The sequence below is a fragment of the Leptidea sinapis genome, chromosome 1, assembly GCF_905404315.1.
Source record: "Leptidea sinapis chromosome 1, ilLepSina1.1, whole genome shotgun sequence".
NCBI classification, from domain to species: domain Eukaryota; kingdom Metazoa; phylum Arthropoda; class Insecta; order Lepidoptera; family Pieridae; genus Leptidea; species Leptidea sinapis.
The window spans coordinates 7,270,620-7,414,798 of NC_066265.1; the positions used below are offsets into that span (position 1 = coordinate 7,270,620).

At 35.0% G+C, this 144,179-nt stretch overlaps 1 protein-coding gene and 1 non-coding gene across 2 annotated transcripts; one reads left to right on the forward strand and one right to left on the reverse strand.

The window, feature by feature from the left end:
• Positions 1-28,548: 28,548 nt before the first annotated feature.
• On the reverse strand, positions 28,549-86,466 carry LOC126970184 (retinal homeobox protein Rx1-like). Its single transcript, XM_050815989.1, has 4 exons — positions 86,076-86,466; positions 65,003-65,238; positions 29,811-29,973; positions 28,549-28,718 (listed from the first exon to the last, which is right to left on the reverse strand). The coding sequence occupies exons 1-4, from the start codon at positions 86,464-86,466 to the stop codon at positions 28,549-28,551; spliced, it is 960 nt and encodes a 319-aa protein (XP_050671946.1).
• On the forward strand, positions 77,911-78,027 carry Trnal-caa (transfer RNA leucine (anticodon CAA)). The gene is made up of 2 exons: positions 77,911-77,948; positions 77,983-78,027. It is a non-coding gene; the product is annotated as a tRNA-Leu (tRNA).
• Positions 86,467-144,179: the final 57,713 nt, after the last annotated feature.

Genomic DNA, 144,179 nt, shown 5'->3' on the forward strand with positions numbered 1-144,179 from the left:
ATTTAGTCCGCTGTGGGCAGTCCATTGAATGTGTGCACCAGACTATCGGCCAGCAGAGAAAATTGACTCTTGAGGCGAATCAATATTTTTATTTCCAATATTTGTTTTGTATGGACATAATATTTTCTATGAGAAAATTTATGCACGGTTTGACAGTTCTGGTGTGAAACAATTTCATTATATCAAAAGGGCGTATGTTCTACGAAATAATTCTAAATTAATAAACTAATGTTATGAAATATTATTTATAAATTCATAAAAAACAATATTTTATTATTATGTACAGAACAACGTCGGGTCAGCCAGTGGATTATATTTGTGAGGGTTAATTAGAATCTTAAACAGATAAACATAAATGAAGATAAAATCATGAGGACTGATTGAAATGTCAGAAGCAATATCAGTGGGAACAAACAAATATCAGCGGTTGTAATTTGATTGAAACGAGAACGAGATGTCGGAAACAATTGAAATAATCCCGCGCTTCGAGCTAATATCGTAACCCCGCTGTGACACTATGGACTGCGGCGCGCTACTGCTGTACTCCGAGAGCCCGCTGCCAACACGCGCGATACAATCGTTTTTAGTAACCCTTATTGGTATCGTCAAAGCGAACATAATATATAATTCATACAAAGGTAGGTTCTTTCGTTCTCATGTCACTTTTTTTTTGGAATAGGAGGACAAACGAGCTTACGGGTCACCTGGTGTTAAGTGATCACCGCCGCCCACATTCTCTTGCAACACAAGAGGAATCACTTGGTAACCAATCAACCAAAAACAATCCCTATGGTACGAGTAGACTATTCGACAACCAATCACAAAAAACGTCAGATCTTGGATATTTGTACGTCATATATTTCATAATAAAATATTATTACAAGAGGCACACATTCAGTATGTCGGAACACTGAACTTATGTGGCTAGTCATTCCCTTCACTAAAATATGATAAGGGCAGGGATGGCTGGTCAATGCGTTATGAACGAGAACCAGCTCTACTATAAGTGGCTGGGTGATCCTGTCACTCGGTTTCATTTTGTAAAGTTTAAGTGATTATATTATATCGTATCTATGTAATCTTTTATATAAAGCTCTCATAATATCTTTATTTATTTACGGTGTGTGTGGACTGCTGCATCTTCTGAACCCAATTAGTATCATAAGTCATTGAGTATCAATTGACTTTTGAATGTTTTTGTAATATAAATAACTTGTATAACGATAAAGTTGAAAATATTTTGACTTGAAGGAGTGGCATTCAGTTTCATGTCATTTCTTTTCATTCAATCCCACCCTTTTTGGAAGCAAGTTTTAGTTATTAATTGGGGAAATGTTTAACTTTTGCCATCTATAGTGTAAGTAATTTGAGCTTATTGAATTGAGTCAGATTGCTCCCCTTCTGTCTACACACAATATATATTCCACCTTAATTATTGAGATATATATATCACATACAGAATGAGAAACTCTTGAACATATATTCAACTCGTAAAGTTAAATTACATAAATGCTCTTTATGGTGTCCATGACATAAACACGAGTTTTCATAGATAAAACAATTAAGCATGAAGATAAAATGTTATAAAATATGAAATACGTTACTAAAATTACGCCAACCTGAAAATTGCTAGCTTGGTCTTTTATTACGTTTAATAACTTTTGTTTATTATAAATGGGTAAACAGGATATTGTCACCCCAACTGAAAAATTACTAGTATTTCCCAACCATAGAGAATTGTTTTGATAACATATTATTATTACAAGTGATTTTAATAGTTTTAGACAGCCATCTCTCGGCCTAGCTCCAACCACGACTATTTGCGCGAGACGTTATTAAACAAGTTGAGGACGCGTCACGCGGAGTGCGGAGCGTGGACGCCTCATTTATATCTAACGACTCTCAACTATATTAATATAATGATTATACCGACTACGAGTCGCGCGGGGCCCTGCCCCCATCCCAGCCGCGGGTGGGGGGAGGCGAGAGCGGGCGACAGATAAAAGAGCATTGTTGGTTCCGTCAAAGCATAGATGAATTTAATTGTCGCGCAATCAATAAGAACTATTGTCGTGTGACAGCAATGTTGCTCTTTCGAAGCCGTCGAACCGAAGCCAGCTTTGAGAATTTTATTAATTTCGCCCTTATTAACGTTCGCTGTCGAATTGAATGCGGCCGGTCGCGCTCGCTACACTGACTCGGTGACGCGTTAACTCTTTTGATAATATTTCAATATGTTTGCAAATTTGATGAGCTGAGGGTATTTATTGTAATTGAGATGAAAGCATTATTGTACCTACAGAAATCGAATCTCGCTATTTATTACATCTGAGGACCAAATTATGAAGTTATTAAGTTGATTTCTTGTCTGCTTTCATCTATATTAGATTCGTTACAAGCCTCATACAATTAACAATTTGAAAATCAAATAATCCTTATTTGCTTCGGAGATTTGCTTATACGTTTAGACTTTATATAAATGAGACAAATAGGAAAAGTTATAACAACTCTCCTGTAGATATAATACCTGTAGCTCCTTGCCCATTCAGAGTTTACCTACTTGGTATGCCCAAGGTATAATTTTGAGCCCAAAACTCTAAGTTTACTCTTAAGTGGAATAAGCACTTATTACTTATGAAGATTATATAATTCATCATACCTGTTCTTACATTCAATAAGTATTAAAGCACCCGTTAAAAGGTTAAAATGCTTGAAACACAATCGGTAAAAAGTTAAACAATACATGCAGAGTACAATAGATCTAGAGGGTCAGATGGAATTAACAGAAAGGAAATAAAATAAATCCCATTGAACGTGTATTTGCAGACAGTAGCGGGTCGCCCCGTGGCATATTAGTTTTAAAAGACTGGTATTAAATACAATTGTGAGATTGTTTCCCCTTCGTATTAGGTACGCTGACGAGCTACATCAATATTAACATTCATTGTGCCGACTCTGGCGACACAACGATACGGCCGGATGACGGGACAACATTGTTAACAATATTATTTCAACAAAATTTAGCCACTTTATTAATATTAAAATAATACGGAGACTTTCTTTAAATAATATCTTTGAAGTATACATAATGAATGATTCGTGATATCTTTTAATGAAAAAAATTGAGACGAGAAATAGTTTCTCCTCGTGGTAATTAATACAATCTGTCCATTACCATGGAGAACCGCTGAGGATACCTGAAAAACTATCGGCAATTCTGTCGTTCTTTGACTATAAATCCTATACGTAGCCCCCAAGTGGCCAATTCTCACTTTTTAGTGGAAATTTATATAAGACTAAATTCTTAATCTTTTTGTTTAAGAAACATTTATAAAACACTAGTTGACAAGACATACGCTGTTCTGTATAAAATAAATAAAATATTTTTTTTTATGAATTTGTCAATAATATATCATAGCATCAAGAATTATTTCATAAAATATGCTCCATGTGGTTGTAATGAAATTGTTTTATAGCAGAACTGTCAAACCGTGCGTCAATAAATTCTCTCATAGAAAATATGTCCATACAAAACAAATATCGGACGACGGGGGACTCATCAAAGGAAAAACAAAATTGTTGTTTCTATTTAATTCCGAACACTTTCATATTTATTCACCATTTAAACCTTCTCTCGAATTCCACAAATAATTCAAGACCAAAATTAGCCAAATCGGTTCAGCCGTTCTCGAGTTTTAGCGAGACTAACGAACAGCAATTCATTTTTATATATATATATATATATATATATAGATACATAGATTAAAATCATACGTGACATGTTGATTTGTAAATTAAATTTAAATCGACGTAGTTCCATATACCGTTGTCAAAATAAATAACCCAATTTTGTTAATAGTCGCAAAGAGTTGCCAAATAATATTTCATGATTTCCTAAACTTTCGCAGAATACAGACCGAACAAGGAATCAAAGCAAACAACAGTACATGGAACATCTTAAAACATAAGTTGATTTTATTTATATTTTGAAAGCTCTTGTAGATAGACCTAATAATTTTTCCTTGGGTTTCTCAACATGAATTGAAAGAAACTCCGCAACAGGTACGGCTATTATATGCATGATTGTCAATAGACCGAAGAATGAATTGCACCATGAATATTGTCTTAAACTATCATCCAGAAAATCCAATAATGCTGATTATTTTGATTTGTATCAAACATAAGAACTAAGAATCGAGATGAATTGATGGAAAAAGTGCCGATGATGATGATATTTAAAAAGTTTTATTTAATTGACATCCCTCACTTCTGGGAAGAAATATACCAATTAAATTTGTACCAAAATTTATGGACAAATCTTCCGAACGGCTCCCTACCCATCTGAAAGGCATACTGTGCAATAAAGCCTCCAACTGGAAAAAGTTGAAGTTTAAAAAATTACAACAAAGAATACGAACGCAAGTAATTGTTCATAAGAACGATAATTATTAGAGCTTTAAAGTTATGATTCATCAAAAAATGAGCGATCATATTAGCCTCGTAAATCTGCAGCGCACACAGAACAGACCCTTAAGAGATTAGTATAATCTTGTACCAATCTATGTACAGGATCCGCTAACATTATGTAATGGAGTTTGAAAGGCGAGCGTAGGGGGTGGAAGTGGGGAGAGTTCCTCCCGTCCGCACTTCACAAATTGTTCTAAGTAGGTAACTGTTAACACTTAGCATTATATTATTTAGTACTGGACGCGCTTGGCTGCAGGATATTTCGCATTAAGTAAAAGTTATCTGTCTCTGTTACAGTCGTAATTGCACTCGAGATGAATATTGTGTTCTGGAGTTCGCGCGTCGAGTATTTGAAGATACTACTTCTAGGAGTGCCTTTCTTTACCTACACGTCTTCTCGTTGTAAGCAATTAGAACTTCATGAGAGAGTTTCTAGAAAGTAACACAGATATTCATACCTCGTTTTTTTTTAAGTTAATTAAATTATGTTACACCACCGGTTGATGGAATTGATCACCTTCCCTACTCTCGTACAACACCAGAACTGCTGTCCACCTGGTTAGGTGCGTGTATTTATACGGCTGTCCTATGTCCTAATGTTAAAAAAATATAAAGCACTTTGTAATTTTTTGTATTGGCTTTCTTTATTTGGCTAACCACCGCTAGATATATGTTGGTGAGTGAGACTCCTTCGCTACTACAATACTTTATTATTTCGTGTAAACGCTTGAAAAATTACCAAATTAAGGTATCTGAGTACATTTCTAGATGCCTGTGTGAGGTTTTGACTGGGGTAAATGGAGGGTGGGGGGTTAGGTTGCAGAATTTAATATTGTCGGGGGGCGCGGGTTAAGGCGACGTGCAAATAAAACTCCGAGAGAGTGTACCCAGCGTTTTAAGGGGAAGTATGTATCGGTAGGTGAAACACTACCAAAGTAACATTGATAGATTTATGAATGATGTCAAAGCAATATGTGTTTCAATTACAGGCAATTTATTATTAATTCAGACATTCATCTCGTTCACAGTATTTCAGGCATTCTGACATTATTCCTGTCCATTCATCCGCGAACAGGTCACACTCAGGGTTTGCGTTCAGAAGAACGTTGAGTGCGGTGAGGGTGCGGGTTATATGTGACTGTGCATGCGCTACTGTGAGCCTATGCCGAACCGCAAACAGTTCATACCCACGGCTACGGAGGTTTTTGTGCGGAACAAAAAATGGACACAGCATATCACTTAACTCTGAAGCATCGATCTTACCATGAAAAACTCTACAGGCTTAGATTAGAATAAATTAATTAATAATGTTACTTAGTTTACAAGAACTCATTGCCACATTGTTTTGTTTTTAAGTTAAAAAAAGGATAAATTAATAAATATAATAATGTAGGTATTATTTGCGAACATTTTACAAACGGAAAGCATAAAGAAATACATAGTTTTAAATTGATATTTGTAGTGCTCACCTTACGCGAGAAAATTTTTGGTGAATGATTTCTTATGACTTTCGTTGTGGGCGTACTCAACAACAAAGCTATGATAAGCTGCGATTAGCATTTCTTAATGAAGCCCCATCTTGTACCACTATTCAAAATTGGCTTAACGAGTTTTACCGTGGACGTAGCAATCTCAATGACGATCCGCGATCATTAACAGCGACTACTGAAGATAACATCAGTGCTATGCGACCCATGATAGAGGAAGATAAGAGAGTGCCCTATCAGCAGATACGGACAAGCCTAGGCATTGGAATGAGTCAAGTTCGAAAAATATATCACGAATATTTAGGCGTCAGGAAGCTTTGTACCAGATGGATTCCCCATACTTTAACCGACGACCAGAAACACCTTCGCATAGACTGGTGTCGCCAAATGTTAAATAAGTTCAACGGTGACAAATGCTGTATTTGACATCTTCACAGGTGATGAAAACTGGATATATTGCTACAAACCCGAAACCAAAAGACAATCAGCTCAGTGAGTGTTTCCTCTCGAGGATCGGCCAACTAAGGTAAAGAAAGGAAGAAGTCAAAAATAAAAGAGGATTGCCTCATTCTTTGGTCGGAAAGGTCATTTCGCGACAGTTGTGCTAGAACAGACACTAGACAATTACTGCAGACTGGTATTTCAATCGCTGTTTGCCTGTTGTCTTGGAAAAAAATTGACAGCAGCGCCATCGAAGCAGGATCCTCCTTCACCACGACAATGCTTCAGCGCACTCCACAAAACGGACTGTGAAATATTTATAACTATGGCAGGTGTCGACATAATGAATCATCTTCTATTTATTCCCAAGAACTAAAGATAAAATTCGAGATATTCGCTTTACGAGCCCTGAAGATGCGGTGAAAGCGTACGAAAATGCTATAGAAGAGACCCCCCTAAGTAAGGGCCCACTGCTTTTCTCAGTGGTTCCATCGAATGAAACGATGTGTAATGGTGATTACGAAAAACAATAAAAGTATTGGCAACTTTCTACATGAAGCGGTTTTTCATTTTCTAAAGATTTTCAGTTTTACCTAGGTATGTGCTCCTTCACCAAACCAAACTGAGAACCTTTTTGTGTACGTCAGCGCAATAATTGAATATTGTATTTAACTACATAAATACTAGTACTTTTATAGTGATAAATAAAACAATTCGTTGAAGTTTTCACCTCTACTGGCACTGCCACCCGTTACTTTTTGTGTGTTTGTCTATTTTTCACATAAGCCTCCTCCAACGGCATAGACTCCTATCCACCCATCTCCTACTAAATCTACCTCGGTTTTTTTTCTGTCTCTCGGATACCAGTACATTATTGTTTAACACCATTTCTCTCATGCTGTTATAGTATGCATCCATTCAGGTTTTTTTGAGTAGATAATTATTTATTTTGTTTTCTTTTTTGTGTTTATTAATTGTTTGATTTTTATAAATTTAATTAACTCCAAAGTTAGCCATAATTAAGAACATAGTCTATTTCTCTTTAGTTTCAATTGAATTTCGAATTCTTTGAATACCTCAAAGTTTTACATAGTAAGATGTGGAAAGCGTATCTGACTACAATTTTATTAGACTTATATGTTATTTCTTTATGTACCTACTTTGTAAGTTGTAGTTGTTTGTTTTTCCTAATAAATAAATAAAAAGTCTAATTTTCCCAGTAATTTCACTAGCTACGGCACTCTTCAGACCGAAATACAGTAGTGCTTACACATTGCTGCTTCACGGCAGAAATAGGCGCCGTTTAATAAGTAGGTATTGTAATAAGTATGTGACTTGTCCTTAACAGTGTGTCTGCAGATATTTTTACAAACGTTATTACTGGCTGGTTGTGGCGCGCCGGTGCGGTAGGGGGGAGGGGGGGGGCGCTCTGTGGACACATGCGGTGGCTTAGCTTTCTTTATTAAATTTTCGTTTGGGGTCGGCGCATTAACTCAACGATGTCGACTACCATTCAGCACGGCGACACGATTTATCGGTCACTGTAAAACTGTCGTGTCGAAACATTTTTATATAATATCAATAATTATTTTTAATTCTTTAAGTTTACCTGTTGTACCTAAAACAGTTTCTTAGATATCTTTTTTTTTTTGACAAACTGTACTCAAATATTTTTTGCATATTTTGAAAGGTCAAGTATTTGAGTATTCACCAACAAAATATCAAAAATGTATATTTCATGCATAAATGTGTTTTAATAATTAAAATGGAAAAAGGGATTTATTTTAAGTTCAGTTCCGAGCGCGCTCAGTTCAGTTCCGAGCGCACTCAGTTCAGTTCCGAGCGCGCTCGGTAACGTACATGCTCACTGAACTTACGAATATAATTTATATTCGCGATCTGCGCGGCAACCGTCGCTGCACGGTTTTATGACTATGAGTTCCGAAAAAAGGTTATCATCACACGGAACGGTGATATCAACAATAAATGCCCGACGCTCTAACCGTTCTACCAACACAATATCAGGCTTATTATTGATACTCGTAGCTCTGTCCGTGATGATAGAACGGTCCCAGTAGAGCTTGGCACGGCTGTTTTCCAGAACTGGCTCCGGAGTATACTTATAATATGGGACTTCAAAATGCATAATATTGTATCGAAGAGCAAGTTGCTAATGGATAATCGTGGCTACTTGGTTGTGTCTGTGCAAATACTCTCCATTGGCAAGACGAGAACAACCGGAAATAATATGTCTGATAGACTCACCAGGATGATGGCACGCCCGACATATGTCTACTGTACCATCCTTTATGATGTATTTCCTGTAGTTATTCGTCTTGTTAACTTCATCAGCAATTGCACAGGAAAATCCTTCAGTTTCCCCAAAGAGGTCACCAAATCGTAGCCAGGTCACAGACGAAATCGTGTCTATATCAAGTCCGTATAGAGCCCGGTTAAACCGTCTATGAAGCTCTTTTCCCCTCCATACATTCAAGCGATCTTGAGTACTGTACAGTATAACCGGTTTTCGCCAATTCTCTTTGGATAAAGAGAGCGGAGTAAGTCCATTGTCTACTGCCACAATTTCTTGATGCATTGCCCATTCTTTACGTAGAAAATATCCCCTGAGATTATACAGCTCACGATTATGTAGGTTTTTGGCACTTAGAAACCCGCGGCCATTTCCGTGGGATGTATAATCTCATCAAAGATGAGCGTGGATGGTGCATCCGGTATGTCGTCAATAGTTTACGGACCTTTCTATATATTTATTTATTTATTTATTCACATCAACAGTACACACATATAACACTATCTAGGAAATTACATTACTGATGCGAGTACCAATAATAGATGTACACAACATTCATAGTTGCTGCTGTGACTATTATTAATTAATACATACTTATTATTACTAACTATTAACTAATTACCAATATAATTTAAAATAAAATTTAATAACAATTTAAAGTTGATTACAGACTTTAAGTTACAAAAGTTTAATTATTACATATAAAAGGAAAAAAGATATTTATTTATTTATTTCTATACCGAGTGTTTTTTATTTATTGTAAAGTTTCCGAAGATTACGTTTAAATTCCTGTAGACTATTGGAAAATATGTCTATGATCACTATTTATTTATTTATCTCATTGTACTGCCTCAGCAGTCGTGGTACTGGTGAAAATGAGAATGAGGGCGTCAAGCTCGGTCTGAGTCCACTTTAGTATGCCGAAAGTGTATATTAATAGGGGCATTATCCAGCTGTTGAAAGCACGTACCTTGTTTCCTCCAGATAGGAGACTTTTTAAAACTTTAGTTAGTCGGTTAAAGAAACGTACCGCCACCAGCTGTTTATCATTTATCATGACTCTGACAGTTGTATATGTTCGCTACAACCCTGCCTCTGAGTACATGTATGGTCGCACATTTATCCACACCGAATTCCATTCCGATGTCATGACTAAATGTTTGCGTGATATTTAATAACGATATCAAGTCCTGTTTATTCCGTGCATATAACTCTGGATCATCAATATATAAGAAGTGAGAAATTGTTTCTCCTCGCTTACGAAACTGAAACCCTAACCTAGTATTCCTCAATAGAACACCTAAGGGATTCAGAGCTAGACAATACCACGGGACCCAACCTTACATCCATTTTGAGCAGGGTCTAAAATTTATTTTCACAAAAATGTTCATTTAATTTTGATGTCAATACGGATGTAAGGAGCTTATAAATTGTGGGTATGCATGTTATTGGTCTAAAGTTTCTAGGTTCCATGGTACTACCCGTTTTATGGAGCAGAAAGGTAATACCTGTAGTCTTAAAAGAAGGGAGGGATTCCGACTTAATGGCATCCTGATATTGTTTAGCTAAGCACCCGTGTGAAGACCGCAACCATTTCAACCAAAAATTTTGTAACCCATCTGGCCCTGGGCTTTTTCAGTTGTGGGTTAAACTAATTGCGTTTGTGACATCAAGTGGGCTTAGAACAACAGGCGCCATAGGTTGCAACTGTTCACACGAGCGCTTTTCAATTCAATTCATCCATTCATTGGCAGTGTGAGTGATGGGCATCGACCAAATATTTTTCCAAAAAGAGTACATCTCATCCATATTTGGCAGGTAAACATGAAGGTAAACCACTGGGTGCGTTATTTTCCCAACTTCTATACACCTTTCCTTGGTCACATTGGATGGTGCGATTCTGATGATATCTGTCTGCGCGTTTTTTATAGCGGCGGATCCGGTTCGCCCACACACAAACCTTCTTCTTAGATTGTCAATTCGTTCCATGATACAGGTACTATAATCTTTAGGTTTCATATTTGTTCAGCAAAGGCCTGGGTAACAAAACGCATGACTCTTAGGCGGGTATTACCCGATCTAAAATAGATTAGTTTGCCTATCTTGGTTCTAGCAGCATTGATACGTTGTTCAATCCTGTTTTGCCAATGAGGTTTTTCACCAGCGACCCGTGTCCCCCCCTATGAGAATCCGGAAAACTGATATGAGCAACCCGGCATGCTGCGATGGCTGCACAGTAAAGGATCAAATGTGTATCAGCAAGGTCTTGGCTAGATTGTAACTAAGTATCAAGTATACGATCCAGAACCACAACTAACGATATGTTACGGTTATGCGTGGGAAAACGGGGAAATCCCGGTTTCCCAGAAGCTGGTATTTGTCTGAACTCGAGAATCGAATCTTTCAAAGCCCTCCTCAATTGCTCATTGTCATGGGTACTTACAGTTACAGTCTCGACGTCCACCACGACAGAAGTACAATCTGTAGGTGACATCAGATTAGTTTGTGAGCTCGCTTGATCGTTAGATGGTTGAGATTGATCAGTGGTAGGTGTAGAGACTGTCACCTCAGAGCGTAGTCGATCAGGCGTAGCATCATCCAACACGTTGTTGCGTTTAATAAGCCGCATTTGATCAGACAGTCGTTGTGTCGTTACAGTCATTCCTGGTTCAAGGATCTGAAACAGAGAAAGCATTCGGGAACGATACACAGTGAGGCTTGTTTCCCTTTCTGTCGCCCCATAGTACGTCACCCTCGCATGACATTTTCGTTGATAATATTCGTCCATCTCATGCGGCGCACTGCACCACCGATTATAATTATTATAATGGCCAAGGTACAAAATAGTCTATGTACCTAGGCCAGTACTATGGTGTAACTAGGACATATTAAGGAATTGAGGGTAATTTATGAAAAATAGAACTATTCGTAACTAAAATTGTTTTATTCATTTAGATAACATGTTTAACAAAAAATAACTCAAATTCTGAACAAAATCAAAGTGATAATAATAGTTCTTTTTTATAAGGACACAAAGCATTTATATTTTATTAGGAATATTATATCACGCGAATGTGAAATAATTTAAGAAAATATTCTCCTGGCCAAAGTAGAACATCTAACTGTACCTTGGCCATTGACCAAGGTACAATTCATTGACAGTGACAAAGGTACAACACTACTCCAACTTCAACAAAACGGTGGATTTCAAATAATTTCGTGTCACTTATCTTTATCTTTATGACTGTAATACTCGTTAAAGAAAAGAACCAATGGCATATAAAACTTCAGTGACTATTATAACACGTTTAAAACTATCAGAATTCAAAGCACATTAAAAATACTTACTTTTTCCGCAAAAATACTTTAAAAAGTCCATAACCCCAAACACCGGCGTAATGGCGGTAAGTGACTACTTTCAAATTGAACAGTCAGTAGGGACGTACAGAATACACTAGACCATATAATTTAACATCGTTGGAATTTTTGAAACCAGCCAATGGAGTAAATACAAGTTCCTAGGAGGTACACATAGTGCCAAGGCTCAACAGGTTCCCCTACTTATTTGAATAATGAGTTTTGACATCATCCCGAACATCGTCTCCGTGATGGAATATTGAGTTTGGATGAGTGAAAAGTTGACGTCCTGTAACGCCATGAGGACGAGTAATGAACAATTGACTAGCTGAGAAACCTTCTTTTTGGAACTATGTACTGCTATTTAAGCTATTAATAAAAAAATTATAAATAAAATAAGTTTCGTATTATGGGAACATTTTATAAATGTAAAATATTTATAGAAATACATGGTTTTAAATTGATATTCGTAGTGTTCACTTGTTGTAGGTCTTGGTCGCCCCGGAGCAGCACTGGACTGAAGGATCTCGTGTCGAAACCACGTGAATATTAAATGCAATTTTTAACCGACTTCAAAAAGGTGCAGGTTTTTTTTTATGTATGTACACTGATAACTTTGAGATAAGATCTGATGATCCGATTTACGTCATTCTTCTTGAGTTCGATGCGGAATAGATGCCATTTGGTCCGATACAATTTTTTTGAAAATTTTTCTCTACGTGGATAAAAAAAACTAAGTACTTTAAAAAAACCGACTCCAAAAACTAATAGGATTAAATAACTAAAAATCTAATTTAATACACCTCTTATGAAAACCTTACCTTAATATTAATAAAATACTATTAATTGTATGTGCTACATATGGATGCTATAAAGGGGTGCTGCGCTGCAATGGAAACTTCCAATTTAACTAGGAATTTATTCGTATTATAATACTATTTATTTATATAAGACCTGAAAGAATAACTGGTAAAATTAGTTTTTGTTTATCTTAATATTTAATTGGTAGTGCCTACCACCATATTCTTATTTTCTACCACTTCCTCCAATTCCTACAATTACAAGTATTACGTTATTCAAAAGAATTGTTAAAAAACGTTTGTGTGGTAAAGGTTACTACAACATAAATGACTTTCTTAATGATACCACCGATTGGGAATGGAGCGACCGCCCCAGGCTATTAAATAATAAGTTTAATTGTACAATGTTACTTTGTTACTTTAATTGTAAAACATATTTTTGATGAAAAAAAAAGGCCCGCTGAGTTTGTTGCGCCCATTCTTCTCAGGCCTGAGGTATTCATTTGGGAATGGGTGGTAGATTTTTGACTTTCAATAAGTGATTTCACATCCTATTTTGAATAAAAATATTTGAATTTGAATTTGAATTTCTCGTTGGTCCGCAGTGTCTTAACATTAAATGTCGCCAGAGCCTATGCTCTTCATTTGTAGCAGTCTTGACGAATTCGGGGATTCTTAGCACCCCAGTCGCTTATGTAGTTGCTACCGTGGCCACCACGAGCGGGGCCGTCCACTTTCGAGTGTTCCGTGTGTATTCTTTATTATTATTATTTAAATAAAAATGTGTCGACTTTCCCGACTCTTGTGCACATTGGAATTATTTAACACTGAAACGACGATGGCGACACCCATTAGTTCACAGATAAGTCTGTGATACTGTACGCTAAAAAATTGTCCGAAGCAGCATTATTACATTGGACCGAGTTTGTACATACAATACATGCGAAGGTGGAAAGTGACGACATGTAAAACACAACACTCTTGCACCATGTACATTAATTTTTTGGTTTTTTCTGATGAAAAAAAATATGTAAAGTACGGTTAAGTTACACACGCTTTGTGGGATTATATGGACAATTAACGAGCGCATGGGATCATATAGACGACCCCTATATCCCAGTGGTTAGTGACCCTACCTACTGAGCTATAGGTCCCGGGTTCGAATCCCGGTAGGTGCAATCATTTATATGATAAATATAAATGTTTGTTTCATGTAATAGTTTCATTAAATATATCGTTGTCTTGTACCCATAGTACATACAGGCTATGCCTAGTTTGGGACAAGATAATTTGTGTTAATGTGTCAATATTTATTTATTTATGTCAATATTTAATTATAGAAAAGGTATATTAGAGTGTAAGTACGTCACGCCAGGAGAACGTGACTTTCACAGAGTACGTACTGGATCTCCCATGATACTAGCAGTTCTGGTTTTAATAGAACTGTTTCTGGGGAGCTACAGCACAGTGATGAGATATATTCTTCACATGTGTGCTCTTTTCAGCGCAATTGTCTTTGGGCCGGCTTGGGGTATTAGTCTCTATTGATAGCCCTCATTTTCTTCGGGTGTTATTAAAATGTCTTTTACCTTTTTTTCCACGTCAATGTGGAATTAGCAACCACCAAAATTCATAACTAACTTCCTGCGTGGTTGAGCAAGACTTCATACGTTTAAAGACTGAAGAAGCTTCATTATACCCCGTTTTACAATTTTGATAAGAATGGCGCAATAGATAATAAATACAACAACTGTTTCCCACAGCCACCACCCAATCTGCGAGGTGGAAAGTAATTAACATACAAGTTACAAATTACCGAAACCAAGCGAAAAGTGAAAACCTCGGCGGGAATTAAACCTTTTTAAATCTCTCATTTTCACAGCTAAGCAGAAGCTAATAATTTCCCGTCAGAACACACAGTTAGAGTGTCATTAAATTTACTGTGTCGTGATAATATCTGGTAATTACATCACAAAATAGGTCAACCTATTTGTAGCTGACGCTGACGGTATTTAACTATGACTTATTTTGATACCCAGCTAAAATTATCTCTACAGACGGAAGCTACATACGAAAAGCTTTGCAGACATCTTGTAGCAGGGCGGGTAAACTATTGAAATTTGTGGACTTCGAGGCTCAAGTTAGTGTGTACGATTATCACTAGATGGTGCTAAAACATAACTTTTTATTACTGTATAGAAAGCTCATTTTAATTTTGTAATTCAATAATTTAAGACGCCCTTCTGTCAATAGGAAATAAAATGATATAAGAATTTTTATTATGAAAATAATGGACGAGACGAGCAGGACGTTTAGCTGATGGTAATTGATACGATCTGCCCATTACAAAGCAGTGATGCTCAGGATTCTGAGCGGCACTACAGTTGCGCTTGTCACCTTGAGACATAAGATGCTAAGTCTCATTTTCCCAGTAATTTCACTAGCTACGGCGCCCTTCAGACCGAAACACAATAATGCTTACACATTACTGCTTCATGGCAGAAAAAGGCGCCGATGTGGTACCCATAATCTAGCCGGCATCCTGTGCAAAGGAGCCTCCACTGGTAAATATATGTAGTATTCGGTATTAATTTAGTCTACTGCTGTCGGAAATGTGTAATCTTATTAAATTAATTAAACATGAAACAAAAACGTATTACAATGATCATACCGCCATCGCGGACTTCTGAATTTCTGTAGATCATTATAAGATTCGAGTACACAATTTCACCATATATTATTTTGTTATATATGAAAGGGTGTAGACGGCGTTTTCTTTGCAAGCTCCCAGAAGGCTTATATTTTTCCGACAGCTACAACAAATTTCGTAAATATATACAAACATATATAAAAAAACTTACAAACACAACCACAAGTACTTACAAATTATATACTTTAAAAATTATATTAATGTATTAAACTATAAATATATACTTCCTCGAGAACCACGCTATCCATTGGTGAAAACAGATTGAAAATCAGTGCAATAGTAATTAGTTTATCGCGAACAGACTGACAGACGCGGCGGCAGTCTTTGTTTTATAATATATAGTGATAATGATTCAGTGTTACATTATCCTTTTTACATTTATAAAAAGAATTGATTAATTGTAAAATATATTTTTGCTGCTACGAAATAACAAGTATCAATTCTTTATGAGATACCTTTTAATGGGCTAAAATTTTCCGTAGGTCACTCAGGTGTATAATTAAAAAAGCATATACTTAAAAGAAGATTCAACAACTTATTCAAAATATTGTAGACGTCTTAATAAATATTAAGTTATTTCGTTGTTAAGTATAATAATATATTTCGATATCCTGTTTATTTGTTTATCAATGAAACATAGAATCTTACATTTATCGAGTAATAAAATTGTAAATTTTAATAAATAGCTCAACATTGAACATGTAAAGAAAAATATTTCGGATTCGAACTTTTTACATTTCTTTGCATATTTTGAGAACATTTAGAGATTTCAACGAACAAAAAGCCCACATTTTTTTTTTAAAAAGCTGATATTATGACGTGAGAATTTTCGATTGAAAATTAGGGTTCTTTTTCGATATTAATTCAAAATAAGATGAGGAAATAGTTATTTCAAATTAAAAAAAATGCAGTGTATCTAGGACATAAAAATGTTAGTTTTCACCAAATTTCGAGGAAATATTTTTTTTTGTAAAGGATAGTAGATATTTCTATTACCTACAACTTTGGTACTTAAATTTTTTCCATGGACTTGTAGCTTCGCCGGAAATCGATATAAACCGTTTTTTACCCTTAACCCTGGGGGGTTACCATGTTCACTTCCCGAACTCAGATCACCCATAACTTATTTTACCTTTCATTTTTGTTATATTCTCTTCCTTTTCCAATGGGTCCTACTATTATTTTTTTTGGTGTCAAAAATTATCGACCCTGGTCTATTAAGTTATCTACGCAAATATTATTTATATTTTTGTGCTTCGCATTTCTCTTCTCGCTATGTACCAACCAAGATAGATGACGCTAGAGACTGTCTTTTGTACGGGCAACCTTGCACCCCCAACCAATAAAAAGACATCCCTACTCGCCAGTTTGCCCCTTTTTATTTTATATAAGAGGGGGCAAACGGGCAAGAGGCTCACGTAATGGGAGTGGTGAGGCAACCGCCCATGGATATCCACAACAACAGTGTCAAGAGATGCGTTGCCGGCATTAAAATAAGGACACACAAACATATATGATATGTTGGACACCTCCAACATTCATTGCTATGCAGACGACAGCACTGGTGATGCCGTATACACGGGCCATACAGGTCTCTCTCGGGAAATCGTCGACCAGTGCCGGGAGAAACTTGTGTCTTCTATCTAGTCCTCTCTTGAGAAGGTCGCGGAATGGGGAAAATTTAACCTTGTCCAATTTAACCCCCAAAAGACTCAAGTTTGCGCGTTTACCACAAAAAAAAAACCCATTTGTCGTATCACCGCTCTTCGACAACACTTCCCTCAAAGCCTCGCCTAGTATCGGAATACTAGGTCTCGAAATCTCGAATGATTGCCAATTTTGTGGTCATCTGGAAGGCAAACCCAATTGGATTCAAAGAAACTGGGCGTCATTAATAGAGCTCGGCAATACTTCAAGCCGGCCCACATACTAGCGCTCTACAAAGCGCAGGTCCGGCCACACATGGAGTATTGCTGTCATCTCTGGTCTGGCGCACCCCAGTTACAGCTCGATCCATTTGACCGCGTGCAACGCAGAGCAGCTCGAATTGTCGGGGACCCAGTGCTCTATGAACGGCTGGATCACTTGGCGTTGCGTAGAGACGTCGCTTCATTGTGTGTCTTCTACCGCATTTATCACGGGGAGTGTTCCGAAGAGCTGTTTAAACTGATTCCTGCCGCCGAATTCCACCTTCGCACGACACGCCACAAGTTAGGATATCATCCTCACCATCTGGATGTGTTGCGGTCCTCCACAGTGCGGTTTTCAAGGAGCTTTCTTCCACGTACTACAAAGCTGTGGAATGAGCTTCCTTGTGCGGTGTTTCCGGGACGATACGACATGGGTACTTTCAAAAAAAACGCGTACACCTTCCTTAAAGGCCGGCAACGCTCCTGTGATTCCTCTGGTGTTGCAAGAGATTGTGGGCGGCGGTGATCACTTAACAACAGGTGATCCGTACGCTCGTTTGTCCTCCTATTCCATAAAAAAAAAACATGTTTAAGCTTGGTATATGCATAATAAATGTTTGCTTTTTTAAGACAGCTAGATGACAGCTTATGAACGATGCTGGACCCGCGACCTCTCGAGTTCTGTCTGAGCGCACTTTCCAACTGAGCAGCCGTTCGAGTACGCATGGGTCGAAAATTTTATATCTTGTTCTACTTCAGGTTATGGCTCCATCTACAAGTTCGCCGCGACTAATATTATATATATATATATATATTAATTACGTAATGGATCGACAGACAGAGCCAAAGACTTATGACGTGTTGTATTATTGATGCAGTTTTCAAGTAGCAAGTGACAAGTGACAAGTGACAGCCACTAACGACAGTGTTCCGTGGCTCCGTCCATCCACAGGCCGGCCACAACTGCGTCCATCACCGCGCAGCCCCGCCCACCGCTAGACCAAGAGATGGGACACTATTATTACATCATGTTATTGAACGCAGAAGAGCAATTTAAGATTGAAATTATTAGCGTAAATGCACCCAAAGATACTTTTTTTGTCTTTACAAATCATTCGCCTTGAAAATGCTTTTGAAGATACATACAAAATAATGAGGTAGGTATATATTTAGAAATAGTTTACAAAATACACGATTTTAATCGATGAAATTATTTCTGCCTGAAGTCGGGGCGAACTTTTATTGTATTAGCATGACTTAGGGATGGATACTTACGTTTTATTACTAATAAATCATGAAGCGAAAACTTTCTGTTTGAAAATTTCAGTAACTATTCGAAATTTCAACATTTTGTTTTGTGTTTTCTAATTACCTAAATGTAATAATTGCACATTTCGAAATCAAATAAAAATTTACCTTAGCCCTCTCATTATTATATACCGCGCAGATAGATACATATTTGATATACCTACCCATTATTCTATGCTAAATTAGGTATGATAATGCAATAACTAGGCGTAAAAATTAAATTCCAAAAATTAGCAGTTAGCTCTTTGACTAAAAATGGTTATAATGGCAAGGGGCGCGCGCAATCATCACAAACAGTAGATTAAGTTAAACTTAACTTTATGTTAATTAACTGGAAATTAATTCAACATTTTGTCGTGTTCTCTAATTCATAACATTTGTTTACATGTCCTGAGTTTCGTTTGATAATTACACAAGTGCACGACAAAATAATAAGACCTCTTATATTGGAGAAGTTGGGGATAAAAATTAAAGATAGAATCTCTAGCTCAAAGATCAGAGAAAATACCGAATCCCTGACATACTTACTCGAATTGATCAACAAAAATGGAGATGGACAGGCCACATGCTACGCTGTAATGTCTAAAAAATGGTCCAGGCAGGTTGCCCTTTGGTACCCACGGGACTGTAAGTGTAACCGAGGACGACCCACAAGACGCTGGGAAGACGAGCTCCGCTATACTCTTGGTACACACTGGACTAGGGTGGCTCTTGATCGAGCACATTGGAGAGAATTATAGGAGGCCTTTGCCAATATTTAGATTGCATTTTTATAAATTTTCGGAGAAATAAAGGCTATTTTATTTATTTTTAATTTATTTATATTGGTGAAGTAGCACGTCGCTCTGACCAGATAGTAGGTCCCTTGATGGGTTGACCCTTGCGTTGTAAATCAACGACGCGAAGAACGATGTTAGGAAAGTCTTCCAAAGACATTTACGGACAGTAACCGAACACTGATCATGTTTTGGAACCATGGAAACACTAGCACGGGCTTCATTCGAAGGAAGGTGATAACTTCCTCAATGTATGGCGAGACTTACAACCTGAAGGCAAATGCAAGTGCAATGCGACATTGTACCTACTTGACAAACCTGGGATTTGTGAATGAACTTGAGTAGTATGAACGTCGTCCAGTTTGAATTCATGAAAAAAATAATTTCTAAAATCACATACACTTGATTTAAAATTAGGTATATAAAATGCAGTTACACTCGGTAGAAGAAAATATTGTATATCTGTGTTGCTCACGTACCTAATGTTGGTTCATTGTACTTTTGTTTGCTATTAAGTTGCCAGTAAATAAGTAAAATAAAATAAAACAGCCTTTTATTCCCATACTAAATTACATAGTTAAATTAAACTAAATTTAAAAATTTTAAAACTTATTATTATTGTTTATGATCTTAACTTAACTCTAATATTATTAGAATTAAAAAAGAGAAAAAGTTAAATGATAATTAGGTTTTGTCTATTTCTTAATAATTGTTAATATTTCAATTTTTAGTTTGAGCCCCTCTTTGGTTGAAGGCCTCTTCCATTCTCTTCCGCACTATACGGTCTTTGTCCAATATTATCCAGTCTTTTCCAGTTCATTCCATTACAATCATCATCAGCGCACCTCTCACATGGTCTTACAACTTTGGCGCCTATAATAGACTAAAATTTTAGCAAATATTCACGATGTGTTGTCTTCTGTTAAATTGATAAAAAAACTGAAAAATGTACAAAAGCGAAGTCTGCACCTCTCAGTTAAACAGAAGTAGGAAACAACTTGATCAGCACTTGTAAAAAGGCCAGATAGGGATTCTGCGGTGAATTTGCCTGCATTTATTTAGTTTAGGTGAACATTTTACAGTTGAAATGGATTCTATTTACTATCTTGTGAGATTAGATTTTTATGCGGGATTACAGTTAATTTTTTCAATTTGCTTCTTACTGAATGAGCTCCTTACAAACTTGTTTGTAAACCGCACACATTAAGATGGCCACCGTACTACTTCAAATTACATCTCAACACGTGCGGGATCATGAGTGTTCTAAGTTTTTTTTTATGAAAGTAAGGAACGAGACGAGCAGGACGTTCAGCTGATGGTAATTGATACGCCCTGCCCATTACAATACAGTGCCGCTCAGGATTCTTGAAAAACCCCAAAAACTCTGAGCGGCACTACAACTGCGCAAAATGGACAAATGAGACATAAGTCTCATTTGCCCAGTAATTTCACTAGCTACGGCGCCGTTCAGACCGAAACACAGTAATGTTTAATGTGAAGCAGTAGCTTCACGGCAGAAATATGCGCCGTTGTGGTACCCATAATCTAGCCGGCATCCTGTGCAAAGGAGCCTCCCACTGGTTTGTAAACGTCTGTTAGAAAATAAGTATAGCAAAACTTGTGTCTCTGGTTGACATATTATACTTGTGTATACTCTGTCTGTCTGCCATCTTGTCTTTTCTCTGTAATCGCTGCTGCGATAAGGTGATTTTCGTTCTTGTGTAATAAGACTGTTTCATGTGCATCTCGATTAAAACTATTCCAAAGAAATCAGTATATTTATTCACCTATTACAAATAATCTATCAGAGTGTCCTGTAGTCGTGATAACTGTGCATGACAGAAATAATTGAAATTGATTTATATTCTTAAATTGTGGTTACACAGTTCTTAACATTGACAGTTGCACAGCACAATTCGCCAATAAATTGGTATAAAAATATTTAATTGTCACTATTAAAATAAATATATGAGGACTACCAAGGAATAATACCCTTCTGGAATAAGGTCCTACATGTGACAGCCTGCCATATCTATCACTGATAATCGTATTCAAATAGATTAAGGTGATTCTGAGATAAGCGACAAAAGTTCTTAAATATTTTTTCCTCGGTAATAGAACCCAGTAAATATTGACAAGTTTATGATTTTATCTCCTGACAACAATTTTGGTTAAATTTATGTTCAGTGTGTGTATCATAATATGTTTCAACATCAATAATAATAAGTAAATATAATGTTTGATATATTGTACATTTTTACTATAATCGTATCATAAAATGTTTGTACATGATCCTAACTCCCATGTTTATGTGGTCGTCCGGCTGAGTACCTGTGGCTAGCATGCTGCTAATATAACCTGATCTACATTGAAATTAATGACTTATTTCGCGTGCCGGGACTGCCAGGCCGGCTAGATAACTGGTTTTGTATGTTTATAATCCAATTAAATAGAGACAATAACTTCCTTACTTTTTGTTTTGTATAACTTGCAATGAGCGATTCTCTCCTAACACAGATTATCTAAATCTACCAGAAGAGTTTCATATGTGATTGTAAATGACTGTGTACAAATAAAGAAAATTTATTTTTGATTTGATTTTGAGTGTCAAATAAAAACACACTGTATATATTTGAAAATCAATCGAATTAATTGTGTATGTGTTGATCAAAGTTTTCTGTCCTTATATAGTACTAATCGTGTGCCATGTCGTCTCCTTCCCTCAAATATTTGCGAAGGGAACGATGGCTGGTCCATGCGTCAACTAGTGAACGGGTGCTCCTTGTGGTGCCAGGTCGACCTGTTATAATATAATAATAATAATATAATATTGACACACTTTTTACACAAATTATCTTGGCCCAAATTAAGCATATATAGCCTGTGTTATGGGTTGCAAGACAACGATATATTTAATACAATGTACTTACTAACAAAATGATCTTGATACTTTCTTAATTATTTAAATGTAAACTTCCAACAAGTCCATACAAGATTCATCCAATCAGTTAAATTATTTACATATGACTTAATAATTAATAACGCTATTTATATAAATAATAATAAAATAAAAATTAAATAATCTTACAGATCGCTATCGGCAGGTAAGGTGCCCATGAAGCTGGCAACGTTACCTCTTTGTATGGCCAAACATATCCTTTGACAGAGATACGTACCAGATCTTGGGTCACCTGTTAAATCGGTTAGACGCCTGGATAGCTTTTTTACGAGTTTTTGTGCCGATGAACCCCAAGGACCCATCGTCTCCACCCCAAAGGGAACAAATATGTATCCATCACCGAGTGATGCATATTTCCTCCGCTTTAGGTTTTCGATTTCTTTTTTTTTTGTTTTTTTACATACTTACTTAAACATACATAAATACATATAAACATACATACTCAAAAATAAAAATTCGTGTAAATACGCATTTAAAAATATGCAGTATACACTAAGAGGAAAAGGGGATGTAATGGCTGGTGTTAACTGTTCTTAATATTTATTTATGTTTATGAGTTTTTTTTTATATTATTATTTCATCTTTTGTTATTTAACAGTATACCTTCTTAAATATAAAAATAAAATATTGATATTAATACTTCTTAAGTACAGTAGTTGTGAGCGAAGTGATGCATTTGCACCACGCATAAACCTACACAGGTTTCTATGACGCATGTTAGCCTTAAGTTTTCATTGAACCCTTTTTTAATATGAATAAATAAATAAAAAAAAATACATTTAAACATCCATGACTCGGAAACAAACATCCATATTCATCATATAAATGCTTGCACCTACCGGGATTCCTTATAGTTATTAAATCATTGTATTTTTGGATGCAATTACTAATTATGACAGTAATAACGATCATCATTTTCACGAAGCATCCTTACACAAACAATAGGTCCAAGCTCTAAAGGTTGAGGCATACAATATATCTACGATAATGTATATTTATAAAGTTAATTCTTAAACTTAAACACGATTCATATATTGGGCACAGCTCCTTCCAAACTAAATTGTTATGTATATTACAGCCACTGTAAAATACTCTAATTGATTGTAAAGAGTGGCCGTTGAGTTTCTTGTATGTTCTTCTCACGAGTTCAACTTTTTCCAAACATGTGGTAAATTCAGTAATTTAAAAGAATGTTATGTTTTTAAAGTGATAACCCTCACTTCTTGGATTAATACACAAATAAAATTTAAAAAACATTTTTTTTTAAGTAAAGAGAATTTTATAACGAGTCGGTACTCGAACGGTTAGCTCAGTTGGTTAGAGCACCGGCACTTAACGCTGGAGGTCGTTCGGAGGGTTCGAATCCCGCATCGTTCATAAAATTTTGTTGTTCAAATTTTATTTGTGAATTTAAAAGAAATCATTATAGTGACTATTCAAAAGCGCAAAGTTTAAGCCTAATTGAATTAAGTTTATTTGACTTTGACTAAACCTAAATGCAAAATTATCCGCGCTGGTATCATTGATTGCCAGTTCTCGGGCATACAACAAATCTGTGGCTGCAATATTGTAAGACTCACCTTCAATACAATATCTTGCGCAATTCACATTGAAGCCAATGACTCACAGACAACACTGACAAACGTTTGTCTGTATGTGTCAATAGAATCAAAACACAAAAAACCGATAACATTGAGGGCATTTTATACCTACTTCATTGACTTCCCATGATTTTTACAGTAAGGCTAATAAATTCAACATCATCATGGTCATTTTAATCTTACTGTATCTTTTGTTAACAATCTTAGTAATAACAACAAGGTTGTTATTAAGCCGTGTGCACACTGACGTAATTTATACCAGCGGATAAAAATTTCAAAACATTATTTAAAAATATACTTAGTCTGGCCATAAATACTTTTATAATTAAAAATAAACATAATATTACATTCGAATTTGGAATCTGTCGTTTTTATATCTCTTATCTCTTCTCGTTTTGGCGCCAAAACATTGTACAATACTTTGGCGATATTAAAATGGAGTGGTGTGAGAACCAAATCGCTGTGATTGCATTACATAAAGAAGGTATTACATATAGAAGACAATTTTTAAAACTGTCCTCCATACGCTTGGTATTATTAAAATGTGTGTGTACCGGGCTATTAATAGGTAGGTACAATGAGACAATGAGAAAAATAGAATAGGGTAGTAAAATCGAAACAACTGCGGAACGCAAAGGGAGGTCACTGAAAAAAATTGTTTACGGATAATATTTTTATTATAAAAGCACTAAAGAAGCTTCCTAATTGGTCGACAGAATGCAACGTGGGCACTATCCGACTTCAGTGAGAGTTTGATGGGGGATTAACTATGAAGGAGTGACTGAGCCATACTTTTGTGAAAAACGTATCAAAACATCGTTACAAGTGTATCAAGATACCATTCTTAAGAAGGTAGTGAAGCTCCTTAACAACACCATGTTCAATAACCAAGAATGGTCCTTCCAGCAAGACTCGGCGCCGTGTCTTAAGGCTCGGTCTACGGAGTCTTGTTTGGAAACCAACGTTTCGGACTTCATCAGAGCTGAAGACTGGCCGTCGTCTAGTCCGGATCTTAATCCACTGGATTATGATTTCTGTTCAGTTTTAGAGAGTACGGCTAGCTGTAAACGCCATGATAATTTGGAGTCACTAAAACAATCAGTAGGATTGGCAGTGAGGAATTTTTTTTTTCGTTGTTTCAGTCTTTATGGCAAGACTAGGTTTACTTGGCGTCCAACATTGGACATAAATAAAACAACACGAGGTTATGAAAGAACACATTTATTCATCTTATATAGTATCTTAGGGCGCTAATCTATTAGACATTGTATCATTTTTTGCTTAGTATACATACAGACCGGCATATGAAACAAATTATGACCTCTATTTGAAGTGGAAACAATGACACAAAAATATTAAATTTAATCAAATATCTTCGTAATGATACTGTTGTGGGTTGTACGTGTTGTACAGTGACGTCACAAATGGTTAATTTGAATCATTTTTAACATGTGTGGTGTACTTTAGCAATTTTAAAGCTTATTTTTGTATTTCACGAATTGCTATCACACAATACCAAAATATATACAATACAGCGAATCCTTAAAGTAAAATTTGATATATTTTGTACACACCCACTTTAAAATAGAGATATTGTCAGCTTAATAAATAGTTTCTGTAGTACTTATCTTTAGGTTGTTAATAAAAATGAAATCATTTTAATACTATAATTTGGCGAAAGTTCCACCAGGGTTTAAAGTTATGTTAGCGGCGGGATTAACCAGTTTTCTGCAAATACTAGGGAGGCATTTACTCACATTGCTTCCACCAAAATGATTATTATTACTCTACTCTATGACGTTCTATACGCATGTGAGGACATATCATTCGCACTCTAATAATGGCTCGGTATCCACAAAAGGGGAGAGGAGAGGAGATGTAGTCTTCTAACTAATCAGATTTCGTTATTTTCACATCTCCTCTCCCCTTAGCTTCGGTGGAAAGAGGACTCAAGCGGAGAGGAGAGAAGATATCTCATGTGTCAATAGAATATTGTGCCGCGTCGTGCGATCAAGCGGCTGCCTTTTTTCCCCGCTGCCTTCTCCCCGCCACTCGCACACCCGAAAGCGTTCCTATAAACATAGCTCACATCTCCACACCGCTCTGGTGGAAATAACCTGTCAGCTTCGCGGCTTATCTCCTCTCAACTCCGCTTTGGTGGATACCGGGCCCTACTCGTGTGTTATTGTGCGAATCGGGTACTAAATTCGACATACATACCTTGAACTGAATAAATATTTTACATTGCTGCTTATATTCCAAGAATATTTTAAACAACTGGAGTACATGCAGCAATGTATACATATATGTAAAGAAATCATTGTATATCAGTCGAAGCTTATTATGGTATGGACGTGAATTGGCTTCACGTACAGAATGTCATTTCTTTCGCTAATAGAGTTCATAATTAATAGCTGTCATGACATCAAATGTAACACGTTACATTCCACTCATTATATACTAGAATATTGTTCCGTCTGTTGACTACAAAGTACCTAAGTATATCAATTATACAATAAATAAACACACAGATATTATGTACAATATTTACAATTATAAATCAAAAAGGAAACCTCTACAAATACATATTACAATATACATATTGTGAACTATATTAAAAGTACAATACAGATTATTGAAATTAGAATTACTTGTTGAATAAAACCATTCAAGCTCTCTCTTTCCATATAGGTACTACACGGCCACATAATCTTTGGACCTCGCTGGAACATGAAGTCCCCTCCCGTTCCCCTATCACTCCCTCGCACTCGTCCTGTTGCGTAAGTACGGTCTGCAGATCCATTACCGTTAGGTACATGTCGTGATATTTTCGTATTAACACTGCTTTGCTTTTGAAGTTTCATTGTTACGTTTTGACTTTTGTTGTTAATAGTTCTGTAGTTTCTGTTGTTCGGTATAATAGTAAATGGCAGAAAATTAAATACGTTTTTAACTTAACGCTGATTCTTTCTTTAATTTTCATCATTATAATTATAATAATTAGTATCACTACACAACACCTTTACATCAATCTATAATATTGAAAAAAATAATCGTTGTTTATTTATTAATTATGTCGTAGTGATGCTTGTTTTGCGCACGGTAACAAGGCGAGGATGTGACGTCATTGACGTCAGGTCCATAGATAAGTAAGGCCGTAATTATTGACCTAAAATTATAGCTGATAGCATAAAAAATATAAATTAATATAATAATAATGAACTATTATAAATAAGGTGCTATGATAAACTTCTAATGTTAACTATATTTATTATTTATTTACATTATTGCTGTTTATTCTACACAAAAGTCACATATAAATAAGTATACACATAAAGTAGAACTAGCTGTTGTTCTTAAAAGTAAATCAGTAAGGACATAGGAGACGGATTACTGTAAGTACCTACATATTTACATTTATCGAGCCATTTTGAACTTAATCAAAGAATCAAAATAAAGAAAAAAAAATCTCAACTCGATATAATAATTTCTTTTAATTTGTCATTTAAATTATTTGTGTCCAGTCTCATCGTCTGATTGGGTTATACAGATTGTACTACCCATATAGTATACAGCATGGAGCTCGGGTTGAACTACTTAACTGTGATCATAAATAAATATTCAAAAATAAAAATATAAAACTCACATAAATATATCAATTTTCCGTAATATCATTTCGGAACATCCTGTAAGAAATCTAGTAGCCGCGCGCTAGAGTAGGCACTGACTCTTCGTGCAGACGGCACGACGTAAGGGTGATTAAAATTTTCTTTCCTAAATATATAATTTGTTTGTTTGAAAATTATAAAATTTCAATTAATCAATTTAAATTTAGGAATAATTTTTAACGATTAAGCTTAAATAGTTCTACCCGTGTGTCCATTTAATGTCATCGCTTTATAATATCTTACTACTCAATGCTCATGATTCTATAAATTTATTTTTTAACTAATTTTCTTGTTCTGAATTTGAACTGTTGGTATAATTTCAAGATTAATATAGTAAATGTTTTGTTTCTGAATCGAAGTAAACATTTATACAGATAGAATATTTTTTATTATTTTATTACTAGCTTCTTAAAAAGTGTCGCCTTAAGTTACAAAGGGTACCTTTGTCCTCATCTTAAATAAAAAAAAATTAAACTTTTATTAGTAAAATGTACTCTGTGTCCTGTCCTGTAACTACACCTGACAAACTGCTGAGTTTATTAAACGTTAAGAATTTCATAAAGCTTGAGTGAGTAGTAACAGTAATAAAATAAATTCAAATTCTCAGTTATACCAAACCAAATAGGTTAACAATAAAAGAATTATTAATATTCGCACTGTACTAGTGGGGTGTGCCGACACTTCCCACAATTAATGCAACGTTTAGCTCGTGTTATTCTATGTCACATAACTATTATTAATTAATGTTCTAAATTAAACCATTTGTAATCCTTTGCTCAAGCTCTCGACGTGTTCCTTGGCTTTCATCCTCAGCGCAGCGATAGATGAGGAGCGCGGGTCAGGGGCCGCAGGGGGTGCGGGGGCCGCGGGCGCCGGGGGGGTGAGGTAGCTGGGGTAGCCTGAAGGTGGGTGGCTCAGGAAACCTGTAAGTAATAAGGTAATGGATGTGATGAAGAGGCTATCATAAGCATTGACTGATAAATTTGATCCGATGAATACTAAGATATTAATGTTGACCCGGATATTTTTGAAGTTATAGGTACTTCTTTAGGCGCGTTATGAAAAAATTATGAGAGTGAAATTTTAAGATGCGCACGCATCACTCTAACACAAAAGTAACAAGGTGAAGTTGGTTGCTAAAATTTTCTGACGCTTGCGACATTAGATTTTTTTTTGGTTTCTACGTCCATTATTAGGGCAGGCAAAGGGATCAAGCCCATGCAGCCGTATTCGCTATTTAATAATTAATTGTCAAAGCCATCTTTGTCCATGTCCATGGTCCAGTAATATCACTAGCTACGAATTAAGATGTCTTTCAAACCAAAAAACACAAATAGCATCTTCACCTATTTTTATAGAAGAGAATTTTTTTCAGGTAGCCATGCTGTACCGGAAACACCAAATAAGAAACTTCATTCCAAAGCTTAGTTGTACGTGGAAGAAAGTTCCTTGAAAACCGCACTGTGGAGGAACGCCACACATCCAAATGGTGGGAATGAATTTCTAACTTGTTGCGTGTCGTGCTAAGGTGGAATTTGGCACTAGGAATCAGGTCGAACAGGTCTTCGGAACATTTCCCATACTACTGATGGAGGTAGAAATAGGCGCTGCTGTGGTACTAGCCAGCGGCCCTTAAAAAATTCGGGAAGTTCCAAGGGATATGACTTAGGGCATTTATGGGAGCTTCGTTTGCACAGGATGCCAGCTAGATTATGGGTACCACAACGGTCCTTATTTCTGCCGTGAAGCATTATTGTGTTTCGGTTTGAAGGGCGAAGTAGCTAGTGAAATTATTGGGCAAATGAGACTTAACATCTTATGTTTCACTGATGATTGCAATTGTAGTGCCACTCAGAATTTATGGGTTTTCTCAAGAATTCTTAGCTGCACTGCATTGTAATAGGCAGGGTGAGTCAATAACCATCAGCTGAACGTCCTGCTGGTCTCGTCCTAAATTGTCATAAAAAAACTCAGGGCTAAGAAGCCTCCTATAAATAATGTGTCAGTAAACTAACCCGGCAGCGCTGTGAGCAGAGGGGGCGCAAGCCAGGGGTCGACAGGGAGACCCAGACCAGCCAGACGCGGCACGGGCGCGCAGCCGTACTCTGACAGACCCAGCCGCGCCGCTTCCATCTTCTCCTGACGACGCCATTTTGCGCGACGGTTTTGGAACCACACCTGAAACATTAATAACAGATTTATAAGTATTTAACAAGCCTAGGGAGTGAATATGCATTAATTTGATAAGGCATCAATCGTGATATAAAAGAGACGTGTGTCCATTTCACTCACTATCATTATAAGAACTACCTCGCACATATGGCACTTTTTTATATATCTTGAGGTGGCAAACAGACAAAAGGCTGATGTGATGGGGAGTGGTGAGGCAACCGCCCCTGCGTTAGCGGCCTTCAAGGAGTATGCTCTTTTCTTGAAGGTCCCTCAGTCGTATCTGTTCGAAAAACAGCAGCGGGTGATTAATTCCATAAATTGGCTGTGCGAGGCAAGAAATTTCTAGCAAAACGCGCGGTCGTGGAATGCCAGACGTCAATGTGATGCGGCTGGAATTAACAGTTTGACGTAATGTCCGGTGGTGAAATTCGGTCGCTAGTATCAACCCGTACCACTCCTCTGAGCATTCCCTGTGATAAATGTGGTAGAAGATACAGAGAGAACATCTCTATGCAACGCCAAAGGATCAAGCGGATCGGAGATGACTTGATCGTCGATTATTCGAGCCGCTCTTTGTTGTTTGGGGATATTTAAATGGAAGAAAATGGTACTGGGGAGCGCCTGCCCAAAGGTGAGAACAGCGCTATGTGAGGCCGAATTTGCGACTAATATAGATGAAGGCTGTGAATTATAGATAAGTAGTGTCTCGCCTTTCTGAGTACCTACACTAAGAGGCTTGCTACTGGCTGGGTATGCCCATTACGAAAACACCACCAACTTTATAAAACTAACCTTAAACTCTTTGCTATCAAATTTCAGACATCACCAAGAAGTGACATTACGGACCCAAAAGAGAGACTCATAATGATCAACCAACATACACGCAATGAAACACACAATACATAAAATACATTGCATGTTTACCATGTCGTCTATTTATAACTTAACGGAATACATCTAATATCATAAATAAAAACACAAATAATCAAAGTTTCGTGAAACAACGAAAACATTCCCAAACAATAGTGAACTCAACACATAAATGAAGTGAATCATAGTTCAGTATAATTGATGCGCCATCTATTATCCCATTACATCCAACTTTCTTCAACAACTGTCATATATCAACGACTAACACGTCAAACAAAACTTTGAAGCATGAAACACGAACTCAATCATACAAATGTACTGTTATTGTGTCGGTTACCCTATGCAAAGTTCTGCTAACCTTAACTATGATGCATAGAGTTGAGTTTTGTATGACATGAAAGTGATACTATGATTCCAGTGTCAAATTGTAGTGTCAAATGAAATATATCCAGATGGAAAACTGAGGAAATATACATGGAGCTCGCGTGACTTAAACGTTACTGATACGACGCTACTAGTGAGTAGATACTGAACAGAGGAAATCAAAAAATTTTAATAAAAAAGAATTGAGACATACCCAACATAGGCCGCTATTCGAAAGTATACAATTATAGCCAACGTTGATGACTAACGCGGCGAGACCGAATTTTTATTCACTTTTGTTCCGTGCCGATCGTAGCAACAAGAAGGGCCACAGTTTATAACAATATTTAACAGGGAGGGCACAATTCAGAGTGTTTTAAAGACCGTTTTTTTTCTAGTGTATCTTGTACTGTCTCTGAAATCAACTTTCAAAATCAAGGGGTTTTAAATTGAGTGATGTTATGAACTATCGGTTATACGTGTTAACGATATATAAAAGTTAGCTTATGCAACTTTGTAAAAGATCCTGCACCTTGGGAATAATATCCGCCTCACAGGCTGTATTATGAATAAATTTTATTAAAAACAAGAGGCCTTTTGAGTTTTTTGGTTTCGTTTATCAGAGACATACTTTTCGAATGGAAGATTTTGATGTTTCATTATATTAATTTAAGTTTGAATGTATTTGAATTTGAATTCGAAAAATTCATGTGGAAAACTTGTTGTGCTTGTCATACTAGCGTTTAGTTTATTTATGGAATATTCCGTGTTTTTATTGCATTAAAATGCATCATACTATTTACATTCATTTCCATTACATGCCTTTTGGTCTATATCTTCTGAACTCTGTATGTTGTCACTTGGTGTTGTACGTTAACGATTTATATGGACGGTGTCTCATCGCATGTTAAGGTGTAATGCTCGTGTCTTTTTAAAATTGTGTGGAATTTAGCAATACCGAAACTAGGGCCAAAGCCCTTCAGCGTCCTTTGAAATAACTGAAAAGTACACTAGTAGCAGCTAGCGACGAGGACAATAGATATTTGACAGGATCACAATATTGTTTACTAAGTATAATATAATTATTGTGTACCTACCTAAGTTCTTACCACTTCTTACTACGATTGTCTCTAGAGATTGATATAAAGATCCATTATTTATTTACAAATGGCACTCTGGGAATCCTGTTATTTACAACGTACATTTTTGACACTACAAATCTAAGTTTACATCTCTAGTTAAATCCAATCAAAATACAAAATCAGATTCATTTGAGTCTACTTCTTAGGAAGATTTTCAGCCTCGAGAAAGTTCCCTTGTAGTTAAAATTATATATATTAAGTAACATTGGGGTAAATATAGTACCATAACCACATTCGTGTTTGTATGATAAAAATTCATTAAAATTTTTGATGAGTGATTATTAAATGAAAATTCTTGATAGTATTTCTGCTTTTGTTTGATTTTTAAAAACCACAATTATAGTGATTATGCTGTAATCCCTAGCACTCTATTGGTGGTGAGAGTTTATTATAAATGAATTCAGAATAATTTGTCAGAGTCGACGAAGTACACATACGATTTCTATGAATGAGAAGTTCAAAGGTTAGCACAGTACAACGAAAAAACTAACGTTACATACACAAATAAACAGTTAGAAGTGTAGTGAACAGTTTATGGCTAATTCTAATTAAATAATCGTTAAACAAATCTGCGCTTAATTCTTAATTACAATAGAAATAAACCTTGTAAAATACACGCGACACGCACGTTCGTGTGAAGCTTGAAATGAGCCATGCCACAGTGCAGGAAAATACAGTGTGCTAGCATTATTGTTCTTATAAATTGTCAGTGGGTTATATAAGTGGTTCTTTTTTGTTGAATAAAATGAGTTTCACTGATTCAAATGCAATAATTAAATGAAACGAAATTATTTGTAACTGAATTAAAACATTATTTATTTACTTTATAAATAACCTATACAATAGAAGAATTTAAATTTTTTTAAAGAAGTTTTGCTAAATATATAGCTGGTCTGGCCATAAATATTATTATTGGCCAACTTATGAAGACGTTCAAGAATTCCACCTTCGCACGACACTCCACAAGTTAGGATATCATCCCCACTATCTGGATGTGTGGCGGTCCTTCACAGTGCGGTTTTCAAGGAGCTTTCTTCCTCGCACTACAAAGCTGTGGAATGATCTTCCTTGTGCGGTGTTTCCGGGTCGATACGACATGGGTACCTTCAAAAAAAGCGCGTACACCTTCCTTAAAGGCCGGCAATGCTCTTGTGATTCCTCTGATGTTGTAAGAGAATGTGGGCGGCGGTGATCACTTAACACCAGGTGACCCGTACGCTCGTTTGTCCTGCTATTCCATAAAAAAAGACGTTTACCACTTGTTCCTTACATAAGTTACAAACTGCCGATTGGTTTCACTTTTTCTTAATTTAATTGGACCAAAAAGTTAGAAGAGTTCTTTTAAATAGGTATATGGTAATATTTAAAAGGTTATAATATCTAGTTTCTGATCTTGCAACTGATGCAGAATAGAAGATATTATTACTGCAATATGTTCGAGAGCCATACGTTCATTCTTATTCTAAATATTTTGAAATAGATATTTATTTAAATCTACCTACATGATATTTTGATTTAAAAAGTTCAGAATGAACGTATACCTTATAAACTTATTTACCGAAAAATATTTAGGGTAGGTTAGTTCCTTAGATAATCGAGAAGTTCTTGTTGTTGCCAATACATAAAATCAGTTGCTTCACAATAATCACACCATTATATCAATTTTGATCCTATCTGCATTTATTTTTTCAAACAGTATACTCAGCTATCTATCTACTGAGTTCAACATTCCGAGCTTGTATTTCAATGAATAAGATAAAAATTTTAATTTCTTGTAGTAAGTAGTGCGAATAAATAATATTATAATTTCGGTTCAAGCGGAATGAATAGAAATACCAAAGAAATACTCATTTTAATGTTTAATAAGACGCGAGCAAAACTCCTTCGCACCTTTTTTACACACTTTTTACCAGCTTCACCTACATGTATGTTTGTTTGGCGCGATTTTGACCCACTTTAAACGGCCAGATTTCGTTCAAACTTCGTAGATAGAACGAGAACCGATGACAATACATTCATTTGAAATAATTATTCCATTTTTCAATTGGCAAAATAAGATTTTTGTTAATTTATATAACTTTTATCTATCGTCTAAAAGGCAGGAATTGATGTTAATTTTAACTTTCAACCATTATTTTTAACCGATTTATCTAATATTAGGAAATTTTTGCATACCAATTATAAGAGAATTTTTAATTAACAATGCAAAAATTAGCTTAAAAAACTAAAAAATACGCATTTATAATTAAATAAAAAGAAGGAAATAATTTTTTTTTCGTTCGGTTTTCTGTAAAAAGCGTGTTGTTTAGTTTTTTTTAACTACTAATTATTCAGATAAAAATCTCTCGATAGGTACATCCCAACGGCTGCATGCGACACTGATAGTTTGTAAGAACTATTTATATGTAGACTGTGGCAACCGCGACAGCACGTTATCCGCTGGTTGACTTACCTAACGCACACTGTATAATCATTTCGGTAATCAAATTACACAAGAACAAACTACGACAAATGAGTGGAGTCGCACTAATTAATAACAATATCGTGTCGCGGCCGCTCTACGTTGCTCCTGCAGTTATTGTTACACGCGATCTTTGACAAATTTTCTTTTAGTTGTGTTTATGTTATTCTATTTATTATATGTAATAGAAGAATCTTGAAAAACTCAAAAATTCTGAGCGGCACTGCAATTGTGCTCGTCTCCTTGAGACATAAGATATTAAGTCTCATTAGCCCAGTAATTTCACTAGCTACAGCGCCCTTCAGACCGAAATACATTAATGCTTCCACATTACTGCTTCACGGCAGAAATAGGCACCGTAGTGGAACCCATAATCATTCCGGCATATGTGCAAAGGAGCCTCCCACTGGTATATTGGCTATAAGTTAGCAACGATGATAAGTAGTCAAATTTATTATTAATGATTACGTTGTAACCCTTAAAAGTTACTTACACAGAAGTACCTACTGATTTATTCTATTAATATTATAATAATATAATAATTTATGATATTTTTGGACAACATATCCACACAAATACATACAAGTATGATGCATTTTAACGTAACAATGAAAAACGCACGTCCACAGTTTTCTCCCATTTTCTATATACTATAGTAGTCACTTACTAAAAATGTTCAACGAAAGCTAAATCGCGTTTAATTTATCGAAACATTTGATCTAAATACAAGTTGATCCAATCACGAACAGCGGGAACTCAACTCTCAATTATTCAAAAACAAATTCAATAAAATCGTAATAATAAAACAAACTACGTCACTCCGCCCGCGCCAACTGTCGCGCCACAGATAAAAAACAATCCAACTCGAACATGACAGATGTCAGATTTGATTCGAGAACTCGCCCTGATTGGTTGACGTGCCCGTGATGTTTTATTGTAATTGTGTTACTGGCTGCCTGCGGTGCGTGGCCGAAACTTTTAGAATTTACTACTTATAAAAATGCCTATAAATTAATAATAATCATGCGATCTCTACATAAAATATTCACGTTAAAAAATATGAAGTTTTTTGGTATATTGGCTACTAGTGGGAGGCTCCTTTGCACTGGATGCCGGCTAGATTATGGGTACCACAACGGCGCCTATTTCTGCCGTGAAGCAGTAATGTGTGAGCATTATTGTGTTGACCGAAATACTGAAGGGCGCCGTAGCTAGTGAAATTACTGGACAAACAGGACCTAACATCTTATGTCTCAAGGAGACGAGCGCAATTGTGGTGCTGATCAGAATTTTTGGGATTTTCAAGAATCCTGAGCCTGAAGAATATAGTACCACATTGCAATGGACAGGGCGTATCAATTGCTATCAGATGAACGTCCTGCTCATCTCGTCCTTTATTGTCATAAAAAAAATATTTCTACTAATGAACAGGACGTAAAAGATTCTTTGAGTATTATAATGATGTGGGGAACAAACATAACCCTGACACATTATTTACAACACGCGACATTTATTTGTTTGGGTGTCAGCGGTCCACTTTCAACCTCATACGTAATTCACGAGATCTCTCCACACACGCATAGTTTGTTTGTTTGTCAATACACATTTACCGCAGTGTCATTTTCAACTGGACAACTTTTTCAACTGTCAAAATTAGGGATCCGCGTATTGTAATATTGTACGTAGGGCTTGTTTGAAATGCTATTAATAGAATCAAATTCTGTCCGAAAGTGCTCTCTTGCAGTACTTTCTTCTGGATTGTAGGTATTTGTTGATATTCATACAAAGTTATATTAAATATGTCGTAGCCAAGAAGCGAGTACGAAGATGGTTCGGTATTCGTCTTAGCTCGGGTGTAATCGGATTGCGGTGCGAGTTCAGTCGAGAGCGGGCGCCGCCACCCCCTGAGCAGTCAGTCAGGGAAGAACTATCAAGCGAGGCGGTTGTGTCGCACGCGCATACCGGGAACACCACGTTTTTATTACGTAATCTATTATAGGTTTTAGCTAGTCATTATGAAGTGAAAAGTTTCTTGCTAATTATTTTATCGTGTGTTTGTATTTTGTAAGACTGTGTTTTACTTGCTGTAGTGTTAATCGTCATGACCATGACCGGCCTTGCCCCCGTCAAATATATCGTAGATAAGACCCAAATCTGCATGACTACCAACACACCATTAGCAATCAGTGACGTATCAAATCCTTCCACCACTAAATGTGACAACTGTGTGTTATTCAATCGCTCAATATTGCTTAGTTTCATCCACAAACAAGCTACGAAGGGTATCGGAATAGCGCTCTTGCCGCCGGGACCTTGCTCCGGATGCGAATGTTCCGGTTCGATTCCGCTCTCTACGGGTATCACATCCAGACAATCTCCCTAAACGTACTTATAATGTTATATACTATCTAGACTCCTTGAAATTCTAAGCTTACTTATTTTTTAGAGTTACGACTATTTGATATTATGTAAGTGGTATTTTTAGAGGTGTATGAAATTAAGTTGGATACGTTTGTAAAGGTAGAGATGAAAAACCGATAAAGAATGGCATTCGAAATATGTGACGGTTCTAAAAATATAAAAGGGATGCGTCATTTGAGTATGTCAAGAGCCAGGATGGGACACCGAGCTATTTGAAATGAAATCGGAATACTCTAGGGTACTTATCGACTCATTTAGTTGTATGCGGTAGATATCCCGACTGGCTCTCAGTTGAATGGACGAATGTCCAGCTTGGATATAGAGAATAGGACATTCGAATCTGCTACATTCGATCCGTGAATCGTAACACCAGCATCACATCATCAGGAACTCTCTGGGGGCAATGCATGCCCCGGGTCAGTAGATTTCAAATGAATAAGTTGGATTGGTATTATGCTTTCGGTGACTATTCTATGTTTAATATATAAAGTTTAATTAAATGCTACAAACTGTCTGTACGTGTCAGTTAAAAAGTCACGTATGAGCCGTGCGACGTGTAGCGTGACATGTGAGGACGGGACGCGGGACAGACTGTCGCCGCGAAGATACAATGCAGTAGGCTGGTGAAATAAAAGTTTGTATTGTATTTTACGAAATACCGTGCCGCTCAGAATTTTTGGATTTGGAAATTGGAAAACGGTCCTGGGTTCAAGTTCTTTTGACGTTGTGGTATTTAGTTGACGCCTAATAGACGAGTCTACACGACTACTTTTACCTTTGCCGTATAATATCGAATAAACATTCCAATTAGAAAATCGCATTGGTCGGAATATAACCGGCTCCTGGTGGATAAGAGGCTACGACATGTCTTTGCGCAACAGGAGCTCCAATCATTACATTATGAGGAGATAGTAAATACCTTCACGCATCGATCCAAAATATATTTTATTTACATAAACTTCCTTTCTAACGCGTATAAATCTGTGCCACACAGAGCGAGATAGCATGACGACAGAGAAAGGCATACATCGCCATCTTAGACGCAGCCTTCAGACCAAAACTTAACCGATAACTCTTCGCAGCACAAAAGATCGTATCTCTTTATGTACAAAAAAGAAATAGATCTTAATCTAGAGACGATAAAGAGCATTTTCTATTAGCACACCATCGTCTTGCAGCTTGCGGACCAAAAGTGAACCAATAACTCGTTTACAGAACACAAAAGATCGTAAAGCCGATAATGGGTTCGCCTGAAATGAAACTGTATCGTCTGAGAATTAAGGTAGAGGTTAGATTGTGTGGGAGCGGAAGTAATTAAGTTTGTTTTCTTAAGGGGAGGTCGCGGACGCAGCGAGTGTTTGTGATGGGCCCGGGCTGTTTCTGAAGGTAACCCTAATGATCACTTTTTGTATTTGATGTACCTCCCAGTTACTTTGTTATAGAATATGAAGGAGGTGGAATGATTTGTTAATTATATCAGATTTAATAGAGCTTATTTATTATCACAATAATTATGTTAATCGACATTACGACCCGACAGACGTACAGAACACATAATAAACAGAATACTGATTTTTTATGAATATGTCAATATTATTTCAAGACTTCAAGAATTATTTCGTTAAATATGCACCCTGTTGTTATAATGAAATTGTTTCACAGCAGAACTGTCAAACCGCGCGTCAATAAACTCTCTCATAGAAAATAAGTCCATGCAAATTGATTATTCATTCAAAACTAAATAAAAACTATCTTATCTCTCAAGCTGGACTAAACTGCACTCTATGAAGTAAGCCCCGTTAAAATCCGTTCATTAGTTTAGGATTTCACTGGAAACAAACATCAGGACATATATTTTTTGTAACCATCATAAAATCATACTTTGTGTTTATTGTTGTATGTATACCTACTGTTGTAATTCCTATCCAATGGTGTTTTAATAAGCTTTGTCTTAATTTCAGTTGTTGAGAAGAATAGAACAGAAAAGCAAAGAACTAAAAATTATTTATAATAATTTAATTCCTTATATCGATCTTCATGTGTTCCGATAGACACATTCTGCAATAAATTACTAACTATACCATAACCTTGGATTATTTAAAGGTCTAACGGTGCCTTTTTCTGCAGTGAAGCAGTAATGTGTAGGCATTATTATGTTTCAGTATGAAGGGCTTCATAGCTAGTGAAATTACAGGGCAAATGAGTCTTAGCATCTTATGTCTCAAGGTGACGTAGAAGTAGAGTCTGAACAAATTCTAAGTATGATCTATAGGTCTCTGCCAAAGTTTTACCTTCCTTTCGATTTCAATATTCGCCACACATCTATGTGTTAGGTATACCAGAAGATTGCTATCTTATCTCGATGTTAACAATGGTGAAAGCTGTTCTGTCGGTCATGGATCATCTGACAATCGTCTAGATATGCCAAGCATAGAAAGTATTGCAAGTAATTATGATCTTCATGGTTTTAGAGAGCAAGGACGTTACGGCAATAGGTCGGTATATCTTGATTGCGCCTTAAGTCTTCTTCTTCGTCGTTACACTCTTGACAGAGCGGTGGTGGTCATCACGAAATGAAATCTTTTGGGGCAGATGTGATTCGCCCCATGAGAATTTTCCTTGCTGGCCGACAGTCTGGTGCACTCGTTCAATGGACCACCCACAGCAGACTTAATTTGGTCGGTCCATCGCATGTGCGGCCTTCCCCGTCCTCAGCGTCCTCAGAGGGCACCATCCCTCCTCTTTGCCCTGCACGACAAGCCGCTCAATGCACTTACTCTCGTGCCGGGAGACGTGTCCGAAAGACTTAAGAATGCGACTCTGTATTAACACCGAAAGGCGTTGTTTTATGCCAAGTTCTTGGAGAATGGAGTGCGAAACTCGGTCCATGAAACTCCCAGCAATCTCCTCCAGCACCACATCTCCAGAACCTCAATTTTCTTTTTCTCAGCTTGTCGCAACGTCCATGTTTCTGCAGTAAACAAAAATATGGGAAAAACAAGTGTTTGGACGAGCCGGATTTTCGTAGCTTTGTTTTGATTCCGTTCTTCCATATTTTTTTCAATTTGTCCATCGCAGTAAGAGTGCTGAAACACACGCGCTAGCACCAATGTCAACTCGCATATCGCCCTCTTGCATAAAACTCGTCTGTCTGAGCAGTCGTCACTCGTCCGTATAAAAATCTAAACTGTGTACTACAAGCAAATAACAACGCCTACCGAAAGCCTGATAAAGTCTTCTCTTCTTCACGTGCCCGCTATGTATAGGTATTCTTTTTCTTATGTTCCAAGTTTCCATTCGTCATATGTGAACCCAGCCTAATTATGACTTGATATACATTGGCGATATACCTACAATTTTTTTATGACAATAAGGAACGAGACGAAAATAATGTTCAGCTGATGGTTATTGATACGCACTGCCCTTTACAATACACTACCGCTCAAATTCTTGAAAAATTCAAAAATTCTGAGCGGCACTACAATTTCCCCAGGAATTTCACAAGTTACGGCGCCCTTCTGACCGAATGCTTATACATTACTGCTTCGCGGAAGAAATAGGTGCTAATATCCGCAAAACACACTATACACAACTAAATAAACAATGAGATACCATGTGAATAGTGCAGGAGCGCAGTAAAGAGCCTAGTGGGAGCTGTAATACCCCGACCTGTACAGGCACGACCTCATCACAACAAACACAAAAACATCACTCAAACCCAAACTCAATAATCCACAACTAAATTACCGACAACTAACATCCCCTCGCCACTCCGCCGCACGCAATTATACACCCTATACCACTACAAATGGCGCTCATATCTGTATAAACTTTAGGTATCACTGCATACTTAGCGAAGTTCAACTCTATAACAAGTAAATAAGGTTGAAAATTGTTTGGTAAGTAACATTTATCTCTTGATTTCGTTCAGTTTAGTGTACAACCAATTGCAAACTGACGTAAATACTAAAGCTGTGCAATTAAATAACAACCCCAATCCATTTGTAATAAGTTATATGTTTGCGTTTCAGTTGATGTAATTAACATTGTAACAGTGAACGATTTGTCACATGAGTGATGCGGGGACAGCCGCGACTTATCATTAGCTCCACCATCGAATAAGTCTTTCTAATAGACGCCCATAAGTTGAATGGTATTTGTAGCATTTCATATTTTTCGTGACAGACAAGTTGTGAGCGTTGCTGGCTTTTAAGGAGAGAGTGAGAACTTTAAGTGAGACACAAAGATAAACTTGTTATACCTACTACGCGCTTAAGTCGAGTTAGTAAATCTTTTATTGGGCGATGTATATGCTTTTACAATATGATCCCAGAAAATGTACAAAACAAATGTGTAACGAAATTTAAATAAAAAAAATTTTAACAAAAAAACAACCGATTTCAAAAACTCTATTCCAAAACCATAGATATGATATGCACTAAAAAGTATAAAATAATGACATATTTTTATACAATCTAATTAATTAATCTAATAATAGTTACAATTATTGTTATATTGCGAATCGGTGTCCTTCTCCGCGACCCGCTCTTTCCTCTCGCCTCCTCACGACTCAAGCACATCTCACTTATTACTATGTATGTAGTAACATACCAATCTTGGATGACACCGACTCCAAATATTACAATAATCGTAACTAGTATTAGATTGTATAAAAATACGTAATTATTTTTATACTTTTTAGTGTTTTGGAATAGAGTTTTTGAATTAGGTTGTTGTTTTGTTAATTTTTTTATTTTATGATTTTTAGTGAATTTGAATTACCTACACTAACTAACAATTTGTCTAAATATGTGTAGATATACAAAGATTTTCAATGCAGCAATGAACGTAAGTGCCTTGCAATTTGATTACAGACAGTTAGAAATTTTGCCACACCCTTACTGTAAGTCGTTAAGGAGTCCCAATGATCATCATACTCGACTACGACTATTACTTGACCATAACTATGTTATGGTGACTTAAATATCCGGATAGCATAAAAAAGATGCGACCGAGTATCATTAATTTGCTCCTAAGAATGGAAGAGTTCCCTTACTTTGTCATGGATTCCGTAATCAGAACCAAACCAAACTCTCACCAAACTATCCTTGAAGTATATTCTTTCCAATAACAAAACAATCGTCGAAATCGGTTGGTGCGATATTGAGTTATTCGTAAATTTATCATCCACTTTGCTATACGTATCTATGTATAACAAATTTAAGACTTGTGGTTTTGTCATGGATCAGGACCAAATCGAATTATCGAAAAGGTTATTATAACATAAACGATTTTCTTAATGATACCATGGACTAGGAATGAAGCGGATAGCTCAGCCTGTTTAATTATAAATGTTTATTGTACGATATTACATTGTAATCCATATTTTCAAAAAAAAAAGCCCACTGAGTTGCTTGCACCCGTTCTTCTCAGGTCTGAGGCAGTCTATTTTGTATGGGTGGTAGTTTTTGAATCCTATTTTGTATTTGAATCTGAATGATATATCGAACCGGAAGCAGTGAGACGAAGTACCTTCCAAAGTTTGGTGTTAAAGGTTAAACATTCCTGGAGAACAAAATCGTGTCTGGGAGGATTGTATTGGATCAAAATTATTGATAAAATTAGTAACTGTTATAGCTACGAAGTCCCCGAGGTCTATGGAATTCCAAACCCCATAACCATTAAGATAAAAACACCAATATCATTCTACAAATTCAATAAAAGTCAAACACGCGGCCGACTTATTGCGTATGTAGTCTTAGAGCCGACGAACATTTTAATTAAAGATTTTGAAATACGTTTAAGCGATCTTGGTAATACATTTTTAAGAATAAATTTTTGAATTGAGCTTACAATTCACTAAAATGTATTTATTTAAATGTATGCTTTAGCGTCTTCTTACTATAAAGCACATATTAAGTCAATGGAAGAAGACACATAATGGTCACCCAAGCTTACAACGTTAAAATTGTATGATCGTACCCGTTAAAATCAGTTTGTTTCTATTATTTCGTTCAGTGTGTAAATGATATGGTAGCTGTTGTTTACTAACCCGTTATTTCCGAATCAAGACGAGCGTAACTATAAAAAAGCCCATACATTCGTTTTAAGCGGTTTTGTTAAATAACTCAATTCTATACTAATATTATAAAGCTGCAGTGTTTGTTTGTTTGTTTGAACGCGCTAATCTCTGGTACTACTGGTCCGATTTGAATGATTCTTTCAGTGTTGGGTAGTCCATTTATCGAGGAAGGCTATAGGCTATTTTTTTTCAAAATTAGGGATCCGTAATAAAATTGCTATTTTGTAACACAAGGTGTAAAATCGAAAACCTATTTTTGCGTGCGCTGCAAAAACTATTGACAATAGAACAAAATGATGTACAGGCTATAATATAGGCAATATTTTATTACTTATAAAACTATCGCGTGAATTATACTTTATATGGCAAAACAACGTTTGCCGGGTCAGCTAGTACGTAATATTACTAAAAACATAACCGGCTTATTCGACAAAGGATTATAAGGAACTTAAATAACGCAAATCACAATTTTTAAAGGTAGAACAAAACCGAAAAACCGTTCTCTAGGTAAGTATGTACTTAGAATTTTTTCTATTTTAATGGCTTGATTTTTTATTTGTTTCCAATTTTTTGTCACCAATATTTATTTCTTGCTTAACAGCTAATGATTAATGGAAAATATTAGGATTTCAGACAAATTCTTGGGCATTATATTTGCACAGGTTCTTAAGACTGGTGTATTAATATTCATCATCTCTCCGCGCAATATGTATAAAGCCTGCGGCAGATTGTTTGCGCGAACTTAATATAGCGATGTTTGCCGTGAGAGAGCTATCAACGTGCACGCGCCCTTATTTACAAATCCCCCAGCGGCCGGGGCAGCTCGAACCAGCGACCCTCCGCTAAGCGCCTGTTTACATGCAAATCAAACGTTCATCATTGTTTGATAATAGTTTATTAATTTCTTGTCGTGCCTGACTGTTTGATTCACTTATTTCTACGTTTTATTAATTATTTGTTGTTATAAATATACAAATGATTTGATAATTAACAGACATGTTGGTCGTATGGTTTGTTTGCTGTGCGACAGTCGCTGTTCCCAGCTCTGCTGTGTCACCAGAATAAGAATAATAATGTTGGCAAGACCGACGGTATCTTGGCACTAAACTATCTAAGAAAGGCGTTCTAGATGGCGTCTCCATACATACTCTATTTACTCTTTCTGTATACTGTACCTTCATAGAAGAAACAAAACCCTAAGATAGAAGATATTATGTCAATATCAAGGCTAGAAATTTAAGAAAAGAGAAGCAGTCAGAGAATGACTATGCTATTAAAAATTAAGTTTTGTTTTTTAAGTTTATTTGACATTTGAAATTTGGCTCGACAACGTTAATTTTTTTAATAGGTTTAAGTATGAATTTGCCACTGTAACGTATTGACAGAGATATTAAAATGGTGAAGAACTGGTTGCTGCAGTACAGGAATTCTTAGATGTGCATGATATGGCATTCCTCTAGAAGCTCTTATAAGGAGACATTGCATACAGCGAACCTCTGAGTGAAATAAACTTGAACATCGCTAGCAGGTATCCAGTACATCCCATTGCAAAAATTGTTGATGTAAGTACCTCGCAGTAGAACGACTGCCCAGAATTTCTCTCCATTACATAGAATATGTTCCGAGTACAATCGAATCTGTTAAAGAAGTGGATATCTTTTTGGACTCAAGTTTAAACCTAAAAAAAAACTCACCACAAATCTCTGTAATTATTGATAAGTTTGTAGTCACTATCTTGTACTAATACTTATATCACCTTTTTTTTTGTAAAAATATGCATAACTGCCACAGCCTGTAACGCTATACTTGGCAACGTTCAGTTCCGTGGTCACGTGGTGTACTCAGTAGGGCGAAAATGTACTTCAAAATAAGCCACCGCCTGCAACTATATAAAGCGTTAAATCGGCCACAAGTAGGATATTATCACCATCATCTGGATGTGTGGCGGTCCTCGACAGTGCGGTTTTCAAGGAACTTTATTCCACGTACTACAAAGCTGTGGAATGAACTTCCTTGTGCGGTGTTTTCAGGGCGATACGACATGGGTACCTCCTGTCATTCCTTTGTTATTGCAAGAGAATGTGGGCCGCGGTGATCACTTAACACCAGGCTAATGCTCTTTTTGTCCTCCTTTTCATTAAAAAAATATTCATAAAAAACAATTGATTTGGTGTACTTCTAAATCTCCGTCATAGTTAAGAATAGATATTTAATATGATTCTACAATACAAAGTGATTGTACACGGAAAAGTTACAAAACGATCCTGAAACGATAAACAAAGCTTCAAAAGTAAATTAAAATGTACCGAAAACTTTTCTCATAACGAGACGGTTGCGCTGAAAAAACATGAAAATCAGCTACACTGTCGGAGGTAAATTAATTACGGGCAACACAAACGACGGCCGACTTAATTGAGCGCTTTTTATACTGCAATGTTGCCAGCTTCCTCCACTGTCTCCCCCATCCCCTCTTCCATCTCCCCCCACTCCCCCTCACAAGTACCGAGTCTCTCGATCAAAGTTTTTATTGTTTCTGGTTTTATCGACGGCTGCGGTGAACGTTCACTTCGACAGTTGTATCGGTCGGTCATTGTCAACAAAAAAACAACCGACCTTAAAAAACACTATTCCCAAACAATAGATATAATATGCACAAAAAAGTATTAAAATAATTGCGTATTTTTATACAATCTAATTAATTTATCTAATTCTAGTTACGATTATTGTTATTTTTGGAATCGGTGTCCTTCCACCCTGACTCACTCTCGACTCTCGCCTCCTCACGACTCAAGCACATCTCACCTATAACTATCATGGATGACACCGAATCCAAAAATTACAATAATCGTAACTAGAATTATATCTATTAATTAGATTGTATAAAAATACGCAACGCTTGGAATTGAAGATTATCTCATATCGTATCTCAGTCCTTGTTCCAGTTTTCGCTCCCGTTGCCAACATATTATGTGAATCTTATTTCAAGGATGATTGCTACAGTAAACTAAACCTACTATAGCTATTTATTGCTCATCGACGTGAATTTCAGTTTATCACAAATCCCGCGGGAACCATGGATTGTTCCGGGATAAAATAAAGCCTGCGTACTTTCCCAAGCTCTAGTCTATCGCTGTACCAAATTTCATCAAAATTGGTTCAGTAGCTCCGTCGTAACAGCGTAACAAACAAACTGACATTCACATATATAATATTAGTAGGGATTATGTTTCAAAATGTCTGTGCCGTTTACCTCTGAGGAGTTACCTCGTCAGGAGCGAACCTAGATCGCAGATGCATTTGATTTTGTTAATTTCACTGCTGAAAAGTTTCTGTATGTGAAGCTTATCCTGGTTATCAACGAGGTTTTGTTTTTCATATTGTCATCGGAATTGTGCCAATATGTAAAGTTTCAACTAATTCCGTTCAGGATAATAAATTACAAAGTTCAGTTGCAAGAATTGAGCAGATTAAAAAATTTAAGTTAAGTAAATGCTTAGGGACCTTCAAGGTTAGAACATAATCACAACTTAAAGACCGGCAACATATCTCTTGAGCCCTTGTGTTCCCATGAACATCCATTAGCGAAGACTCTTGCCTGTTTAACCATCTTATATAAAAAACTTCATAATATATTATCGTCGAATAACGAGTTCCAATTAATCTATTACTATTCTGTTAATATTTGAATTACCGAGTAAATAAAACACAGTAGGAATTAGTAGTGAGATCCAAATTGAGTCACATCAGTAGTGCCCCTCCTCAGGTATCAGTTTGAGTCCATGTAGGTGGCTATTTCAATGAATACGAGAATATTGTTAAGTAGCAAGTGTAGTTAATAGTTACTTTGTAGTCAAAAATATTTCAAATCATACAATAAACGTTTTTAATATCCGGAAAATTTGTCCACTTAGCCGGTTTCAATGTTAAATACATCGGAAAGTCAACACGACAAAATTGTCGCAATTCGTACTCATACTACGCAACAGTACTGCAGACACGTGACCGGCGCACGACCAATCCGCGTGCGACACGTGGCGATCTCTAATTGGCCGCGAGCGCACGCGGCATATGGCAACTGTATCAGGTTACACTGATGAATGAGGTTTAACTTATAGTTAGCCTGTCTCAAAGGAATTGGCTAATCATTAGCCACAAATCTGACAAGTATCAATTCCAAATTGTCACGATGACATGATCTCACTCCGTTCGACTTCGGTTTGACAAACGTAGGGCTTCACTTCATGTCCGTAAACATGCGTTATCTAGGCACTGTAGGCAAAGAGTGTCTGCTTCTAAATATTAAAAACCATTGATGGAGATCAAAACCCACCATCGTAAATGCTTTTACCATGAGATTATGTTGTTCACCGATGAAACATCACCTGCTCTTCAAGTGGGGCGACGTAGATATATTATACTTATGCAATCCTTACAGTAATACTTTGCCTAGTGATAATCTTCCATTTAAAAAAAACGATGTGGAATGAAAAAAATTTTAAACAATGGCGTAATCTCAACTGCTATATCCATATACAGTGGACATTCTTGTCAACTAACGGTTATCATGCTCTCACCTAGTTGGAAAGAAATAAAGATGCCAGTATCCCAGATTGCGCATCAACACGTAATCCGTGGTCAAGTGTATTTTGTCTCTTTTATACACAGCTATGAAGACAGTGACAAAAGACATTTGAGCTCAGTGTGCTTTTCAGAACTGTGAGAATAGCAGTACCTAATCCCTAGATGATCTAAAAGGCAAAGCCACATTGCTTTTGAAGAAGCTGGAGACAATAAATGAAATATGAGCGAGACCATTATTCAATCTGGCCCAAATTACATAGATTCTATATAAAGGCGCCTCCTTTCAAATTCAAATATTTTTATTCAAAATAGGATGTGACATCACTTATTGAAAGTCAAAAACTACCACCCATTCTAAAATGAATGCCTTAGACCTGAGAAGAACGGGCGCAACAAACTCAATATTGTACAATTAAACTTATTATTTAATAGCGTGAGGGCGGTCACTCCATTCCCAATCTGTTGTATCATTAAGAAAGTCATTTATGCTATAGTAACTTTTACCACACAAACGTTTTTTAACAATTCTTTTGAATAACGTAATACTTTTGTTTTGAATAATTCTGGGATCTTGTTGTAAAAGCATATACATCGCCCCACAAAAGACTTACTAACTCGACTTAGCCTAGTAGTAGGCATTATAGGTTTTTGTCTATTCCTGGTGTTAACATAGTTTTTTAGTTCAGTTCAGCCACAATGGAGTAGGTCTGGCGCCCACCAGTATCAGCTCTACCCACCGCGTGTAACTCAGAGCTGAATAAATTGTCATTGTTCATAGTGTATTCTGTTTGGTATCTGTATTCGGCTTGATCTCTTGACGTTCCGTAGAGAGGTCACTTCGTTGGATCTTCGGATGTGTGGTGCTTCATTATGTGATTTTCAATGAACTGTAATTACCGTATCACAAAACTGTGGAATGAATTTCCATACGCCGCATTTCCAGGTCGATACGACATTTCTATTAAATATTTATTTAAAATGTTGTTTATATAGTAACACACACTTAAACTTTAGGAAGCTTATGTGTGTGAAGCCGCTTAAAATTAAATTACATAATATTTAAATATAAAAGAACAATTATTTTCAATTACAGTTATTACAACATAGATCTTTTTTTATACATTTTAGTATTGAAATCAATAAAAAACAAAGAAAATATAATTTTCTTCTATACGTTAACCATTACAAATTAGTTGTCGACTGTTAACCGATGATAAATTATATTAATGAAGGATTTTTTAAAAAGATTTTTTTACGATTACTTATATTTATTTTTATTTAGACATAGATATTGCCAAGCTTGTAGCCCTATGGATATCATTATCCATGGTACAATAAAAATTGTATTACGATAGGGAAAATAACTGTTTCCTTATTAATAACTAGCTGACCTGACAGACGTTGTTCTGTCAATAAACGGTTCGAGAGATATGGTAAATGCGTGGGTGGGATCGTGACACGACAAACTATATGTAAACCTTCCTTGAGCTTCAACGAATCTATTACAAAAGATTTCATTGAGGTCGGTCGAATAGTTTGGGAGTTATCAGTGAACATACAAACATACATTCCCTTTTATATTAATTATAATATAATTTTTTATCGTAAATTATCTCCAAATTAGTAACCATAATGAATATCTAATTACTATTAATGAGTATATTGGCAGCGAAAACACAAACACAAACTACAATCATTAACGAACAAATTAAATCCGTCGTAAACTAATTAAAACACTGCCGCCCGCACTGGCCCGAGCTCGACTCATTGTAAACACAACAATTAAACCCCAATATATATTAAAGAAAGATCTATAATTGCTTGTTTTGGGTTTGGTAAATGTGACGTTATTAATTTGATCTTTAATTTTTTTTTTGTACTTTTAGACTTTGATTAATTTTATTTGGCCATTTCAAATAATTCGAAGTTCTTATTACGGATGTATTAAGAATTATTTGTGAGACTTGCATTGACGTACTATAAACAACTACTGTCCCATTTGCCTATTAAAAGGTCTTCAAAAATATCCGAGCGGCGTTGTATAAACGTATACATTAACTTATTAAATTAAAACATTCATTCAAATTAACACCTTATTTCGTGACAATAGTATTGAAACTCTATTGTATATGCTCATAAGAAGCTCATCGATTATGGTGCGTAGGTAATGTCTCTTTCGCACATCTCGTCGGCGATGTATTTTATCTTAGCAAAATGATTAAAAACGTCAAACTAGTTACATAATATTGTTGATTAAAGTTATTTACCTGAAATACGACACTCCAACCTTTATAAGTTTGAATATGCTGTTATTAGGACAGTTTTTCTCTAAGTAGGTACTTATTATTGCGTGGCGTTGTATTCAAAGCGCGGTCAAAACCCAACTGAACAAAAACTCTGCTTATAGACGGTAGAGTTTTGTTTCAGACAATTTTTGAGCGTGATTGTGAGTCTAGCTGTTTATTGTACATCAATGGGGACTTGTTATAAAACTGTGTTATATCGTGACAATACAACAATTTTACATAATTAAACATTAGTTGTAAAGTTTTTTTGATAGTTTGATTATAGATATAGATTATAGATAGATAGATATCTATGGATTAAAATATATGAATATACATAATGTTTGATGTAGGTACCTACTTATTACACAGGGTCGAACACCTGCAATAAACTAATCGTGTGATAGTTCGTATCCTTATGTCAAAAAATATTCGATGGAAATTAAATGTCCAAAAATAACTTAACACCAAATATTTTGTGTATAAAACCAAGATTCGTTAATTATATAACGTGAGAGAAATATAAGTGATGGTTGATGAGGTAATTATTAATCGGTGATAATGAGCTTAGCGGTCACAACCCCTCTCCCCCCCACCTCAAGCAGGAGGTGGGTGCAGTTTCGTCAACTGCTTAATTAGTTTACTAAATTATATAGTGAACACTGTCTTGTGCTGATATATGTAAGCCTGGGTTAACGTAATAATAGGTACCTATGTACTCAGAGACAATTCAACCTAACTTGTCTGTGTATCTGGTTATGTTATGTTTATATTTCATAAGTAAACCCTAAATCGTTCTAAGAGTTCCAATAGTCGATGTAAATGGCAAACGGTCTTCGGGTAAACCTGTAGGTAAAGGTTTTCCGCAGGGTTCTATGCTCGGTCCTGTCTTGTTTCTTATACATAGATATTAACGATTTACCGTTTGTGGTAGATCATAGCCATGAGATTGTATTATTTGCTGATGATACTTTACTTATTTTTAAAGTGAAGCGACGCACACGTCGCGACGTGCAGATATTAATGACTAGGTAAAAAATGCAGCCTCAAAAATAGTGCGTTAGCTTGAAACGAATAATTTGCACGTAAACAGTAGAAAAACTTTTTGCCCTTAATAGTGATTTTCATTATTATAAAACTAGAAATAAGGGATTGCTTGTAACTAATTCTAGAAGGCTTCATAAGATACTTAATAGCTTTAAGGGTAACTAATAAGAACTTTTATAATAAAGTCCCACTCACTGTTTTGGCATTATCTATAAATAGCTGAATATCTAAGTGATCGCCTGGGACTAGATTATGATTATTTTAAAGCAAATGAAATGACGGTACAATATTGTATATTTCATTATATAGAGTGCAAAAAAATAATGATGGGAGAGCTTCTTTTCTCTCAGGTCACCATTTGTTTCCGAAGCGGTAGTAGTACATTAGAAATTGAATCATAAACAATTCTAAAGGAATCAATTATGAGAAAATAAATGCAATTATGCATTCATCATCAGCTAAAAACACAAGACATTTAGTCAACATTTTACATAACATATAAGTGATCACCACGAATCATTAAACAGCGTCACCGACATAAACACCGCATTTTCAAGGTCTTAAAATAATATCCATCAATAATCAACGGAGATTTCGTATAATCATTTTATGTTTGTAATTTTCAACTTATATAGCAATATTCAAGGAAAGATCTGGTGACACTTCAAAGACTAGGCTCCGTCTTAAATCGCTCATTCACTCGTTCGAGAGCTCTTACTTGAATGTTACCTTCAATACAATGTACAAACAGTGAACACAATCAGTTGAAATCAAAGCTTAACATGCCGATATTATCCTACCATTAACAAAAAGTACCCCCAGTGTACAATAACACCATTTAACCGTAACAAACTTAAAAACCTAATCCTTATTAAGATTTAATAAAGTTCAAAATTATATTGCTATGGCTCAATATATATTGGTCGTTGAAAGCTTCAAAATTCGCAGTTCTAATTCTCCTTAACATATAATTAAGGTGCACGTCAAAGATATTGCGCAATTTGATTAATAACAAGAAATAAATCTTGAAATGTTGAGCATAAGGTTGAAAGTGTAACGGAGCGGGGCTAGAGGTATAATAGCCTTATAAAAGGCCGACATTCAACACCGAATTGAATGGTATTGAGCTGTAATGGATTGTTCTCAAATTGGGTGGATAATCTGTTTGTGAGCGCCGGCTTTTGTTCGCGCTGAGTATATTCCACTTCGCTCCTACTCGTATGCGACTCTTTACTTGTCCATTGTTGAGACTTGGGAATGATTACTAGTGTCGCGACAATTACTCAAGTATTAGTTGCCTGCGTTGTTTTGTCATTTAAGTGAAAACTTCTTTAGCGACGTTGAGCACATTTCTTGGGATGCGTATAAAATGTTAAGCTCGCCTCAAGACACGTGGCCTGATCGAAAATTCGTAAGATGGTCGTTGAAATTTTAGACGAAATTTGATTTTTCTGAGAGATAAACATTTTAAAGTGATATAAATTGTCATTTTGTGAACGATAACGCAATAAATGAATATTGTATTTAACCACATAAATGCTAGTACTGTTGTGCGATTATTCTCTAACCATTCCAAAATATTAAAAATGCACAACTTTAATGTTCAAGTTTTTTTTCTGCCGGTACTCGCGGATTGTAACTCGATTTTTTTGTCTTATTTAGTGTTGTGTATTACGAAAGTATGAACACAAATTAAGAAAGAACAGTGGCATTAATGCTTCCGAATGACTATCAGCAGGGCTAATTGTGCGGTATATGTACTTACTATTGTTCCGATGAGAACAATTATTATTTTATTAGCTCAAATGCAATTCAGCAAAATTTAAACAATACAACATTCCTAAGCCGTTAATAGAATTAATACTATTCGTTATTTTTCTTGTTTTTTAGGGACGAGAACCACAACTTGGTTGAATATCAATAACGATAGTTTCGAACTGTCGGTTCTTATAAATTTTGTTGTATGTAATTTGAAACGTTATAATATTTTTGTTGCGTCTCTGCATATCTGAAATAATTTGTTAAAAAATGATGCCGTGTTCATTGATTTAAGGAGTGGCGAGATCTCATTAAAACTCTACTTTTCAGGTGTGGTGATAAGAGCAGTTACGATAAATGTTGATGTTAACTGTAATGTTATAACCGTCATGAATAAATAGCTTAACTTTGACTTTATTGCAGTATTTAATTGTTCTAAAAATCAATAACACGGTAAGAATAACATTCATAGTAAAAGAGAAATGCTAAAATAGCATTTCTAATTTATGAATGAGTAATTTATTATTTATAATCAAGGTCGCATAATCAGCAACTAAGCAGAATATAAAGAATGACACATCTAGAATATCAATTAAATCCGATTGATGGCTTGTAACCCGATCTCTGCTGGCGAAGCTTGTGCAAATAAATCTGCCGACTTAATTACCTGAACTCACAATTCTCACACAAGATAATGTGGGCAACGGAAATATCAAGTTTAGAGTTCCGCCGGCTCACGTAATCAATACCGACATGATACAGCTACGGAACCCACCATTAAACCTTTCACTGCAATCTTTTTATATCAAAATCCAGCCGGCTTGATCCCTACTTACATAAAGTATTGTATTTAGCACAAACTATTGAGAGCTCAGGTTATACTGGACGTGTGTTTTATAATTGAATTACCCTTATATTTAGCTGTTTCCTGTTGTAATACGGACTGGAACAGGAAGCTGTCAAATTTTAATCAAATTATTTAATATAAAGCAGGTTATGATTAAGTCAGAGCTTTACAATTGGCTATTGATTGTCTGAAAGGAGCTATTAATATTATGTCGAACAATGCATCAACAAATTAATAGAACCCAGAGCCGCATTGGCTGTGGTACTACTTACAGTGAAGTTATCCGAGTTGAAACCAAAAGATCTTGATCCCTGCCTGACCTGACAAATTTTTCTTGTTATGATGCCCGTTTACCAGTTATGAATTTTAACAAAAAATTTGAAAAATAACAATTCCTTGCAATTGTTTAAACAAATTCGGGGTGGCCCCATGACAATATGCATTTATATCATCAGTATGGCAATTTGAAGAAGAGATCGCATAAAAAGATTGATGTGGAATATTTTTCGGTATCTACTCATGCACCAATTCCTCCTGGACGAAATAAGGAAATGGATTAAAATTGCAATCCCGTATCCCGTAATTAAGGATTGCAATTGTGTGTAGAAATCAAAATCAAACGTTAGTGGATTAAAATTTGCCTAGAATTTCCATAATAATACTGTAGTCAATAATAAAATTAGCAAGCTAAGTCCAGATTGTTAATAATTCTTCGGGTGGTATAGCAGTAAGTGAAAATAACAACCGACATTCTTGTCAACGAAAAAAATACAAACCACTGTAGAGTAACAATACATTTCACGCACAACCCTACGAAATAAACCATTTTAACAAATTTCCACAATAAAAACAAACTCCGCAGTAATATGCGATGATATTATCCGATACACATCAAGATATTCAAACATTATTTGATATCCCCTCATTTGCACCCTCGCAGATCACGGCCCTGTCGGCGCGAGGGGACATTGTTCACGTGTTTGTGGATCAAGACGATTATGGTAGCTACCGTGGTCATAATGGGGCTTCATTTGTAACACTTCACACATCATAAACTGTGTATTAGCGATTAATATTATCAATATTGTTCACGATTAAAATGAATTATTAATGATGCATTATACTTAAGTATCTACTACATATAATATTTAAATGTTGTTAGAGATACTAATGGTAGCTATAACTTGTTTAATTTAGTTTTATTTTTTGGTGGTGAAACAATCAATCTATCTAATCTAATCAAGAAACTAAACAATTTCATTTAATATAATATTAACTATTACATGTGAGATTCACTGTGTTTTTATGCGATGGCCAAGTTAATTTATTTATTTAAAACATAAAATATTTTCAATATTGATATAGGCATAATAAGATGTTGTTAGGTTAGCTAATTACGCTATAACTTAAGTTATAGACAAAAGTTAAGTTATAGACAAACAAAGACAAAAGGACCCTTAGGTAGGGAATAAATAAATTGACTGACTTGATATTACATTTAACCCATAACCTTTTACGGTAGGAGAACTGAGTTGCGAGACTTGGTTTTTTTTCAAGTATGTTTTTAATGACATTATAATGACTCGCATCTCTGTCATCACACGGGAAAGTCATTTTTGCCTTTGCGGTACAACCGCCTGGAGACCTAGTCACAAAAAAACCCTGTTAAGGCATTTGTATTTCTTCTTGAGAGAAATTTCGTATCGGGTTAAAACTGTCAAAATTTCGGAAATAATAGTAGTCGGGTGGGGACAGATCTAACGAGTGCAAGCGATGTGTGAGGGTTTCTGAATGTATGTCCGTTATATTTTAACAGAGTTCTCAATCCGTACAGGGTCATTATAATGCAGCAATAATAAGCACTGTTGACAAGTCGGGACTGTCTCTCAGCGAGATTCGCCATCATAATGCGATAACTTATAAATGCTGTGAACGTAGTATGTGCATAAAAATTTTAGCATCTGGAGCTGCCACGGAGGCGCTGTATTTCGGCTTACCAAAAATGATCGGTAGAACAGTTTTACCAGTGGGAGGCTCCTTTGCACAGGATGCCGGCTACATAATGGGTAACGCAACAGCGCCTCATTCTGCCGTGAAGCAGTAATGTGTGAGCATTACTGTGTTTCGTTCTAAAGGGCGCCGTAGCTAGTGAAATTACTTGGCAAATGAGACTTAACATCTTATGTCTCCAGGTTACGAGCGCAGTTTTAGTGCCACTCGAAATTTTTGGGTCTTTCAAGAATACTGCATTGTAACGGGCCGGGCGTAACAATAACCATAAGCTGAAACTCCTGATCGTCTTATCCCTTATTTTCTTTAAAAAAAAATTCATCACTTTCCATTGTATGAGCTTGGCATTGTTTGGTATTAAATAAGGAGGTAATAAACTTAAGAAATTTCATTACAATTCACAATTCACAAGTCACTCAAAATTAACTTTATTTTTGTGTCGGTTCAACTTGGTAAGGCCAGGATCAACGAGTGTTTTTCTTTATAGGTCAGTTAAATTATAGAGAACCCATTTTGAAGCTACTTTACTATAAAAGTGAATACTTGAAAATTATTGTGTATTCTCTGGAACCTACTAGAACTATTAATTTATCAGAAATTGCTTGATTCTCGTGTTCAACGTATGAATATAGTTTGTTACATGAATATAACTGAGTTTGATGCGCCTGCGCCCTTTCTTCTCAGGTCTGAGGCAGTCTATTTTAAATGTGTGGTATTTTTGACGTTCAAGAAGTGATTTTGAATCCTATTTTGAATAAAAATATTTGAATTTGAATAAAAAAAAACGATTAAGTGCGAGTCAGACTCGTGCACGATCAGTTCCGTACAATTATTTATAAAAACGAGCAAAAAAAATCGTTTGTTGTATGGAAGCCCCTTTAAATATTTGTTTTATTTTGTTTTTTAGTATTTTTTGGTTAAAGGGCAACAGAAATACATAATCTGTGAAAAATCTAACTATCACGACTAATGAGAAACAGCCTGATAAAAAATTGATATTGAAGTCTTAATAATAAGGCACCCTAATTAAAAGTACAAATTTTTAGAAACATAATATATAATGTTTTCATAAATATAAACATAATGAAGTCATATTATTTATTTCTTTAAATTTCTCTCCATATTTTTCAGCGTAAAAACTATATTACAATGTCAGCATCATGACGAAAAAAAGAGATTCCATTGCCTATTCTATCTCAATCTGGTTTGAATGTAAGGCTTAAACGGCGTTTTCTTGAGAATATATTGAAACGCACACAAAATATTTACTCACCAGCAATTGCGATGCTACGTCAGATAAAACCTTAGATCATTTACGGCCGTTTTCAATAACCCATCTATCCGTAGTTTAACTTACTAGAGGTAGACAAATCTATCCTTTTACGCTTACTTACATTTCAATAACCTATTAACAGATAGCATTGGACTGAAACTATATTGTATAAAACTATGGATAGATAAGATCTTGTCATTGAACGGTGACAGCAATGTATCCGTAAGTTAAACTAAGGATAGATAGGATATTGGAAACGGCCGTTATACATCTAGATAGACTTAGACAGCTATAAAAACATCGAAAAAATTCAGGTAGACTTATATCTCGGAGATTTATTTGGATTTAAAATCGGGCGTCACGGTGTTGGTATCCTCCATGTTGTTTTAAGTCAATCACGTCACCGACAGTGACGTACACAGTGACAACTTCAAACACACTTTGAAAGATGACGTTCGCCATCAGTTCAGCCCAATACACAGAGTAGAATATAATCATACAGGCCATATTACTTTTATATTCTAATTCTCCGACATATGTATAACCTCTATTTTGAGCAATGCACGCACACAAATCGCGAGTGTACGACATAGCTTCCCACGCAAACTAATCTAAAAACATGGCCTATTTTCATCGTATAAATTATCCAAGGATAAAACCATCTCCGAACCGAATTAGGATCTGGATATGACTCGAAGACACTGTATCGCCCGGAGCCCGCCAAATACCGCACACGCGAGCCCCATCCCGCCAGACCACGTCTGGTGTAGTATCACCACAAACGTCATTTCCCCCGCGATATCAAATCGTCGGCAGGCGGCGTCTCCCACGGGGCTCGGAGCGCCCGATCCCGTTATTCCAACAAATTACGTGTTTTGCATCAACCATTTAATTTCACGCGACCATCAATACGCTTTTTTGTTCTTTATCATTTGAAGACCGGTTCAATATGTTTCTGTATATTCCCTATTTCTTCTGTGTATTGTCAATGACTCTTCGATATATAAAGACTCCCTACTGTATACTTATCGTGCCGTCATTTGCAGAACTAAGTTACAAAACGTTTAATGTCAAAACTGTTGTGTCTCCATTTGAATATGTTCTCCTCTATCAGTGAAATAAGGGACGAGACGAGCAGGACGTTCAGCTGATGGTAATTGAGACGCCCTGCCTAATACAATACAGTGCGGCTCAGGATTCTTGAAAAACCCAAAATCTCTTAGCGGCACTACAATAATTGCGCTCGTCAACGTGAGACATAAGATGTTAAGTCTCATTTGCCCAGTAATTTCACTAGCTACGTCGCCCTTCAGACTGAAACATGCTTACACATTACTGCTTCACGGCAGAAATAAGCGCCGTTATGGTACCCATAACCTAGCCGGCATCCTGTGCAAAGGAGCCTCCCAATGGTGAAATTATTGGTTACAACTATGTTTTAGTAGACATAATAAGCTACTTCTTCCTACACAGATGAAAGTCTACAAGTAACTACTTAAAGTATATTACCGAGACCAAAGTCTCGCTAGATTATGGGTACCACAACGGCGCCTATTTCTGCCATGAAGCAGTAATGAGTAAGCATTACTGTATTTCGGTCTGAAGGGCGCCGTAGCTAGTGAAATTACTGGGCAAATGAGACGTAACAACTTATATCTCAAGGTGAGGAGCGCAGTTGTAGTGCCGCTCAGAATATTTCGGTTTTCAATAATTCTGAGCGGCACTGCATTGTAATGGGCAGGGCGTATCAATTACCATCAGCTGAACGTCCTTATTTGAATAAAAGAAAAGTATGGCGCGCGTCGATGGCCAAATACGAATCTTTGAGGAATACCGAAAAAACACACCAACTGTCTAATTTAAAAAAGATTCAGCCTGTATATATACATTTAGCATTACTTTATAAATGGAGAACATAGTAATTATATTTCGTATATCTCATTGACCTAGCCTTGATAATCTTCACTCGTGTCGTGTGGTTTTAACACATCGGTTTTTCTTTGTAATATTTAACTGCTTACAAATAATTGTTTTTGCGCGGGATTGAAATTATTGTACATTTATTTTCTAGAAACGGTAGCGAGTTCAACGATCTATTGCAGGTATTTTAATTCACAGTAACAACAATTGACATATTTTATTAACTTGATAACTCTACTTCTTTCTTATTTTGTAAATATTTTAATTTTCTGTGGTACTTATTGATATGTCAACCGTCAGTTGATGTCTCGTCTGGTTTCAGTTATAAATAAAATTATATAAAAATGCCGTTTATTTCCAGTCAATTTACATTTCTTAAACTCTATGTATGTGCTTGTTTTGTTTAGTTTATTTGTGTATCCTATGTATTACATCATAGTCTTTATAGTTACCTACTTAATTTTAATATTTAATCTGCCCGGAATCTACAACCCCAGAATGGGTGAAGGCCTCCTCCAGTGATGCCCATTTCACTCTGTCATCAGACTAATTTTCTCTAGTTTGACCAGCTATTGCATTAATATCATGTTCCCATCTTGTGGTAGGTTTACCTCTTGTTCTTTTGCCTAGTACAAATTATTCCTTTATAATTGTTATTCATAATAACCAATGATAAATATATTTCTTATTAAAATATTCGTTGAGTTGCGAGAAAACTACTTAATATTACATAATTATAATATTCGTGCTATAATGCTGTTAGGCCGCTTACACCTGACCTCGGACGCACGTTTGCGCTGAGGTTCAACAGCTCGTGTCATCTCATTATCGAGTCAGCAGTCTCCTGCACTACAGGGTACAGTGACCATCGTCATGTTAACACGTTATTATAATATTTCCGCCACAAATAGTTATTCAATGCATATTATAGTCATCTAGGACTTCTAGGACGTATCTAGGAGAAGTTTAAAATTTTCAAATATTGCCCGCCTTATATGAATTTATTTAATAACTGACATATTGTAATATATATATGATTGTTATTGTTAAAGATCTTAGCATCATTAGTAAAATAGTTTTGCCGATAGAAGAAGTTACACACTTTATTTACTTACTAGCTGATGCCCGTGACTTCCTTCGCGTAGGTAAAGGGTTTTAAAAATTATAAGTATGTATAATATGTATGTATTTTCATGGATGCCATTGTCAGATCTGGACCAAATTACAATGGGACCACGCGGGAGGCACCAGCTTTCAAATAAAAAAATAATTATCAAAATTGGTTCATCAAACATACCGACGAATTGAGAACCTCCTACTTTTTTGAAGTCGGTTAAAAATAAATAAATGTAAATTAATACAAAATGATTGAGTACAGTAGCTGCATCATCCACAAACACCGTAAAAAATAAAGGTATTTCCGAGCATTTAATAAGCAATTTATTAAGATAAGCGAGCTATAGATAAGAATGGTCCTTCATACTAATACTTGGATAGCGCCTTATGAAGCACTTTTCTATGGACTGGCTTTCTCGCTCTACTTGAGGCAATCAATTTCCTTATACTTGATAAGGAGCTAAAGCGAAAGCTATTATAAGAATTTAAGGCATTGTTCTGACAGACTATTATTATATGACTTATGACATTAACATTAGTAATTACTCCACCGCACGGGGTCCCACGATCGCAACTACAAATTACTTTCATTTGCAGAAAGATCAAACTCCAAAGCATGCCCCTATGTAATTATACCAAAAAAATAACAACAATTTGTAACCGATATCAAAAGAAAAGCGGTCTTATGAAACAATGCCTTCACGCTAAACAAACAACGCAGCAACCCTAATCATACACAACTGTTGAACAGAATTGAACTTTAAGCTAATACTTATACAGTTCTACTTTAAACAGCTCATACATTTCACCAAACCTAACTAGAATTTGCTAAATAATCAACCTTATATCAACATAAATAAAGTTGATTCTTATTTAACATCTTTTACATCTTAAAAGATATTCGATAACTACTCTAAGCATTCTGAAATAAAGGTTATATTGGCGAAAAAACCGGGTACTTTTGAAGGTCTATTAATCGAATTTCTACGTTATATAGTAAACTTTAAGGTTGGGTTTACTGCGAGCGGCTTGTAGATAGAGTTGATCACAAAACGTTTATTAGCACATTTGGGTGGTAAGTGAAGCGTCGCCGTGAAGTGACAAGTAATTGAGGGGAGACCGTGCTGGCTGCGAACAGATGGAGCAGGAGTGAGGAGCAGCGGGTTAAGTGGTTTTTGAGAGGCATTCGTGCTTTATTGATTTATGTAAACCTTTTATGGGGATGAAAGGTGAAAATGCTTATCGTTATTCTATTACGAAAATAAAGCGCTTGTATTTGACATAATTGTAGAAAGGATAATAACATAATGTGAAACCCGATTTGTTCATTCCATGCTGAGAGTTTAAATTGCATACATATGTATGCTGTTACCAGTGGCAGCCTCCTTTGCACAGAATTCCGGCTAGATTATGGGTATGGCGCCTTTTCTGCCGTGAAACATTAATGTGTAAGCATTATTGTGTTTCGGTCTGAGACTTTTGAGACACAAGATGTTAAGTCTCATTGAAATGACAAAATTATTAATTCACTATATTATATACATTCGTACGGTTCTTTGGAGTTAGCACACGATGCAGGCTAGTCTATGAGTACCACAAAGGCGCCTATTTATACCGTGAAGCAGTAACGTGTAAACATTACTGTGTTTCGCTCTGAAGGGCGCCGCAGAAAGTGAAATTACTGGACAATTGAGACTTAAAATCTTAAAGTGTCAAAGTGACGAGCGCAATTGCAATGCCGCTCAGAATTTTTGTGTTTTTCAAGAATCCTGACCGGCACTGCATTGTATGGGGCAGGGCGTCATCAATTACCATCAACTAAACGTCCTGCTCGTCTCTTCCTTTATTTTCATAAGATATTGAGACTCATTTGCCCAGTAATTTCACTAGCTACAGCGCCTTTCAGACCGAAACACAGTAATCCTTTTACAATACTGTTTCACGGCAGAAAAAGGTGCCGTTGTGGTACCCATAATCTAGCCGGCATCCTGAGCAAAGGAGCCTCCCACTGGTTACTCAGTTAAGTAGATTATAATTAATTTATTTCATTAATAATTTTTAAGTATTTTTTATTAACACGTTATATTATGTAACACGGTATCTTGTTAGTTACAATTGTTAAAAGTAGAAAACAAGTGGGCTTAGTGTATTACTACAATTGGCTGATGATACACCATCGAATGAATCCCGCGCATCTGCTGATGTTTATCAGGAGATAAGAGTGGTACATCGCGCATAGATCGTATCGCAGCCTAAAATGTTATAATGTATCGTGATTAGAAAAAGGTTCGAGTGAAGCTTTCTTAAATACAGCTTGAAACGAGTGCGTAAATATGTCTCATACTAAAACTGGTAGAATTAACCAGTAGAAGAATAATGAACCGCTGTTATTAATAATTGTAAGTGATGAAGGGTAGGTAGCACGTTTCGGCTTCAGATTCAGTTGAAGTTGGCGCGGCAGATCTCCTAGCATCCAGCCCTGCCCACGTAATTATTTGTGTCAAGTCACTCAGAGTAGTTTCCCATCGAAGTGACATCTCGAACCCTTTATTAACTAGAGATTAGCGACAATGACAAACAAACCGACACGGACTTAGACGCGCCCTCCACTCTTGCGGGCCCGCTCCTCTGGCAGCGGACAGCGAGAAGCGAAAGCGGATTTTTTGATTTAGTCTTTTATTATAAAATGGAATTATTATGAATTCATTTAACTTGTATGTATTCTTTTATAACGTTTACATAATGTCAACATTCTTCACTTATTGCGTAGAATTACGTTATTTATTTGCCAAAATCGTTGATTGTTGATGTCACAGCGATATCTGTTGACGTGAATTACTTTTACCGAGTGATTTTACGAGTATTTTTGTTATACCACTTACGTATTGTTATACTGTTTAAACGGAAACGAAATTGTTATAGGAGACCATCCGCAAAAAGACTAAAAAATATAATAAATAATTCTGTGTTTAGTAGAAAAGTGTTCTGTTCATCCAGATGTTACAAATTATAGTGTTGCTAACAATCTTAGTGTTAATGATATGGGAATTGGAGCAACCTTACCTACTATACGTATTTGTGTGATTATCAGGGCTGGGATGTCTCGGCCCGCCAGTCAGAATACTGCAAACTCTTGTAGTAGATGTTACCAAATCTAAGGGCGTCATTTGTGGAGCGACATGTAGACTATAGTAGGCTTGAGTTAATATAGTCTCGTCGTGTAGTGATTTTAATTACGGAACGAATAAGTCAATAATGCCAGAAAATCATTAAGCCATCACATCATTTCTGACGGATTTGTTTTAATGTGGGAATGGAAATGAATCCACGATGTAACAAAGTATAACAACTTTACCAATGCCATATTTAATGACTAAAATATCTTGCGTTGATAATAAAATATATTTTAACTAAAATACAAATGAATTATAGGATTTTTTTTAGGAGGAGAAAAACATGTTTTTAGAAATAAGTAATTGTTCGCTCGCAGTATGGACCCACCCGACGGGGAAATAGCTGAATTTGATGCCATTTTCGACGTGGCATAAGAAGCAATTACTAAACGTCCAATTTAAAAAGATCCCCTAAATCGTATTTCCCGCAGCACTCGTGTATTGTGCGCTGGAGTCCGCCGGTTCGACGTACGCTGGGGGCATGCTGACATATGCTTCGTACTGTATGTAGGGTGTAGGGTCCGTAAGCCCCTTGGGTTCATTATATTTGAGTCAATTCTGTTTGCGAAGTTCACTTAATAAAGGGTGATTTTCGTTTAGTTACAATTGAATTATTGAATGTACTCAGTGTTTGTTCAAGAATAGCGGCGGTGATGCGTGACTTAAACATATTGTTATTTGAAAAACTGTTTATTTAAGTACTTACGTATACTTAACATTATATATTCCGTTTGATTAATAGTTCATACACGTTGTGTGCCATGGAACTTAAGATATCTTCTTTGATAACTTCTAATTAACTGAGAAAGAAGTATATACCCAAGTAAATTATGATACAATTCCATAACAATCATGGCTGTTTCAAAACTATAAAAATATCGACATCCGGGAACACTTCACACTACAGTCAACTCAGTAATCTCTAATATCTGGTATTCTAGTCATACTATTCCATCGCATCTTGAAGGCCCTAGTCAGTCCTCATAGCCAAATGGTCGGAGGTCGTCAAATGTAGAATTTTAATTTAATATACTTTAATGACTTCATTTGAATTGTAATTTCCTATAATTAATGTGATTACATCAATTTTATTTCTCCTATTGTTGGTAAAATTTGTTCAATACGAAATAAACTGTAACATAATAAATATGTTTTGTTATTAAATTTAATTGTGAGTTAATTTTTGATTTATGACATAATTGCGATTAAATTTATAAAACATCAAATTTTACTCTCTAATGTACTTATTTACTTCTTACTTATGAATGTTATTAATTATTAGTTGTTACTCAACTTGTATTTTTGTCAATATTATTTCGTATCTGTTAATGTATGCTTTGTTTTTTTATGATAATAAGGAACGAGACGAGCAGGAAGTTCAGCTGATAGTAATTGATACACCCTGCCCATTACAATGCAGTGCCGCTCAGGATTCTTGAAAAACCCACAAAATCTTACATTACAATTGCGCTCGCCACCTTGAGACATAAGATGTTAAGTCTTATTTTCCCAGTTATTTCACCAGCTACGGCGCCATTAAGACCGAAACACAGTAAGGTTTACACATTGTTGCTTCATGGCAGTAAACAGGCGCCGTTGTGGTACCCATAATCTAGCGGGCATCCTGTGTGAAGGAGCCTCCCACTGGTGAATGTACCTGATGGTGTAACTGCAATGGGTACTGACCTGTACGCGCACCTCGGGCAGGTTCACCTTCATGGCGAGCTCCTCACGTGAGTACACGTCTGGGTAATGGCTCTTCTCGAAGGCGCGCTCCAGCTCATGCAGCTGATAGGTGGTGAAGGTGGTGCGGTTGCGGCGGTGCTTCTTCTTGTCAGCAGATCCTGGCCGCGGAGGCTCCTCATCTTCAGACTTGTCCTCGGGAGCCTGGTACCCGTCGTTACTGTTGCACGACCCCTCGCCTGCACACCGCACATCACTTTAAAATATGAACAACAATAAAAGAAGAATCGGTTTTTTTTTAATGGAAAAAGAAGGAAAAACGAGCGTACCAGGTGACCACCTGGCGTTAAGTGATCACCGCCGCCCACATTCTCTTGCAACACGAGAGGAATCACAAGAACGTTGCCCTTAAATAAGGTGTACTTTGTTTGAAGGTACCCATGTAGTATCGTCCCGAATACACCGCACAAGGAAGTTCATTCCACAGCTTTGTAGTACGTGGAAGAAATATTCTTGAAAACCGCACTGTGGAGGAGCGCCACACATCCAGATGGTCCTAATTTGTGGCGTGTCGTGCGAAGGTGGAATTCGGCGCTGAGGTTTGTGTACAAATAAATGTCAGTTTCACAGTAGATTCTAATTAAATATTTTATTTGAAATAGGATATTAAATCACTTATTGAATGTCAAAATTTAGCACCTATTTGAAAATTTATGACTCAGACCTGAGAAGAACTCCAGAAAATCAGCGGGCGTCTTCATTTTGAAAATAAAATATTGTTTCAATAAAAAATATAATTTAAATAGCCTAAGTCGCTCTATTACCAATCTATTGGTATTATTAAGAAAGCCATTTAGAAAGTTTTTATGTTATAGTAACCTTTACCACACATACGTTTTTTTTTCTTTTGAATTTCGTAACAAATTTGATTGGTACGTTCTCTGACATAGTGTTGTAAATGCATTTACATCACTCATCAAACGACTTAGTAGCTCGCCTTAGACGAGTAGCAGGCAATAGGCATAACAAGTTTATACAAGTTGTCTTTTTTTTTAAATGATAACCTTCACTTCTGGGATAAATTACACAAATTAAATTTCAAAACAAAATTGATGAACGATGCGAGACCCGAACCCGCGACCTCTCGCGTTCCATAGGAGCGCTCTTACCACTGAGCCAACCAAAGGTTGTGGCCCAACCTGACAGTTGAACAAGACATACAAGATTTATCAACGATGCGTCACTCGAACGCGCTTTCGAGTCCGGCATCGTTGATTTTTTTTTTTTCAAATTTAATTTGTATAACAAGTTGATGTTTGTAATTGGTATATTGGTAAAACAATAATCCCACGCCAGTAGTGTCTAATTAATGGGTTAATTATGTGATCAAGGTTTTCACTATCTTTATAACTGTGAATATAAGAGACAAATTATACTAAATACAATTAATGTTCACGCATTTTTAAGTACTACATTAATAAATAACAAAAAACACAGCTGTCAGATCATACGTGCATGAAGTAGGTGTTACAGAATAGTAATTGTCAGTGCAAATTTACGAGCTGAAGGGGGCTACAATTACAGAGATACGATCAAACAAACATACATACTGTTCGCTTACACAATAATTTTAACTGTGTTATGATTTACTGGCTGGCGGACTAAAACAAATAGTTTTACAGTTCGGGTGTTGTTAAGTGTAGTCAGATTGAGATCTTCATGTAATGATTACCATAACAATTAAAAGCCAGAGGATAAAATTTATTTCTGCCGTGAAGCAGTGATGTATAAGCATTACTGTGTTTCCATCTGAAGGGCACCGTAGCTAGTGAAATTACTTGGCAAATGAGACGTAACACCTTATGTCTTAAAGTGACGAGCGGAGTTGTGCCGCTCAGAAGTTTTGGGGTTTTTTAAAGAATCTTGAATTGCCTGAGTGGTACTGCATTGTAATGGGCAGGGCATATCAATAACCCACAGCTGAACACAAAAAAAGCAAGCAAGATTCGCGGGTTCGATGTTCCGTGGAGTTTGAGATTAAAAATCATATCATTGACAAATAGTATATTATGATACAATTCATCTAAGTTGCTGTGGATTGCAGCCCGAGCATTAGCCGAGGGCATACATCAGCCGAGTAAGCAAGTTGCTCACGTGGTTTGTACTCACTTTTTCAACACACTTGTAAAGAAAAACACTAATTCCACCTTCGCACGACACGCCACAAGTTAGGATATCATCCCCACCATCTGGATGTGTGACGGTCCACCACAGTGCGGTTTTCAAGGAGCTTTCTTCCACGTACTACAAAGCTGTGGAATGAGCTTCCTTGTGCGGTGTTTCCGGGACGATCCGACATGTGTACCTTCAAAAAAAGCGCGTACACCTTCCTTAAAGGCCGGCAACGCTCTTGTGATTCCTCTGGTGTTGCAAGAGAATGTGGGCGGCGGTGATCACTTAACACCAGGTGACCCGTACGCTCGTTTGTCCTCCTATTCCATAAAAAAAACTAAACATGTATTGCTTAAATCCATCAAATGCGATACAAATTAAATATGTAAATTATGGGAAATGGCGCGAAAGTTTTTTTTTTGCATGCGCCAAATGTGATGATATTGGTTATATATAGCCTACTTCAAATTTATAATTTTAGTGACAAAATGCATGTATTTTATAACAAATTAAATTGTGAAACCAAAAATGTAAATGGATTTTCAGCGGCATAAAACCTCTTTGTTGTTATAATAAAACTGTACTACCCGGTTGAATTGAAAACGCTCTGTTTATTCTCATATAATTTGCAGTTAGGTAGAACGTAACTTTTGAGGGATAATTCTATTATGAATTAATGTGTAATATTATTATGCACGTGTGGTTATAACTCGGTTTATGGCCCTTAGAACGTTGAAATAAGGCTCAGTTAACGAGCAAGTGTGTTGAAAAATAAATTTTGATACGACTACCGTACCATTGTATTTCTTTTTCAACCGCCACGCACTATGCGTGATTCGGTTTGACTTTAGTCCCAACTGGGACTTTCCATCCCATGTTATTATTACGTTTAGTGTGTTGCGTTGTTGGTATTGAGGTATCGCTTACTATCACATGAATGTCTTTACTCCATCCGTCATATCTTATTAAAAAAATATATATATCTGTCTTCTGTGTGCCAGAGAAACATACAGGAATGAGCAATCATAAGATGAAGTTCAAAAACTATTCAGTAGCTTTTAAGTGACCGTGCACGTCAATAATAAACATCAACTTTCGCACCGGCCGTCGGGTCGGGGCCATCGGCAACCACAGCATTCGAGAGATGAGATTGCGTCGCTCAATTCGACTCAATCATAACTTTATATCAGTTTGACATTTAAGTGAATCACTCGATGTCACAACGCATTAATCGTTCTACAAACATTTTAATTCAATTCTGAGATATGTCTCAGCGTCCATTGAGGAATATCTTCAAGAAAGCCCAATCTATACCTTCATCTTGTCAAACAACACAACACCGCTACTATACAGCCGTCTCGCTCGCACTCACCACGTCAATATTAAACGAGAAGGATGGGTGAATGTAAAACAAATAAAAACACGACGGACCACGCATTAAGATGAACACTTATCGATACAATCTGGTTGTGTTTTTTGTAATAATTATCGATAATCGGGCAACACTACAAGCGTTATAGCGCGCTTCATAATGGCCGCCGTTGTTTTTTCGCCGGCAACCCTAATCACGTGTCAGATTTGCCGTGTTGCTACATATTAAAGCTCTTCGGCTTAATGAGTCGAAGTGGATTCGTTATAGAAAGTTTTTTTTTGTTTTATTGTTGGTTGCTCAATGCTAATGTTCGGTAATTGATCGAATTGTTTATTGAGACTAATTGCTGCTCGAATGTTTCATATTTATTAATCATACGAGTACCGAGTGGGTAGCGGTGACCTGCTTCACCGTGCAACGTGAAGGCACGTAAAGTTCTCCATTCCTTAATATACGCAATGTCCGTAAAATGATATGTAAATAATTGAAATTAGTAAAAACATTAGTTAGTAAGTAATTAAATTAGGTAAAATGATATTTTTAAATGTCAACTGAGTGAAGCATCTGAAAAGAAGTCTTTTATAGTATAGTACGATTTTGTCAGTAGGAGATTAAATAGTTACAATAGTTTTAAAATACGTCAACTTTAGTTCTGTGATATGTGTTGGTATCTTGATAAATATTCCCGGAGCCATTTCAAGAACACTATTGTACATAGAAGCTGTGTTGCATGTAAACACATAATCTATTCTTGCTTCTCAAATTTATACTGTGGATTTCAGATGTTCTGACAAATGTATCAGGGTCAGTTTTTACAAATATGTTGGCATAATGTCCGTATTGCGCAGTACTGTACATATAGCAGCCATCGTCATAGTACAAGCATAGTACTTGTACTATTGCATATTCTTCGCGTGTAGCTGATGACTAGTGCAAGGCGGTAGTTCAATTTATTGAAATTATACTTTTTTAGGCGCGTTATGAAAAAATTATGAGTAACACAAAAGTAACAGGTTGAAGTTGGTTGCTAAAATTTTCTGACGTTTATCATTCGTTATTTTTTTTTTTTTGGTTCTTCATCCATTATTTGGACAGGATGAAACCCATTGGAAAAGGAAGAGAATATAATAATATTGAAAGGATAAATTACGGGCGATCTGAGGTCGGGAATTGAAAAAGGGTAAAAAACCGTTTATCCTGATTTCCGCCGAAGCTACAAGTCTAATGGAAAAAAGTTAAATAGCAAAGTTGTAGGTAATAAAAAGATCTACAACTTTTTTTAACAACATGGTTTTCCAAGTAGGTGGCAGAGACCACCCCTTTTCTCTATTAAAATTGATATGAATAATATTTTTTCTACAGTTTCGCAACGTGAAAGAAATTCACACTATGGAGGAACGTACATATCAATTGCAAAAACAGTGTTTAGCAACTCTCTACTAAATCTCTAGTAATTGTGTAAATAAAGAGAAACATTTCCAACTTATTCACTCTCAATACGAGATATATCATATTAATAAATGTGAACAATAAAACTGGTAAGAACGAGCTTTTCTTCACAACGCAGATTCCGTATACAATAGGTAGGTATTGCATTCTTCATTAGACCAAACATAAAAAATATGATTTAATTGAGATTTGTTCTGACTCGCGTACCGCATAGCGTTTTGTGTCTTATTGAATGGTAATATTGATGATTATTATAGATCATCAAACTTCCATTCATAAAAAAACTGATATCAGATATTTACTTGTTCGTATTAATTTGTTTTGATGTTAATTTTTACTAGAATTATCTGTGATCCTTACAGACAGACACTGAAGTGACTGCTATAAAGGCAAAAGGCATAAAAGGCATTTATTTTCTCAAAATTGATTCCTTTAAAATTCTTTTTAATGTCATTTCTTATACTACTAGATACTACTACCGCTTCGGAAACAAATGGCGCTCTGAGAGAGAAGAAGCGGCGCAAGAAACTCTCCCAGCATTCTTTTTTTATGCGCTCTTTTCAATAAAAATATACAATATTGTACAGTCATTTCTATCGCTATAAAATAATCACAATCTAGTCCCAGGCTGTCCGATCATTTAGATATTCAGCAGTAGAGTAATAGGATTTACGACAGAGCCATTTTTTTATAAAACATTTAAATTTATTTATAGATAATGCCTGAACAGTGGCTGGGACTTTATTGTAGAAGTGTATACATTTACCCTTAAAGCTATTATGTATATTATGAAGCCTACTAGAATTAATTACAAGCAATCCCTTATTTCTAGTGTTATAATAATGAAAATCACTATTAAGAGCAAAAAGGTGACGATTTTTGTGAACATATATTAAATTTTCATAAATGTACTGACAATAAACAGTCATAATACTTATTTCTTTAAATTTTTCTTTGAGAGGCTGTCTATAACCAAGCTGATATATAGCACGAACAGCTCTCTTTTGCAGTGCAAACACTATATCAATGTCAGCAGCATGACCCCATAGTAATATACCGTATAATGCTGTGAAAATAACTAAAGTACACTAATCTAGCGGTCGCAACATTCGTGTATATAAAGGGTTCATTGTTTCTTTTAAGCGATAAATTATTAATATGTTGATCGGTCTATGGTAGGTACCAACCTACGGTGATAGCGGCTCGTTTATCATTCATTCATCTATAGATATGTAGCGAGGCTGATTTAACTAAAATAACATAAACAACATCCCTATAATTGATAAAACAATTACGAATAACGCGGAAAACAATCAATCAGAATGTAGAAGCAATCAAAATCGATTCGACGCAAATAATCGCGGAATAATCGAGCTCTATTAGTAAGGGGGACTCGATTGCGGTGACAATCGATTTGCAATCGCTATTACATCGCTATTCGATTATTGGCTGACCACGACGGCGACTCGTCCCTTCCCCTTTACTCACCCCTATGTGTCCTATACGTGTGTCGAGTAAGATATAGAGACAGTATACCGGGACGATATACTGATGATATTACGATATAGTGCAGTCAATAAATGTGTTGGTGGCATGTGAGCGACAACGACAGATCGTCCACTCTTGCGTAGCACTGTTGTTTACAAACCTGGTTCTCAGTTCTCACTCAAAACGACTTCTCGCCTTTGTTTCTTGCTGTTATTTATGGATATGTATTTGGATTATCTACCAATATTGTAGAAAATGTAATGCTGCTTAGGTACTGAAGCATACATATAATATAAGTTAGCTGATTGTTATTTATAATAATTAAGTCTACATAAATTAAGTATTTTTAATTTTAAATTCCTGTAAAAAGTTTTTGTAATACAGGCGATATCTGTCAAAAAAAACGTGCTATTACTGTTATTATTTATATTTTGTTTAGGTTTTAATCTTTACTGGAAACATACAACTGTAAAATTATTCTAATAAAGAAAGTTCACATCATATCAATCAAAAGTGTGACGAACAAAAATTGTCCTAATATATAAAGATGTGGTATTAGTCACAAACAGCTATCGTTAATACAATTTACAACTTTGCTTAACGCGTATGAAATACTCTTTAAAACGATTAAACCGCGTGTAATTCTATCTAACACTATTCTAAAGCAATTGATATACCTAATAGGCACTAAAATGTATAAAAATAATTGCGTATTTTTATACAATCTAATTAATTAATCTGATTCTAGTAACAATTATTGTTATTTTTGGAATCTTATAATACTTAAAGCAAATTTAAGACTTTCATGGTTTTCTCATGGTTACCATTGTCAGATCTGGACCAAATTGCAATGAGACTACACGGGAAGCACCAGCTTTCAAATAAAAATAGAATTATCAAAATCGGTTCACCCAGTCGAAAGTACTGAGACATAAAAAAATACATACCGACGAATTAAGAAAATCCTCCTTTTTTGAAGTCGGTTAAAAATAATAATGAAAATGTAACTTTTACGCAAAATATATGTTCAAGTATGTATTGAGGGTACACATTATTTTTATCTCCTAGCGACTCATAAGAGCCCCTTCCATATCTGGCACTGCCCTCTTGTAGAAAAATGTAGTATGAATGGACTTGTAGTAGAGTAGTAAGACTACAAAAAAAAACATTTTTTCATTAAACTTGCCTTCCAACAATTTGAGCGATGTACAGTTACAGATCTATATACAATTTAATGTTTTTTCAATTTCCTTTAGTCCATATTTTTTGCAGGTTTGCAGGTCAAAACTACCACTCATTCCTGGTGGTAGTTTTTGACCATCAAAATGTGATTTCATATCCTATTTTGAATAAAAATAATTGAATGATAAAGATAAATTTCGAAAAGTAGGCTTCATAAAATAAGTAATTCATTTGTAGGTCTTAAGGATTTTTTCAATACTCTGCAGCATTATATTTAAAATTAATTAATTATAAAATTTCAACACTATTATAAAAGTAAATCGAGTTAAATTAAGGCTTATTACAGTTGAAAGAACTTAATTTAACAAGAATACTTGGCACAATGAAATTAATTGCACTTAATCAATTATATTAATTCTTATTGTCAATCAATTTATTGAGTCTCTCTGTTATAATAATGATATCACAAAAAAGAGTATCTTCTTCTCAAAGTTGTTGTTTCTTCCAATCCCAACTCAGATATCATCTGAGTTAGAGTTAGAGTTAGAGTTGAGGGATAAAAATTACAAAATACATTTTGCATTTCACCCATTTAAGTTTTTATATTAGTATTGTTGATATATGAAGCTGTATTGTAGAGTCAACATTATGTAATACGATCAAAATTTCAACATTTATCGTTGAGTTGTAAGTTGGCGAGAGGTCAGACTGCGGCTCAGTGGGATGAAGGCAACGATTTATGTGGTGACCTGACTCTTTGATAGAGCAATACGGGGACTTATCATTCCGAATATCTAATAAAAGATAGTCATACATATCCCAGAGATGCTCCAAATTAGTTTGTAGATCACTTTTCAATATCAATATAGGGTAAGTATTCAGATAAGGTTATTTACAACTTAATTCTAACTTAAACTTGACCAAGGTTATTTACATTCCCAGCCACTGTTCAGGCATTATCTATAAATAAATTTAAATGTTTTATAAAAAATGGCTCTGTCGTAAATCCTATTACTCCACTGCTGAATATCTAAATGATCGGACAGCCTGGGACTAGATTGTGATTATTTTATAGCGATAGAAATGACAGTACAATATTGTATATTTTTATTGAAAAGAGCGCAAAAAAAGAATGCTGGGAGAGTTTCTTGCGCCGCTTCTTCTCTCTCAGAGCGCCATTTGTTTCCGAAGCGGTAGTAGTATCTAGTAGTATAAGAAATGACATCAAAAAGAATTCTAAAGACATCAATTTTGAGAAAATAAATGCCTTTTATGCCTTTTTACGGCCATTCCCAATACTCAGTCTATCTACGGTTGTGGCCTACTTAGGATAAAAAATCGTAACTATCGTTGACTTTTCTGTCCCAATAAACTTATCGACGGTAACTCATCTTACCGTACACGCTGTCTGTCAATGGGACGACGTATAGCTTACCAGGCATAGAAGTTTGTATGGAAATTGTAACAGTGAACTGGCGATAATAATGAATTATAGGGTATATTGGGACAGCTTCAGATTATTGACAGCTAATTACTGACAGTAGAAGGTAGTAATTTATCTCTATCTGTAGATAGTATATAGGGAACTACTGTTATAGAATTAGTTGATTTGTTCCTGTTTCGTCTCGAGTTTTCGTCCCACATTCCTGTTTCGTCCCACGTTTATTTTTATTACTGTTTCGGGTCACCTCATAAAATGTTATTTAGTACCGCCAGAAAAAAAAAGTGAATTCAAACAATATTGTAAATATATATAAGAGTAATAGCTTACCCGAGACCAAACGATGGCATGAAAGGAGTTCATAAACCTATTACAGGATATGTTCCTGCAGATTGCGGCACTGCTATCTCAGGTTGTCTCAAAGTAGAACAATAAAACTTGTCAAATATATCATAAACGAAACAATAACATAGTAAAATTATCTCGATTCCGAAGTCAATCGATTCCGAGAAAGCGGTAGATTTTTTCTAGTTAGGATTTTAAGCATAAATAAAATTGTATAATATTTATCAAACTTTTAAGACTAACTTTTCGTAAGTTAAAAACTAGAACATTTACTCTTTTGAAGTCGTTCGTTGATAACGCTTACCATCTGAAATCTACTGGCTACTAACTCTGTAAATAACATTATCTGAAGACTGACCCTATATTAAAATTGAAAAGTGATCTACAAACTAGTATGAAACAGATCTCTGGGATATATAACAAACTTTTTTTGAAAGGGTTTTTTATTAATTGTATACTTGTTTATATACTTTTAATGTAACTGTTTGTTTTTCAAATGAAGTAAATAATATAAATAATTATCGTCAAATTTAATATTTCCGACTTCAAATATTTTTATTCAAAATAGGATTTAAAATTACTTTAATACTCGTAAGTGGTCGGTTGGGTGGTAGTTTTTTACGTTCAATAACCTAAAAAAAAATGTCACCCAATCGAAATAGTATGCCTCAGACATGATCATGAATCAAAGAAAATACTATTAAGCGAAAATTTTGCGAAAGTCCATAATCATTCAATTGCTGTGAGCCTTCCTCGAATGGGGCAAGGAGGCCCTCAGGAGATACCAACTTGTCAAATTCTGTCTTGAGACAGATGTCTCGTGCCAGAATTGCTCACAACAAACTCTGCCAGGTTTATATGTTGCGCTTTTATTTTTTATAAAATATAAAAATAATACAATTTTAACTTTTTACTTAGGTAATATATATTCATCATACTACTTGTAGTTATAGCCATTATAAACAGATCTTTGGATTTAATTTTATTAATTTTACCCGGCGTCCCCGTCTTATTAAGCCGCGCACTACGATCACAAATCCGCAGTGTTAGACGAGCTGCTATACCCACTACACTCATCCTGATGCAGGACCTCCGAATGGTCCGAAACAATCAATAGAAATACCGACGAATCGTTTGTAAAGCCGATTTATATAAATATATTTATAAAGACAGCTGCTTGTGGTGCCAGGTCGACCTGGTATAGATAATAGTATTGACACACTTTAACACAAATTATCTTGCCCCAAATTAAGCATATAGCCTGTGTTATGGGTTGTAAGACAACGATATATTTAATACAATATACTTACTTAAACATACATAAATACATTATGAACATACATTAATACAAACAATATACATCCATGACTCGGAAACAAACACCAATATTATAAATGCTTGCACCTACCGCGATTCGAACCCGGGACCTCTAGCATAGTAGGTAGGATCGCTAACCACTCGGCTATACAGATCGTCATTAGTAAATTATTGTATTTGTTGGATGCAATATAGCTTATTTGACTTTTTCTTTGACTAAAGTTAATTATGTCTCACGAAAGTTTTAATAACTTAAGTTCTTTGTATTGTACATACTTGTTTGTAGTTAGGAACATATCATGCACTATTTCACACCTCACATGGCTGACACGTTCGCACTTCGCAGACGATCGCGCTTCGCCAATCACCACTAATGGTAACTGTATGTACACAATACTGACACTTTCGTTAAGTTTAATTATTGTGTGGCTTCCTACTACTACAATATAACTTAAGCAGGTTTTCTTTCATCATAATCTGCGTAAGTTGGTGCTGAGAAGATCTCAACATTGAAGGTCAAACACTTTATCAATTAGCCGATACCAATGTCAAACGCATGTTTGACAATACAATACTCCTTTTAACAAGTTAATTAAATTAATTAATTAATATTATAATAAAATAACGGAATAAAATTATCTCATATTTACAATCCACAAATTCAAATATTTAGGTTCAATATAGTATATAATATGACTTATTGAAAGTCAAAAACTACCACCCATTCGAAAAAGTAGGTATGACTCCGACAAATATATATTTACAAAGTAATATTGTACAATTAAACAAATTATTTAATAGCCTGAGGGCGATCGCTCCATTCCCAATCTGTCTCATTAAGAAAGTCAAAATCGGTATCATTAAGAAAGTCATTTATGATATAGTATGACCTTTACCACACAAACTTTTTTGAACAATTCTTTTGAATTTCGTGATAAATTAGTTTTGAACATTTTCTGGGATCTTTTTGTAAATGTATATACAACGCCCCACAAAAGACTTACTTACTCGACTCAGCCGAGTAGTAGGCTTAACTTATAAGTTTATGTTTGTTCCTGGTGTTAACATTATGGTTATGACACACATACACTTTGGGTTTTATTATAGAAATCATTCTTAACCAAGTACCTAACCGCTAGTTTGTGTTAGTGATTGTTGGCTGAGTAAGTATAGCCCTCATCAATATTAATAATGATCCCTGAAACCAAACCTGAATGTTCGTCAATACCTTAGATCATTTATACGTCTAGACGAACTGAGACAGCTATGAAAACAGAAAAAAAATTGAGGTCGATAGTTAACCTCTATTTTGGGGAATGCACGCACACTAACACAAGGTGTCATAAAATTTTTAATTTTACACGTAGCATGTCACGCACACTATAGTTATAAATCTGGCCTGTAATTATCTGTTGTCTAGCAGCTAAAGCTTGGGTCGAGTTAGTAAGTCTTTTGTTGGGCGATGTATATGCTTCGACAATATGATCCCAGAAAATGTACAAAACAAATGTGTTACGAAATTTAAAAGAATTGTTAAAAAACGTTTGTGTGGGAAAGGTTATTATAGCATAAACGATTTTCTTAATGACACCACGGACTGGGATTAAAGCGAACACCCTCAGGCTCTTTAATTATTAATGTTTATTGGGCGATATTACATTGTAATCCATTTTTATATAAACAAAAAGCCCGCTGAGTTTCTTGCGCCCATTCTTCTCAAGTCTGAGGCAGTGTCTTTTGAATGGGTGGTAGATTTTGACGTTCAATAAGTGATTATAAATCCTATTTTGAATAAAAATATTTGAATTTGAATAAAGACTCTATCTAAACGGATAAATTATTTAAAGTCAGTACATAACAATAATTTGATCTAATATTTGAAAGAAATATGTCTTGCTCGCTAAAAGTATGTGTAGATAATATAATATGATAATAAATGTTATTTTTTAATTATCTTTAAACATAATACATAGTTACACGATTATCTAATTATCAATATTAATAATTATTATAGTGTTCATAATAAAAACACTTATATAACTGACCTTCAATCTATTGTTGCAAGTTTGAAACATATTCGAAACATTTTAAAGTATTAATAAGACAAATATAGACTGTAAGACTATTTCGTCGTCATCGTCACAAGTCAGGATGGCCGAGCGGTCTAAGGCGCCAGACTCAAGGGAAACCTTGCCTACAAGAAGTAGGTCTGAGCTGTTCTGGTCCTCTCTGAGGGCGTGGGTTCGAATCCCACTTCTGACAGATGTTTTTGTTTTATAATTTAATATTATTTTATTTATCTTATTCATATTTATCGATAATAATAACAAAATATAATACTTATTTAGTAAATGTGTTAATACATTTATATAAATTGAATTGTGTCTTTGTATTTTTCATCTTGTAGTTCAGTTTTTACTAAATGCTTAGAAATGTAAGGTTTACCAAATAATAATTATAAAAGAAAACCGATGTACAGATTTACGTATGTCTGTCTGTTTGTTTCGGCTAATCTAAGTACCGATTTTCATGGAAATTTAAATGACAGGTAGCTCATGTTATTAGAGGATAGTTAAAATATTTTTTTGTTACAAAATTAGAGTTCTGCGGATATAATTAATGACCTTAAATTGAAAGTATTACCTAAATATTACTTGATAATACCATTCAATAAATATATAATTTTTATGCCTGACACAATATTTATTTTGTTTTTTGTTTCATATAATTCAAAAACAAAACATAAGTAAGTACCGTAGTATAGTGGTAAGTGGCTCTACATTAGATTTTTAATAACATATTACTCCAGATTTTTAGACTTCGGTAAACTTCTTATAGTAAGTAGTAGAAAAGTAGTAATCTATAAGATCAATCATCATCATCATCAGTAGCCGGAAGACATCCACTGCTGGACAAAGGTCTCCCCCAAAAGATTTCCACGACAATCGGTCCTGCGCTGCCCTCATCCAACGTATTACGGCAATTTCGACAAGGTCGTCGTTCCATCTTGTGGGGGGCCTACCAACACAGCGTCTTCCGGTACGTGGTCGCCATTCGAGGACTTCACTGCCCCAACGGCCGTCTAAGTATGTGCCCTGCCCTGCCACTTCAGTTTCGCTATCATTTGAGCTATGTTGGTGACTTTGGTTCTTTTATGGATCTCCTCATTTCTGATTCGATCTCGCAGGGAAACTCCGAGAATAACCCGCTCCATTGCCCTCTGAGTGACCATGAGCTTTCTTATCAGGCCCATAATTAACGATCACGTCTGCGTATCGTAAGTCATCACTGGCAACACACACTGGTTGAAAACCTTCGTCTTCAGACACTGTGGTATTTGGGACGAGAAGATTTTAGATTATTAGGATTGAAAGGACAAAATTCCTGACTATACTGACTATACACATTTCTACAGTTCTATGGCACTGTACAAGGGTATTATGCCTAGGAGAAACACATCGCTCTCTATCTGTTAAAACTCAGTTTGGAGTCTATCTAGTCGTATTAATTATGTTACGATCAAACGTCTGAATACTACCGAATAACTGCAATTATTGTGTTTCGCGTGTTTACAGCAGAAAACAGCATACTAATAATATTAATTATTCAAAATGGTCCGCTTACTTTAAACAGCCGCTTAGGAGTGTTTTTTCTCATTTTGACTTAGGTCAATAGAAGAAGACAGAGTGAGAATTAGCAGTGCTTTAAGTTTTGCAGACTATTATGAATAAGGGGGTAATAGTTTATTGTAGGCGATAAAGCGTTTCATCCTTTATCACGTTTTAATGTTATGACAAACTCAGGATGAAAAATTCAGCATTAATTATTATCCCAAACCCCGAAAACTTTTATTAATTGTATAAAAGCATAGAGTTATTTGTCGATCTACACTTGAAATGTTGTGATAATATTATTATGAATATGATTACGAATTACCTAATAGCTGGATTACAAATGACGTATGTGGACCTTGTGTGAATTTACATAAATTAATGAAACATGTATTTGATTAATCGTTAAGCTATAAAATAGATTGTAAACACAAGGTGAGTTAGACTGTTATAACAAGTTTGATTTAGTGTTTAATTTTGCTGCAAATAAGTAGTTAAAACAAGAAATAACGGGACATATTGGCGCCATGGACTTATCTGTATTGCCTCTGTATAATTTTTACAGTGCAGTTGTTTTAATGTGTATTAAGGTGGAAGGATTAGTTTTGGCGAATTCTTAACTGTTTTTATTTCCTGTCCAAAGTATTCGAAATAGAAAAATCTATATTATGACAATATTAATTAAATACTACAAAAATTAATTATTGAACACTATATACGTTGGTATATGCTATAGTTTAAACATTGACCTATAATTATTTCAGATAGACGAGATGCTTTAAACTAATAGGCATATAAAGGCATTTATTTTCTCAAAATTGATTCCTTTAGAATTCTTTTTGATGACATTACATATATACTAGACACTACTACCGCTTCGGAAACAAATGGCGGAAGAATAAGCGGTGCAAGAAACTCTCCCAGCATTCATTTTTGCGCTCTTTTTAATAAAATTATATGAAAGATAAAATTCTGATATGTATTGATTCTAGTTTGTTTTTTAGTCTGTTAATGAAGACACGGCAAGCAAACAGATCGAGAAGGTACCTTAAGAATAATCTATGTTAATTATTATTAATGTTCAATCAGTATTGTTTTCGCACTAGAATAATGGATGGCGCTATGCTCTACTTGGATCGCGTTTACATTGGTTTTTAATAACTTAATATAGGATATGAGCAAGTTTATAAGTTTACATGGATGATGGAGTATAGAAACATATACACAGTGTACTAGTGCTGTTATTGTGTTTGATCCCGAATAAACGTAATTAAAAGAATAAAAATATTCAGTCATTAGTGTAAAACTAAAAATTTAGGCGCCTGAATACAATTGATAGCAAAATGTTCTTACATTATATTGGTTAATTTATGTTTCTAATCTATCTTTACTTATAAATGGAGAGCCGGTTCTTTTGATCAGTTATACTGCGAAAACTATTGAACCGATCGGAATAAAACTTATACCATAAGATACAGCTTACTGTACTTTTACAATTATATGTTGGTGATTACTGATTACTACTCCTCGGCTAAGTCGTGTTAGTAAGTGTTTTGTGGGGCGGTGTACATGCTTTTACAACACGATCCCAGAAAATGTTGAAACAAATGTATTACGAAATTCAAAAGAATTGTTAAGAACTGTGTGTGTCGTAAAGGTTACTATAACATAAATGACTTTCTCAATGATACCTCAGATTGGGAATGGATATTATTAATTTGTAACCATATTTTTTATGAAAAAACAGAAGCCCGCTGAGTTTGTTGCGCCCGTTCTTCTCAAGTCTGAGGCATACTTTTTGGGTGATAGTTTTTGGCTTTCAATAAGTGATATCACATCCTATTTTGAATAAAAATGTTTGAAATTGAATACTTCCGGGGCATATTTTTTTAAATACCTATATTACCTATATTCGAAGTATAAATAATTCAGTTTACATTTGATGGAGTGCAACATTTCATTTCATATGACAATTCATACAGTGAGCGAGCGCGGAGTAGGTAGGTACTGACTTTCAGCCCTTTTCAATAACCTATATACCCTTAGTTTAACTTGCGGATATATTGCTGTCACCGTTCAATGACAAGATCTCTTTATCCATAGTTATGTCCAATACAGTCACGGCCGTTCCCAATATTCAGTCAATCTCTTACTTGAGACAAAAATCGTACGAATAACGAATCGAAAATATCGAATGAACTTATCGACGGAAGCTCATCTTATACGTGCACGCTGTCTGTCAACTGCAATTCACGCATCCCATTGTAAGGCGATAAGAATGACTTATCGGGTATATTGGGACAGCTTCAGATTATTGACAGCTAATTACTGACAGTAGAAGCTAATAATTTATCTCTATCTGTAGTTCCAATATACTATATATTGGGAACGGCCGTTATAGTCCAATGCTATCTGTCAATAGATTATTGAAATGTAAGTAAGCGTAAAAAGATAGATTTGTCTACGTCTAGAAAGTCAAACTAAGGATAGATAGGTTATTGAAAACGGTCGTTTATTTATATGGCAAATCAACGTTTACCAGGTCAGCACTTATCTTACATAAAGTAGTAGTTAAGTCTTGTATCCCTTTATTATTCCTTTATTCCCTATCTACAAGTTTATTTTCTTCATAGTTAAATACCCAATGTTAGTTTCTTCACGGAGTTATTACCTAATGTTAGTGGGATCCCTTTTGTTGTCTAGTAAATTTTTTTATTGAAAAGGAGAACAAACGAGCGTACGGGTCAACTAATGTTGAGTGATCACCGCCGCCCATATTATCTTGCAACACAAGTGGGAGGCTCCTTTGCACAGGAAGCCGGCTAGATTATGAGTACCACAACGGCACCTATTTCTGCCGGTCTGAATGGCGCCCTAGCTAGTGAAATTACTGGGCAAATGAGACTTAACATCTTATGTCTCAGAATTTTTTTGAGCGGCACCGCATTGTAATGGGTAGGGCGTATCAATTGCCGTCAGTTGAACGTCCTGCTCGTCTCGTCCCTTATTTTCATAAAAAAAACACCAGAGGAATCACAGGAGCGTTGCCGGCCTTTAAGGAAGCTATAAGCGCTTTTGTAGATAGTACCCATGTCGTATCGTCCCGGAAACACCGTACAAGGAAGGTCATTCCACAGCTTTGTGGTATGTGGAAGAAAGTTCCTTCAAACAACGCCACACATCCAGATGGTGGGGATATCTTAATTCGATTAAGATATTACAAGGCTTGAAATATCCTTACACGGTTGACTACTTATTTTATTCAGTAGAAGAAGTTTTGACTAATAAGATTATAGAATTTGACATTGCACCACAACTAATCTTGTCTTACTGAATAAAAATTTATTTTTTAACATATATTGTTGAATTAATATTAATTTAGTAATTTATATTTATATATTGTAATATATTATATTGCAATATTTTTTTTAAAAGTCAAATAAACTTTATTCAATTATGATTTAACTTAGCGCTTTTGAATCGTCACTAAAAATATTTATTTCAAATGTAGAGCTCGTGAGAACTACATACAAGACACTCAACGACCACTCTTTTTTTGACACATATCAACTGTAATGTTAAATAGAAGAGACTAGGCTATTGTACGAACTAATTTGTGGCACAGTACTTTATGCTAAATAAATGAATGAATGGGAATTTGAATTGGTATTCTCACTCAAAACAATCACTGAAATAAAAAAATAAAGAAGTTAAAAAAAAGAAAAACTTGAAACAATCATAATCGTAGTAAGCCTATAATGATGTAGGCAAAAAAAAAATTACCAAAAAATACAACTGACTTCTAAAACACTATTCCAAAATATTTTTAGTAAATTTGAAGTACACTAACTAACAATTTGTCTATATATGTGTAGATATACTAAATTTTTCAATGCAGCAATAAACGTAAGCGCTTTGCAATTTGATTACAGACTGTTAGAAATTCTGCCGCAGATTGCAGTTGCCTTACTGTAATTCGTTAAGGAGTCCCTACCTTAATTTGACTACGACAATAACTTGACCATAACTATGTTATGGTAGATGACTTAAATATCCGGATAGCATAAAAAAGATTCGGCTGAGTATCGTTAATTTGCTCCTAAGAATTGAAGAGTTCTGTTACTTTGTCATGGATTCCGTTATCAGAAGCAAACCATACTCTGACCAAACTATCTTATAAGTATATCCTTTTCAATTAAAAAAGAATCATCGAAATCGGTTATCGCGATATTGAGTTATTAACAAACATTAAAAAAAAGAACATACCGACGAATTGAGAATCTGCTCCTTTTTTAAAGTCGGTTAAAAACAAGTATGGACTATCCTTCGCTTTTATCACAAATCGGTTTGCATGTGCCTTCAATTGTCGGCTTAGTACTTTTTCCCAATGCACATTAAATTCCATCAAAGTAATTATAGCTTAAACTCTCCTCTACAGCTAATGTTACAATTATATAATTGTATTTTTAATATAGATGAAAACAAAAAAATTATAGATTTTAGATTTTAAAATATCACATGTATTTCTTATAGTAATGGTGTGCCTACCTATAATTTAAGTACATTTAAACTATTTTATTATATTTGTTTAATTCTTAGTGCATAAGTTAATAAATTGTATTTAGTTGGTAAGCCTTTATAAATAAATAAATAAAATAAATAAAAAGTAAAAATATTTTTTCTCTTCAACATGTTGAAGTACCTAACTTTAAAAACAATAAAAAACAAGTACAGTTCAATTTACTCGAAGCCTCTGACTTTAAAGTTGGTAAAAAATATTTAGTTAATGTTAAAATATTTTCAAAACAATCATACGGTATGTTTGCATTTCAATTGACAAACGACACGTTATGTACGGCCTAGGTTAATTTATTTACGCTTAATTTTACAAAATTTAAATTTTAAACTAATGATCTGCATTAAGTTCTCATATTTGTTCATTTCTTACTTTCTGAAATCACGTAAGTTCTAACGGTTTTCGGAAGAAAATAATACCGTCGGGGCACTGACCACCGATCACCAATGTCAAACCCTTGACATGGCGTTCAACTCCAGTGTTTACATTTCGAAGTAAATAATATTATAAATTCGATTTGCTGAGCATTGAGATAATTATTAATGTTAAGCTCGATGATAATTGGTGTTTGTCTTCTTAAATTATGTACGTATCATCTTAGTCTGGCTACAATATTCTCAGATCTCAATACTCAAATGGCTTCCTCAGTATGTTAGGCAATATATGTATGAGTCAGAAGAATTGTAAGCAAAACCATTCCGATCAAAATAGAAATATTGTTAAGCAAGGTGCATACTGAGAAAAGGGCTTATCTTTGAAAGAGTGGGTGGGAAGGGTGGAAAGAAACTATGAAATCTCCGATATGCCGACGACACCATTTTTGTGGCAACATCCATGTAAGATATGAGTGAGCTGTTCCAACGCCTTGAGACAGAAAGTGGCAATATCAGTCTAGCAGTGTAAAGGGTAAAAACTAAAGTGAAGACAGTTGGTCGGGCTGGAAAGTTAAAGAATGACATCAGTAACATTCCGGACATTCATATCGTCGGCTACTATCTACATCTACTTGGGCTCCCATATCAACAATGACGGCAGCTGTATCCACGAAATAAAAGGTGGAGGCAGATCATCCGCTTCAGATGCAACCATAATATTTACCACGATCCTCAGACATGAGGGACCGACCCCAGAGAGAAGCAAAGTCGACGCATAAGTACTACAGCCTATACTAAAATAATAACTGAAGTATCTGATAAGAATTAAGGAAGTCCCGTGCACACACACCACCAGTGGGAGGAGTTCACATGGTTCTTTGCACAGGATGCCAGCAAGATTATGGGTACCACAACGGTGCCTATTTCTGCCGTCAAGCAGTTATGTTTTAGCATTATTGTGTTTCGGTCTGAAGGGCGCCGTAGCTAGTGATATTACTGGGAAATTGAGACTTAACATCTCAAGGTGACGAGCGTAATTTTATTTAATTATTTATTTAGTTGTTTCGAGAAAATTTTAGTGCTGTATCAATTACCATCAGCTGAACGTCCTGGACGTCTCGTGCCTTTTTGCCATAAAAAAAATAACCTGAAGACATTGCATTCTTTGTCTTTAGATCTTAGTTTGGCGAAAATCGCTGTAAATATATATATTATATTATTGTGTTACATCGATGATTGTGTGCATATGAGTACGAGGACAGATCCTTTTGCAAAAATAATATAATTCCCAAGTACCTACCTATCTGGCCTAAATTTGGCAGCAAATCGACTGTATGAAATATAATAAGATCTAAACTTTACGTTACTTTCAAAGCACACTTAACGACATTTTTATGTCAAGAAAGCAGAATTGAAAGGCGATTGAAAACATAATTAAATACTCGAAGCTTCTCAGTAACCAATTCAAAATTTTATTTAAATAATATTATTAATACAATATTCAAACACTTATTCAATGCAAAATTGTTATATTCAGGTTGGTTAAAATACATAAATAGTTAATTTCATACGAGTGCAATAAAAGAGAATACTAATATGTACTTTTTCTCATGCCTTATATCAACTCTCCGATAAGAATATATTTTCGCAAGTATGTAGGTAAAATGCGTCTTAACATAAGAGACTGATTATCATAGTGGTCTCCATATTTCAGTATTATAGGTACAGCAGCCTGCATTTTCAACTCACCAGCACTCTCCACAGCTCCGGGGGAAACGGGCACGGGCTCGCACTCTCGATCCCGTTCTTCCCGTCGATGGTCAAACTCACTTTGCACTCGTCTACCGCCGTTGAGTCCCAGTATAGCGTCTATGGTATGTCGAGGTCCCTGACTGACTTGCGTCAAGCCCAGTCGAGATTTCACTGCGTCGAAACTCTGATTTAAATGCATCTGCTGATGAAAGAACATCCCCATACGGTTAAGGGTCTCCAAGTTCTGCTGATGTTGGCTTATGGAGAGCTGGTCCGTCACGTTTATCGAGGAGGTCGAGTTCGGGCTGCTCATGTGGGAGCGCGGGCTGTTGTTCTCGGAGCGGTCCGGAGTCTGTGCGCCAAAGAACCGGTCGTCTGGCACGTCCATCCTGCTTGGGGGTCGAGACGCGACTGAGCCGCCCGCGGCTCACGGCCTGCCTCCGTCGGGGTGCCGGTGGGCGGAGTCAAGTCGCCTTCAAAGTGCGAAATTTGGGGTCGCGAAGTGATTTTGTTTGGAGCGATTAGCATTTCCCCCGGCGTGCCGCGGTGTACGGAGAGGCTTCAATAGTGTTTTTCACCTTTGATTGGGTCGATTGTGAGAAGTGTTGGAGTTGTGTGAGAGTCACTCAGAGCGGGGCTCAGCTAGTTATTTTGTTGGTGCTTATTGAAACTTGCGAGTGTTTAGAACTACTTTTAACATTATATCGACGATGTGTAAGGCAGTATATCTAAGTATATTAAATAAATATAGTATTAAGTATTACAACAGAACAAGATTTTTATTTACATTCGGAGAATATAAAAAAAATACCTCTGTAAAGCCGATATACTACTTCACCAAGCGTTTTCTTTAAAGTAAATATTAAATATGAGAAAATTCATGAAGAAGATCTGAAAACGATTTTATAATTTGTGATTTTTATAGTGTAAGTGTTCTGAATGTAGCAAAGCGTATCATATATTAATTGTGCAACAAGGTAAGTATTGGTTGAGCCATGTGTGCCAGCGTGTGAGCGAGCAAACCTACAAACAAGTGATTGTGCACCAATCTGTAACAATACCAACCAAATTGACCGCTCACTTAGAATCGACTTAATTTAAGCCGTAACTCCTTTCAATAGCGTGTGAATTACGTTAGATCAACAGCCTTGAGTTTTCTTTAGTTCACTCGTTGTATTGCCATCTCGTTCACATGTTCCGTCCTGCTCCCTCTCATCTCGTCGTAGCGACGGTTGCTAGGGGGCGGAGTGAGGTGACGTCACGTCCCGATCAGCCAATAATACGCGTGGACTTTTTTGCTCGTAAGTGGATCTTTTGTTCGCGTTTCTTTTGTTGTTGCGCGCGGGGGTTAACTTGGACTAGTTTGTGCGAAATAATATTAGCTCTCGTCGGGTTTTATTTTATAATTGTCGGCACCATTGGGGACTCGTTATATCAGTAATGGGCACAGCTACCAATAGACAGTCCGCTTGGAAACTGTTAATTCACTTTTAAATAGAGAGCTCCTACCTACCTATGATTTATTTTTATAAAATGCTTTCCATTAGCCATCGTGAAATATTGTCAAACGGCAGAAAGCTTTACTTCACTTGAAAATTTAAAAAATACTCATTGCAGCTCAAAACTGTTATTTCTGACAAGGATAACAAAAGCTATTGTGGCTGAATCCCAAGAAAATACAGCACGGTAGGTTGCTAAAAAGGCATCGATTAGATGACTTATCTTTAGAATGCATTTCATATTTTGAATTAACGGCAACATAATTCATGATTTAAGTTTGTGTTTTTTTTTTCGTGTAAGTTTTGACCTTTTAAGTTTAAGACGTTTGTTGCATCGCTTCAGATTGATTGTTAATTAAATAATTTGTAAAATAATGCAGAAATATATATGTCGCAGGGATATGATAAAAGCAGTGATTTGGTCAAATCACGGAGGATGTTAAACACGGTTTTTTCATTTATCGAAACAAATCTAGTGATTTGACCAAATGCCAGAGTTGGTTCTGTGAAATGACAAAAAGTATTTTCCTTGATATTTATAAGGTTTATTTGGTATGACTTAGACATAATGTGGGAAGAATTTAGTATCGTGTTGTAGGTGGAGGGGGGTGAGAGGGGAAGAGGGAGAGAGGGAGATGTCCTCTGTCCCCTGGCTCATTTCCCCCCCTTCCATGAAAAAGTAACGCACCGTCTCTTGAAAATCAAATTAATATAACCTTACCTCAAAATAGATAAAGAAGTGGGTCCCATGCTTTTTGACACTTTAAATCATCTGGAAAATTTTGAATATTTGCAATATTTTGCCAAGCATTATTAGCTTCGTTCAAATACGCAATCTCTGAGATACCTACCTGGAGATAAGCAAAGGCTGCGAACTATGAACAGGAGAAACTTTGCAAGTACCCAAACCACCAAACCGTATCGGTAAAGAGGCTTGAGACCATGCACGATCTGTAAACGCGCAATTCAAAACGGTTTCTAAAATATTTTAAAGTGAAATATCGATTACATCAAGTAAATTTGGAAATTTCCATAACGGGCTAGACCTTAAGAGGTACGTAAATTATGGAACAAATAAACAAGACCGAATAATAGTTAAGGCCATTTGAGAATTAATTTTAAATTATCTGTCAGAAATGTTATTAATTTTTTTAATGTGATCATCTAAGATTGTATAATTGAAACAGGAAATAATGGACCTCCAAGAAGGTGAAGTGAATTCTTATCCAAAACTTTAATATTGGGGGCGAGAACATTATATTTATTGGTAATATCCACCCGGTCTGAGATTTGGAATTTTTCTCCGATAAAAAGTTCGCATTTAACTCAGGGTCGATTGAGCTAGAACTTTCTATTACAACTTGCAAATTATCTAAAACAGTGTCTACTTCACCATCCAAAGTGCCATCATCTAAGTATCCATTCCATTGACGTCCACCTTTTGTAGTCTACAATCTAAGAATGATATCATTATGTCCAATGCTATATTTCTAATACTATAATTGAGAAGTTTTCTTACTAATGTATCGTGTTCAATACAATCAAAGACCTTGGATAAATCACAATAGATGCCAAGCACATCACGGGACTCTTTCCAGGTTTCAAATATATTATGTATCAAGTCGATACCAGCATAGGTATTTGAACGGTCCTGCTTAAAACCAGACTGTTTGTAGGTTAGTAAATTACTACTGAAAGAAATGAGGACCCAAATGATTTAACATTAACTTTACAAAAAAATTACTAACACTGGGTTGTACAGATATTGGTCTATAGTTTGTAGTATCACTGAATTAACCTGAAAAGTAAGGAATTTCACTATTATCTACATAATTTTTAAATAATGCAGCTAAATTTGGTGCAAAAATATCAATCAGAGACATGACAAGTTTCACTCATATGCCCCAAAAATCATTTGTCGCATTATTTATGATAGATTTAAAAGCTTTTATATCATCAGAGCCAGAATCATGATCAAATTTAAAGATCTTATCATATGTAAGAATATTACCATTCAACGAATAAAGAGCGGAATATGGTCATTGTCTTTGTTTAAATTAAACATCAGATGGTTCACCCTTCCGGGTTCTTTATTTATAATTTTGCAAGTTGTTTTATTACTTGCGCGATGACGCTAACTCTGGTTCCTAAATTTTGTTCTAAGATGGCGGATGCATTTGTCTTTAATTATGCGTAATTCTATCGGACATCATTTCAATATAAGTTCTTATCAAAGAGAAATAAGACGTCTAAACACAAAATTAGGTAAGAAATCGAATGAGGTATAAGTAAGACGTGTTGTGGCAATGAGGGCTTGTTCAAAGCGAGAGAATGAGGCAAGTGGTATGAGAATGCATTATTTACTACAGGAAGACCTGAAAGGTATCCCTTCCGTTATTCTCAGTAACAGTTTTTATCTATAAGAGATATTAAGAAACGCAATCATCGGTAATGTATGAAACCTTCAGTTTGACATCAATTTTGTTGTGTTTGGATCATATTAAGCAAGTGAGTCAGGATCAAAGATTGAAAACCGATAAATCTCTACACTCTAAATTGTAGCCTTGCAACTATAAAATACCCAATCAAGCCAATCAAACATTCATTTTTTCTTGATTTTTAATCCTTGATCAAAATTATTTTCAAATAAGTATCATATAATAATTATCTATGACTCTCTGTTCTTCAAAGAGTCCTTAAAAGGGCTTAATCATGCAGACTGTAAACCACAGCCAAATATACAAATAAAAAAAAAAAATAAGCGGCAAAATTTAAACAGTCTGACACAAATTATTTACCTCCCATTTTAAAATTTTGATACAATTAGTTAGTTTTTGGAGGAGGGAATTGTTCATAATTAAACTTTTTAAGTTTTTTTAACGTTGACATTCAAATTCTCAGATTAAAAATGCTTAGGTCAACTTTATGCTTCTCTTACTGATATTGCCTTAGGTCCTCCATTTTTTCCATTAAATTAATAAATTTTCTAAATGCATCGAATTTCAAAAATATAGGCCGCAGATCTCATTTTCTTTATTACATTGAATTTCGATTATTTTTTTTATAAATGAATGCTAATGAAAGCAATGCTTATTTAAAAATAGTTAGGTACCCCTCACCACACAAACATTTTTTAACATTTTTTTTTGAACCGATCTGATATTGTTAAATTATACATCCAACAAATAAGTAGGTAACACATCCGAATAACAACACAGGTATATATTCATGTGGTGGAGATATTTATTATCGATATCATAATTTCTAGTTGCTAATTGTTAGGCAAATTGTACACGCATTACATTATAAAAAATAGATCGAGAGGTAACAGCCAAAATGTTAATTCCTTAAAATTTATCTCCCCTTTATGATTCCTATAGTAATAAATAACTTATATTGCCTTTTTCTGCAGCACAACATTTTATATAATCGGCTGCAATGCTCCATAATACTTAAAATTATAATCTTAAGTGCAGTATTCGTGAGTATTAACTCTAGGAACCTTCTCCCACGTATTTATAACAGTCGGTCATTCAGAATCTAATAGAAGAACGTAGAAGAAGTACTTAAGACACTTGTCTCGTCCAGACTTTTCTTGTTTTCTTTGCGTAAAAAAATAGGATTTTGAATTTCTAAAGTGACACGTTTGTCATGCGTTGTTAACGGGTGAAGAAAGGGAACATTTGCTTAAACAATTTCATGTGGTTTGCTACACCCGATAACAATTTTTGTTATATCACGTTACGTATATTGTAATTGAAATTATTTGTAAAACAATGAAGTTGTAAATGTTGATTCAAAGAAGTGACAATGAGTTTCTTTCCCCTACTTCTCATTAGCTCAACCTTTACGAAATGGCGGAAAATTTAACAAGAAAGGTAACTTTTTGACAACCATAAGTGTAATTTCCGTGACCTACATGAATAAAGTCATTTTGATTTTGAATAATAAAGATAACCACTCCACCAGCTCGTGTTACAGCGCAAGTGATTCTATACGTTGAACGGGAACCTAAAAATAATGCGTCCTTTTGAACAAGGCTGATAGCATGAATATTTAAACGATTTATCGAGTGATCGCTATCTCACACTCACATCATAATCAGAGCTTCCACGGAAACAACTTAGTTGAATTAGGTTTGCAATACATTAGTGTAACGACTAGGTAGGTAGGTGGTAGGTGATGCCGTGGGTCCTCCACCTTAATAATTACTTCACACGGCATGATTTATATTTCACACGAAAGGGGTGTGCACTAATTGAATACTATCTGATGGTTAATGATTTTGTGATTTTCAATTTGACATTGAGGAATTATTGATACCAAAATCTTATCTACAGGCAACATAATATGGTGATCTAATCTGATGAAACTGATACTGAGGTGCACGAGACCAAAGATGAGAGCAATACTAGCTCGGCTTGAAGTACCCTGGCTCTGTTTATGACCCTCAGTTCCTTCGAATCCAATTTCGATTTGCCTTCCAGTTGACTCCATAGAAGACACAAGTTTCTTCCCGCAGTAGTCGACGATTTCGCGAGAGAGGCCGTGGCCGGTCTGTCTTCTGTATATAAATTTATGTTGGAGGTATCCAACTATTATTGATAGAAGAAACAGTGTAGGACATAGCACAAAACCTTGGGGACTTCAGCGTTTGCGGGCTTCGAGTTGGACCAATATCCGTCGGCAAGAGCCTGTAAGATGCGCCAAGTGCGAACGCTGGTGATTAAGAGTCCACTTGTATAAACTCTCGAAAAGCCCAAATGTTGAAAATCGTTCTCTCCATTATTGGGTACTCAAGTAAGTACCTAGTTGTACTCTGTGGTAATAAAAAGTGTTGACACTAGTTTGTAGCCTATTTCGTTTTAATTATAAAATGTGCAATTATCAAGTAAATTGCAATACGTAAATATAAAATCGATGATTATTTATCATAAGTAATAATATCGTTATTAGTATCGTATCATGCAATGATTAACTCAGGAATACTGCACGTGTAAAGCAAGTTTTACTCTCCATATTATAATTCCATCCCTGTATATATTTAATAACTAACAAATAATGTAACTAAGTAATTGATTTCGACTGAACACAATATCATTACATCCTGTACAAGTGATTGTTTTCGAGCAATAACGCTACTCGTAAACAATTAATATTTGTTTATCGATAAAAATATCTGCTACAATCAACTTAACTTTCTATATTCATGTTGCTAGTGATGTACTGCTCTATCGATATCACAATTTTTTGCGCTTATACCAAGTTAAATAGGTATTTATTTAACCTAGGTAGGTATAAGCGAAATTATCAGTAAAGATTGTTAAATATTAATAAATTTATGTATTTGATAGTTAATATTTGATTTAAAAAGTACGACGAATCCAGCTACACTGTCTATCGATATCCGAATATCGATAAAATATCTCAGGATAGCCAATGGCACTACAGCCACGCATTCGTGAGAATCTTGCTCCGCACAGCCACTTTGTGGAATCAAATCCTGGCTGGAGTTTTCCCGAACCTAGATGTCTCTAACTCTGGTGTTGCGTATGTCCATGCCTCACCACTTTCCATCACGAGAGCCTTTTATCCTTTTGCCACCCCTTTTATGCGACTCAAGTAGACCATTTATAAGTGAAAATCCCCTACCTTCACCTGGGGTATTATATGAATTATAATATTTAATCAATGAATAAAGAAGATTAAGCAATCAAATGTTTTCACTTTAAAATTACACACTACAATCGTATCCTTACGGTTCCTTGCAAATAAAAGACATTATCGTGTGAGAGCGAAATGAATTGGCAAGTAGCTATTTTCAACGCCTCTCTTTAATTTAATTACTTATTACGCTGAATACTTTGTATAGATTTTTGACAAGTTTTTTCGACAGAATGCTATTTTTATATACCTATTTATTTTGATCATATTGTAGCGGGGGTTGGCACCCATCACGTAAAAAGATCCGTTACAAGTTTCAGTTTTTATTTTTCTTACGAACAATATACTGGGTGATGGTTCGTGGAAGTTTTTAAGAATTGTTAGAAGCCATAGGCTCCCCTATTTTTTTTTGATACCTTGAACATTTTCATGAATTTAGCTGGAGCAGTTATCTTAAACTTACGACTCAATTCTAAACTAGTACCGCATTGTCTAAACTATTCATAGTTTCTTATGTCGTTATTGCAACTGCATTTAATAATTATCAACAATAAAATTAACTAAAAATGTTCAAAAAAATTAGAAAAAAGTCTTAAACCACAATTTGGTGAAAAAAGCGGATAAAAGGGGAAAAAATATTATCTTCTAAATTACGCAAAATCGTAGAACATACATAGGGGTGATTTGGATACTGATCAACATAATAAGGCTTTAAAATTTTAGCTTTGGACGTGAACTTCTCGGCCACCCTGTTATATATTTTAGTTCATTTATATATACTTACGTTAAGTATTAATAGTTTTCGCATATACTTTTATCTCTTTTATTGTTATTAAAAGAACAATGGTGATAACTATTGTTGTTACGTATACATTTACATCAAACACATGTATATTGAATTACTAAACCATAATAATTTGAGGAAATAGCTGCGATACATTTGAATTTTCATTACTGAAGATATGTACTCGTAAATAACAGGTTAGAATATGCAGTCAGTACCTACAGGAATCAGACTGGGTACGCTTTAAAAATTCACTTATGCTCAGCTAAAAGTGCAGCAACTCTCCTGTGGTGTTGTTGGTAAGTAAACGATTGTTGGTGGTAGTGACAATCATGTAGTTTCACCAACTGCAAAAGTATTCGAGACAGTTTATATTAAAATATTTAGTTGCTGGGAAAAAGCTGGCTTTGTTGAGAAAATTACGAAGTTTCAGTTGAAATACCTTTGAGTTCCACAATGGTTTCAGATGAACAAATAACAAAATAATACCTTTGACCGAAAAATGATCGATACATCTTAGTAAAATAGATCCTAATTTTCCTACTCGTAGTCTTTGGAAACCAGTTTTGTTTAGTTTCCAGCCACACTAACTACCGGAAAAATAGCTATTTTCCTCGTTGAATGCAATTCAACAAGTTTAACCATGATGACCGTTCTGACCTCTTTACTTGAAGTTCTCGTGTAGCTAAGAATGTGCTTACCATAGACAGTGTCGATGTAAGACTAACATAAAAAAGAAGGACATAATCTCATAAGTAAGAACCTATTTTGTATTATATTATTGTTTGTGTATATATTAGTCTGACCTTTATCAATTTAAAAACAAATGTGGAAGCTTGTAATTAGCATTTATTAATCTATTTGTTGGGAAAAATTTTGTAAAAACGGCTGTAAGTTTCCCAAATAAAATACAAACATGTGTCGAGCGCATCCCATCCCTAGCCTTCAATTGACAGCGAACTCAGTAATTGTTGAATGAGGCAACATTAAAGCGCCAATTAATCGACATTGATTGGTTTTCACAACCCCACGCCTGCCTCTTCCCCGTGCCCCGCGACCTCATCGACCCCCAACGACCCACCCCCACGTGTGGGTTGTCAGTTGTTCCGCAATGATTTGTTAATTAAGCTGGACAATGGAACTATTGTTCTATGTTCAGTTTGACTTTATATAATTATTAATATCGTTTGTTACATCTGGTCTCATCACATCTTCGAAGCTGCTACGTCATATTGTTATTTCATTCATATTAATAGGTATTAAGAAGGTAACATACCTACCCCTGTTACAATAATCCTTGAAATAGATTTTTCCTTGTTTCTAATTCCTTCCAGCGTAATCATTGGCGGAGAACATTAAAACATTTTAAATACTTAATTACCTTTTAAATATTGTTGAGTGGTGTTATTCTGTGGTCGTATTATAAGGGATTAAAACGCGGGTAATTGTAACTGTGTTTTTACATAAGATTTTGCGTAAAAGTTATATTTTCAGGGAGATTGCACTGTGCTCTGGAAAGGTCACGAAACGTCGGGTTAGCTAAAATAGTAAGAGAAATGGTTTAATCCTTTAATAAGTGTTTTATTTAAATGTGTAACACTCGCGTTAATCAAAGAATAAACGATTGTTCGTAGTCCACCAATGAAAGAAATACCCTATTATAGTTTTTTTTGTGCAGTCTATTACAATCTATTATAATTTTATTTCTATCTACAGCGAAGGGTTAATTTTTATAATGTAAAAAACCGTAGGTTTGTTGCCGAAAAAAAAAACTGTGACTGCATTAGTCATGTAAAAACGAAGGCTAGGAGTTCAACTAGGTGTATACGAAACTCCCACCTTTGACTGGATGTGTCTTCTAAGTTACACAATAGTACAAATTTCACTCGATGAACCAAAAGATTTTTAAACATTTTTCTGTCATTATTTAGTGTTGGCACATGTATCGATAATAAAACCCTTGGACTTTAGATAAGCTTTTATTGTGCTTTGATTATTAATTCTGCATACATGAAAAGAAGAAATATGGAATAATAACAATACTATTTTGGTGCTATATTTACCACAGTGTCACACAGCTCGTGGACATTGTACGGGAAGTGTTGTTGAGTGCCACAACGACAGTCACCTAAACAACTCTGCTGCAGCATGAAGGTGGGTATTAGTTTTGGGGTCGCAATAACAACCACTCTTCGTCTAAACCTGGTGCATTCTATAATAGGTATGTTCTGCAGCATTTGTCCAATGTGTAAAGACTACTCAATTATCGGTGGTTACATGGATGTTGTAGCGGCGTAGCAGCGTAGTAACGTAGAGGGCGGGATAAGTACGCAAACCGTAGAGTTAATTAATGACTCCGTAGCACGGCTATCACTGTCCGACTCCGCGGGGCGCCTGCACCCCCCACAACCCGTACCCCCCGCCAACTGATAGGTAGCTGCGGAGTAGGGTGACAATGTTTTAAGTTCTTACCAGAACTTTCTTTTACTTTATTGCTAAAACTTTTCGGTTCTAGCAGTAAAGACATGAGTTCTAAAAAGAAAATCATATTGTTCTTTTTACTTTCTGTATGCTACTTGACAGTTGGTGCTCTGGAAAAGGTATACTGGTTTATTTTCGTGAGAAGATTAGTTGTGAGTTGATAAATAGTTGACTGACTATGAAACACACTTAAATAAAAACAATTAAAATTTAATAATGTACCTACTGGATATTTATTATAGTACTGGATATTAGGATAAATTGATATTATAACATGTGTATTATTCAAATACAGGTTTCGTTAAAAAATGCATAAAACAAAATTCATTAGTTGGATATCAGACTATTAATTTGTAAGCTATTGAATTATAAAATGAAAAAGTGTAAGTAGTTGCGCTGTAAATTGAAAATCACGACCGATCGCTAACTATTATTCGCCACTTAAAATTTGACTTTTACAAAAATTTCACATTTTGATTTTCACGCCGCTTACACATAAAAGTTTTAACAATCCTTAAATCACCATATTATATTAAAATAATTATCCAACAATATCAAGAAACGATAGTCACCATACAGCATCTGGTCGTGTCGTGCTTTGATCATCAAAATTATCCTCATTTATATCCTCGCTTTAATAAATACAATATAACCCTTGTTCAGTGCTGCTATACTTTATTGTAGGATTTCGTTTTGTTATATGCAGTGGTTGCTTTTTATAGTAGAAGAGAGTAAGGAGTCTCTCCTCCTACCAGAAAGTGATCATCGTAACTTTACAACGTTAGAAGGAACTTGATATGTCAAGTTAACGTTGTGTACGAGCTCTTCATTAGAAAAAAGGGTATAAGTATTCAGCATCTAGTATTTATTTGTTTTTTGTTGTATTGTAACCCTCTCAGAGCGTTTAAGTAGCAATGGAAATGATATGATTGACGTTAGAAATTGTAATGGATACATCTATATAATTAAATGCTTTAAAATTATATAAATACTAGAGGACCCGACAGACGTTGTCCTGTACACACGTCTTAAATTTAAAAAATTCTTCCAGCCGTTAGTAGGTGTTCACTAACATACACTTGGGCAGGAGAATTACTGAATTGAGAATCTAAACCAATCTCAAATTCACTGAAACACACAAAAATCATCAAAATAGGTCCAGCCGTTTTGGAGATAGTTCAATTGTGAATCTTAACCATCCTCTAATCTACTTGGACACACACAAAACAATCATTCAAATCGGTCCAGTCGTTTAGGAGGAGTTCACTGTCAACACACATAAAGAAGAATTATATACATAAAGATTATGAGGGAGTTCAGCTTTATGTATGTGCAACTTCTATTGGTAGACAGTAAATAAATAAATAGTTTTGGACCATATATATCTGAATATCAGATAGAAGCGTGTGGAGGGATGGGGAATTAAATGAAAATGAAATGAAATGAAAATGAATTTATTTTGGAAGAAAAACTGAACATGAACACACAAAAAAGTTAATTAGAACAAAATATATTCTTAATCTAATACTTAACTTACTTAATACAAAAGAAACAAGAAAAGCAAAACTTAACGTGGCAGTGGTCTTCCAAAACTGGACTCCACTGAGTTATAGTAGTGTCCATACATTATGAGTACAACACTGATTTTCAGTTACCCCAATGTGTGAAGTTTGGAACTCAACTGACATATTTTAATAGCAAAATATAATTAAATATGGCACTAAAATGAATATTATACAAAAATAGATTTACAAAAAAATTTTACTAAAAATAAACAATGACAATAACAAAAGTAAAAAAAAAACGTATGTGTGTAAATAGATAAGGAAGAAAAAAAGATTCAAATGAGTCGAGTTTTCTTTAGTGTTAATTCCACCAATATTTGTCTCTAAACAATTCGACACGTCCTTCGCCTCTACACGAGGCATCCTCAGGATATGTTGAGTAGCCAAAATCTGGCACGAGACTCCTGAATGTGTTACAGTAATTAGAAATAATAAAACACAAAACTGACATGTTTACATTGTTGAATGAGCAAACAAATTTGGTCCCTTCACCATTGTTACGAACACATTGGTACACATTGTTTCCGGGGGTAATACGTCACAACAGCCGACCAATCACAGTGCGTCATTTCATGGGGCGAGGGTATAAATGAGCGGTTTCTGGCTCATTTGTTTCAGTCTCGTGACAGATTTTGGCGACTCCACATATCCTGAGGATGCCTCGGGTAGAGGCGAAGCACGTGTCAAATTGTTTAAAGACAAATATTGGCGGAATTAACACTAAAGAAAACTCGAATCATTTGAATCCTTTTTTCTTCACTATTTACACACATACGTTTTTTATTAGTTTTGTTATTGTTGAATTAACACTAAAGAAAACACGAATTTGATTTAATGGATTTCCGTACAGTAACGCCTACTTTAATAAATTTTAAGAAAAAAAGCATAATAATAAATACGAGTAGCTGTTTTACATAATGCTATGAAATTTAAACAGTGCTCACCAGGGCAGGAGATGTAGGGACGTATTTATCATTAATATGTATATATCGATTTTAAACTAGTAAATTAACATATGATATTTCAGACTTTGAATGAGTTGGAATTGTTTATTTAAGAGTTAATTGGTCGGTACCACATTCTGCATCCAGTGACGTTATTAAAAATACACGTACAACATAACTAAGACGAGTGCCTTTTATACTTTACCTAAAACCGATAAATCAGCTTTTCCCTCCGCAAAGTTTTTACCTGTGTGGTTATTGAAAAAAAATGAGAATCACCAGTGATCTTTTGTTCATCAGTAATTGCTTGATCTTTTGTTGTGTTCGATTTACCCAAACCACTTCAGATCACTATCGGTGATATCATCTGCTAATAAACGTTAGGGTAGACCGAGGCGAATCGGATCACTTTTTCTTTGAGGTTGAGCAAATCATACTAAAGTGCTATATAATGTAATTTTCATTGATAAAAACGTAAGAAGTAACAATGAGCTATGAAATAAACATTTCAAAGCTTAAATCATACATAATATTATAATATCTTAATTAGCTATTAAAAACTAAAAAAAGAAAAATATCCGAATCGCCCCAATTTTCGGAGTTAATAGGATCGCACACAACATTTAACAAAATTTTAAGTTACTTAACACTATAGCTTTGGAATCAGTAAAAAGTAATGATGAGATCAATTTTAAGTATCGCCACATAATTCACACATATAATATCAGGTCCTTTTTTCCTCCCATATCAGCACATTATTCGTTGCATCATTCTTCGCAGGCATTGCATTATCAACATTATTATTTAAATTATTAACAGATTTCTGTTCCAACAGAATTCTGCTCCAATTCGCTTCGGTCTACCCTACTGGTTGTATTTACCAAAATAGTTCGCAATAAAACGCTAAGTAGTGCAGCATCTTTAAAACTCTTCCAATTTACTAATACACAACACATATAATTGCAAAGAACATTTTTTGTCATAAAGAACTCTATAAGCAGACGACGTTCGAAATCCCAATAAAAATATGTTTATAAATTCAAAGCATAAGTCAATTTTTACTTAATTAGGGTTAAATAAGCTTAAATTACGATTTTGAATCGTCACTATAAATATTTCCTTTAAAATACTTAATGTACTATATGTTCCAAAAATGTAGAGCTCGAGATAAGAACATACAAGACACTCAAGGGCATATCAGTTAATAAAGTATTTTACATTGGCTGTAATATACAAAATTTTGTTTATTTTGACCTTCATGAATAAATCACTATTCATTTTCTTTCGTAGATATATAGATTATTATGGATTTCCACAAAATACATCCGCCTCAATTTTTTGAGCAAGCAAATTTTAAGCAAAATCAAAATTGGCATAAAATTAAAAAAAAAAACTAACAATAAACAAGGAATAATATGATCTCATAAATATTGAATACCACTGTGCGATAATTTTGTGTTTTGTATGAGATATCAAACCTTAAAAAGTAATGTTTTTTGAACTTGAGAGTTGAACAAAGCCAACAAGATTTTATAACGAGGCATTACTCGAACGGTTAGCTCAGCTGGTTAGAGCACCGGCACGGAATGCCGGAGGTCGTGGGTTCGAGTCCCGCATCGTTCATAAAATTTTGTTTTTCAAATTTTATTTGTGTATTAATCCTAGAAGTGAGAGTTATCACTTTAAAACATAACATATTGTTTAGACTTACAAGAGCGACATCTCAAGTCAATTTCCTAATATGCAAATATTGGGGTTGAGCAGGTTATCAACTGTAAAGTAGATCCTGTAGATGAAGCCACAAACTGAGAGTTGAACAAAGCAAACAAGATTTTATAACGAGGTGTTACTCGAGCGGTTAGCTCAGTTGGTTAGAGCACCGGCACGGAACGCCGGAGGTCGTGGGTTCGAGTCCCGCATCGTTCATAAAATTTAGTTTTTCAAATTTTATTTGTGTAAGTAATGTTTATATAAACAACTTGGCGATTAAAAAGACCATCCTAATAGTTTCTTGTAAGTTCATCTCCAGATTCTGCTTCTGTTCAGATTATTAGAATATGACTTCATGTAATGTTATCTGTATAGTGTCAAATAATATATTATAGTATACTTACGTAGTAGCGAGCTGACGGGGTGCGGGGAGCGGCGAGGGTCTCCTGAGGAGTTGGCAATGCAGTTAGAGAGTCAAGTGGTGCGATGTATTGAGCGGTCAGCGGGCCGGTGATTGCTTAGACATAGTGTAGTATGTAGTATCTAGCTTCACGCGACAGGGTCACATTAAACAATATGTAAATGCAAAAATAAAATTTGAAAACAACGTTTTATGAATTATGCTGGACTCGAACCCGCGACCTCTCCTCACGTTCCGTGCGAGCGCTCTTTCCCACTGAGCCAACCGTTCGAGTGACGTATCGTTGATAAAATCTTGTATGCTTTTTCGACTCTCAGGTTATGGCTTCATCTACAGGATCTATTTTACAGTTGATAACCTGCTCAACCCCAATATTTGCATATTAGGAAACTGACTTGAGATGTCGCTCTTGCAAATCTAAACAATTTGTTATATTTTAAAGTGATAAACCTCACTTCTGGGACTCTGGACACAAAAAAATTGGAAAAAATAAATTTTATAAACGCTCGCACGGAACGAGAGCGGACAAGGCTTCGAGTCCCGCATCGTTCGAAAAATTTTGTTTTCAAATTTTATTTGTGTAATTAATCCCAGAAGTGAGGGTTATCACTATAAAACACAACAAATTGAATATATAATTGTGAGGAAATTGAAACTATATTGACATTGTTTTAATTTTTCATCATACTATCTTAGGTCTCTTTGAAATTTTCAAGCTTTAACCCATTTGCCAATCAAACCACGTCCATAGAATTTGTAACAAAGCCGAAATATCGATAGTCTTTCATGTGACGAATTCATTTTGATGGATACTTTTTATGTAAAAAAGTTACGACGCTGGCTTTTTTTCGATAAAGGACAGAATCCTCCTTTTCAATAAAATTGTTTTTTAAAGGATTAAAACATTGAAACAAACTGAAATTCAATTGAATAACATTGAGTATTTCGTAAAATTTGTGTTTTCTATTCATGGTTATTGATTGCTAAAAGGTTTTTTAAAAGGATCGATGATAGCGGTGGAATAATTGGTAAGAGTGCTCAGAATAGTGGCCAATGAAGCTCTGTAATGAGAGATTGGTATATTGTATGTATATTTGTTTGATTTAGAATTTATGTACCAATAAATAGATGACAACTCCTATAGCCTAGTGGTTGGTGACACTGTCTACTGAGCTAGAGGTACAGGGCTCGAATCCCGGATGGTGTAAACATTAATATTAGGAATATGAATATTAGTTATTTATGTAAGTTTAAGTAAGTATCTATGTAGTATTAAATATATCGTTGTCTTGTGCCCATAGTACAGGCTATGCGTAGTTTGGGGCAACATAATTTGTGTAAAAGTGTGTAAATAATATTATTATTAAATATATAGTGTTTGATGTGCAATACTCCCGTATACTACAATCCGTTTAGATAACTCGATTGCGGCGTGTCCAGCAAACAACGTCCGCCGCTAACTCCATGCTGACGTCATTTCACACCTTGTCTGCACCACATACATACATATATATGTATACTATATAATAAATTATTTATATTTTTTATGTATATATATGTACTATTGTTACATGTTATATAATTATCTGTATAATATATATATATATATATATATATATATATATATATATATATATATATATATATATATATATATATATTTGAGTCTTACAATTTGTCTTACCAAATTATTTTCCTGTATCACGTTCACATAATAATTATATATAATACATATAATTGATGCTTTTATTAACCTTAAAATGTTAGTCATGTGTGCGCGACAAGCTACGTTTTACACTTCATGATTTGTATGTCACTTTGTGTTTGTGTGCGTGTATTGTGAAAAATAGAGGTTAACAGTCAACCTCATTTATTTTCGACGTTTTCACAGCAGCTGTCAAAGTCTATCTAGACGTATAAATGATCCAATTCCTATGTATTGCCTCGAACTCTAATTAGTATTCACGCAAAATTTTAACTGAATCAATTCAGTGGTTTTTGCGTTTTTCGAAAGTATGTCGTTAAAATAATACGCAAAATAGCTTTTTTGGTTCTTAAATATTCATAATTTTGGATAAGAGAGCTGAGTTAATTAGAAAAACAAGACACATTCGTAGCGAACAGAAATTGCTTGTTGAAAACAAATAAGAAAAAATATTAGAAAAGACAAACAAGTGCAAAGATTAAGATCATTCGAAAAATACATAGCTCAAACTGAAGGTATTAAAAAAGCTTTATGGAGGTTGACAGATAAAAAAGAATAGATACCAAAGTTTACTGATAAGAAAGGAGATATTAAAACGAAACGACGAGATCTAATAGCCATAGCTACACACTTTTATCACAAACTGTATGCAAGTAGTAGAAAACAGATCATTGGACTTCACAGAAAGTTACGGAGTACCAGAAATACTACTGAGAGAGGTCGAAGTAGCCATTGAGACTCAAAAAATAGACAAACCTGGACCCGATAGCATAACTAATGAAATGCTCCTATCTTGTAAAGCATTAGTCGCTCCTATTCTACAAAAGCTATTTAATAATATTTTATTCACAGAAAACAGTCCATATCAATGGAAAACGTCTACAATAACACTAATTCGTAAAAAAGGCAATAAAAGCGATATCAGTAACTATAGACCCATAAGCCAAACGTCGAATAAATATAAAATTTTCGCAAAAATAATCCTCAGTAGAATAGCGAGAGTCTCGATGAAAACCAACCGATAGAAGTGGTTATTCAACAGTAGATCAAATAATGATAATAAAAATAAATAAATAATAATAATAAATAATAATAAATAATAATCATATTAGTAGTGAGACAAATAATGGAAAAAAGCAAATATGAAATGCCGTTCTACTGTTGTTTTATAGATTACAGCAAGGCCTTTGATTCAATTGAACATGACCACAAAAACCAGAGAGTTCACAACAAATATATCAAAGTTATAAGAAATATGTACAAAAAACAGTAAAGCTGAAGTAAAGTTAGACAGTGAAGGAAAATAAATAAATATAGAACGTGGTGTACGCTAGGGGGTCACCCTATCACCAAAACTTTTTGACGCTGTTCTAAAGAAATCTGCCGATATCTTAATTAAAAATAAGCAATATAAGATTTGCGGATGACTTAATAATTTTTGCCTCCTCTCATTTGGAACTAGTTGAAATGATGCATGACCTCAAAAAACAAAGCCGCCTAGTGGGTCAGGACAGAACAACTAATTGTAGTAAGCAATAACAATATCGAAACCTAGTAAATTGATACAAGAATAGGACATGCTTGGAAAAAAATACCGGGGACTCAAAGAAGTAATGAAAAGCAAAGATATCAAAATAAACATAAAAAGAAAACTTTATAATACTTGTGTACTTCCTGTATTGACCTACGGTTGTCAGACGCGGTCGCCTACGCAAAGACAGATTAAAAAACTAGAGAATTGCCAAAGAGCCATGGAGAGGAGTATGTTGAATATTAATAAAACACATAAAGTTCGAAACATAGATTTAAGAGGGAAAATAAAAATCACTAATGTCACTCATATTATAAGAAAACTTGGGGAAAACGGGACACACCCTACGGGGTATAGACAAATGGAGATTTGCTCCAATTGTTATTTGTGTGTCACAGACTAGTACCCCAGAAACCTAAATAGGAAACAGGGGGGACAATAGAAGAGATGGTCAGACGAAGATATGACGATATCAGGTAAACATGGTCTAGATTAGCTAAAGATAGAAGAGAGTGGAAGAAGTTGGAAGAGGCGTTTGTCAGTAGACAAACAGATAATGATAGATAATTAGTTAAGGATAGTATCTAAGTATATATGTAAATTCTAATATCTGAATAAAGGCTATATTATTATTCATAATTTACACATTTATAACATACGTAAATTATTATATTTGTGTATGAATTACTCTACAAAATAGAGCTCTGGTCGGTCGCACTCCTTTAGTCAACTCGACCCGACTTTACTCAAACGAGCGTTGCGTATAAAAGCCTGACAGCTCAGTACATTCAATGTCTACAAAATAATGTGCACAGCACGCTTAAGGATTTTCACTTCAGAGCTTAAGTAAACGTAGGTCACACTAAAAGTAAAAACAACATGCTATAACCAAAATATTGTGTTTATTCCTTTTCAAAATACTCTCCTTTACATTTTAAGCATGTTTTCATGCGATCGAAACATTTTTTAAAACAAGAGGAACACAGATCTGAAGGCATGTTTTCTACGTGCTGATTGAACGCTATCACTGCCTCTTAGGAATTGGTAAAAGTGAAACCTCTTATCAAATCTTTGATTTTGGGTTCAAAACAATAAAACCACGTTTCTTCCCCTGTGACAATGTCATAATCAGCATTAGACTGTCCGTACTTTATTAGCATCTGTGAGCTCCATTCCACGCGAGCCCGCTTCTGCTCCGCTGTCAGTTCATGAGGGATCCATCGACAACAAAGTTTCCGAACTTTCAAGTCTTCGTATAATATTTTATGAATTTGGCTCATACCAATCCCCAATAGTCCTCGAATTGTCTCATAGGTAATCCGTGGGTTTTCTTCAATGAGCCGCTTAACAGTAGCCACATTATTTTCGTTGACGGCAGTGGAAGGCCGCCCTTCACGAAATTCGTCATGTAAAAAACCCGACCTCTCTCAAATTCAGCAAACCATCGCCTCACATTGCTCAAGCAAGATGCTTCTCTCCCAAAAGCATTTTGAAGAGGAGCGGCACAGCCTTGCGGAGAGGGAGAACTTTTAAAGTCATAAAAAATCATCACTCTGAAATCTTTTCGACTTATTTCCATTTTCGTTGCATATGTAGAACTTTGATGTTTGATAATAAACAATTAACAAATGATTTCCCGCCAATTATTTTTTTATTACTAAAAACTAATAACGTTTGCAACGTTACAAAAAATATAACATTCGAAATTCAAATAGTTCCGATTAGTTAGAAGTGCAAAACTTTTAGTGTGCCCCATGTATATACCTATAATTATGAAATAAGTAAAAATATGTTATTTTGGCATAGCAAACAGGAAATACCCAAATTAATATATTATGCCTAAGCTAGGTAGTCCTACAGGTAATGCCTGTGGTACTACCACACGTCCCTAGCCGCTAATGTGATCAAATTACACCAATAAAGGCCAAAACAAATATTCGCCGAGTCATCCCATCCATCACAGGGATCATAATAACACGCACTCAAATTAATACCTGCCTACAAAGAAATAGATTTGAAAAACTAAACCACTCAAACCTGAGCCATACAGACTCTCCATACATCTATACATAATACTTTATTCAAAACAATTTATGCTTACAATTCTAACGCGTATTTCTAAACCGTTAGTGTCGATAACTGGCTGTGGTACTACTGTAGAGACCGTTCAATTCTTATTTGAGGTAGAGTTCTCAATAGCTTAGTAACTTAATAAGTACAGGCTTATTAGCAATGTTAATTTTAGGATATTGGAGTAAAAAAGTTTTGAATGGCATTTAGAGTGCTTTCATAGAAACGATATATTTATACTAACTACTGTTTTTCGTCGAGAAGAAAGTGGTTATTATAGAACAGAGCACGTCATGTAGTAATGTTTGAGGAGATTTATATCAACACTAGGTTTTATATGTGACTTCATGCTCGTACAATACTTACTTTGGGCAGCATTTTTTATTTTTACTATACTTTGTAAATAATACACTACTAACTGCTGTGGTTAATACATTTTTATATGCTACCAACTATAGAACTTTCATCCCCTTTTTTCACCCGACACAAGTAAAAATTTTAAAAATGCTAGAACAAATATTTTTTTGTTTCTTATCAAGTGCCTGAATACAAAGTTTTATGGTGTTATATTTGATAATAATGAACTTTCATACAAATTTCCACCCCCTATTTCAACCCCGCCATGCCTTTTATTCTCGATAAACGGTAGCCATTGTCCTTTTCCAAACTCTTGTCTATCTCTGTACTAAATTTCATGAAAATCGGCTCAGCGGTTTAGGCGTGAAAGCGTAACAAACAAACTTACATTCACATATATTATATTACAAGCAATGTATTGAGTAGTAATAAAAAAAATTAATGAATTGTTTTGTGATTTAGCTGATTGTGAAATGGTACAATCTTAGATCATTGATACATTGATATTATGGCATCTGTGAAAACGTTGAATAAAAAGAGGTTGACAGTCAACCTCTATTTTGAGCAATGTACTCACACTAACACAAAGTCACGTATAAATTGCGAGAGTAAAGACGTAACGCACACTAAAATAATATTCCAGGCCTGTTTTCATAAGTTATCATGTAGGAAGAGACTCTATCTAGGCGAATAAATTATCTAACTTTGAGCTTTTACTATCAGTTTTGGTAAATTATAAGGTTTGCTTAATTAATATTACAGTTTTATGTATTTTTAACTTGTTTTACATATAGTTACAGTTTCTAATCGGACTAGCATTGACATGGTAGAAAAGGGCCGTTTATTATCCGTCAATATAGCTTTACCCAATAATTTCTAGTTGAAACACCTGACATATTAGGAGGCGGCGGTTGTAATTACCAAGACCTGGTCGGTAATATTGCCTATAATAATTTTTATGTTTGTAATGTTCTTGAGTCGCTCCCCGACCTAGTATCATAATAAACTATTTATCTATTTTATCAACACTTGACACGTGGGGCTCAGAGGCGCTTCTTCTCGCTTCAATAGAGCTACTGAAAACTCAAGCACTAGCAGCTATTTCGGTCAACGGGTCAGCCAGTCCATCGCGGATATGCTGCCAGTGTTCTTGGTATGCTTCCCCGTGATGATTGTTTTAATTTTATTTAATCACAGTATTGCAATTATAGTTATAAGAATTGTTTCGCTTGAATAAATTATACCTTTTAAATTTTAAATTTAAATAGTTGATTAAATTTTAATAATGAGTTTGATTCAGGATGCAGCCTTTTCAGACACGCTGGTCCCTTCTCATCTACATGGAACCAACAACAGAGCTGGTGCGGCTTGTGAAGCGGCTGAAAATGCTAAAGCATGCAAATGCAGGGGTACTAGGCTCCGAATATGATTTTGTCCCATTCGGTGTCGAAACCCTTGCTCCATGGGGTCTTAAGACATCTAAGGAAATAGCAAAAAGGTTAGTCGTCATCACAGAAGACCGAAGAGCTGGCAGCTACCTCACATAAAGAATTAGTCTAGCTATTCAAAGGGGGAACGCGGCCAGTATCTTCGAAACTTTGCCAAAAGGGACTCCTTTTAATAATATATTTTAGTTATCATATTAGATTTTTTTAAGGTTATAAGATTTATATTCTGCTCAAATTTGTAATTAATAATATTACAAATTTAAGTTAGTTATTTAATGAAATTTGCATTACAAATAAATATAATATTTATTGTTAAATGTAACATGATGTTGATGTTCCGTAGAAATTAATAAATTATGTTACTAATACGCATTAGTATTGATTAAGGAGTATTATCACCAGCAATAGACGTCCTACAAAAGCCATCTAGCATTTGTGGCGCTTGAATCACATCAGTAACGCACCGGAGTATTTATTGTGTTCGGATTACCTCATTCATCACACAATCCTTTCCTGGAACTCAATGCTCATTTACCAGTCACTTGACGAAGTTCGGCCACTTGAGATTAACAAACATTACTCCTGCTTACATATTATATTGGTGAATTGCATTGATCTATTGATGAACGAAACCCTTTATTTAATATTTGGTAAACATGTTTCTACTCTTGTATACAATAATACTAACATGGCAAACCATACATTTCTTTCGCAGCTCATAATGCCAAAACCTTTTCAAATTAGAATATCAAATATCGACTAGAATTTTGAGACGGTTCAAATTGTTTACATTGCAATTATATTTTCTACAATACAGTCGTATTTATTGTAAAAGTTGTTTTTATTTACACATTTGTTATTATTTATTTGTTCTTTTTGTTAAATTTATCAAATGAATTATAGACACTGTAACTTGCGAACGATTCATTAGATTATTTCTTTTAGTAATGATTTCAATCTATGTATTGACTCATCACGATATCTCTAGAACAAAGGTATACACACTTGAAATTTGATAGTAATATTCCTTTTTTGAGCTTAGCTAGGAACTAGGTGTTTTTTTTATGAACAGAACAACGTCTGTCTGTATTTAAATAACGGCAAAACGAGGATTGTCATAACTTGACAAGTTCAGATTCTTTTCGTTTCGTTTTATTGAAACAAAACTATTGTAATTTGAAGTGCATAAGCTTACTCGCATAAAGTCGAAAAGAACAGTAAGAGAAAAGTAGAGTCCTTTGACGGACTTATTCCTATTCACCATTAACAAATCTTTTTGATTCAGAAGAGTGTCCAGTAATCTTCTTGTATCTTCTCGTCATGGGCTTCCCATACATAATATGTTTACCAAATTAAATGTGTATTGACGATTAAAAATCGCTTAGCCCAAGCCCAATTAAATTAAGGACTTCTACTTATTGGAGTCTAAACCTACCCAAATATCTATCAACTCTTTCCGAAGTAATGAAAAAGTTTAATAGATGCTAAATTGAAACAAAACTCCGTATAAAATGAAGATTTTTATAGAATAATGAATAGTCTTTGTAATATAAAATGTAGTCACCGAACAAATACAATTTAAACAATTTGTTCCCAATAAAAGTCTAGCTTGTAAGATGGAAGCGAGTGAAATTGCCTCATCATCTTATGAGCGAGGCTCACAGCAAATTGTTAGCGTCGTTTAACAGCCGCCGCCCGGTGCAGGGCGCTGGTAATTACTGGACCCGGCCGTCAGAGGGCAGCTGGAGGGGCGACAGACTAATAGACACGAGATTAAGTTAAGTGGGAGAATGAAATAAGACAGGTTGATGCGAGAGGCGCTAAGTTTTACTTGCTAGAAAAGTAACAGACAGGCATTACGTGAAATATTGTTATATTATTAGATAAATAAGTTTAAATATCGACTCTTCTTTCAGTACAGCTTAGAGTTCCCAAAATTACAATATTAATAGTTTAAAAAACTAAAAAAAAACGCTAAAGAGAAATAATCTCTTTGGTATTCGAAAATATTCTAATATTATTTAAAATTAACATCAATTCCTGCCTTATATATACGACGATATATGAAAATTATTTTAATTAACAAAAATCGTATTTTGCAAATTGAAAAATGGAATAATTTTAGCAAAGCGAATATTTAAGATTTAATACGGATTAACACTGCGTTGTAATGGGCAGGTCGTATCCATTACCATACCATTATATACCAGTTGAACGTCCTGCTCTTCTCGTCCTGTATTGAACAAAAAAAGCGAAACAATATTTCTGGCTGGTCAACCGAAAAGCAGGCTCAGTCCCATACGGACGAATCTATTGGCCAAATCTATGGTATGTTTCAACCATACACGGGTATAAAACGTAGAACAATTTGTCTGTATAAATAGCATGATTCTCTCGAAATGCGAAGTAAAACTATTCACTGTGCGTTTTATAGGTACCTACTTTGTGAAGTAGCTATTTAACAGCTGCAGCTCCTCATCGAACAGCGTAAAATCTCGTACCTCCGTCATATACTGCGCAACGATAGGTACCGCCTGCTGCAAACTATTTGATGGTGAAAATTGCTGGTAAAAGAGGTGTTGGAAGAAGAAAGAAGTCTTGGCTCAAAAATATAAGGGAATGGACTGGCATCAAGACAATCCAAAAACTCTATCGCTTAACCATGGACAAGGAAAAGTTTAAAAAACTGACTGCTGACCTCCAGTAATGGACAGGCACCTGAAGAAGCTCCTCATAAATGAGTATTCCGCTATATTATGATGTCTTCATCCATATAAAATAACGAACCGTGGAACAAACATACGCTACCTTCAAACAAAACAAGTACCATATTTTCTGAGGCCGGCAGCGTACTTGTGATTCCTCCGCGCTGAAAGAGAGAATCAGAGGCGGAAATCACTATCTGGTGACTTGACACATTCAGTTCCATCACTGTCTTCTCTGCCTTATATATACTTAACAATACAACAACGCAATTTGTATCTCCTTTCCATCCTCGATATATATTTTTTTGTTTTACATATATATTTCATATTTAATACAATTTTTGTATACTTGGACGAAATCAACAATTCTTTTATCTTTATAATTAGATTGTAAAATGTAATCATAGCACTCCATTACACACAGAGCGATATTAAACATCACAATATCTAATAACACACACCCGACGCCTGACGCCCGAGGACATCAAACTAAATCAGCAACAAATAATATCTCTTTATTTATCAACCGTTGTGAGTGTTGCCCATCTCGCTCCTGCTAGATATCGTCATCTCGCTCGCACTGATGTCATTATGCGTCCATTTTTGTAAGCGCTCCGAGCCCGATCCAATTTCAAACTCATTTGTTAGAACATAAAACAATTATAAAAAAACGGCAGTGATTCCGCGAGTAATTTTTGTCATTTTACATCACTTAGCTGTGACTTGGCTGCAGCAACAGGCCCGGGGGGTGGAATAAAGTAATTATATCGTGTTGCGTTGTGTTTGTTATCGCCTTGGAGTGTGAGGCGGAGAGATCATTATTTAGATACCTCCTACCTACCTGTGGCAATACACTCTACCCTCAAAACTACAAAAAATATCAAAAAAGAGAAACTTGAGCGAAGGTATAAAATAGTAAATCGACATTGCAGATAAAGAAGTTTTTGTAACAAAATTGATGGGCTACTCATACAATCTAGAAAGCTTCTTATAAAATGTAGTGTATCTATATGCTACCGCTGATGTGCATTAATAAGTTATCTGTCCTTAGACCAAGTCCTTAAAAGAACAATAAAATTATTTCAATTCTTACATTAACACTAGGCAATCTGAAGACTAACGACCAAGCATTTTCATTTATGAGAAAAAGTAAAAAGACAATCAAGCTTAGTAAGGAGTAAGGATCTCCCGCTCAAGCCTTCGTGACTATTTTTACTTATGACAACCCGATATCCTCTATAAATACAAATCCGAAGGGTGTTAGCTTTCCGTATTAAAATAATTACAAGCCATCTAGGTACAAAAAAGCATGCTAAATTTTTGTGAATATCTGTCATATGCAGCACGAATAACAAATAAACGCATGTTTCAAATTGCAGAAGATTGAATCTTGAACGTCGAAAAAAGAAACACTCACGAAATTGTTCCCATGCCAGGAGCCAATTATGTAATAGATGTTTGGTTGGGCGAAATAGTAATACATTTTTGTGAAGATTAGGTTAAAATATTAACTATAATACTCTTAATAATCCACCGGTTATTATCGTAGGTAAGTAATGGCGGGAGTGTCTACTAATATCATTCAAGCTCAATATTGGTTTCAATTTATCAGCGTGTTCAAATATGAGACTCAGTACTCCTTTATGGGTTTCTTTTAGATATAAGGAGTCCTCAAAAAGTACAACCGCCAACCGATTTTAATATTCCAGCATTACAAACCAATTTCAAACTGCATCCCACACTGGCTACACACACGCTCACTAAACATTAATTACAAAGCAATTGAAACCAAATACTAATGTTAAATGAATATGTTCTCTGATGGTGGATCAGATTGTGACGTTCCGGGTAATTGATTGCGAACAAACGTCAGGGACGCGACAGGGACAGCCCGCAGCCTGCACAGACGACCGGTCGCGGTGTACAGCAGCCACAGAGTAGACATACACAGTATGGCAAGTGTAGGGCTGTCCCTCACTAAACTAAAAGTAGCTTAGCTATGGCACAATCACGCATTGCCCATCGTTATTTTACAACTATGTAATTTAGGCTTTTAAAATTCTTTAATATGACAGAATCAAGCTTTGCAATAAAGTACAAAGTACTAACTCAACCGATATTGTACCACACTAATACTTAACGCGACGAATCTATCACTTAATCTGAATGTGGTCTTCTTAAATAATTAATAATACAAAAAGAGACTGACTCTATTATATATCACTAAAATGAAAAGTTAACACTTAGTGCCTATGGCAGGCAAAAACAAAAACACCACGGTAACCTTTTACACTTAACTTAGGTCTTATGAAATATCATCCTCGTGAAATAGCTACGGAAATATGAAATTAACATAATGCATACCGTGGGTATACCTTACCGGGGATATTAACTGTGATTTGAAGGATTTCACTTTTCTATATTCACTGCTCAGTAATATTTATATAGATAGGCAAAAGATAATGAGAAAGATAAGGTTTTTCATAATTGACGCCCTGCTCCTTGTGCATCCCTGACACATTCTCTACCTAAATAACTTCGATAATCTATTGCTCTACTGTGTCAATAGCTCCGCACGCATAATACAATACGTGCACGTACACGCTAATAGCTTTGTAGATACTATCGCCGACTCTTTGTTACGTTGTAGAAGAGAATGTGCCATGGACATGAGCGAAGCGGTAACGAGGCAGCGGAAGCGATTTCTCACGAAAGACCAATTTATTGCGATGTCATGAGAAAACTTATGACATGATTTTATAAATCAAGCGAACTTGTTCAACACCATATACAGATATATAATCTTATATCTTCAAACGAGCAATTCTTTGTATATATATATAATCTGAATCTCGGAAACAGCTCCAACGATTTTCATTAAATTCAGTATACAGGCGGCGATAAATCAGTCAAGCTAAGTTTCAATTTAAAATATGTAGTTTTATCCGTGTTTTAATGAGAAACAGCAACAATAACATTAGAATACAAAAGTAAATTTCACCACTATATACAAGTCTATAATAGCTCAGATGGGATTCATTGGGTGATAAGGAAAGCGACTCCGGATCGAATCCCGATGTCCTATTAGGTTTTATTTTGTTCAAGTTTTGTACATTCTTAAAAATCCGAGCAAGGCTCGGTTCGCCGGATATTAATATATTATATGACATGAATGTATTGTCTGTTGCAATAAATAGTTTAATTTACTTAATAAATTTACTTATTCAGTGTTGAGGGTTAAATCAACATTATCATTTAAGCCAAAGGACGTCCTCTGATAGCAGAGGACGTCTTTGTATAAACAAAGACCTAAATAATAGGTTAAATAACAGTTGTAAATGATTTCTTGATTCAGTGAGTAAGTAAAACTTCAAAATATAATTCAAATAAGTATATATAAATTTACCACAATAAATTTAATAAGTTTCAATAAATTTACCACAGAGTAGTGATGGACTTATATGATACTTACGGATTAATTATTACTTTATACCTAAGTATTATATAGACCATGTCCAGCTATGCAAAATAAAATTTTGTTCATTTAGAATTTACCGCAACATTGATTCTGCTAACCGCTCCGCTCGTCAACATGTCATTAACACACAACATTCATAATATTATCAGAACGATCTTGATGTTTTCAATTACAATGTTTCGAACACAATTGAGCGAATCTTTAAGTACCACCAGCGCCATTATCAGCAAATTTTTTTTTCTTTCGTTTTATTTTTTAGCAAACATTAAAAAGTATTTTTGGATTTAATTGAAGTTGATGATGAATGAAGTTATCAGTGGAATTAGATGAATGTCGCGTCTTTCAGGAGAAGTGTGATTGTTTAATAATTGCGCTCCATGATATGTTTTATTACTATCATCACACATAATGCCGAAACTTGTCTCATCAAATTGTCACAATTATTTAGATACTTCTTATCAACTTTATTGTACCTGTCTTCAAGCCAAGTACATACGTAGGGTCCGTAGCTCCTACGTAAGTCGGTACTAGCTAGGAGCCGATCTAATTCCTAGCCAACAGATATGTTTGAAGCATTTAAGCAAAAAGCAATCTTATATCGTGAACTTATAATGTTAAATAATGATTATACTCTATTAAGTGAGTAACATTTGCGTGTTTACTGTTTAATATAAAAATTGCATAGAAACTCGGGTATTTTATCAAATAATCAAACGATATATTGTTAATTTTTATAACCTTCCCTTCCCGGTTCAGACGTTCCGGAGATTAGCCAGCACAAACAGATAGATAGAGAGATTATTAAAACAGTTTTCTTGGTTAAATGCGGTGTAAAATAATTGCGCATTTAGTAATGATTCATTATGTTTACATATTTTTGTATGAAAGTAAGGAACGAGACGAGCAGAAACGAAAAGGACGTTCAGTTGATGGTAATTTATACGCCCTACCCATTTCAATGCAGTACCGTCAGGATTATTGAAAAACCCAAACATTCTGAGCGGTACCACAATCACGCTCGTCACCTTGAGACATAAGATGAAGTCTCATTTGCCCAGTAATTTACGATTTAAGAACTTTATTTCTCAGAAGAATATTACAATATTCACTTATAGAGAAAATATATTCTAATTACTATACAATATAATGTGCGAGCCGTGAGAATATAACAATATCTATAATATATCGATTATTTTTTCTTCGTTAACTATAAATATTAACAGAGTAAGTAAAGTGGAAAAAAAAACAGTAGACACACCCTAGATGAAACACTTAAAAATAAATAACTATACAAATTATAATATAAAGAACATTTATAAATAAGTACCTACACTACACTAATGAATATCAACTAAAGATACAATTCTGAATACAATAAATAATACAAGAACTTTAGTGAATTACGCGATCGAGCGGCGCGATGCGCATGCGCAATTTGTAAATATTATGTCATTCGTAGTTTGTAAATATTATAAAGCTGTGACTACACTGCAGCAACAATTATTCATCTACTTATTTTTAAACCGTAACAATTTTTTATTTACATTTTTAAATATTATATTTTTAAATGTTTTCTTTTAATATTTTTTTAAAAGTATTTAAGCTTTTGATTTCTTTAATGTCTTTGGGGAGGCTGTTGTAAAGTTTCGCCCCTTCAAACATGTTGTTCTTTTTCCCGTAATTAGTTCTAGGTGTTTTTATATAAATATTATTTGCTTGTCTAGTTATCCTTTTTTGTATTTGGAATGTTTTTGTAAATGTCACTTGGGAATGTATCTCTTTAGATAGATTTTTCCTAATAAGAACGCACGTTTTATACTTATAGAGTTGAGAAATATTCATGATTTCGGTATCTTGGTAAATTTTTGCGGATGGTGTTAAGAAATTATATCAGAACAGTAATTTAATAATTTTATTTTGTGCTATCTGTAGCGGTTGTAAATTACTCTTTGAAGTTCCTTCGCAGTTCCCCAAACTTCAATTAAATAATCTAAGTGAGACTTGACCATAGAATTATAAATAGTAAAGTGCACTTGCCTTGGGAAGCATCGTGCAATGCTACGTACTGCACCAGTAAGTGATGTTAACTTTTTACGGATATATTCTATATGCGGTTTCCATGTGAGTTTGCTATCAAGTATCAGACCGAGATATTTTTCTTTATTTATTTTGTTTATTATTTCACCATTGATGGTTAAGTTATTATGGCTTTCATTTTTTTTTGCTGTGAATAATATGTAGTTTGTTTTAGATGTATTTAAAGTAAATAAATTATATTGTAGCCAGGTGTGTAGTAGATCCAAATCATGTTGTGCTTGTTCTATTATTGTTGTTATAGTATTTCCAGTGTAGTAGTATATAAAATGGACTTGTATCATCAGCATACAGCGTTATATCTCCATTTAGGCCGATTTTATGTATGTCATTTATATAGACTAAAAATAATAATGGGCCGAGAATAGAGGCCTTAGGAACGCCACATGTGATGAGTTGGGGTAAACTCTCAACTCCATTAATTTTAACTATTTGATATCGGTTTGTCGGATATGATTTGAACATTTTAAATGCTGAACCAGAAACACCAATGTTTTTTAATTTTGTTTGCATGATTTCGTGGCTTACTGTGTCAAATGCTTTTTTAAGTCAATGAACATTCCTAATGATATTTTCTTTTGATCAATGCCAAGTTTAATTTATGTTACTAAGTCAATTGTTGCTGCAAGAGTATTAGAATTACAACGAAATCCATATTGTTTTTTGAAAAGAAAATTTGTAGATGTAAGAAGTCCATTGAGTCGATTATGTAATATTTTCTCAAATATTTTTGATAAGATAGGAAGCAGAGATATTGGACGGTAATTACTGGGATCCATTTTATCACCGGACTTGTAAATAGGAATCACTTTTGCTATTTTAAGGGAATCTGGAAATTTCCCTTCGTTTAAGCATCTATTGATGCAGTGAGTTAGTTTTTCAGCTATAACGTCTTTGACACATTTAATCACTTTTGTACTCATGCCGTCTATGCCAGTGCTAGTGTTTGTATCAAGGTTGTCAATAATTGTGACTACTTCTTCTGTAGTGGCAGGATTCAGATAAGATGGTCTAATTTTATATTCTTGTGCATTGTTTAAGAAATTCATAGGTTCTTTACATTGTTTAGAGTTTAGAATTTTATTGGCAAGTTCAATGCCTATATTAGAGAAAAATGAATTAAAGCATTCACATATTTCTTTTGATTCAGTGATTTGACCTGAAGATGTGTTTAATTTTAAAGGAATATATTTTTGAATCTAGTTTTTCTCACATTTCTTAAAAGCTTTTAAATAATATTGACTTTTAGTTTGTTGAATATTTTTATGGACTAGACTCTTTTGCTGCACAAACTCTCTCTTAAGGTTCTCACCTTGTGGTGCTTGTTTTAGAGAATGCTACAGGAAATTCCTTTTGTTTATTGACTCAATCAGTTTTCTGTTGTTTGTTTTCAGTAATAGCTTGCAACAGGATAGTTTCCAATAAAAAATATTCATTACTTAAGTTGGTGGTGATATTGGTTTTAACAGTTTTGTATAAGTTAGTAAAATCAATTGCTTCGTACTTTGTCCGTGAAGGCCGCTCAGGTGTGATTCTTTTTACCTCTAAATATATCTGCTTATGATCTGACATAAAGCTTTCTATGCGAGCCATATGGAAGGTGTTTTCTTTAAGACTAATTAAACTAAAAACTTTCGTAATTCGGGTACTGTGCTCTTTATCTGTTTTGTTAAGTATCCTCAAGGAATTCTTTTTTAGGACATGCTTATACTCTTTGATCATTTTTTCTTTGCTGAGCAAATCTAAATTAAAATCTCCGAATACCATGATACGTTTTCTTTTGGATAAATGGCTTGCGTATGTCTCAATAAATTTTTGCAAGTTTGATGTTGGTTGCTTATAAATAGCTCCTATGTCCATTGATAGTTTTTCTATATGTATCCATAGGTTTTGCCATTGCCATCTTCACACTGGCAATCCAAAAATTCATGTTTTACATTTTTGTTAACATATATTGAAACTCCACCACCTCTTGACGATGTCCTGTAATTATAATGGTGGGTGTAATTTGGTAGACTTAATCTTACTGCTTCATTCTCATCTTTAATCCATGTTTCTGTCAACACTATGATATGTACATTTGTTTTAAATGTTTCTATAATGCATCTTAACTCATCAAGTTTGCCAGGTTTCGCAATACTTTGAATATTAGCATAAAGAAACGATATTGATTTTGTTGTAGTTGTAAGTAATATCTTTATAGTTATTTGTTAGTTCATGTGTTAGTTTAGTCGTACTATATAATGTATTTTCTCTATAATTTAGTTTTTTGCCTTCTGTTCTATTATTTTCGGGGACCCTTTAATATACTTTATAATCAGGTTTTCTTCGCCTTTTTCTTGTCTACTTTTCAATTTTTATACAGGGTTTTTAATTTCTTTCCGTTGTTGTATAGTCTGGTCAGAGTAAATTCGACCACCATCTATTTTAATATTATTTTTATTACGCAATATAGCTATTGCTGTTTCTGATGTGGAAAAACATATTTTTAAAGGGCGTGCTTTAGTGGCATTATATTTTCCAAGCCTCTATACTCTGACAGCTTTTGGGCAACCTGGGTATATGGTTTTTGTGATTTTTTCTATCTATGCCTATCATTTTCACGTCTTTCTTCAACATTTTCAAAATTTTTCTCAGGAATGTCTACTATAACAACATTTTTTTCCTTTCAATGCGTTCATTAAATTCGTACATTAAGTTATCATAAGTAGCTTGCGATGGAAATGTAGACGTTGATGATAAGTTAGTATTAATTTTAAGCTGGGCGAGGTCATTTTGGAGAGATTTAATGCTCCCTTTATTTATTGTTACAGTGTCTGATAACGCTACAATCTGTTCCTTAATATTTTTATTCTCAGCCATTAGTAAGTCCATTGTAGTGTTTACTTCTTGTAGTTTTTCTTTCATGGAAGATATATTCTCACTTACAGTGTTTATGGTTTCAGCCTGGTTTCTGCTAGATTCCAAAAGTAGTTGATATCGTTTTTAAATTGATCAAGTTGGTATGTAAAATCACTTTCTGGTGTTTTCCTTTTTCGTAAGTTGACGCTGTCCGTGTCTGATTCCAATTCGCTAACGTTCGAGAGATCTGGTTGGGAAATACTGCTCCTTCCAGCTGATATATTTTTTGTCTTAGTTGCCTTTTTAGCAGGAGAACGGATGATATTCATTTTTGTTATGTAATCTTAAAAGACAGATTGTAATAATATTTATCGTCGGTATGTACGCACCCTTATACTTCACCAAGAATACAAGTTTCGACTTCGAGTCACGCGTGCGCAACACACAAAACTGAGTTAACTCTTCGAGTAATTAAAAATGCACTGTTTGTGAATAGTAGTTAGATTTAAAGTTGGAAATAAGTAAAAAATAAATCTATGACTATATCGTTAACACGTCCGTCCGCTTCGCTTGTTGGGCTCGGTCTCTAATTTCACTAGCTACAGCGCCCTTCAGACCGAAACACAGTAATGTCTACACATTACTGCTTTACGGCAGAAATAGGCGCCGTTGTGGTACCCATAATCTAGCCGTCTTTTTTTTGTAGAATCGTCTTGAAGACTCTGTAAATATAAACAGATAATACTTTAATACATAATTATAATGTAAAGACTACTGCAGTATTCATTCAGGTGTATCCTGGTTATACTTGTCAGTGTAGCACAGACGGACCAGCGACTATGTGTGGTATCAGTTACATCTCGCTAACGTACCATTGAACATGTGTGACGCCACAGGAGGTCGCTAGTTCACACAATGCCTAGCAAAAATACATACATTCATAATTATACCTCCCGCTCCAAATGAAATATTATAATAAAACGCTTAGCACTGTATCAAATTATTTGCTGTGGGGTAACGTTCAAAAATTTTACGTCAGACTGGATCAGGCTTGCTTTTTATCCTCGTTTGATGTTTGAGTACATGTTTCGTATGTTTTACCAGTTGGAGGCTTCTTTGCACCGGATGCCGGCTAGATAATGGGTACCACAACGACGCCTATTTCTGCCATGCAGTAATTTTATTTTTTATTTTTTATTTTTATTTCATTTCTTAGGGACAACAAACAGTTCACACAATACATTTTACAATTTCAAATTAAAGTAGACATTAAATTAATTTTAGTGAGAACCCACACCGTTATCCACCGGTTAAAAATGCCTAAAATGTGGAAGCATTACTGTGTTTCGGTCTGAAGGGCGACGTAGCTAGTAAAATTACTAGGCAAATGAGACTTAACATCTTGTCTCAAGGTGACAAGCGCAGTTGTAGTGCCTCTCAAAATTTTTGGGGTTTTTCAAGAATCCTGAGCGGCACTACATTGTAGGCATTATTGTATTTTGGTCTGAAGGGCGCTGTAGCTAGTGAAATTACTGGGCAAATGAGACTTGACATCTTATGTCTCAAGGTGGCGAGCGCAGTTGTGGAGCCGCTCTAAATTTTTGGGTTTTTCAATAATCTTGAGCGGCATTGCAGTGCAATGGGCAGGGCGCATCAATTACCATCAGCTGAACATCCTGCTCGTCTCATCCCTATTTTTCATAGAAAAAAAAGGTTGGTCCAGAGTTTGTGATATATCAGAAAAGCTGAGGATGTTTATTTCCTATGTGTCTGTACAAACAGGAAATCAGAAATAATTATAGGTTTCCTATGTGTTTGTATGTTGGAAACCATACTGTATTTTGGCACTTGTACTAATAAAGTAATTTCATTGAACAGATTTTAAAAGTTGTTGGTTGCTCGAACAATCCAACCTTAGATGGTTATAATGTTATAGCATTGAATTTCCCGGGAAGACTTGTCATGCCGTTGTTAGCTATTATTTTTAACAGACTTCAAAAAGAAGGAGGTTATCAATTCGATCGGTATTTTTTTTTATGTTTGTACACCTATTACTCTGAGATTTATTTGATTTATTAGATTATTTTGATTAGATTATATCCTATTCACGATAATTTTTAGTAAGCTGTTTATAATGTTAAGTTTTATTTTATTAAGGGCTTGGCACCGACTTAAAAACGTATCAATAGGTAGCACATATAAATAATAGCATTTTATTAATATTAAAGGTAAAGGTGTATTAAATTAAATTTTTAATTATTTGATACCTTTCAGTTTTTGAATTCGATTTTTTTAAACATTCGACTCTTCAATTAATTGAAATCCAAAAAGCCGCCAGAAGAACTAAACATAACCTCAAAATCATAACATCGAACAATTTTGCAGCAGTGTATCAATTATAAACTAATATCTTCTTTAAATAAAGTGCATAATATTTGAGTGTTTGTTGCGAAAACTGAATTATTCGTTAATAATCTCATCTAAAAGTTTTCAAAGTCAAATGTTCCTGCGTTGACCCGACCGACACACAATACTTGCGACAGCGACGCACCCCTCTCATTAGCGGTCATCTCGCACAAAATAACAAACAATGTTAAACATACAGACAAACATAACAATACGCCCGTCTACCCTGTATTACGAGCATCATAAGGTTTAAAATATAAAAAATCGATGTTGCAAATGTATTGTTAAAAAAGTCGACATTTGTTAAGGCGTAACCGAGTATGTTCTGATAGAAATGCGAATGTTAATTGTGTGGGGTTCGTCCACCCTCTATGTCTGTGTCTGACAAATTATGTTTAAATTAGATATTTATAAATGTAATTGTTGCTTTCTCATTGTTGCTGCCGCAAATGTAAGCCGAGCATTCACACTCGATATAATTATAGCTTGTACATCTGAAGAGTCGGTATCAGAGCTCGACATACAACCGTCGCGACAATCCAATCGGTTTGATTCTCCTTGGTATCGCATATAAAACGGGGAGCATTCAAAGGAGTTGTTCAGCCACCAGATATCATACTAAAGGAGAATGGGACTTTTGGACCTTATGGTTAACAAGTTGTAATATACTTAAAAAAAAGGGTATATTTTTCTGATGTAAAATACAAAAAACTAGCTCATTTTGCAATCTACAAACCGAAAAAACATTAAAATAAAGAAAATCTATTAAAATGTAGTCGAATGAATATTTAATCGATTAAAATAAAATATATTATTTTCTCAGGAAAAAACAGAACTGAGCAATTATTTTACTATCAATAAATCGATCAATAAATCGATACTAGTGAAATCCTTGTTCCTCAACGCTAACTTCACTTTGACAATGACAGTCTGACAGATCATTTTGTTTCTTCGTCATTGTCACTTCGTTTCTTGTTGTACCTATTCGTTGAGTTACCGACTTGTTAACTACCTACCCAATTGAATTCCAAGAAAAGTTGTCTCTAGCAGCCTGTTAACTGTTTTACAGTTCATGTATGAGCTAATGAGTATATATTATTGTTATCTGAGCAAACAACACTATCTTTTAATTTAGGTATACTATATTATATCTAATTACCCATTATTGTCTTGTATTATAATACAAAAAAGTGTCGTTACAGTAGTAGATAGGTATACGAAGATAGGTAGGTATTTTTTATCTAAAAAATCTAGGTTAGTACCCATCTAATATAAGTATGTGATAAATCCTTAGCAGCTAGGCATTTAAACCTACTATAGATGAGCTGTCAACATATAGTTTAAGACCTCTTTTTTTATATCTTCGATTATTCAGCTCCTAGATTGACAAATCTTGCTAAATTTTCAATTATGGTTTATTTAAATGTTATCTTTTAAATGGTGCTACTTTCATCTTGTTATCACCTGGACCCAGGAATGTATGGAAGCGTTTCAATCTCCTGTGATGTCTATCATTCCATTATTCCCTTTTTGCAAGATAATCTTTGAACAATTAACTATTTTTGTAAGGTGATAACCCTCACTTCTGCTATTAATTACACAAATTAAATTTGAAACAATCTAATCAATTGTTTATATTTGAAAAGGCGACATCTCAAGTCAATTTACTGATATGTGAATATTGGAGGTAAGCAGGTTATCAACTGTAAAGTAGACCCTGTAGATGAAGCCACAACCTGAGAGTTGAACAAGACATACATGATTTGTCAACGATACGTCACTCGAACGGTAGGTTCAGAACGCTCACACAGAACGCGAGACGTCGCGGGTTCGAGACCCACATCGTTCTTTTTTTTTTTTACAAATTTAATTTGTGTAGATAATCTTTGTCTCGCACAGCCACTTTGTCAATTCCTCTGCCGGGTGCAGTATTCCCGACCCGATATGACCTATATGTATGTAATGTAATAAATGTATGGCTCTCCTGGTATTGCAAAAATAATATATTATGCATTACATGCTTAGAGCATTCTCTTGTTGTCCGTTCCTCTATTGTGACGTACGCTAATTTGCTCCCACTAATCCATAGAAAAGACACGAAAATTTTTAATAATTTGACTCTACAACAGAGAACGAACCAACATCCAGCTTGCAAAGATACGCTCCGACCAGCCATCTCCAATTGGGCTGCGGTACTATCTGACATATCACTGGACAAAACACTGTTTTTGTTGAGAGATAGAATTACGTAAAGATCGCCGCGAGGACACACCGCGGCTTCACAAAGCGCTCTCCTCTCACAAAGACAGCGATTATCTTGCATAATCTCATCTCACCTTTCACGGTTCCAAACTGAGCGGCTATTGCTACTCTCCTGGTATTGCAAAAATAATATATTTCCCTGAAGTAAATGACAATGGAACTTATGGTGGATTTTTTTTAAAACATGGCCAGTGGGAGGCTCCTTTGCACCGAATGCCGGCTAGATTATAGGTACCACAACGGTTACTATTTCTGCTGTGAAGCAGTAATGGGAAGCATTACGGTGTTTCAGTCTGAAGCGCGCCGTAGCTACTGAAATTACTGTGCAAATGAGACTTGACCACTTATGTCTCAAGGTGACGAGCGCAATTGTAGTGCCTCTCAAAACTGTTGGGTTTTTCAATAATCCTGAGCGGCATTGCATTGTAATGGGCAGGGCGTATCAATTGCCATCAGCTGAACGTCCTGCTCGTCTCGTCCCTTATTTTTATAAAAAATTGCTTCATTATTAATTAATTAACTTATACCCGTATTATAATATCATAGTGTCAATATCATTGAGATAAAAATTATAGTAGATTATGTGACTGTTCATAATGAAGGGCATTAAACACGAGTGAATTAATAAAAAAAATATGAAACTATATATATTATGAAACGAGCCGAAGAATAGTTTCATAATGACATCACATGAGTGTTTTAATGCCTAATTATGTACAGTTACTTTATCTATCCACATATTATAAGCCATGTTTTTTTTTTATTTTACTTATAAAAGTACGGTCACAGATCAGTTACACAAAATTAATAACTGTATACATAAATAAAACTACTATACCTTATTATATTATTATATCTACTTCATTCTTATTCAAAAATCCAAAAAATTTCATACAAAACTCTCTATCCATCTTAATAATCATCTCACGAAGGATAGCGTAAGCTGTGCAAGAAAAATAAATAACTTTTATGGTTCTCAGAATGGCGTAAAATCAAATTGAGATTATTTGTGAAATCCAAGATAGCCACTGCGTGAAAACAGATCTAATGTTATAATAATCATTGTATAGGTATATACTATACTACTATATACTATGACTTCATCAACATTGAGTTCGTTTTCAAATTTCTCGGGGTAGTGAAGAACAAATTTGGAATCAAATTCAAATTCAAATATTTTTATTCAAAACAGGATTTGAAATCACTTATTGAAAGTCAAAAACTACCACCCATTCAAAAGAGACTGCCTCAGACCTGAGAAGAATGGGCGCAAGACACTCAGCGGGCTTTTTTTTTATATAATATATGTATTACAATGTGATATCAGACAATAGACATTTATAATTAAAGATCCTGAGGGTGTTCGCTTTATTCACAGTCCGTGGTATCATTAAGAAAATCGTTTATGCTATAAAAACCTTTCCCACATAAACGTTTTTAAACAATTCTTTTAAATTTCGTAACACATTTGTTTTGTACATTTTCTGGGATCATATTGTAGAAGCATATACATCGCCCAACAAAAAACTTACTAACTCGACCCAACCGAGTAGTAGGCATAACCATTTTTGAAATCCATGACGGTTGCCGGGTAAAATAAACATTACCATAGTATGAATATCGTTTGTGTTTTTTTTATTATTTATGGAAACCCTGTGGTCACCTGGTGTTTAGTGATCACCGTGGCCCACATTCTCTTGCAACACCAGAGGAATCACAGGAGCGTTGCCGGCCTTTAAGAAAGGTGTACGTTTCGTTTCGTTTCCAATATTCTTGGGGTCTAATTATTTTGTTTTTTAATAAGATTAAATTCTAAATTATTACTTATATACATATTCATTGAGATACTTCACATCTTTCCCATAATATCGCGACAAATAAATAATAAATATTATAAGAGTTCCTGAGGGAGCGAGATACGCAGTTAGCACGTACAAGGTCGCGGGTAAAGGCTAGTAACAAATAAACTAAACCTTTAAATACGCACCAAACCGCGCAGAAATATAAAATGAAACGTAATCCGTTTTACGAAATACATACAATTACAAACTTTAAGAATAACAATTTGTAATAAACACAGAGAAAAAACGTTTTGTTCGCACAGAAGCTGTACTTGAAGAAGTGGTCACTTTATAGAGCGATTGTGCGATATCTGAGAGGTCTGTGTTCCGCAAGCCGGCCATTGTCCGATACCTCATTCATTGAAGTAGAACCATTCTCAGTATTAACGTATTGTGGTCTGTGGTCGCTACAATGGTTTGTTCGGAGGCGTTAGTGGACTTTACTGGATAATCGGACCAGATTTAACGTTACACAGGGTGTTGCTGTATCAATTCAAATATGTAGTTTGTGTAAATTGTTGTTTCAGATTCCTTACTGTTAAAATTAAATTGTAATGCAGTCAGGGAAAATAAAAACAGTTTTTCATTACAAATCACTATATGTATTTCAGATCCTATAATTATAACTTTAAACTTTCAAATAGTATATATTTGAACGTCACACGTAACGGCTCTATAGGACAATACATTAATTCTAACAACAAGCATAGTTGAGAAATTAATGTCAGCACTTTTAGCTTTAGAACAATAATGAACATCCTGTATATTTATTAAGCTGTGTGAATCTTTTGTAGTAACTATTTGTTGCTATAACTTTTATAGGACGTTCTTGACATCGATTTTGCCTCATATGTTTACTTTAATTCAAAATAAAATAAAAACACTAAATAATGGTTTTAAGTAAGTTAATTATCGTTGAAACAATTTTACTTACAGAAATACTTTAATATTTTTTTCAAAAAACTACTTATATATTTCTAGTATTATATCAAAATCCATAAAAATAATTATTAAATGACATGATTTTAACTTTTTTAAATTTTAACGAATTTAAATTAGGTAAGTCCATTCCAGTGTCTTACATAACACCAAACCAGTAATGTTCACATAGGTAGGTAGGTAGATAGGTAGTGGTACCTCCACTAGAAAATGCAGGGTTACCTGGTGACACAGTGAACACCCCTATACAAAAAGTGATTAACCCTGCCCATTTTCACTTAAAAGACTAGATGAATCACAGGAGATCTGACGTCATATTATCTAAGAATTCCGCGGTCAAAAGATTGCTGTACGCGGAAGAAATTTCCTTGAAAACGTCATGTTACCCCACAATAATACAGTATAGTTGTCCCACAGGCATATCCATATTCTTGACCACAATAAATATGTAAAGGTTCTTACAACTCAGTGGTAGATTGGTCATCAAGTCATCGGGAAGTGAGCACGCTCCGACACACCGCCGCGGCCGGAGGGATGTGACCCCACTCGTGCTGTCGATACTTTCCACACGACGGCTAATTTAATTTTAGAGATGGGACATATTCAGTTTTCTTTAACAAAGTATGTTCTTAAGTTACGCTGAATTATTTTATTACGAATAAAGTTAAATGTTTACATTAAATTCATAATATCTTAAAAGCGCTTCCTATTCTAGTTAAGTGGAGACTTCCATCCATCAAGACATCCAAAGTGTATCAAGAGACTGTTTAGCAATACGCTTCGTAAAAATAACGTATACTGGACTTTAAAGCAAGTCAGCAAACCTCTGCACCTGGTCAAAAGGCACGAACTACTCACGCATGTCCGGAAATTAACGTTTCGGACTTTATAAGAAATGAAGCTTTAGAACAAGCTATGATTTATTTTACCATCGAAAGTGTGTGTAAATAAAAACACCGCGAATGGTAGTGTGAAAAAATTGTGAAAAGTAAAATTTATTTAAAGAAAGACAAAATTTTCTTATAACGAAATTCTCACCCATAAACAAGAGTACCTAAATATACAAGCTCTAATTCAACATATTAATAGTCCATTTTGTAACAATCTCTTATTTCTTTCTATATGCTATCCTGTTAAAATTTATCGATAAGTCGTGTTTAACCGTACATCACTACAACTCGAAGCACGGACGTGTGCGGGTGAGGGTGGATCGGAGCGGAGGGAGGCCGCGGCGCGAAATTGGAGGAAAACTTTCGTAAGAGGAAATGAAATGGGATTGATAAAAATTGGAACCAAGCCGCTCCGACAGGGCTGCACTCTGCAATTCCATTTCATTAAATCACAGAAGCATTAACGTAAAATCATCGGACAAAGTAAAGATGACAATGAGCGGGATATGGCAGGATACTAGTATGAGTGGGATCGAAGGAAGTAATTAAAATTAAATCATTATATACATAGATATGATATAAAAAGAATGGGAATAACACATTGGCCGTCCTTAAAAAAAATATAAACAATGAAATTTATTTATTTTAAGTAGGCTGGCAATTATCGATCTCTTGAGTATGCTAATGTCGTCAATGTTTAGGACCCACAGGAAACAAAAGAGTTAGTCGCAATGAATCCCTCATACATCGACGACCTGTATAGCCGAGTGGCTAGCGATCCTACTTACTAAGCTAGAGGTCCCGGGTTCGAATTCCGGTAGGTGCAAGCATTTATATGATGAATATGGATGTTTGTTTCCGAGTCATGGATGTTTATATGTATTTATGTATGTTTATATGTATTTATGTATGTTTATATGTATTTATATATGTTTAAGTAAGTATATTGTATTAAATATATCGTTGTCTTGCAACCCATAACACAGGCTATATATGCTTAACTTGGGGCAAGATAATTTGTGTAAAAAGTGTGTCAATATTATTATTATTACACTCAACAGTAAGTTATATAAGTACCTCAAAAAGGAATGTAAGTATTTCTTTCACACATAATTGAGGGACATAATATTTTATTTTATTTTTATTTATTATATTTTATTTAAAACCTGAATCTCGGAAACGGCTACAACGATTTTCATAAGATTTAGTATACGGGGGATTTCAAGGGGCGATAAATTGATCTAGCTAGGTTAATATTTAAAAAATTTAGTTTTATCCGTGTTTTAATGAGAAAGAGCTACAATAACATTAGAATACAAAGGTAAATTTCGGCACTATGTACAAGGCTGTAATAGCTCTGATGGGACATAGGGTGATCTGAAAATCAGAAGCCGCCGATTCGAATTCAGGTGTCTTTTTTTTTAATATCAAATGATTGCTATGCAAACATGTCAAAAGCAAATTATATACGTGATGCTCAAATACAACCCTAGTAAGCCCAAGTAATGTCAGGGAACCAGATTATTAAACAGAAAGTCCTACGTACTTATTTTACCTAACAATTGTCTACTTTTATAGGTTTTCTATTTTTCATAAATAAATGTTTGCTACCTCAATACAACGATGTTTTCTGATTATATAATTATTTCATAGTTTTTGTAACTTCTTGTTTAATATAAAGTGTTAACATTAAAAACAAACGTGTCCTAGGAATGTAAATCCAGTGTTTTGATGATTAATTAATAATGTAAATAAAATTAATGAACGGATTTTAATGGAAATAACTTTATGTAGTGCAGTTTAGTCCAACTTGAGAGATAGGATATATATTATTTCGATTTGGGATCCAAAATTATTTTTATTTGCAATGTTTGTTTTGTATGGACTTATTTTCTATGAGAGAATTTATTGACGCACGGTTTGACAGTTCTGCTGTGAAGCAATGCATTTTAACAACAGGGAGCATATTTTACGAAATACTTCTTGATGTTTTGAAATATTATTGACAAATTCATAAAAAACAGTATTTTATTCATTATGTAGAGAACAAACGTCTGTTGGGTCAGCTAGTAACATAATTTCTAAATAGGTACTTTATAAGGTATAATATATTATTTGAAACATTGAAGGCAGCGGAGGCACCACTGGGGCCCCAATTCGTAACTATTGTGATCCCTCCCTGTGCCTACAACTGAGGGTTCAGAATTCACTTAGCTTCGTTTGTCGAAGCTTTTCGCCTCTTGAAAGTTTTCAATAGACGAGAATCGAATAGAGGCACCTCTACCTCACCTCCCGGCCGCGTCCGCCCGCCTAATATAACTGCATGTTTGCATCGTGTGGGAATTACATTCTGTGATCGACACCCGCAGGGTTCAATTGACGGTAGGTTGGTATTGATACATGTGTTGCAAAATTCGAAACAATTGTTGGATATATTTGTGTGGGAAAAGGTTACAAGATATGACTTACAATTAATGATATCACGCCTTGGGAATGTGTGATTTAACCAGATTTTTATTTTTTAAGGATAAATGTAACTGTAATAAAATATTATTTAAAAAAAAGGACCGGCTAAATTTTATTGCGTACGTCATTCTCAGGCCTAAAGTGTTAAAATAAGTTCAATAAGCGATATAAAATTCCCATTTAAAAATATTAAAATTTGAAACTCGAGTTTTTAGTTATGGTTATATTGACTGGTTGGCAGTCCATATTAAATTCCTGTACTTATCTAAAGTTTGTAAGTAATCTTAAGATATCAAGATCTAATTCACATTACACGAATTTACATTTTTTTTTTAATTTTTGAAGGATAACAGTTGTTTAGAAAGCGGCATATTCAAATCATGTCAAAATAACAATGTCTAGTAATACTACATAATTTTATCCAAATTCGAGTTCCTGTTTTTCATTATTATTTTTAATATTAATCTAACATTCAAGTAGATTGCTAAAATTGAAAACAGTCGTATTTTCGGTTAATCGCTGTTTAAAAAAACAATCTTATGATATATTTTAGCTACAACTCTTTGATAAATAAAATTAAATTATATTTATTTACGATATTACATCGTACTTATGCAATACTTAAATATAATTATACTAATACCGTTGATACAAACATAATATATACATATATATAATAGATACCCATGCTATTTATATTTTTATAATCTTAATATATATAAATTACGTGATACGTTGTTTGTCCGCGATGGACTCCTAAACTAATGAACGGATTTAAATGGGGATTACTTCATGGAGTGCAGTTCGGTCCAACTTGAGAGATAGGATAGTTTTTATTTCGATCTGGGACCCATAACTATTTTTATTTTCAATATTAATTGTTTTTTATTAACATATTTTCTATGAGAGAATTTAGTGACGCACGGTTTGACAGTTCCGCTGTGAAACAATTTCATTATAACAACAGGGAGCATTTTTTACGAAATAATTCTTGATGTTTTGAAATATTATTGGCAAATTAATTAATTAATTCAAATATTCCTGCAGCCGAATTCCACCTTCGCACGACACGCCACAAGTTAGGATATCATCCTCACCATCTGGATGTGTGGCGGTCCTTCACACTGCGGTTTTCAAGGAGCTTTCTTCCTCGTACTACAAAGCTGTGGAATGAGCTTCCTTGTGCGGTGTTTCCGGGACGATACGACATGGGTACCTTCAAAAAAAGCGCGTACACCTTCCTTAAAGGCCGGCAACGCTCCTGTGATTCCTCTGGTGTTGCAAGAGATTGTGGGCGGCGGTGATCACTTAACAACAGGTGACCCGTACGCTCGTTTGTCCTCCTATTCCATAAAAAAAAAAATCCTATAAAACAGTATTTTTTTTATTATCTACAGAACAACGTCTGTCGAGGCAGCTAGTAAATATATAAAGCATTGCTTTTTGATTCCAATACAAATAAATATTCGAATGGAATAAGTTTCATTTGATGAGGTCATACATAGGTATCTACAAAATATAGTGCCTTAGATTTCTTTTTCAATAAATATGTAAACATTTAATATGTTATTTTAATAAGAGACGTTATTTTATTAATATGTTTGTCGAACGGTACTCTATACAAAACAGTTTCACAGCAGCGCCCCGCTGCGGCTAGTTGACAAAAAGGTGTTAATATGTCGCTAATACGAGGGGAGGGGTGAGGGCAGAGGGGAGACACTCATTACACGGCTATAACATTATGTTCCAGCGTGTATGTCTATACAGGTTGCTCCAGTTTCTTTTATATTTAATAATATTTCTTATTATTAACATCTTAGATAATTTATAAATCTAGATAGAGTGAATAAGACGGGACACGTTTAAAACTTTAGTGTGCGTGAAAAGCTCCGTCTTACACTCGCGATTTCTATGTCACTTTGTGTTAGAGTGCGGGCATTGCTCAAAATAGAGGTCTAGACTGTCAAACTCAACTTTTTCGACGTTTGCACAGCTGTCACAGTTTGTCTAGATGAATAATTGATCTATGATACACATAACACACTTACAAAATCGCTTTCAAAATAATTTAATTAAATTAACAAAATCTTAATCAAAACATTTTAATAATTAAAGGTACACACGCATTACAAATTCAGGCATGTCTTATTATTAAAAGTACGACTATTCCAACAAAATGATTTGTTTTATTGACTCTAAGCTTCAAAATCAAGTTATTTAACAACCAAGCAGAATTCAATTTAAGTTGTAAGTGTGGACCAAGACACATGTTAGTTTAGGTTCGGGCTGCGAGCACCAACGCCCCCCTCCCCCGAGACCCTGAGGCCAACTAATTAACTTTATTAAATAAGTCTTGACTTAACCATTAGGTACTTCATCTTAGATTTACTTTCCTACTTTTTGTTATTTCACAAGCTTAAATTAAATTGCCAACATAATATAAATTCATCACACATATCTAATGAAAGTTAATGGTTATTTATATTACTAGTAGGAGGCTCCTTTGCACAGGATGCCAGCTAGATTATGGGTACCACAACGGCGACTATTTCTGCCGTGAAACAGTAATGTGTAAGCATTACTGTGTTTCGGCCTGAAGGGCGCCCGAGCTAGTGAAATTAATGGGCAAATGAGACTTAACATCTTATGTTTCAACGTGACGAGCGCAGTTGTAGTGCCGCTCAGAAGTTTTGGGGTTTTTCAAGAATCCTGAGCGGTATTACATTTTAATGGGCAGGGCGTATCAATTGCCATCAGCTGAACGTCCTTTTGTTATTAGGACCAACCTAGGTATGATGACTTTTGAGTATCCATCCCTATTCTGTCGAATAAATAACCATATAAATTTATTGATTTTGTATATATTTGGTTTTTAATTATAATTCTGTAAGTGCTATATTATACATGACTCCATATGTTTAAAATGTTTCAGGTCTATAATTAAGATGATTTAACATAGAATTAGTTTAATAAAAGCATAAACGGTAATTGTATCAGTTAGTAGATTTAACTAATAAATATTTTATGTCACAGTTATAAATTGCTTATATGTAAACGAATTGCAACTGCATGAGTAAAACCTCATTTAACATATCTGCTTTTTTTTTCAAATCTGTCATTTAACATATTTCATTTCATTCTATTTGAAACAAATACTTTCTTCTCAGTCTCAGACCTACTCAAAATTATATTTGAATAATCCTAGGTAGCTATGAGTTTCTCAGAAATTAGTAGATGGATCTCACAACATGCAACATCAAAGATCTCCTATTCGCTAGCAAAATAAATTAAATTGCACATTTTAATAGTATTTTCTTTGGTTCATATCTGAAACAGAATGCAACAACCGACTCCTGTCAATCTGAACATGTGAGCCTGCAAAGGTCACAAAACGTCTGGTTAAATAAAAAAAAATGTATAAATATAACTTCAAAACTAATGAATAGAATACTACTACAATAAAATGTATTTTATTCAAATAAATACACAATGATACTCTAAAATATGTTTAATATTTATTCCCTTATACAAAATTTGTTCACCCTGTACCTATGATTTGTCGCATATTCTTCGCGCGCATCAAACTGTGTAATGTCGCGTACACAATACATTTACTGCTAATGCACACATTAGCACTACATTATTACTCGTATATTTACACGATTATATTACTTACGTAACGCGACATAAAGCCTAAAACGCCTCAATTATTTTCTATACAGCTGTGTTGTAAAAATATTGAATGAAAAATACGTGTGCACGATTTAAAGCGTTCTTAACTACGAATTAGAGAACATTATTGTAAATCGCGGTGCGAGGTCTCCGTTGTTTTGTGGTTAGTTCGCATCATTAGTGCGACATAATCCTTGATTATGGCGTATCACAAGAACAGTATGTGGTCTGAGGTTAAGACGATTATGTATAAGCTGATGGATTATAATGTAAAGCGAAATTTAATAAACTTGAGTAATATCATCAAATGTACAAAATGGGGTAACTACTTATTCACAACAGTAATTAAGCATGCGGTGTTCTTGTCTTCAAGGACTCAGTAACGAGAATCTATATGACCAAGTGATTAACAGCTATTAAGTTATTTCAAACAATTAGCATCATTCCAATTGATATGGTATTTTGTACAGTACTGTCAACCTTCTGTCATTCATTGATTTGGCATTTGCGATATTAAAATGGAGTGGGGTGATACAGAAAACCGAATCGCTGTGATTGCATTACACAAAGTAGGTATGGAGCCAAATACAATTTTTAAAACCTTCCATACGCATGGTATTATGAGACCTCCTCTGTTAGTGACTGAAAAAGATTTGGCCATCCACGTAGTGTTCTTACGAAAAAGGTGGTCAAAGCAGTAAGGGAAAGAATTCGAAGAAATCTTGTTCGATGAAGAAAGCACCTAGAACCATATCGCGTATTTTAAAGATGACTTAGGACTTGCAGCCTATAAGAGACGAACTGGTTATTTCTTAACTGATAATTTAAAAAATAATAAGGTGGTAAAATCAAAACAACTACTGAAGCGGTACGTAAAGGGAGGTCACAGAAAATTATTTTTACGGATGACAATTTTTTACAATTGAGCAGCATTTTAACAAACTAAATGACTGTATTTATGATCAATACTCTAAGGAAGCTTCCAATTAGTCGTAGTTAATACTATTGTAGAAAAGGTATCCAAACATCGGCTTCAAGCTCCTTAACAACACCATCTTAAATAACCAAGAATGGTCCTTCCAGCAAGACTCGGTGCCAGTTCATAAAGCTCGGTCTACTCAGTCTTGGTTGGAAATGAACGTTTCGGACTTCATCAGAGCTAAAGCCAGGCCGTCGTCTAGTCCCTTAATCCGCTGGATTATGATTTATGGTCAGTTTTAGACAGTACGATTTGCTCTTAATTCCATGATAATCTGGAGTCCTTAAAACATCCGTATGATTGGCAGTGAAGAATTTTCCCATGGAAAGAGTGCGTGCTTCTATCGATAACTGGCCTCAACGTTTAAAGGACTGTATGCCAATGGAGACCACTTCGAATAAGCTTGTTATATTTTAAATTGTTTTATATTTATGTATTAAACTAACACACTGTTCATATAATTTTTCTTTGTTTCAGCATTTAAGACAAGACTAGTTATTTATTTTCATGAAAAATTTGATTTGTGTCTTCCAGACTAACACAATGCGAACACGCTGGTAGCCCTGACTAAACTGTGAAACTGGTTCAAATTCAAATTCAAATATTTTTATTCAAAATAGGATTTAAAATCACTTATTGAACGTCAAAATCTACCACCCATTCAAAAGAGACTACCTCAGACCTGCGAAGAATGGGCGCAAGAAACTCAGCGGGCTTTCTTTTAATATAAACTATGGATTACAATGTAATATCGTACAATAAACATTTATAATTAAAGAGCCTGAGGGTGTTCGCTTTATTCCCAGTCCGTGGTGTCATTAAGAAAATCGTTTATGCTATAATAACCTTTCCCACACAAACGTTTTTGAACAATTCTTTTAAATTTCGTAACACATTTGTTTTGTGCATTTTCTGGGATCATATTATAGAAGCATATACATCGCCCAACAAAAGACTAACTAACTCGACCCAACCGAGTAGTAGGCACAACAAGTTTATGTTTGTTCCTCGTGTTAACATTATGAATGTCACAGTTTCTAGAAAATTCCTCAATGTGCTTATGAACATACAAAACATTATCAAAAATGTATTGAGAAGCAACAGTCAAAATTTTTATTTCTTTAAATTTTTCTCTTAATGATTATTTAGGACCTAGGTTATAAATCGCGCGAATAGCCCTCTTCTGCAGCACAAATATAGTATTAATATCGGCCGCACTGCCCCATAACAATATACCATAGGACATAATACTATGAAAATAACTAAAGTATACTAATCTCGCCGTATCAATGTCAGTTAACCGTCTAATTTTCTTAAACACATATGCTGCAGAACTAAGCCTATTCGCCAATCCTTCAATATGGAATCAAGAGTAATGCCAAGAAATATAGCAGATTCCACTGGTTTTACCACCTCTCCATTTAATAAAATATTCGCATCTACATTTTTGACATTTGGCGCGGTGAATTTAATATATTTGGTTTTATGATTATTTAACAATAAGTTATTGGCGCTAAACCAGTACACGATGTCAGATAGAGCATTGTTTACTTCGTCATACAAAACTTGGCTTCGTTTCACTTTGAATATAAGTGAAGTGTCATCTGCAAACAATACCACCTTGTGTTTTTTTTCTACAAGGTTAGGTAGATCATTTATATAAATTAGGAAGAGGAAGGGTCCAAGAATAGACCCTTGTGGTACCCCCATACCGAGAGGAGTCCCAGGAGATCTCCTGCCATTCACCTCGACCCTCTGAATCCTATTATTTAAATATGAGATCAGAAGATCGAGTGCAGATCCTCTTATACCATAGTGGCATAGCTTCCTGACCAGCGTTGAATGTTGAACACAATCAAAAGCCTTAGATAAATCACAGAAGATACCAAGTGCATTCTGTGATTCCTCCCAGGCCTCAAAAATATTCCTGATGAGTTCAACACCTGCATCCGTAGTCGAGCGTCCCCTAGTAAAGCCAAATTGTTTTATATGAAGTAACTTATAAGTGTTAAAGTGAGTAAGCATTTGGCTTAAAATAATTTTTTCAAAAATTTTACTTAGGGTCGGCAACACCGAAACAGGGCGATAGTTATTCGGGTCAGAAGTGAGTCCCGTTTTAAATATTGGTGTAATTTTACTATACTTCAGAAGGTCAGGAAACACGCCATGTTCAATACAGCTATTAAAAACTAGTGCTAGATATGGTGCTATGACGTCAATAACAGAACTTATTATTTTTACAGATATGCCCCATATATCAGCAGTTGTTTTCATTTCTGAGGATCTGAAAGTTTTAATTATTTCTGCTGGGCTAACAACTGGGTGGAGCTCAAGAATCTTCTGACACAATTAAAGAACTTAAATAAGAAGCCTAATAATGAAATGTATCTCACTTAGTGAAATGTATACGAAAAACGCAGAATTGACAGGCCTGAAACATGATTGTTCTGTAAATTGTAATAACGATTTGCTTTTTTATGCCTTTTATATGGAAAGTGCTGAGCAGGTTTTAAATGGTTGTGGCATTATAGTACTACTTTCCGAGCAGAAGTTTTATATTTTATTAAAACTGTTCCTCAACTTTTTCCATAAAAATCCTTGTCAATTCAATCAGTTTCATAATAAATTTTGGATACAAAAAAGCCCTTTACTAATTACAGAAGCAGGTCTTCACTTAGCAAACATAAAATGCTTTTATCATATTGATTATTTACGGTGTGTGTGGATGATGCAGCTACTGTATTCAATAAATTTTGTATTAATATATATTTACGTTTTTGACTTACTCGTGTAAGGCATTGACTATTTGACATTTGAGTATGTTTGTTGCATCATTTTACATAATATTATAATGAAATTGAAGTAAATCGATGGAAATGTAAATCTGTAAATGAAAAATGTGGAAATGAGTTTCTTGCTACTTCTTCTCATTAGCTCAACCCTTTACGAAGTAGCGGTAGATTCAATAAGAATTTTTTTTTTTTAATTCATAAAGTGATTTTGATTTGATTTGATTTGATATCTACAAACGGAAAATGAAGGTAAGTTATTAAGTGGCAATGCCAATAGAGTCGTAGTTTTTATCGTATCAAAATTTAAAAAAAAAGACCACTGAGTTTCTTAGCCCATACTTCTCAGATCTGAGGCATACATTTCCGAATGGGCTTTTGACTTCCAATAAGTGATTTCATATTATCTTATTTTGGATTATTTGAATTCAAATTTGAATTGTACCCATAAGTATCGTACCCGAATAATAATAAATGATTAGTTTAATTGTACCCGATAGTATTGTGCCTTTAGAAAATAATAATAGATTGTATTTTTACTTTATGCATATGCTTACGGTAACTTAGCTTAAGTTTAGCTGTTCGAATCAGATGACCGCTAACTTATTTGAACAGAAATCTTATTTACATAATATATATTATTAGGAGGAAGTTACTGTAGACTTATGTTCAAGTAAACAGTTCATTAAGTATTCGTAGCCGTTATGAAAATTACATCCTCTCACTTGAGTGGTGCAAGTGACAGACTCTCTGTATCCCAGTTCTGCTTGATAGTAGGTGATCCTCTTTGCCCCTTTTTTATATTGGAACATGGGGAGGTTAACAAACTTTGGCTGAAGTATGTTGTATCACTACCACTACTTTAAATATATTTAAAGTATAATATTTTAGAACACCCTGTGGTGAGACTATGCACTCTTCCTTATTTACTGCTTATCTTGGGGTATGATTGTAACAAACATCTTTGTAGTGTTAACAGTCCCATAGCCAACAAGCCATTGACGGAATTGTGGTTTGGAATGTTATTCTGGAATTACATCCAATTGTAGTGGTACCACTCAGAATTCTTGTGTTTTTTAAGAATCCTGAGCGGCACTGTAATGGGTAGGGCGTATCAAATACCATCATCAACTGAACGTCCTGTTCGTCTCGTCCCTTAATTTCATAAAAAAATATATATAAGTTTTTTTGTTTCTGGTGTCGTTAACATGATGATTATCACAGATCCTAGAAAATTCGCTTATGTGCCTCACATGTGGTTACGCGTACATACATAATATTATCAAGAAATATATCGAAGTACAACAGTTAAAAGGTTTATTTCCTTAAATTTTGTTCTTAATGATGTTCTTAAGTCGAATTTTTATTTGGCACCCCTGGATCGCCTTCAGCTCACAACTCGTGCTGCCCTGTTACCGACACAATGAGTTGAGTTGTTAATGTCATTAAGTTTTCCATTTCCCCACCGACTTCCACACAATGCAACGAGCAGTATGCCTACCACCAGGATGTTCGTTATATTAATTGACAGACAATATTAGCTACTATATTTTCACTTACAATAATGGGGCTTCAAGCACGGAACAGGAAAAACTAGAAATCATTTATTCAATTATGTCAAAATAGGACACTAATGAATGACAAAGATTTTACCACCACTTTATAGTCCAGTAGAAATCGGCGCATGAGTACCAAAAACTATTATTATAATATATGACATATAATAACTGTATAGTATACTAGCTGACCCAGGAAACGTTGTATTGCCGATATTAAAATCGCGATACAATAGTAACTGTTGATTGTAGATGGGTGAAAATTTGAAGTTGCATGTATTTTTTAAGGCTGACTCATAATCAAGCAAATTAAAAAAAAAAAAACAAAAAAATTAAAAAATATTACCCTTAACATTTAGGGGGATGAAAAATAGATGTTGTCCGATTCTCAGACCTACCCTATGCACTCAAAATTTCATGAGAATCGGTCAAGCCGTTTCGGAGGAGTTCAAAGTTTAACACCATGACACGAGAATTTTATATATTAGATGATAACTCTTCAAATTGCCCTACTGATGATATAAATACATCTTGACATGGGGCAACCCTGTGCCATATTATTTAAACCGAAATTGCTTGAACAACTGCAAGGTTATGTTCTTTTTCAACCAGCCAATTTTTATTATATTATTTATTAAAATACAAATAAAAAAGGTCCTATGACTTTTCACGAGAATGTTATTTTTAGAAATATGAATTTCGAAATGTTCGAAAAACCTCAAATTTGGGTACTTTAGTCCCATGAAAAATATATTTCAAACATTTACATAAAAAAAATGCCGCATGAAACCATTGTTTATACAATCAGTTTTATAACTGAAACTAAAAAATGTACGAAATTGGATTTGATTAACTTTCAATTGTTTTTGCAAACGGTTTAAAGAAAAAAGTTGGATACATTGAAGAGTAATTATTGATTATGAGTTCCGGCGTAGCACTAACGTAGCAGAAACAGTTCACAATATCAATGCTATTTTGAAGGGGGTAGCGTTTGGATTTTTTTTTAAGGAAGAGCCAAACGAGCTTATACATATATACACGCGAAGTAAAATTATTCCAAATTTAACAACTTTTTGTACGTCTTACATTTGTTACTACAGAATTTCATAACCGGGAGAAGTAATTTTAAATTTCGAGTAAAGTTACATTTATTTTATTAATAAGATAGGTAATGTAATAATTTCTTCCACGTACTACAAAGCTGTGGAATGAACTTCCTTGTGCGGTGTTTCCGGGACGATACGACATGGGTACCTTCATAAAAAGCGCGTACACCTTCCTTAAAGGCCGGCTACTCTCCTGTGATTCCTCTGGTGTCGCAAGAGATTGTGGGCGGCGGTGAACACTTAACAACAGGTGTACGGGTCACCTCGTTTTTCCTCCTATTACATAAAAAAAATGTATTCCGCAGTATTCGTCAGTGAACCCGTACGAACATATTCGTATGCTAAGAGCTATCCAACGAGACAACGCGTCTCAAACGTTCGTGCATGGAGGATAAGTTTGTTGCGCTTCTCTAACACCTCTCGAATATCTAACTCCTCGACAACGATAGCCTGAATGCCATCTATACAATATCTACGTATTGTATTTCTATTCCTACGAATTATTTTTTCATTCCATAATCTGATATTTAGCGAACAACGCGCCGGATCAAAGCACCGTGAAGTACCTTCTCTGAGTATGTTTTGTTATTTTTTACCCAGATTACAACATCTAACAAACCTTCCCGTGTTTCCAAACAATGTAATACACACCACAATAATACACGGATTTGTGCAAATGTAATCCACGCGTCAAATTATCTACACTACCATCTATGTTACAACTCTTATAATTTTCGTAGTAAGGTTCATTTTTCTATCTCTCATAATCAATTGCGCAAACGCATTAACACCCGCGAATTACACAAATGCAAACAATTTTCAATTCTAATGCTCTGGTACAAAGTTTCTTTATAACTTCGATTGTCCTAACGACGAGTATGAGATTATTTCAAGTCACTTTTGTTGGATATTCTTTGTCTCGTGCAGATCTACGTTCAAAGAATTTGCCGCTAATGGTGTTGTTATGTTGCGGTTTCCTGTCACCTATGTCTGTAATCCTGGCTGTAACAAAGAATAAACGAATGATGATTAATAAATATATATAATAAATTATACAATTTAAAGTTTCTTAAATCTAATCTAATGTAGTATATTGCACTCATTTATCATTTGTTTTTGTGAATTGGCGGCAAATCTAAAAATTTTGTTACACGTGAAAATGAACCTAACGCGAAAAAATTTTCGGTCAATGATTTATTATGACTTTCGTGGTGGGCTTACTCAAGAACAAAGCTATGATAGGCTGCGATTAGCATCTCGTGCCACTATTTACAAATGGTTTAACGAGTTTAAGCGTGGACGTAGCAATCTCAATGATGATCCGCGTGAGGGACATCGACTACTGAAGATAACATCAGTACTGTGCGACGCATGATAGAGGAAGATAAGAGAGTGACCTATCAGAAGATACGGGCAAACCTAGGCATTGGTATGATTCAAGTTCAAAAAATATTACACGAACATTTAGGGGTGAGGAAGATTTGTACCAGATGGATTCCCCATACTTTAACCGACGACCAGAAACACCTTCACATGGACTGGTGTCGCCAAATGTTAGATAAGTTCAACGGCGGAAAAAAAAATTCGACAGCAGCGCCCTCGAAGAAGGATCCTCCTTCACCACGACACTGCTTCAGCGCACTCATTGAAACAGACTGTTGAATATTTGACTATGGCAGGTGTCGAGATAATGAGTCATCCGCCATACAGTCCTAACCTGGCGCCCTGCGACTATTATTTATTCCCAAGAACTAAAGATAAAATTCGAGGTATTCACTCTACGAGCCCCGAAGATGCGGTGAAAGCGTACGAATATGCCATAGAAGAGACCCCTAACGAAGAATGGGCCCACTGCTTTTCTCGATGGAACCACTGTTGCGATGATGTGTTGACAGGAATGTAGAGTACTTCGCAAAACAATAAAAGTATTGACAACTTTCTACATTAAGCCGTTTTTCATTTTCTAAACATTTTCAGTTCATTACCTCGGTATATTGGATGCAGCACCTTACAAACTAATTTGTTAGGTACATGGGGCACACTAAAAGTTTTGCGCTTCTAGCTAATTGGAACTATTTGAATTTCGAATGTTATATTTTTTTAAACGTTGCAACCTTCTTCGTAATAAAAGAAACAATTGGCGGGAAATCATTTATCAATTGTTTTTTATCACACATCAAAGTTCTACGTAGTAACAAAAATGGAATTAAGTCGAAAAGATTTTAGAGCGATGATTTTTTATGATTTTAAGAGTTCTCTCTCTCCGCAAGAATGTGCCGCTCGTCTTCAAAATGCTTTTGGGAGAGAAGCGCCCTGCTTGAGCACCGTGAGGCGATGGTTTGCTTAATTTGAGAGAGGTCGGGTTTCTTTACATGACGAATTTTGTGAAGGGCAACTGCCATCAACGAAAATAATGTGGCTACTTTTAAGCGGCAACTAATCCCGCGGATACAATTCGAGGACTATTGGGTATTGGTATGAGCCAAATTCAGAAAATTTTACACGATGAATTGAAAGTTCGGAAACTTTGTTGTCGTTGGATCCCTACTGAACTGAAAGCGGACCAGAAGCGGGTTCGCGTGGAATGGTGCTCACAGGTGCTAATGAAGTACGACCACGGACATTATAGTGCTGTTTATGACATTATCACAGACAGACGAAACGTGAATTTATTGTTTTGAACCCAAAAAAAAAACAGCAATCTTGTGAATGGGTGTTTGAAAATCTAAACAGGCCAACAAAAGTGAGGAAGGTGAGAAAAGTTGGTTTAAAAATTGATCGCATTTTTTACTCAGCTAATAGTCCCATCTTCACTATTGCACTTGAAGATCAACATAGTGTTAATGCCGAGTGGTATTCTACACCATTTGCTTACCCAGGGTGTTAAAAATTTCGCGAAAGACGACCAAAAAGCCGCGTTCTGCTACATCACGACAACGCTTCTTCACACACGGCCAACAAAACTAAGTCATTTTTAGATTCCGAAAAAGTACACCTTGTCACCCATCCTGCACATAGCCTCGACCTAGCCTGTGATTTCTGTATTTTCACCAAAATCAAAGATTTGATGAGAAGTTTCACTTTTACCAATTCCGAAGAGGCAGTGATAGCGTTCAATCAGCACGTAGATAACATGTTTTCAGATCTGTGGTCCTCCTGTTTTAAAAAATGGTTCGATCGTATGAAAAATTTTTTAAAATTGTTTGTTGTTTTTTTAATTTACGCAAAACTTTAAGTGTGACCTACGTATATTACAGCCATTGCAAAATACTCCTTTTGATTGAAAAAAGTGGCCCTTGAGTGTCTTATAATGTTATGTTCTTCTCACTAGCTCAACTTTTTACGAACATATCGTAAATTCAGTATTTAAAGAAATATTTGTAGTGATGATTCAAATTAGCTTAATTTAAACCTAATTGAATGAAGTTTATTTGTCTATGACTTTGAAAATTGCGTAAGGTGCCTATTTATTATTTAATTTCTGACCATTATCAAAATTATTTACGGAACAAGGATTGCTGTCTAATTTTTTTATTGCAAACAAAATCTTTGTATGCTGACCTAATTATTTAAATACTGTTTATGTGGCTCAACTAATTTTATAATTGCTAAACATTTAATTACTTCTCCTTTAAAAAAAATTTTCAAATAGACTTTCCGTTTCTGAATTATTATGAATGATGAATGATTATGTGTAGGTAAAAGTAAAGATAGGCAGTGGTTTTCTATTTTTCCTCAAAACTTCTTTGGATGTACATAAAAGATGATATTATATGATATCATTATTCATCAATATTATTCTGACTACCGTTTATTTAATTAACATAAAATGTAATTAATTTTAATTGTAATTCTTGTTAAGTGTAACTAGACATACACCTACACAAATAAACAATGA

Coding starts and splice junctions, on each gene's coding strand:
- LOC126970184 (XM_050815989.1), bottom strand. CDS start 86,466: ATGGACGTGCCAGACGACCGGTTCTTTGGCGCACAGACTCCGGACCGC. Junction 29,974..65,002: donor TGCCCGAGGTGCGCGTACAG/GTCAGTACCCAT, acceptor TTAATGTTTCAG/GTGTGGTTCCAAAACCGTCG. Junction 28,719..29,810: donor TCTGCTCACAGCGCTGCCGG/GTTAGTTTACTG, acceptor TATTACTTACAG/GTTTCCTGAGCCACCCACCT.